This window comes from Camellia sinensis, chromosome 7, assembly GCF_055761805.1.
Source record: "Camellia sinensis isolate YWXY chromosome 7, ASM5576180v1, whole genome shotgun sequence".
Classification (NCBI taxonomy): domain Eukaryota; kingdom Viridiplantae; phylum Streptophyta; class Magnoliopsida; order Ericales; family Theaceae; genus Camellia; species Camellia sinensis.
The window spans coordinates 189,452,816-189,596,994 of record NC_138967.1 but is presented as its reverse complement, the minus strand read 5'-3'; the positions used below and the strand labels follow the sequence as shown (position 1 = coordinate 189,596,994).

Genomic DNA, 144,179 nt, shown 5'->3' with positions numbered 1-144,179 from the left:
ATCATACTAGCATATTTTGGCTTTACTCAAACTTGATTTTATACTTATTTTGAAATGTTCTAGGACTGTTTTGGGCTGCCATGGCCATATCACTCGTGCTTTGTATAGCTATAGTGTAAATGCTTAGGCTAGTCTTGGGTTTTGAGGCCCCTACCATGCCATACATGTGATGTTTGCATGCTTTGCCCTCATTCCATATGCTATTTCAGTCCATGAAATGTTGTCATACACTTGCATTTGACATGCTTTGAATGCTTTATAGAGCTTGTGCTTTATGCCTCAAGAATAGCTTTTGTGCATGCCATTAAGCCTAAGCCTTTGGCTCATCATTTCAGTGCATTTTGGGTCCTATTATACCATGATGTAACTCTGTTTTATGTCGCCCAAGTCATGCCATGTTTGGTTTCAATAGGTGTAGTGCATTGCCTCTTTAAAGCCTTGCGTGCTCCATGTTTTTGGCTTTATGTTCTAGCCTTTGTTGGCTAGATTTGAGCTTAGTTTTGGTCTTGTTTGGACCTACCCTAGGACTGTTTTAGGTCCCCTCGGCCCCTTGGGGCTTGCCTTGTATGGCAGTGGCTTAAGTCCCTTTGCTTACCTTGAGCTTTGAGTATCATGACATGCTATGCTTGCATGGTTGATTTGATTTGGCATCACTTTACATGAGATTTCAGAGCTTACCTCATTGTCATACATCTGTGTTTGTTGCTCCTTAAGTGTGCTTAAGAGTTGTCCTCTTTGTGCCTTAATACTTGAGCTACTTGGCATACATGTTTGCCTTGCCATTTCATGCTTTTCATGCCATCAATTCATCACTTATGGCTACTGATTTAGACCTATTTGAGAGCTGTCCATCTTTGGTGTAAACCCATTTTACCATGTTGTCGCATGCTTGTTTCATCTTGTATGTTGTTGCATACTTGTCCACCTTTGCATGCCTTGCATGTTTGCATATCCATGTTGCATTTTGCCATGTTGTTCAAGGTTGTCATCTCACATCATGCCTATGTGCTTGTTGTATGTCATTAGCCTTATTAGGTTATTCACATTGCATGTTTGCTATTCTTACGCGTTGCATTGTTTGGATTAAGTGTTAATCCGAACACGAGGAACGAGAGGCGTTTCATACTCCGAGTGATGGAACCTGTCTCAATTCTCGATCGCCGAAGCTCTTGATGATTCATGATAGAGTTCTATGCTTTACTTGCTTTATTTGTGCATTCATTTCCATATTGATTTGCACAAATTGGATCTTTGGCCATCATGCATCGGGATGCGTGATTGATGGTCGTGGATCCGACTAGGCCTCTCCCTTGATGTTTTGAGGTGATTTGGGGTGGCATAGTGCGTATATACCCTTGGGAGACCCTCCAATTCCTCTATTTTGTGCTTTGTTGCAGTTTGGTGTCACAGCACACCAGTGGCCGGCAGTGCACCACTGATGGTCGGCAGTGTCACACCCTTGGCCGGCAGTGCCCTGTTGTTGGCCGGCATCTCTCCTTTCATGGCCGGCAGGCCACTGGTGAATTCCCCAGCAGTGTTTTGGTAAGTTGCAGCAACAAACACTAGAAGACACCCTGCAAACAGAGCCTTTAAAGAGCAACCGGAAGGCGTTTCGAGGCAAGGAACCGAAGCGAGCATGCATACCCTCCTCTTTTTTAAGCAGAGCTGGAGCAATTCTCTTTTACTGCTTACTAGTTAGTTAGCATTTGTTATTTGTGATAATTAATTTGTTAATTAATTAAGTTGTGTAATAATTAGTTATAGCTAGTTATTAATTCGGTTTTGTAATAATTAAGTAGCTTGTTAGCTAGTTAATTAGGCGGCTTGTATTATTTATTCGGACCCTCCGAGCGAGGGCACAATTGTAATAAGTGTGCGTGCGTGTGATGTATGTCTTCCAACCCCACGTCTTTCTCCCTTTTATTTACCTGCTTATGATGGTTAGATTAGGGCATGTTTCAATTAGCATACTTATGCTTGTATGTTTGCATCATTCATCTGTATTGTATGCACCGGGCTCGGCGCATCGTACTAACTGCATTGTATTTCAATTCCAAATTGAATACGTGTTAGCTGTAGCATCATCATATGCCATGTTTAGAATAGCCGAGCCTACTATAGTTGTATTTTGCATGTGTTGCATTAGGCATTTCTGTATATTTAGGATCATGCATGATTTCTAATCAGCTTCTGTTTTGGCTTGGAATACTCGGTAAGTTTTATGTTTTAGCATCCTTGCATGCGTGTGAGTGACTTCCATGATAGCATGCTTACCATGAGGCTATTTGCTTATGTGATATACCTGCCTAAATGCCTGCGGGTGAAGGTTGGGTTATTTGGATTGGAATAATTTATCGATTGTGAGTTTTAAGCCCACTTGAGAGTGGCAAATCACCTTGTTTTCTAAGCCCACCCAAGGGTGGCAAATTCACGTCTTAGCCTACTTATGAGTAGCACCATCAAACCATTTTCAAATAAACAAACATGAGATGTTCTGTTCCAATTCAGGCGATCCGGTCTATATTTGTATGTTGTGCGCATCACATAGTAAATCTAGGCTAATAACCGGAATAAGAACGCATAATGTTTTCAAAACTAGATATCATGGTTAGTAGAGGCCGATCTTTGATCAGGCGAGTGGGGGTGCTCATGAAGTGACCTTCCCCAATCGTACCCAAGTTCCCGAGCCGAGGCAACTTTGGTGATGACGGACACGTGGCCTTAGGCAACGAGTCAGGGTTTCCTAAATTCCCCCAAAATAAATATTTAGGTGGCGACTCTGTATCTGGCAAAGCAGTCCATGTTTGGCACTTCTTTCAAAAAATCTATTTTCAAAAACGATTTGCCGGATTTAGACTCTTTGATGATTCATCGGTCTTGCATTGCACTCTGCGAGATTAGATACAGGACCGTGACATTTGAGTCCGAACTGTAGTGAGGCCCTTCAGGGGGCGTCTACAAGCCACTATCGTTGCCTCATATTCAGTTCCTTCTTTGTAAACAGATATTTAAGACTCTTTTGATCAGTGTAAATCTCGTAGGTTGTACTGTAGAGATAGTGACGCCAGATCTTGAGGGCGAAGATTACCATAGCCAACTATAGATCATGAGTTGGGTAGTTCTTTTCGTAAGTCTTTAGTTGTCGTGAGGCGTAAACAATGACTTTTCCATTTTGCATAAGAACACAACCCAAACCATTATATGAGACATTGCTGTAAATTACAAACCCTTCCGTTCTCGTAGGGAGTGCTAGTATAGGAACTGTCATGAGTCTGTTTTTCAATTCTTGGAAGCAATGTTCCTGCTTGTCCGCCCATTCAAAGGGTGTGTTCTTCTTAGTTAGTTGGGTCAAGGGTGATGCTATCTTTGAGAAATCTTGCACGAAGCGTCGGTAATAGCCAGCTAGACCAAGTAAACTTCGTATTTCTGACACATTAGTAGGTTGTGGCCAGTCTACAATTGCTGTAACTTTTTGGGGGTCAACTGAGATGCCATTTTTGTTAATGATGTGACCGAGAAAGTGTATACCAGTGATCTAGAATTTGCATTTCTTCAATTTGGCATATAATTTGAGATCACGTAGTGCTTACAGGACTGTTCGCAAGTGTTGTTCATGGTTCTCCGGTGACTAGGAGTATATGAGAATGTCATCAATGAAGACAATAACGAACTCGTCAAGATAGGGTTTGAACACTCAGTTCATGAGATCCATGAAGGCTGTTGGAGCCTTTGTGATGCCAAATGGCATGACGAGAAACTCGTAATGTCCGTAACAGGTTCTAAAGGCTGTCTTTTTTATGCTTTCCATTTTGACTTTTAGTTGATGGTAGCTCCAGTCGCATGGAGGATATAAGACAAGGAGGGATGGAAACTCCAGTCCCATCAAATACAAGCTCAAGTTGGTTTGGTAACCGGATGGAGACTTTTTTGGTTTTGCAATCAATAAAGGCATGGTTGGCAGCCAGCCAGCCAATCTATTTCTAAGATCACATCAAAGTTCCCAATGCGGAAGGGAATCAAATCTACGTATAAGGTTTTGCCTTTAAAGGATATAGTACATGATTTGTACACATCAGTACTATAGGTAGAATTACTAGAAGGAAAAAACACAGACAATATATATCCTAAGGGTTCGGGTGTTGATGCCAGCTTGACAGCAAATTGTGGTGCAACAAAAGAATGAGTTGACCAAGAGTCAATCAGAACATGAACTAAATGACCACAGAAAAAAAGTGTACCTGACACAATGTTTTCTGTAATTTTTGGTTTTTCAGGTACCAAGGCAAAAGCCCTTCTTTGGTGTTTTTGGTCCTTCCTCTCTCCTCTAGGTCTTGCGGTTTTCTAACTGGGCCAGAGGGCCTAGCTGTAGGATTGATAAGCTTTGGACAATCCCTTAGCAAGTAACCAACTTGACCGTATTTAAAGCATGCTCCCGTATTTCGATGACATTGTCCCCAATGAGCCATTCCACACGTTGGGCAAGTTGGAATGGTGCCACCATTGGGGTTAGTAGAACCTTGATTGCCTGAGCTGGTTGTGCTCGTATTCACCCTCTTGGGAGGCGCAACACCGGATCTTCTGTTGTCTGTCTCCCATAATCGCTTCCTTTGGCTTGGTTCCCTGGTGCGTGAGGCTTTAATTCTTTTTTCCGCAATGTACACTCGGTTTACCACTTCTGTATAGGTTAGTAGTTTCAAAACCTCAAGCCTATCTTTGATTTCAGCATCCAATCCTTCTTCGAATTTTCTTGCTTTTTGAACTTCGGTGGAGATGACATATGTTGCAAATTGAGCGAGTTGTGTGAACTTGCTTTCGTATTCGGCCACCATGATTCCTTGCTTTAGCTATATGAATTCTGACGCCTTTTGTTCCCGCAGTGAATCTGGAAAGTATTTTTCATAAAATACTTCCAAGAATCTTACCCAAGTCACGATCTTTTCTTTCTCCAGGGTGAGAAGCCATCATTCCTGCGCATTTTCTTTAAAAGTGAAAGTGGCAAAAGTTACCTTCTGTCTTTTGGTGTAGGATAAGGCGCAAAAAATCTTTTCCATGTCTTTAATCGGAGCATCTGCTACCATTGGGTTTGGACTGCTGGTAAATGTGGTGGGTTTCAGATCCTGGAATTGTTTAATGGTAATTGGCTCTTTTCGCCATTCTGACATCCCATTGTTGATGTTGGTCTGCAAGGCTTGCAAAAAGTAGTAACCGCTCTTTCCATGATTCTTTCGATCGATTCAATGCCACTAACTGATGATTCGCTTCCATTACCATTATTGGCCATTCTACAACGTAATACACGAGGCATTATATCCGTAATATAGCATATATATATAAACATATATAGCGCAATATATATAAAATACCCACTTTACTATTTTTACAATTAATATTACATTCTTGTCCAAAAGTCAAAATATGTTAGCGTCTTATCCCTATGGTACAACAAAAAAAGAAAAAAAAAGAAAAAAAAAAAGGGATCAGAATGCATCATGGTTAGTGTACAAATTCTTGTATGGGTTCCACTACACGAGGTTACGGGTTTGGTTCCCTGGTTGTGCTCGTATTCACCCTCTTGGGAGGCGCAACACCGGATCTTCTGTTGTCTGTCTCCCATAATCGCTTCCTTTGGCTTGGTTCCCTGGTGCGTGAGGCTTTAATTCTTTTTTCCGCAATGTACACTCGGTTTACCACTTCTGTATAGGTTAGTAGTTTCAAAACCTCAAGCCTATCTTTGATTTCAGCATCCAATCCTTCTTCGAATTTTCTTGCTTTTTGAACTTCGGTGGAGATGACATATGTTGCAAATTGAGCGAGTTGTGTGAACTTGCTTTCGTATTCGGCCACCATGATTCCTTGCTTTAGCTATATGAATTCTGACGCCTTTTGTTCCCGCAGTGAATCTGGAAAGTATTTTTCATAAAATACTTCCAAGAATCTTACCCAAGTCACGATCTTTTCTTTCTCCAGGGTGAGAAGCCATCATTCCTGCGCATTTTCTTTAAAAGTGAAAGTGGCAAAAGTTACCTTCTGTCTTTTGGTGTAGGATAAGGCGCAAAAAATCTTTTCCATGTCTTTAATCGGAGCATCTGCTACCATTGGGTCTGGACTGCTGGTAAATGTGGTGGGTTTCAGATCCTGGAATTGTTTAATGGTAATTGGCTCTTTTCGCCATTCTGACATCCCATTGTTGATGTTGGTCTGCAAGGCTTGCAAAAAGTAGTAACCGCTCTTTCCATGATTCTTTCGATCGATTCAATGCCACTAACTGATGATTCGCTTCCATTACCATTATTGGCCATTCTACAACGTAATACACGAGGCATTATATCCGTAATATAGCATATATATATAAACATATATAGCGCAATATATATAAAATACCCACTTTACTATTTTTACAATTAATATTACATTCTTGTCCAAAAGTCAAAATATGTTAGCGTCTTATCCCTATGGTACAACAAAAAAAGAAAAAAAAAGAAAAAAAAAAAGGGATCAGAATGCATCATGGTTAGTGTACAAAAGAATTTTCGTCTTCAAAATCTAGAGTGGCGGGTCAAACAACCATGGGAAGTAATGTTGCATAAAAAGCTCAAATTGTCATCCTAACTATACCACACCAAAACAAATCCATGTTGCCTGGACGGTGTAAATAAGGACGGACTATATGTAGCCCCAAAATGCCCGATCGACGATCTATCATAGTTACTCAATGTATGATAGGTCATTATTAAAATCAACATTTTAAATATTAATAATTTCCAAGGGGTTAGGGACATTGGTGAAGATGCAGTCATTGGGGTACACATTTTCCCTTATGGCAACAAAATCTGGGGGCAAAGGGCCAATGATGTAGTGCGGGCAGTCATATCCTGGGGCAAGTCCAAGGACACGGGTGGGTCCAAGAAAGCGTTCGTGCGTGTAGGCACGGCTCTGCCTCCACAATAAGTATGGTATGTCAGTAGGATCGGTCAGTATATATATTGGCCGACCCATCAATTGGGCAAGGCCTGTATGCAGTCTCCTAATTATATCCCCTGAGTCTCCCCATCCCTCCGGTGAGGCAGGGGCGGGGTGCTCTGTTAAAATATCCTCCAAATTAATAGCCCAAAGCTCCTTCCGAAATGCCTCATCAAGGTTAATCTTGGACATTCCTATATGTCATGACCCAAACTCACCCTTATAGGTTTAGCATCGTAACCGGCCAGTAATTTGTGATTGCGAAAGGCCTAATTAACACTAATGACAATAATACATGATACGAGGCTGGCGGAAGCCAATCAATAATAAGATAATGCCCAATGAGCTGTGAGGACCTGTATGAAAATAAACTTTTATGTACATAGCCATGTTCTTAACCACTTATGCCAAAACACATGTATATAAGACAATAGGCAAGTTAGGGAATTAATCCTATCATCATGGATAGTATAAACAAAAGTCTTAAACATTCTTTACACTTAGCAAAAACAAAAGGTGGATTGAACCACTCAAAATGCCTTGACACATTCAGGTTCAGAACCTCGTTATGAGGTACAATAGATGGCTTGACAAAAACAAGGGTTCGTGTCAGCACCATTAGCTTTGGTCCGGTGCTCGATCACCTACATATATATAGAAATTGTGAGCTAAAGCCCAGTAAATAACATATGTGTAAAGAGGTTAAGAATGATGTCCTTATGGTCCTTGAAACAACTGATTAGCATTAGAACATTTTCAATTAATATCATTTGTCAATCAATTGTTCAATTTGATTAGTTCAATCAATCATATTCGTTTAGGTCATACGTGGTACATCTAATAGCAACAATAAACTAGGTCTTAAAAGACCGAATAATCAATTAATGGCCATCAAATAATAGACAATAGTTCCAAGAATTGGAACTGACAGAGATCTCTGTAACAATAGCGATAACAATAACAATAGCAATAACAATACGCTATGGATGCCACAAACACAATTCAAAGGAGGATCATCATTTAATCGATAGAAGGTAACCATTTAGAAACAATATAAGTTATCATTTAGAAAATAAATACAATTTGAACATATCTTTACAACATTGTTACTCACAGTGGGCTCTTGAAAAACACGTGCTATTGGTTCAGCGCCCGACCTAAACAAATAGAGTCAAGCATAACAACTCAAAAACTTTCATGTTGTTAGTCAATTCTATTCAATTCAGTTGGTACTACTTCAATAACTATTCATCTTTACTAATTCAGTTTTAATTTTTATTTATGCACTCTAATGCACTTGTAAGATGCCAACGGTCATGAAAACATTTAAAAAACATGCAATTGGAGGCCTGGAAAGTGAAAAAGTAGAGCAAAAAACGAACCCGAAACTAACCAAAAGGGCTGCACATGCGAGGTCCCAGCCGCACTTGCGGGACCTCCACTGCACCTGCCTCCACAGGTGCATTTATTTCAGTATGTTCAGCATGAAATACCCTGTTTTCCGCACTTGCGGGACCTCCACTGCACCTGCCTCCACAACTGCTCTGTTTTGGTGCATCATTGCCATGGAAATTTAGCCATTGTTTGAAGTAATTCAAGTCCCAAAAACATACAAGAGCCCATTATATTGAACATACCAAACTCTAAGCAAGATTTATGGCTCAACTTGAAACTCAAATCCAAGTAACAGAAAATAAATCCAAGCTCTTGAAATTTATAACAAAATCAAAAACACATAACCAAGCATTTCAAAGCTTCAACTTGTAAAATTTATGAGAAAGTCCTTTCAAACTTATGGAGATTACGTAAGAAACTAAATGAATGAAATCAAATGTCCATGAAATATGCCATCCATGTTGAATTTAAGGTTAATTCAATCATTCCTTTCATAAGAAGCCATGTATGTAAGCAACCTCTCATTACATGAACTAAGCTTTCATTTAAATTGATATTCATCTTGTTGATCTTGAATTTCATGATTTATGAACTTAATTCTTCAACTTCATGGGATTAAAGAAACAATTCTTACCTAGAGTGAGTGAATTGAGGAGGATTAGTTTTAATTCCTAACTTCTCTTTCACTTCTTCTTTTCTTCTTTTTAAGCTCAAAGCTTTCGTAGGTTGAGTTTACACTCTCAAGTCTCTCTTCCTTCCTCTCTCCCTGCGTGTAATAGAAGAAGACTCACCACTTAATCACCTAGTTGGTGAATAGAACACATGTACACATTTATTGTATTCAATTTAACATTTCTATTAATGTTTCAATCAAATTAACCAAGGCTAATAAATCATTTCTAATTAAATCAAATTAATCCATATCACAATATAACCTCAATTACACTAAATTAATTTATACTAATATAGATTAGGTTCTAATTCCTATCCAATTTCTTAATTCTAATTTGTTAAAATTAGTGAATTAGACAGGTTTAATTCATTCCTTTATATCTCTGTTCACAATAACACTACAATACCAATCAATGCAAGCATATACCATATGGCACATAATTCACATAACACATAATCACGTAATTAGCAATAAGCAGATAATTAATTTAATTAATTTGTTTAATTAAAGAGGTGGTAGTCACACTACATCACCAGAATAAACGTGAGATTTTACATGAAATGAATTAAATGAACTATTGCTCTGATACCACTTTTGTCAAGACCCAACCCCAGGGGCTTAGGGCTGGAATCGCAACTTACTTTCTAATAGTAACAAATTAAGCGGCGCATGCGGAGGCAAAATGGAAGTAAGAAAATAATTAAACAGAAAATTAACTTCATTCGACTATTTTGATAAAATAAAGTACATCTATAGGGATTTTATTTATTTTTTTATTCAATGACCGACCTTCAGTAAAGAAAAAACAAGAGAAAGAAAAGGAAAGAAAACAAAATAAAGGATTAGCATCAAATTCTTGTATGGGTTCCACTACACGAGGTTACGGGTTTGTAGACACCCCATTTTTGACCGTCTTCAAGACTTGGATGTCATCGTTTGTGCACTCGATGATTATGATTATTTGTGCTTGTTTTAGTGCCCGAAGTCCTCGGCAAAATGCCCTGTCTTTGAGCCTTCAAACCCTGTCCATTTTTTGTCTTGTTTTAGACCAAAACCTTAGTGTTTCAAACGCAAAACCTTAGTGCTTCAAGCTTGTAACCCTTGGTGGCCAGCCGACCACTGGTTGAGGTTACCGACCACCAATTGTGCTTTGCCGGCCAATGGTGTGGCCTGCTGGCCATCATTGGAGGCCTACCGGCCACCAGTTCCCTTTTTGCAGATATTTGGTTGACAGCTATTCCAACTGTTGGCACAAGTGTCTCCATCTCCCTACACGAGTATAGAGGGATTTAGCTCAACCAAATGCATGTTTTTCTATATATATGGGGTCTTCTCCCCCATTTTTGAGGGATAGAAATTTTAGAACAAAAATATCTATCTCTTTACATTTCTCTCTCTCTCTCTCTCTCTCTCTCTTGTAAATTTGTGCACATTAGCCTAGTTACACTACACTTTTGCCTACACCTCCTTAACCAAAGTTGATCATTTTTGAGCTGAGGTTTCTTGAAGTCTTCCTGGAGCTCTTAAAGGTGGTTTTGGCTTGAATTAGTGCCTAAAGTTGATCTTTGCTTCAAGAGGTATACTATTTCCCTTTTAAGCTTGCTTTGTATACTTGGTTTTCTATCTTTTCCTACTGTTTTTGGGTTGTTTTGGGGCTATAAAAAACTCTATTTTTTTAGGCTGAAATTGGTGTTTTAGGCCATTTAAGGTTAAGGGGTTATCTCATCCTTCTTTATTCCTTACTTGTAAGACTTTTCTACCTTTGTTTCCCACTTTCAAACTATCTTTTTTGGGCTTTTGGACACTGAATTTCAGAGTATTTTTAGTGATAAAAATCATGTTTTTAAGTCCAAAATTGGAGGGGTTCACCTCCCCTCATTGTGTCTAGTTTGCTAGCCTAGTTAGCTCTATATGTTAGCTTTATTTTCTAGCCTTTTGTAGTTTAATTCCAACATGTTTTAGGCTTTATTTTAGACTATTTCAATTCTATTTTTGGGTGGTTATTGCAGTTGAGTCTTGTTTTGCATGTCTCTAGTGTAATAGTCTTCACAAGTTTGGTGTTTTAGGCCTTTAGACACTACTTGTTTAAGTTGATTGCCATGTTTTAGTGCTTTTCTCACTTCATTTCTATGACAACCCTCACCTCTGATTAATGTTAAACTGTGTTTGAGCATGATAAGTAACTGATTAGAATGAAATCCTGAATTGACTGCATGAGTGTATTGTTTTAAATGCATGTCCATCTATTTGATTACTGAATGATCTGTTCGTGTTTTTATTTCAAATTGCGAATTAAAAGCCTTATCGGCGACCGATTCAGAAATTGATTAAGGTTATATGCTAATTAGGATTTATAGGATTTTATGGTAGGTTTAATTAAAATTTGATTTGGAATGATTAAATTAGATTAAATAAAGTTAAATCACATTAGTTCAAGTAAATTACCTTATTGCCATTAAGTGGACAATTCTAGGCCATTGTTTATTCTCTTTAATACATGTTGGCACACCTCTTTTCATCCATCTTCTTGCCAAATCGTGAGAGAGAGGGAGTGTGAGGAAAGAATTGAGTTCAACTAGAAATTTTGCTTGAACATAAAAGAATTAAAGAGGTTTTGTAAAATTGAGCTAGCATACTTGGAATTCAAGACCTAAGGTAGGAAATTCACCCTCTTGATTATGAATTTGAGTTGTTACATGCATGGTTCATGAGAAATTAGTGATTTGAGTCAAGAATTAGCTTAATGTGTTAAATTAAGAGTCCATTCATGCATGCATGTCCTTATCATGGAATTTTGAGGTTGTTTTCATGAAAATTCTTACATGCAAGTTCATATTTTAGTTGTAGTTCAAGAAATCACCATGTTTTAAAGCTCAAGCTTGCATTTGATTATGTTTTAGAGCATTGGAGTTCATAGGAACTCATGCATGTGATGTTCTTGCATTATTCTTCAAGTTTCAAGCAAAATTGTGTTCAATTATCACACCTTTGGGCTTGATTTTATAAAATGATCTTTGAAACATGTTGTACTATGGGTTTCTAAGTGATTTCCAGAAAATTCGCCCAAAAGAATCAAGTTTGGAGCTTTAGAAGTTGAGTTTTGTGCTTGAGGATCAATCTGGAGATTCCAGATTTTGGATCCACGCTCGAGCGAAGGACTTCACGCTCAAGCGTACACTCTGAGTACATGTACTTCTGCTCGAGCGAAGAAAGTCACGCTCCAGCGTGAAATGCATATGCCCAGAAGTTCATGTGTTTTGCAGTCCACTCGAGCGAGAGAATTCATGCTCGAGCGAGGGTCTGAGTCTCACGCTCGAGCGGAGGTCGAGCGTCTGTCGAGTGTGAATATCATGCAACCAGTACTTTTCATGAGTTTGTAGTCCGCTCGAGCGAAGAAAGTCACGCTCGAGCGGAGCTTCATTGTCTGCATGTCCGCTCGAGCGTAGAAAGCCATGCTCGAGCGTGGACCCCTGTTTCAGCAAATTTTGAAAAGTATTTTAAAATATATTTTTGCATCTTCATTTCATCCTAGGCATTCCTAGGTCAAGCTTAAGGCATCTTAATGAGGATAATTTTATAGAACCACACCAAATCAAGTTTAGGGGCTAAGCTATTAATCCCAAGTGTGTAACTTAGTGTGTGTTCGTTCTGCAACTGTGTAGGGTTGGCACCCGATGACGTTGTCTAGCCTGTCTGTAGCCCAGTGCTCTGTGAGTAACAATGTTGTAAAGATATGTTCAATTATAATTATTTTTGAACGATTGACTGTACCGCTTTCTGAAATGACATTATTTACTGAATGAATGTTTGTCCTATTTGTAGACTGTACTCGTGGCATCCATAGTAACTTACTGTTACTGTACTGTTATTGTTACTGTTACAGAGATCTTTGTCAATTCCAATGTTTGGAACTACTACTGTTTACTGTTTTGATGGGATCAACTGACTGTTCGGTCTATTAAGACCTACTGTACTGTTTTGCTATTGGATGTATCACATATGACTACTGTGGTTTCTAAATGACTGATATGACATGAAATATGAGCCGCTGATTGAATAACTGATTTACCGATGCAAATGACTGTTTTAAATACTGAAAGGGCATTCATTCTTAACCCCTTTATGCATTCGTTATTCACTGAGCTTTAGCTCACTGTTTATATTTATATGTAGGTGTCCAGGCACCGGACCGGAGGTAGGAGCGTCGAGTTAAGCTCTTGTTTTGTCAAGCCAACCATCGTGCCTCACTTCGAGGTTCCAAGTCTGTTTAAGCTGGGGCTATTTTTGGGATGTCTCAGTTTCACCGTTTTGTCTCTGTTCTGTAATAAATGTTTTAGACTTGACTGTACAGGCAGGGTGATGGGATTGGATCCCTAACCTGGATGTTATGCATATATGTTGTATGTATATATGTTTTGACTATGAATGTGGCTCTGTTCATAAAAGTCTTTTTCCATTCAGATTTTCACAGCTCATTGGACATCTTTTTATTTACTGTTTGGCTTCCGCCAGACCCTTACTCTGTATTACTATCTTTACTATTAAGCAGGCTTTTGGTAATCATGGATTACTGGCCGGTTATGATGCTAAACCCATAGGGACGGGTTTGGGTCGTGATAATTTTAGCACTTATAATCTCTGCAATCTTCCTCATTTCTTCACTTTTTATTGGCTTTGAGGGTTGTTTCAACCTTAGGATAGTTTAAACTTGAGATTGACGTTCATTGCTTAAAGGTTTAATCCTCTTTTGGGGGTTCATTACCAATAGCGTGACATCTCTCTCTTGCCTTAAACGACCCCTTGTTTGACACTTCCTTCTCTTTTAGAGGACTTATTTGCCAATGGACTTAATTGGTTAGTGAATGGTTGGTAATCTAAAATGAGTAACTAAAATTCGCAACTAAATGGTACAAGATAAGAAATTGGATGTGTTTTGATGTGTTCAATCAGATGTTAATTGAACATAAGAAAAATTGGGGCATGTCATACTCAAAGTGATGAAATGTGTCAAGTTTCCAAGGCCTCCATTGCCCTTGATCATGCATGATAGGGTGATGGTCTTTTTGGGTCTTGTTTGTGCATTTATTAAACTTGTACATCTTGGTTCCTTAGCCATCATGCAATGGAATTGCTTGATTAATTGTTTGAGGACCAAGTGTATCACTCCTTTGAGATGTTTTGATGATAAGGAGAGATACATAGTACAAATAACCTGTAAGAATACCTTCTCTTTGCCCTGTTTGTTCTTTGTTGTAGCAAAAAAATATGGTGTGTCGTCAGTGGCTGGCCGGCCACTATTACTGGCCTGCCGGCCACTAGTGTTGGATGGAAACCTCTCACTGGTGGCCGGCCGGCCACCACTTTTGGCCTGCCGGCCACCAATGAATTTTGAGCAGTGTGCTTGTGGAGCATGGCAGAGTTAACCTAGAAGAGGAAATCAGTGCAAGGGTTGTGCAAACAGAGGCTTCGAGGGTAGACAGTGGATGTTCTTCAGGTGAAAATCGAGCATACATGGGCCTCCCTCGCTTCCCGGGACTAGTTAACTAGTCAATTAGTTTAATTAGCAATTAATCATTCATTTGTTGTAATTAGTTAGTTGTAGCTAATTAGTTTGTGTTGTAATATTTAATTAGATTAATTAGTTGTAGCTAATTAGTTTGTGTTATAATATTTAATTAGGTTAACCTAGTTAAATTCTTATTTAATTAGCTTAGATAGTTAGTTAATTATTCATTCAAGTTTTGTAATAATTAGCTTAATTAGCTTAGCTTAGTTAGCTAGCTTAGCTTTTATTCATTCGGACTCTCTTTCATGAGAGCATAATGTAATAATGTGTATGTCTTCCAACCCCACGTCATTCTCCTTTTTATTTATCCACTTCTGATGGTTAGATTAGGAGCATCACGTTTCAATTAACATACCTTATGCTTGCATCCATTCATCTTGTATTGCATCCACCGAGGCTCGGTGGATCGGCTCGGTGGATCATTCAAACGGCATTGTTGTTTAAATACTTCTTTGAATACGTGCTTAGACTGCATGATATTTAAATTGATTCGTATGCCATATTAGTAGCTGAGCCTATTAATTACATTCTTCACATGTGTTGCATTAGACATCTTATATAGTTAGGTATCATGCATATTTTCCTAACTCTTTTGTTTCTCTTAGCTTGGAGTACTAGGTGAGTTTTTAGTGTTTTAGCATACTTGCATGAGTGTGAGTAATTGCCATGTCTAGCATGCTTGCCATGAGGCTAAGTGCTTACTTGTTAAACTGTTTGAGTGCCTGTGGATGAAGGCTTGTTGCTTAAATTGGAACGATTCGATGAATGTATGTTTTAAGCCCACTTTGTCAAGTGGAAAATTCACAAACTTTAAGCCCACTTTGTGAAGTGGTAAATTTAAACCCTTTTCGAAAAACAAATCATGAAATTGAATTATTCCAATTTCGGGCAAACTAGTCTATACTTGCTTGTGCGCATCACATAGTAATGCTAGTCTAATAAATTGAAACAATAGCATGTAATGTTGATAAAAATCATATCATGATTAGTAGAGGCCGATCTTTGATCAGGCGAGCGGGGGTGCTCAATTCATGACCTTCCCCTCTCATACCTAAGTTCCCAAGTCGAGGTAATCTTGGTGATGACGGACACGTGGCATTTGGTATGAGTCATGGGTTTTCTAAATTTTTTCAAAATAAAATATTTAGGTGTCGACTTTGTATCTGGAAAAGCAGTCCAATTTTGACATTTTTGATTCAAAATCAATTTTTCAAAAGATTTGCCGAATTTGGACTCTTTGGTATTTATCAATTTCACATTGCACTTGTGAGATTAGATTCAGAACCGTGGGAGTCCGAACTGTAGGGCTTCTTTCGAGCTTCCAAAAGGGGGCGCGAAAAAGGCGAGCTACAGTTTCTGGCGACTCCGCTGGGGATTTAGAGAACTTGACTCGAACTTATGATACGAATTTTATCTACACCTATGTGTTTCTTTGCATTGCATTTGTATCGGTGCACCTAAGTCATTGTGTTTGCCATTCGCTATTCCTAGACAGTTTGCTGGAGGCTTCTTTGAAAAGCTTGCCAAAAGGCTGACCGGTTGCGGGCTCTGCCACAATGGGAACATAACCCTTGGATCTAGACTACCGCTGTACCGTTTGATCCTCTTTTCACTTCTTGGTGTTAGGTGTGAGAGGTATATTAGGTAGTTTTGCTGAGGTACCCTTTTTGACCATTTGACCTAGTTGCATATCGAAAGCCGTAAAGACTGTTCCAAACTAGGATAGGATGCTCACCCGAATCCAGGATTGGGTGAAACACTTTGTTTAAATAGTGAACCCTAGTTCCTAACGAAACTAGGACAGGGTAACCTTACCCCCTCATAGGGGTGTTTTGGCTCTCACTTAACTGGTATGTGCTTTTAGAGTGAAACTTTACAAGAATATGCGTATCAGTTGCAAGTTTGGGTATCAGATTTGGGGGCAGAAGTTAGTGTTGAGTGCAGTTCTACAACTTATGATTACATCTGTGTGTTGTTCACATCTGAGCTGAGGTGCTGTGCGATTTTTGATTTTTGCTTTTTTTTTTTATTTCTCTTTGCTAGGTAGTTTATCACAATTGCTTCGGACAGTTCGGATATCCCCAAAGCACTCTGGACCCGTGTAAGGAGACTTTACAGATCCGGAGATCTTGTCAGGGGATAGCCTGTGTTTGCTTTGCTCCTATCGGTTACCAGATGGAGGAGGGTTAGGCATAATTCATTATTTCAGCAATCACTTGTATCCAGTCGAGGACAATCTTCTACATCTAGGCCAGCAAGAGATTACTCGCCTATTCAAATGACTCAGTACCCTTCAACTAGCATGGAAGACTTGATCTGTCATCTCCAGCAAACCGTTAAAACCATGCAGCAAGATGCTGCCCACCAAGCTGAAGTGATAAACAGGCTGCAGCAACAACAACCACAGCCGGCAGTGGCTTCTGCATCTCATGCACCTCCAGTGGATATCCCAGCACCTAGAATTACTGCTAATGCCCAGGCTGAGAATCAGGGCAACCCAGTAGACCTCATCCCACCACAAGCCTTCAAGGCACCAATGTACCAAACTGAGGCATCGTTTGAATTTGAAGTTAACCCGATTGTTCTTAAGGTCAACAAGCTGAAGAAACTTTTCAAGCAAGCACAGGGTGTGAACTCAATCCGCAATAACTTTGCCAGACTGGTTTAAAATGCCACACATAGATCGGTTCGATGGCTCTGGGAATCCTATGGTTCATCTGCGGTTGTTCTTCGATATCCTATGGCCGATAGGCCTTACCAAACTTCAAAAGCTGTCACTTTTTGGCCGGACCTTGTTAGGAATAGCGGCTATCTGGTATGCAAAGCTGAAGGATTCTGTGAAGCAGAGTTAGGAGGAAATGGCTGAGGCCTTTATTACACAGTACTCCTACAATATGCAAATCAAGGTCACAACCCGTGATCTTGAGGTAACTCGTCAGGAGCCAAATGAGGCCCTCTTGGACTTTGTAACAAGGTGGAGGGCCAAGACTTCGATGATGACTACAAGGCCATCTGAGAAAGATCAAATTAGGATGGTGGTTCGCAATCTACTAGGGAAATTATTACAAAAGATGATCGTTTTGCCATTGTTCACATTTACTGAGCTCCACGAGATAGGGGTTCAGATTGAAGATGCAATGAAACAGGGATTGATAACTGATGAGAAGGAGCAGGTCAATAGGCCTTTTACACAACTGCGTGGCCATCTGATGTGAATGTCCCCACCACTACAGCCAAGACTGCCAACCCTTTCGCCAGTACAACTCCACAAACCTCAAATAACCAGGCCCGATCTCAAAGGGTCTTTACCCCACTCTATATGCCTTTATCCTAAGCCCTGAGGGTGCTGATAAAAAAAGGGCATCTTAAGTCGTTAGAACAATGTCTATTACTTGATCCTCTCCCACCTAAACACAACCCAGCCAAATACTGTGCATTTCACTAGCAGCATGGTCACGACACTGACCAATGCTACAGGCTGTGTCATGAGATTCAAGATCTTATCGATAACAAGGTGATAGCACCACCCCAAAAGCCAAATGTAACTTCCAACCCTCTCCCAGCCCAAACCCAAGTTCCCCCACCTTGGAACTTAAACTTAATACATACACTGGCTATCTTATATGACCCCAGCGTATATATTACCCCTTTCTACTAGGGGTGGTCACGGATCGGTTCCATGCAGTTCGGGTGTCAGGTTGGACCCGCCTAATAGGGTGCGAGTTGGGAAAAAATGAAACCACATTCTCCCGCAGTGCGGGTTGCGGACTATACGGGTGGGTCATGCAGCTGTGCGGGCGGTTTGTGAATTAGATTTTTTTTTTTGAAAATTTTTTTTTGGGACCTTCTCCATTTTCTGAAGTCATAAAAAAGACAAACATAACTATTTTTTTTTTTGCACTTTGAACATGTAAGTATAACAAATAAAGACAAAAAAAAAAAAACCCAATTATTATTATTATTATTATTATTATTATTATTCAACCCAACTAACTTTATCACATACCAATTGCAAGAACCCATTTTTTCCCATATACTACTTACTTCTTTGCATCCAACTTCCATGTATCAAACCATCCATAGTATGGATTCCATACCCCTCCTATTCTCTCTCTTCTATTGCTTTCCAACTTAATGAAAACATTTTTGTTTTATTAAATAAACAAAACAAATATCTTCCAGATCTGGCATATCTTCCAAGTATCAAACATATATATATATATATATATATATATTGCAATAGATGATCTCTAGACCTGGTGGGTGATGGCGACAAAGAGAAGAGGAAGGGACAACGACAAGCAACCAATGACAAGGGGCGAGAGATGGTGGTGGTGACAGCGACGACAATGAGAGTAGAGAGAGGTAGGTGAGATGAGAGAGAGAGGGAGAAAGACAAGGGCCAGATGAGAGAAAGAGCAGGGCAGAGAGATAGAGGACCAAAAAAATGAACTTAACTGTGATGTGGGAGTGAGATTTTTTTTTATTTTAAATATAATTTACGGGCGGGTCATGCGGTTGTGCGGGTAGGGTCGGATCTGACCCGAGCCCGATTTTGCATGGAAAAATAGACACACACCCGCCTTATTTATGCATGCAGGTAGGGTTGGATTTGTGCGGATAGGGTCGGTTTGGGCGGGTTGTACGGGTCGGATAAACCGTTGCCCACCCCTACTTCCCACTTACCCAAACTGGCCGTGTTCAACCCTGAAAGCACGGACTTGTGCATGATAGACACGTCCATACTTCAACTTGAACCCGTGGTGGTGACAGTGGTAGAAGGAGGGAGGTTGGCCTTGGAGGAGAATGCCAGTCCATTGCCTGAGAGCTCTGCGGACTTATCTGATGAGGTATGTGACCCGTGCTGTTACATTGTGTCAGTGGATCAGGCCAAGCCTGAAGTGGTATTGCCGACAATAGCAAAGGTCAATGTGGTTAGAGAGGATGGCCTAAGTTGAGGTCTGGATGATCTGGCGAAGCTAGAAGAGGACTTAGACAATCATGACGAATAAGATCAGGGGGACGTGTAGATTGACTGGTTTGATTTGAATGGATCGACAGACAATTCTGGGTGGTTAAGTGATGAACCTGATCAGGAGGAAGGAACTTAACCAAAACTTGAAGAAAAGGAAGCAAGAACAGCTGCAGCGGCCGAAATGGCTGAGGAAAAGAGAAAATTGCTGGAGAGCACCGACATCAAGAATTTAGCTCAAGAACTAGGCATCGTGAGTACTGCGGATACTGAACAGGAAGCTGCGTTGAAGGGGTTTGTGCAAGAAAAGGATCAAGATAAACAGGAAGTTGGAAAAGCCCAACACCCTGCGGGGGATACTTCTGATGAGGGAATGATCAAAACAGAGCCAGACAACTGTTTGTCGGTTACCGGAGGAGCATGGTGGGAGGATGATGATTTGCTTTTGGCTCACACCTATGAAGATTGGGGTGAAGACCTGCCAGGCAACACCTGGTACTCTAAAGAGATTGACCATATGACGGGGAGTGGGTGGTATTTTATGCCCTCGCACTTGGACCAAGTTGAGGTCTCAGGGAAAGATAAAGAGGTTGAGAAGCAGAAGGAAAAACAGTTGGAAGAAGAGGCGGTGTTGAAATAACTGAAGAAAATTCAGGTTGATATTTCAATCTGGGGTCTGCTTATGGCTTCTCGAGTGCATCTACAGGATGTGCTATCAACGATTGACAGGGTCAAATTGACCATTGACACGACTCCTGAACAGCTTGTGGGGTTGGTTTTCCCCGGAGGTGCTGCGCTAACTTTAACTTTCTCAGGCAAGGAACTGCCACTGGAGGGCTCAGCACATAACAAACCTCTGTACATATCAGTCGAGTGCAGAGAAAAATGGGTGCCAATTGTATTGTTTGATACAAGGTCGGCTGTCAATGTCTGTTCATCGCGCACAGCTTATGCTATTGGCCTGAAACCAGCAGATTTCGTACCTATAGCCCAGGGGATTCGGGCGTATGACAATACAAGTAGAGAGGTGATAGGCTCGGTATAGATCAGAGTTTAAGTGGGCCCAGCTCAATAGGATATTGAGTTCTATGTCCTGGATGTGCCGGCCACTTTCAATCTACTACTAGGGAGACCTTGGTTGCACCAAGTGAAAACTGTCTCTTCTACCCTCCACCAAATGCTAAAATACCCCTGTAGGAATGGGGTGGCTATTGTATTCAGTAATTCATCTATACATCCTCTGCCAGAGGTAACTACATCTGTGCTAGAAATTGTTCATGGTGAGGAGGACATATTCTTTTCAGGTTTTACCCTGGCCGAGACCCGGGCAATATAGAACATCTTGGTAGCTGATGAGGGCTTGTATGTCAGCGCCCAATCAATCTATTTCATGAACAAACTCCAACATGTGCCAAGAATGGGGTTGGAAAAAAGTGGCCGAAAAGGCGTGACAGCACTGGCCGATGTGCCACATAACCCGCATGCTATTGGTCTTGGCTATACGCCCACCAAAGAGGATTGAGTTAGGAAAGCAAAAGAGATGGTAGACAGAGCCAAAGCTAGGCAGACTGGAAAGTGCTATGAGCTTGTTCACACGCTAATCCAGGGAACACTGAACGACCATTTTGTTTGGGAATGAGAGGACTTCCCATTTTGTGACTTTCTCGAGCCCTGGATGAATTATGAGAAATAACGTGTTCCCGATTTTGAAATCTTCTTTGACATGCAGCTACAAGACAATGATATAAAGAAAAAAGCTGAACTGACTGCTGAAGCTGAGAGGAGCATCGAAAATAACTCGGACAGCAGCGAGCTTGAAGTAGAAGTAGCACTGACATGTTTTCTTTCAGATTTTCTGACCTACTCAGAAAGCTTGGGAGATAACCTGACCGTTTTCATGATTGCGGACCAACCGAGTGTGAACCCTTCTAGTAGCATTTTGGATGCATCTGAAGCACCATCTCTCTTTTAGTAACTGGAGGAGGGCTACCTGTCTAGTAGTTCTGAGTCGGGTAGTGAGCCAGAATCTGGTTTCACAGATTCTGTGGAGTCGGAATTAGATTCCGTTGCTTCTGAGTCTAAGCCTGGTATTCCTAAGGGTGATAACCCGAATGCCAAGGTCTTGTCCAGGTCATCATTTTCTTTTGATTTTGAGTCGGTTATAACTGAAGAGCTGGATGAGCTTGACTTGATAAATGAGAATGCCACTGCAGATTCTGAGTATTTCTCTATGCCGTTTGTTTATTGCATTGACCATGATTTTTAAAATTTTAATGAAAATGATGAGGAAAAAATTCCTCTGGTTTTGAAAATTTTGGTTAATCGAGAGGAAGAGAGGTTTGCAAAACCCCTTACTGATGAAATCATTATTTTTAATGTGGGTACAGAGAAGGATCCGCGTCTGGTCCAGATCGGGTCCATGTTGTCTTCGGAAGAGCGCGAGCGCTTAGTCGCTTTATTAAAAGATTTCAAAGATGTTTTCGCGTGGTCCTACGAAGACATACTTGGAATCGATCTTGAGATTATACAGCATCAGATCCCTCTCGACCCTGAGGCCCGACCCGTCAAACAGAAGTTGTGGAGAATACGTCCGAATTGGGCTTTGAAGATTAAGAAATAAGTTACCAAACAGATTGAGACAACGTTCTTGCTTGTGTCTGAGTATCCAATGTGGTTGGCCAACATTGTCCCAGTTCCAAAGAAGGATGGCAGAATCAGAGTCTGTGTTGACTTCAGGGATCTGAATAAGGCTAGTTTGAAGTATAATTTTTCCCTGCCACATATTGATGAGTTGGTAGACTTCACCACAGGTCATGCGTTGCTCTCCTTTATGGATGAATTTTTCGGGTATAACCAGGAGCCCGAAGATAGGGAGAAAACTACATTTGCTACGCCATGGGAAATCTATTGCTATCGGGTGATCCCATTTGGGCTGAAAAATGCCGGGGCTACCTATCAATGGGTTGCAACCACTATTTTGCATGATATGATCCACAAAGAGGTCGAGGTGTATGTAGAAGATATGATTGTCAAGTCCAAAGAAAAAGAGGCCCACTACACCGCCTTGTAAAAATTCTTTTAGCGGATCAGAGAATACAGATTGAGGTTGAATCCACAGAAATGTACTTTCGGTGTAACAGCAGGGACAATGCTGGGTTTCTTGATCAAACAGAGGGGCATTGAGGTAAATCCTTCCAAAATCAAGGACATCCTAGAAATGCTACCACCAAGGACTGAAAAAGAAGGTGCGAGGCTTTTTGGATAAAATGCAATTCATAAGACGGTTTATTTCAAAATTAACCTTGACTTGTGAACCGCTATTTGGTCTCCTGAAGAAAGGAAAGAAATTTCGATGGGATGATCGATGTCAATTCGCTTTTGAACAAATCAAGTAGTACTTTCAGAATCCACCTGTGCTGTCGCCGCCAGAGTTGGGGAAACCTTTGATTTTCTATCTGTCAGTAACGGACATAACAATGGGATACATGCTTGCTTAGGAATCTAAGGATAAGGTGGAAAAAGCCATCTACTATTTGAGCAAGAAAATGATAGATTGTGAGACCCGTTACACTCCGTTGGAGAAAGTTTACTCAGCCTTGGTATGGGCTACTAGGAAGTTGAGGCATTACTTGTTAGCTCACTTCATAATTATAGTTTCGAGATTAGATCCCATTAAATATCTGTTTGAGAAACCAGCGCTTACGGGTAGGCTAGCTCGTTGGTTACTTCTTTTCTTCAAATTTGATCTGAAGTATGTCACTCGCAAGTCAGTTAAGGGAAGAGCAGTAGCAGAGTTCCTGGCAGATCACCTAGTAGAAAGGGGATGAAGTAGTAGAATACCTGTTTCCAGATGAAGCCATTCTGCAGGTCGAGGAAGAGATTTGGACAATGTACTTTGACGGAGCGTCTAATCAATACGGTTATGGGATAGGTGTGTTGCTGATAGCACCTGACAATTCTCATATATCTTTAACCTTCAAACTCCGGTTCAAGGTATCCAATAGCGAAGTAGGATACGAGGCATGTATCGCTGGTTTGGAAGCCGTCCTGGAACTAGGGGCAAAAAGGTTGGACGTAATCGAGGACTCGAAACTAGTTGTGTCTCAAGCAAATAGAGACTGGAAGGTCAAAGAAGAAAATGTGAAGATCTATCATCAGACCCTAGACGTTCTGATTTCTAGGCTTGAAAAATTGACTTTCACGCATTTACTGAGAGAGAACAACAGGTTCGTTGACGTCTTATCAACTTTATCTTCTATGATAGACATCCCCCTTGGAGTCCGGATGTGTTCGATCATCATTGAGCAGAGATATATGTCGGCCTATGAGACTATCACCGCAATAGATGAAGCGCAAGATCAAAACCCTTGGTTCTATGATATTTGAAACTTCTTAGAAAATGAGGTTTATCCACTAGGGGCAATACAACCGATGGCCGTTCAATTTATCATCTGCGGAGGTAAACTATACAAGAAAGGTCATCTGGGAATGCACAACTTGTGTATCGATGCAGAGGAGTCAAAGCGCCTAATGGAGGCCATCCATGGAGGAGAGTGTGGAGCGCACATGAATGGGGTAATGTTAACCCGAAAGATTCTTAAGGAAGGTTACTACTAGTCTACTATGGAGGAGGATTGTATCGATTTGTTAAGTGATGCCACAAATGCCAAATTTATGCAAATCGCATGAACATCCCGCCATTGAAGCTGTACAACATGACTTCACCATAGCCTTTCTCAGTTTGGGGAGTCGACGTCATCGGCGCAGCCACACCAAAAGGGTCGAATGGGCATGAATACATTCTGGTGGCAATTGATTATTTTACGAAGTGGGTGGAAGCTCAGTCTTATGCAGTGTTGAAAACAGTGCATGTGGCTAAGTATATCTAAAACAACATCATTTGCCGCTGTGGAGTCCCAAATGAGATCATTTCAGATAATGACTCCCATTTCAAGAAAGAAGTGATAGACTTGTTGGAGAAATAGAACATGGCTTTCCATAAGTCATCTACATACCAGCCGCAAACCAATGAAGCTGTTGAGGTCGCCAACAAGAACATCAAGCATATTCTGTAGAAGATGGTTGAGACCTATAGAGATTGGCCAGACAAATTTCCATTCAGACTCTGGGGCTATAGAATTTCAATCCGGACGTCTACAGAGGCAACTCCTTACTCTCTTGTCTATGGGATGGAAGTCGTTCTGCCAATCGAAATAGAAGTCCCGTCACTGCGAGTTATGGCTGAGTGTTAAATAACAGAGGCGGACTGGATATAGAGCAGGTTTGAAGAATTGATGCTGTTTGATGAGAGAAAGTTGAGGGCCTTGTACCATGTTCAGGGCTATCAACGCAGGATTTCGAGGGCTTTTAACAAGAATGTTAAGTCCCAGAATCTCAAAGAGGGGGATTTGGTGCTGAAAGACAACCGAGCTCCTATCCACAACCCTAGGGACAAGTTCAGACCCAATTGAACTGGTCCTTACATCATCAAAACTATCTGGTCGGGTGGAGTTGTTATTCTCATGGACCTGGATAGCCTAGAATTTTCCCAACTGATCAACATGGACAAGTTGAAGAAATATTATCCCTGAGAGGCTCGCTAGGCTGAAAACCCGGAAAGGCAACCTAGAGAAAAGTTAGAGCACAAAAAAATAAAAATAAATAAAAACTAAGCTCGCAAGGTTAAAAACTCTAAAGGGCGGCCTTGGCAAAAGTTAGAGTGCAAAATGAGAGTGTTAATACTCGAGTGAACCTGAACCGAACTATGCAAGGCCTGATTCCCATCTTCGGGATACGTAGGCAACTTCATCCTGAAGTCCGACCATAAACACCTCCAAATCAATTGTCCTGTCCATGCGTCTCATCAGATCATCTTTGTTTGTTCTTTACCTAAGAGTTCGGCTGTGATATCTACTCTGAGATAAGAGCTGGTTACAGTGCTGGGCAATGTTATTCAATCAAGGAGAAATTTGTGATCTTTGGATTCGGGGTTGTCCATCTTGAGGATTGACTCCATGCATGTCAAGTGGTGATCCTTATCGAAAATGGTTTTGAAAAGTTTTGATAAAAGTTGATTTTGTTCAAATTTTACCTTTTACAATTTAGACCATTTTTAGACCAAAAGGAAAATTTTCAGTACTCATAACTTTAAATTTATTGATTTCAATACAAAGTTCTCCAACTCTCGATACAAATCAAAGTTGCTTTTATTACATTAAAAAAACTTGAAAAGAAATATCAAAGTATAAACTAGGGGCACAGATGTGTCAGGTGCTCTTGCGTCCCTCGCTCGTGTTTGTGGAAGCTTCTGATACCAAAATGGACCCGATTTGTGCCTCATCCTCGAGCCAAGCCAGGCACTTGTTAGAAAGGGCGCAACTGAAACTAGGGGCAGGGGCCAGAAGCTCTATTGTCCTCCAAGTAGTGAGGTATCTAGATAAATATGAACCTCGGACAGGGAACGAAACCGAGTACTCTACCCCCTCTTCTGGGCAGGTCTAGTAATGTCCAAACTAATGTCTGAATCTGAACGGGAAGTAGAATACACAGTGTGTGAGGCCGATCAGCTGAATGCCAGGTTGTCAAGTTATCCTGTAGCTCATTTCAGTCAGGTTAAGCTAGGGACAACACCAAGCAATGTCAACAACAGACCTGTTGCACATCTAGTGATACTCAGGGCAAGAATCCACTACCTTGAGCTTGTCCATAGCCATACCTGGGGAGGGATGAAAGAAAAAAGAGATTACAGAATAGAGAGATGTATGCTGAGAGAAAAAGTGAGAAAAGGGCTTTGAGAAAAAAACAAAGTATAAGTGTCGAGTAATGTGAGAAACACGTATGAGAAATGGTGGGAAACATTACCTGAAGAAGTAGTGGACTCCCTGCAAATTTGGTAGTCTCTCGCCAATGGAAGGCGTTTAAGCCCATCAAAGTCTCGACTAGCACCAAGCCAATGCAACTCTTGCCCTCTTTTAAACCTTGGGCCACTTCAATTAGCCGAATGCTGGACCCTCCAAAACTAGAGGCAAGAAAGAAAAAAGCCAGCATACATAAGCAAAGGGCGTGTTGTTGAAAACCTCACCAAAGAAGGTTACCTCGGTCGCTAACATCAAAAAATTGACGGATCAGGCTGAGAATATCCAGCTCTCTGTTGTGAAGTAAAAATCGAGCTTCATGTAGAGTGAGCCCATACATCCGTCCCAAAGCTTGGATGTGGTCGAAATGGGGCTGTGGTATGATTTCCTCATCGCGTCAAGATTCCATTAACGCTTGAAATTTTCAATTTTCGGGCATATCTCTTGTCCCACGAAGCTAAAGACATGTGTAATCAGGTTCCGGCATCTAGCCGTGGCATATAGGAACGGAAAGCAAAGCAGAAAACGGTTCAGCGAGAAAAATGCATTTATGCCGAAACCCCAAAAATTCATCTTTTCTGAGCCATCTAAAGTTGCAATCTAATTCGAGAGTTTTTCGGCAAAAATGGCTCAATCTGTGAAGAATTTGCAGTTGAAATGAAGAAATCACAGAGCTCAACCTTTTGTAGAAGATAAGGCCGTGAGTGGGAGCCAGTTGTCAACAATCTGGAGGTTCTGCATATTGATGACCGGTAGGCCATTTCTTGTAGCCGGCAGGTGGCCGACAAGTTCCTAGTCTAGCCGGCACCTTTCCTCTGGGGTCTGCTTTCCACCTTTGTGCTGAACAGTGCTAGAAACATGTGTTTTGTTCTGCTCTTTGTGTGTTTTAAGGTCTTGTTTTGAGTCCTTTGGGTTTTAGCACGTTTGTCGAGTTGTATTTGTAGTTGTTTTGTTTATCGAGTTGTTGTTGTTTTTGTTTATAGAGTTGTATATTGCATTTTGTATTTTGGTTGTTGGTTGATTTATTACCCAATTAAGCATTTTGTTTTAATCAAACACTCTTGGCCATTTCAATTCCATGTCCATTTCATGCACGTATGGTGCTCATGATGCAAAAATGACAACACATTTTTCATAAAAAACAGCGAGTTTTTATTCCGGTCATGGCTTTTTACAAAAATGGAGTACAAGTTTTAAAGCAAAATAGAACTTGCTAAAGCTATACATGTGCTAATGCTGCTAACAAAAAGAAACTTAGCAAAGTACAAATAAATCAGCGCCAGTTATCTCAAGCTTGAGAGGCCCTCTTCATCCTCTTCCCGAGGGAGACTCAGAGCTGTCTCCATTAGCGCCACTGTCTGAAGCAGACCCTGAACTAGAGCCAGAACCGAAATCATCGCCACTCTCGGAGGACTCGGACTGTGGAATCATTGCCTCCCCGGAGTCACTGGTCTCAGCATCATCGTCACTTATCACTGGCTTCAAAGGGCTCCTCCGGTCTCGACCACGACACTTCTCTCGGCTGCGTGCTGGGGCCCGTCTTTCTCTCCTCTCTGCTGTTGGAGGAGGTGGTGATTGTAACGCCCTCAAAATATGACATAAACCAACCATTCATAAGACTCATAAAAGATAATAGAAATGTTATATTTCATTTATCAGAGTTTATATTACAAAAGATATTACATGTAATTTCTAAATGTTAACAACAAAATAAGTGCTCTACGGGCTTACATCTTTCCAAGTTGTCACTTGGTTACAACAAAAGAAGAGTCCTAACTCTTTTACATATAAAGCACTCGGCTTGAATTTACATTTGAATACAAAAAAATGTAACAAAACGAAGCCTCCAACCCTTAATCCTCCCAAGCTATGCCTTTGGAGGTGGCATGTCACCAGTACTTGAAAGTGGTGTCCCAAGTAGAGTGAGCCAAAGCCCAGTAGAGATATGCTACACAATATATGAGAGATAACTAAGGCATAAGCATCAGATAAATGTGGGATATTTCTTAACCGACACATATTATTTATGTGACCATTCAATATACATAACCATAACCAAATCCATTTCCAATCATCTATTTCAGGTAAATCTATTTACCAAGTTCATAGTTATCAAACAACCAAAATGAGATTTTAACTCAATGGTTCATAATTTAATGCATTCATCAATCCAACACTTCTATTTCTTGGCATTTTACGGAACTACGTCCGAGAGAACCGGCACCCATAAATAAATAAGATTTCGGGACTTTCACCCTGGACACTCCGGCCAACTTAATTCTCAATGGAGTCCATCTCATATCTTCTCCCAAACAATGGAGTACATCCCCTATCTCCTCCTATACAATGATGCACATACAATGTATTTAAACACGTTATCATATACAATGACTCATCAATTCACATATTTAATGGTTTACTCAAACCGTCATATTCAATGACATATTTCAATTGATTAGTTTTAATTTTTCTAATCCTTATGCATTTTCTGCAACAATCATAGCTATCCTCCACCAATAGCCCAAAACAGATATTTCTAAACAGATAAATAAATCTATCAATAGATAATTTATCAAATTTTCCATAGGTGGGTGATTTATTAAGCCAACTACATCATTTAATCACATTTCCCCCTAACTTCATAGTTCCCAAACTAATTTCATATTTCCACATTTATTTCATTATTTATACAAAATAGTTCATTTAATTCAAACTAGGGCATTTTTCCCCCTTTTCCAAATATTACACCCAAGGCTAAATTTCACCCATTATACACAAATAACCCCATTTTCAAGACCTCACATACACATATGGAGCCCAAAATAGAAAACCCCTCTTTCACAAATTCAAACCCAAACCCTAACTTCACCCAGGCTTCCCAACTCCACTATTTATGCAAGAATGACAAATATCTAGGTCAAAACTCATATTAAAGAGCAGATTATCCCTACCTCAAATGGAAAAGCTCAAAGAGGAAGAAGGAGAAACTTAAAGATGCTCTAAACTTGAACTTTTTCGGATCAAAGGAAAGCCCACGCAATACTCTACCATTTTTAACAAAGGAAGTAGGGTAGAAGGGCCCTAGATCATGAAGTATCTGTAGAGAGAGAGAGGCAACTGACCTAGGGTTTTGAGTGAAGAAGAGATCAAAAAGTGATATAAAATCACGCTGCTGCCATGTAATAACCCTCACCACTGATTACTGCTAAACTGAGACTGATTGTGTTAAGTAATTGAATCGATTGAAATACTGAACTGACTGATTGAATGTACTAGTTTAAATGCATTTCTATCTGTTTGACTGTTAAATTATCTTTCCATGTTTTATGTTTAAATTGCGAATTGAAGGCCTTATCGGCGGCCGAATTCAGAATCTGAGAGGGTGATTTATGATCAGGAGTTGGGCCGAGGTAACGGCCGAGCAGATTGAGAGCCCAACGGTGCATGGGGCCGAGATGATTGACCATCCGCCAAGAAATGGGCTGCCAGAACCTGGGCCGGGCAGAACTTGGGCCAAGCGTGAGCCGCCCCGGTCCAAGAAGGAGCTCGGCTAGATAGCGCTTGGTTGGACCGAGCTGCCTGATCAGGGGATGGTTGAAGCCAGACAAGCTGAGTGACCGGCGCCCGGTAAGGCGTGGTCAACCGAGGAGACTGTTTGACCGGCAAGAAGGCCGACCAAAGGAGGTACCCGGGCTAGGCTTTGCCGGGATGCCGCCTAGCCCGGTCCTCCATGTGTTTATCCGGTTAGGCGCATGGGTATGAAGCATGGCATGGTCGTGGTAGAACAGCTCGGCTGCCGAGCTCCAACTGTGAAGTCAGGCAGTTGAGATTAGGTGATGTTCAGCAAGGTCTATGCTGACAGATGGGATAGCAGAGCCACGTGTCAGGAGATGACTGGGAGTGGGTAAGGGGCTCAGAAGGTATATAAGCATGTCTGCGCCCCCCATACGCGACACACGAACATCTCTGTAAGGAATTTTTACACTCAAACACTCTCTCCCTTCTCTTTATCCATCCTAAGGTGTGTGCTAACTTGATCATCGGAGGGTTTTTCCGGCCACACACCGCCGGGTAGCTCACCGTTACTTGCTCGCAGATGATCGGACATCAACGGAGCTCGGAAGAAAGGAGTACGGGCTTGCCGGAATATTTGCTCCCCGTACAATTGGCGCCGTCTGTGGGAAGCTTGACAGACAAAACCTTGTCTTCCAGGTTCATCTGATCGCCGTCCATGGCGAACAACGACGAGTTTCCGTTGTCCGCCATCGACGGAGCCACCCCGGAGTATACCCGAAGGAGAGAGGGACCTCCTGTTGTCTATCCAATGGCTGACTTGGGAACGCCCACTGGCGGACAGTCAGGAGACGCGCGGGACAAGCGCGGACGAAGTCATGGACATTCACGGAGTCCAGACGGTCACCGGCGGAGGAGAGACTCGCACGCCAGGCGACTGGAAAGCAAGTTGAGGGATCAAGATGCTGTTATCCGGCGAATGGCGGCGGAGATGGAAGATCTCAAGCGGCATGTCAAAGGGAAGGGTGTAGTTGGAGTGGGAGACCACAGTGAGCGCACCCCATCCCGCCGTTCAGGCGGTCAGAGTCAGCGACGTACTCAGTCAATATCCATTACCAGAAGTTACCAGGTTGGTGATTCCGACGTGGGTGCAGGGAAGTCTAGCGCGCAAGACAGCACCTACAAACCTTCACGTCCGGAGACGACGTCGAGGTACTCTTACTCTGCTCAGTCAGAGGATTTACGGGCGGTCTTAAAGGAGCGGGCCCGCCGGCGCGAAGCACAGAGAATACCGGTGCTCCAGCGGTTATCTTATGGGGTACACTCCAGTGAGGAGGTCGGAATGCCTCCACCCCGCCAAGCAGTGCCGCTCTTTGAAGATACGGACTTGGCCAGGCTGAGCGCCACCCTATTTTCCCTGGATATAGAAACAACACCGCTTCCGGCAGGCTTCCACCAGTCTAAGTTCACACTTTACGACGGAAAAACCGATCCTTACATGCATGTGAGTCACTTCCGACAGGTTATGGCCGGACATAGGCGGAATGACGGACTTATGTGCCTAATCTTCCCGTCAAGTTTGGGCGAGCTGGGCTTAAAGTGGTTCGAGCGGTTGCCGGAAGGGAGCATACAAAGGTGGCATCAGTTGGCCGAGGCGTTTGTTACACGCTTCAAAACCAACACAAAAACACCAAAGGAAGCTGATCATCTGCTAAGTGTCAAGATGGAACCGAGCGACACACTGAAGGTATACAACTCAAGGTACTGGGAAACCTTCAACGAGATCTTGGACTGCCCAGTCAACCTTGCAATCACGCAATACAAGCGTGGTCTCCCGGTCGGACATAGACTGCGGGACTCGCTTACCATGCACCAGCCGACCTCCATGGGCCAGCTCATGCAGCGCATCAACGAGCACATCCGAGTAGAGAATGACGCGTCAGCTTCTACCATGAAGGCCACCCCGGCAGCAACAGACAAGAAGACAGCAGGCAAAGTGCACGCAGTTGGGCAAGAGTCCAGCTGCTCAAGTGACCGAGCAGAGGAATCGGACCGTGGTTCAAATCGAAAAAATCGGGGCAGAGGACGTCGGAATGACCGGGATGACTGCCCCCGAGATGACGTAGCAGACGCAAACAGAAGGATGAAGGCAAGGACCGGCATCACCACAGTCTTCAAGATTCCAATTTATCGCATACTTAGTGAAATCCGAGATGAGGAGTATGTCCAGTTTCCTGCTAAGTTGGGCGATGGACAGAAGGGCTATAATCCGCGGTATCGCTGCACATTCCACCGGGAGAGGGGCCACCGAACAGAGGATTGTTTTCCATTGCGCCAGCACTTGGAAGAGCTGGTTGCAGCCGGGCATCTAGACCTTTACATTGATGGCGGATTAAATCCAAATCAGGCTCCGGTCGATCCCAGGGGACAGGATGACCGAGACGCACCACCACAAGGAGTTGTTAATGTCATCCACGGCATCGTGGAACCGGAGCGAGTTTGCGAACTTCGGGGCATGATAAAAAAGGCAGAGCATATGAGGGAAGTTTTGTCGGTGCAGCCTGCCATCAAAAGGGGGAAGACTGAAGAAAAAGACGTGATTAGTTTCACCTCAAGGGATCTTGAGCGCATCCAGACGCCGCACAATGATGCCCTAGTGGTAACATTACGCGTCAAGGACTTTGATGTTAAGCGAATCTTGATCGATCAGGGAAGCTCGGTCGAGATCATGTACTACGATGCGTTCAAGCAGCTTAAACTCCGGGAGACAGACTTGGCTCCGGCAACTTCGCCACTGGTTGGATTCAACTCTCAACCGGAGTGGCCTTTGGGAAAGATTATCCTGCCGATCAAAGCGGGATCCGTGGTCAAACAAGTTGAGTTTTGGGTGCTACAAGTGCCTTCGACGTACAACCTTATCCTTGGAAGGGGATGGTTACACGCCATGCAAGCTGTAGCATCGACTTATCACCAGGTGATGAGATTCCCCTCGGCCATGGGGGCAATCGAGGAGATTTGGGGCGATCAGGTCATGTCCAAGCAGTGCTTCATGGCGGTCAACGGAAGCCGGGCTGCCAAAGGATTCGTTCAAATGATCGAGGGACCGGAGGACCAGGGTGTCTTGGATGATGTGGGCACCAAGGCCGAGGATAAGGCTGTTGAAGAATTGGTTGAAGTGCGGATTGATACCGAGCAGCCGGACAAGTTCTTCCTGCTCGGTTCAAGTCTCACGGCCATAGAGAGGACCGAGATGATTGAGTTTTTGATGACGAATATCGAAGTCTTTGCATGGTCGCCTTACGACATGCCTGGCCTCGACCCAAGTTTTATCTGCCATCACCTCAATGTTTTCCCTGGAGCAAAGCCAGTCATCCAGCGAATAAGGAGATCGGCGTTGCATCACGCCGAGGTAGTTGCTGAGGAGGTAAAGAACCTGCTGGAGGCACGAGCAATTCAGGAAGTGCACTATCCTCGGTGGATTTCCAACACAGTAGTGGTGCCTAAGAAGAATGGGAAGTGGCGAGTTTGTGTCGACTACAAGACAGTCAACCGAGCTTGTCCCAAAGACAGCTTCCTTTTGCCGCGCATAGACCAGCTAGTGGACTTGACGGCTGGACACAATAGCCTCAGTTTTTTGGATGCGTACCGCGGCTATCACCAGATCGCCATGCATGGGCCTGACCGAGAGATCACCTCTTTCACGACTCCAAGGGGACTCTTCTGCTACCAAGTCATGCCATTTGGTTTGAAAAACGCCGGGGCAACCTTTCAGAGGATGGTGACCAAAATGTTTGCTCCTTTGCTTGGTCGGACAATGGAAGCTTATATTGATGATATGGTGGTAAAAAGCCGACATGAGGCAAACCATTTGTCCGACTTAGCTGAGATGTTTGCCATTCTAAAGAAGCACAAGCTGCGCTTGAACGCCTCAAAGTGTGCCTTTGGCGTGGGATCCGGAAAATTTTTGAGATTCCTAGTCACGAACCGAGGCATTGAAGCAGACCCTACTCAGATCAGAGCCGTGCAAGCGTTGAAGCAGCCCAGCTCGGCTAAGGACGTTCAGCATCTGGCCGGTATGGCCGCCGCGCTTAATCGATTTACAAACCGGTCATCAGATCGCTGCCGCCCTTTCTTTCAAGCATTGAAGTCAAAGTTCTCATGGGACGACAAATGTGACCGAGCTTTGGCCGAGCTCAAGGAATATCTGTCTTCTTCGCCACTGTTGGTTACACCAGAACCGGGTGAGGAACTCTACCTTTACCTTGCCGTCTCCCAGCACGCAGTCAGTGCGGTACTGGTCCGGGCTGAAGGAATCAAGCACCTCCCAATTTTTTATGTCAGCAAAACTTTGTTACCGGCAGAGTCGAGATACTTGCCGCTGGAGAAGCTTGCTTTAGCCTTGATGATGGCTTCAAGAAAATTGGCGCACTATTTCCACGCCCATACCATTGTCGTACTGACTGAATTTCCCCTCAAGGCCTTGTTTGAACGGGCGGACTTTTCAGGCCGAATTCTTAAGTGGGCGGACGAGTTGGGACAGTTTGATGTCAAGTTCCAGCCGCGCACTGCTATAAAAGCCCAGACCTTGGCAGATTTTGTCGCCGAGTTCTCACCTGGCATTCATCCGGTATGCCCGGTCGACATTACCGAGGCAGATGATGAGATGCACGCAATGCCAACCGAGGTACAACCAGTTGAAGGAGGTAGCGCCGCGGATTTAGCGCGCACCATCGAAGTTCCCTCAGTTTGCACGATCATACCACCCGGTGATGCGATGACGGAGTTGTGTATCACCAGCCCATCCACTCTGTCCGGTCCCGCATCACCAATGGGGGAAGAAATTCAACCGCACCGCTCAGAACCTGATGATTCGCCTACGGACTTGGGCATTCCGAACCAACTTGCTGAGTCCGGTGCCGAATCATCAAGGGGGGAAGGAATGGTTCCACATAGCTCAGAACCTGCGGCCGGCTTCACACCGCAACCTGATGATTTGCCCACGGACTTGAGCATTACAGAACAACTTGCTAAGTCCGATGTTGAATCACCAAGGGGCACTGAATTTGCACCGGTCAACACCGAACTTGACACCGCACAGCCGAACAATTGTGATCCCACTGCCCTTCGCAACTCTCAGGACCCATCCGATTGCTGGAAGCTTTTTGTGGGGGACATGTGGAAGCTTTTTGTTGATGGAGCATCCAACCGCCATGGTACCGGCCTAGGTATCGTTCTTATCTCCCCGGATGGCCTAACCGTTGAACATTCTATCACGCTTGGCTTCCCGACATCTAACAACGAGGCTGAGTACGAGGCACTTCTCGCCGGGCTTAAGAGCGCAATTCAAATGAAGGCTGCCGAGCTCCTGGTGTACAGTGATTCCCAGCTTGTGGTTAACCAAGTTTCTGGGATTTATGAAGCAAAGGACGAAAGAATGACGAAGTACCAGGCTCTGGTCAGGGCACATATCAAGCAGTTTGAGGCAATTAGAGTCCAACAGATTGGCCGGGAAGAAAACAGCCGAGCTGATGAACTGGCCGGTCTCGCTTCTATGGTGGGTAATACTTTTCCAAACCCTCTTTTGATTGACTTTCTTCCGCGGCCAAGCATTGAACACGCCGGGCAGACAGATGTACTCTGCGCCGCGCTCGGTCCCTCTTGGATGGACCCCTTGATCTTGTTCCTCAGAGACCGGACTCTTCCAACTGACAAGAAAGAAGCACACAAAATCCGGGTGAAGTCAGAGCGGCTTTGGCTCTCTTCATCCGGCGCATTATATAAGAAGTCCTTCACTGGTCCTTATTTAAAGTGCGTGCACCCGAATAGTGTGGAGGCCCTCTTGTACGAAATTCATGAGGGCATTTGTGGCAGCCACATAGGAGGCAGGTCCTTGGCCTACCGTGCTATTTTGCAGGGTTACTAGTGGCCGTGCATGCAGGCCGACGCACAAAAATATGTCCGCAAGTGCGAAAAATGCCAGAAATTCGCCCATCAGATCCACCAGCCTGCCAGGGAACTTCTTCCCCTCACCAGTCCTTGGCCCTTCGCCATGTGGGGGCTAGATATAGTGGGACCACTGCCAACAGCACCGGGCAACCGGAAATTCTTCATCGCGGCCACAGATTACTTCACAAAGTGGGTTGAAGCTGAGCCCTTGGCAACCATTAAAGAGAAAGACGTGAAGCAATTTGTTTGGCAGAACGTGGTCACGCGGTTTGGCGTCCCCAAGATTTTGATCTCTGACAATGGCACCCAGTTTGACGGTCGCCTATTCAGAGGATTTTATGAAGATTTGAAGATAGAATTCTACAACTCCACCCCGGCTTACCCGCAGTCCAATGGTCAAGCCGAAGCATCGAACAAGACTATACTGGATGGGTTGAAGAAACGGCTGGAAAAGGCCAAGGGCAAATGGGCTGAGGAATTACCTAGCGTCCTTTGGGCATACAGAACAACCCCGCGACGTTCCACCGGGGAAACTCCATTTGCTTTGGCTTACGGCATGGAGGCGGTCATACCCTTGGAAGTTGAAATGCCCACCCTCAGAAGCGAGAGTTTTGAGCCCGAGCTGAACACCGAGGCTATTGCCTTGGAGCTGGACCTAGTGGACGAGCGTCGGGAGAAGGCCCTCATCCATGTGGCCGCCTACCAACAGGAGCTCTCAAAGAAGTATAACAAGACGATACACCCCAGACCGTTCAAAGTTGGTGATTGGGTTTTGAGGAAGATTATGGGCAACACCCTGGTGCCAGGAGAAGGCAAACTAGGGACAAATTGGGAAGGACCCTACAAGATCACTGGTCTGGTGGGCAAGGGGGCTTACCACTTGGAGGATTTAGAGGGAAGAGCAATACCTCGGCCATGGAATGCGGCCAACTTGAAACTGTATTATTTTTAAGCTTCTGCTTTCTTTTCTTGTGCAAAGAAATTTTTTGGCTTGCACCACAGCATGTAATTCTTTTTGTCAATTTATAGAAGTAATTTTGCTTTAGCACTTGGACTATTGTTTTCATGTTACGGACCATGATGATGTACTCCGGTGGGAACAGTTGGTGTTTTGTCCAACTTCGGATTCCCAACCGAGATGATGTACTCCGGTTGGAAGAGTTGGTGTCTTGTCCAACTTCGCATTCCCAACCGAGATGATGTGCTCCGGTTGGAAGAGTTGGTGTCTTGTCTAACTTCGCATTCCCAACCGAGATGATGTACTCCGGTTGGAAGAGTTGGTGTCTTGTCCAACTCCGCATTCCCAACCGAGATGATGTACTCCGGTTGGAAGAGTTGGTGTCTTGTCCAACTTAGCATTCCCAACCGAGATGATGTACTCCGGTTGGAAGAGTTGGTGTCTTGTCCAACTCCGCATTCCCAACCGAGATGATGTACTCCGGTTGGAAGAGTTGGTGTCTTGTCCAACTTAGCATTCCCAACCGAGATGATGTACTCCGGTAGGAAGAGTTGGTGTCTTGTCCAACTTAGGATTCCCAACCGAGATGATGTACTCCGGTTGGAAATGTTGATTTGTTCAACTTTGTTACAACCGAGATGGGTATTTCGGTTCATGAATTTGTTTTGTTATGCTGAAGTGCTTCGACCGTGTTATGGATTCCGGTCGACAAAGTGTTGTTCAAACGATGAGTTATGCCGAGATATTTTGCTGAAAATGGAATTGATTACTACCGTGCAAACACTTAGAAAAATTTGAGTTTCTCATTGAAAAGAAAATCATTACAAAAGGTGGGGACAGAGCCCGGTTACATCAAAAGAGTTGGAAGCAAAACTACAAAAAAGAACAAAGAGAACAGAACTAAACTAGGGGGGAGAGATTGGTGAACTCGTCCTCGCCAGCATCAAGGTTGATGGTTGGACTGACGTCTTGGGCACCGGGCTCAGCATTGCCGGGCTGCTCTTGCACCTCGGCCTCCTCTGCCTCAGAATCTGTGTCATCCTCTCCATCTTCAAGTCCTTTCTCGGCCTCCGCTTGCAGAGCGCTGAATACGTCGTTTGCGTAAGGTACAAGGTAGACTGGTAGCGAAGCTGGAGGAGGGTTGGCAAATACGTCGGTGTCGGAGCCTTGGCCGAGGTGTTCGCAGGCAGACTTCCAGCCTGCTTTGAAGTAAATGTCTTGTGTTGCAAAGACTTATTTCTTGTAGCTCTCCTCGGCCTCGTTAAAGCCGGCGGTGTTTGCAGCCCGGCAAGCTTTCTTCTTCGATTTCTTCAGGGTATCCACCTCGGTCTGGAGCTCGTTTTGTTTTTTCTCGGCTGCATCCAGCTGGCCGAGCTGTCTGTTATTGTCGGAGTTGGCCATCTCAAGAGAAGACTTAGCCCGGCCGAGCTCGGCTTGAAGGCTTTCAACCTGGCTGGCTGTGTCGTTGGCTTTCTGCCTAAGTCTGTGGATACGCTCCAAGACCAGGTGTTGTTTTTGAATGGCCTGAAAAAACAAAAGCAACGTTGATTAGATAGGAGACCGAGAAAAAAAGGAACCGAGCAAACACTTGTGAAATTTTCAAAGGAACATCAACTTACCCTGGCCATAGACTTCACCGACGATTTGACCAACCGAGTGTCGGGGACGTGGTCGCTGCCGACCACGTCGCTCGGTAGTAGCAGGGCTTTGGACAGATCGAAGGCGAGCAGATGCTCTTTATCCGCCTTGATCGAAGCCGTCGCCGGGATATCTTGACCCCGGTGCTTCAAATGCGGGCGCCAGGCCGGCACTGGGGCAGGGGCGTCTGTTGGGTGCTCGGTGGTAAGCTCGGTGACTAGCTCGGCGGACGGGTCTGCCCGAGCTCTTTTTCCGGCACGTCGTGCAGAGGGTTCTCGGCTGGATTGCCCGGCGGATTGAGTGGCAAGAGCGACCACAGTGCCACTGGATTGACCGGCGGCTGGTGACCGAGTTACTACGCTCGGCACGTTGGCGGATGTGGCGGTGAGCAGGTTCTTGATTCTGCTGCGCTTGGCCATTTCTTGTTCCTCGGTCAGGCGAATGAGGGGAACGTCAGGAAGGGAAGGATCTGGAGGCGGCGAAGGAGCGCGAAGGAAGTCAGTTACTCTACTCCGGCGCGGAGTAGAATACTTGTAGGTCGGTGTATAGCCAAGTAAATCATTGCAATCTCGGTGACGGTACCTAAGCACGGTCCGAATTGTTTCGACGTTGGGGAATTGATAGTTGGCTTGCAAGGCTTGGATTGCTGCAAAAGAAACAGGAAAACCGGTTAGTTACAAAGTAAAGAATTAAGCTAACCGAGCAAGTTTGGATGGCTTACATGAAGAACCGAAGTCCTTGTTTATGAACCAGCCCGGCACCTCGGCTGTTTCGTAATTGCCCGACACCCAGAAAAAATCATCGTCGTGAAGATCTTTATCCGGGGTGCCGGTCACAATTTTTTCCTTGCCCGGTCTGATCTTCAAGTAATAAGCCAAACCGTCCCCGGTATGGCCCATTGTGTATTGCCTTAATATCTCGGCTAGACCCAAGTTGGTGCCTAGCCGATTGTTCAATTCGTGAACGCCGTTGATTATTCTATAGGTATTGGTGGACACTTGGGTGGGTGCCAGCCCGGTGCGGCGAAGGAACTCGGTTATAAGAGGGTTGAGCGGGAAACAGAGGCCCCCTTCAACAATTGAGAGCACGGTGAAGGGGCATTGGTCAACTCTTCCCCAGGGTGTGGTCTCCTCTTCAGCCAGTTCGAGATGAACATCGGCCGGAATGCCGTAATCCTCTCTGAAAGCAGCTAGCGCGGCCGGAGTATCCACTAGGAAGTGGAATTTCCCCATTTGTGGCCGGCTTAGTGTATCCCGGCTGAGGGGTTTGGCACTGGTTATTGGATGCTGCTCGGTCCTGAGAGCCTCAGGAATGACAGTGGTCCCCTTGGACTCTGCAGGAAAAGGATGGCAAGTGTTAAGTGTTAGCGCGGTCGCGCAAAAGGAGCTGGATTTTAGCTCGGTCATTAAGGGTGCCAAACCACCTCGGTTGTTTATTCTATCTAAGGAGCCCGGTCGCCCAAGCAGACTAGATGTTAGCCCGGTTGAGCGACCAAGTCCTTTTGATTATCTCAGTTTTTGCTGGGTTTGAGACAAACATGTTATTTGCTCGGTCAGGTTGGTTTTTTGGATCAAAAGAAGACCAGGAGCCCGGTTCGCTCCAGTTCTTCAGTGTTCTTCAGGAAGAAGAAGAACACCAAGAACAGAAGGAGGTTTAGTACGAATTCTACGACCTATGCCCTAATAGCTATGTTTTTGTGCCCTAATGTGTGTAATATGAAAGAAAATAGCAACCAAATAGAGGAAGGAGGACTCACCAGTGAAGGGCAGGGTCGAGTCCCGCGAGCACAAAGAATGGCAGACGAGTCAATGGCAAGAATGCTAGAGCTCTGGAGTTGAGAGACGAAATAGCAGTAGGAAGAAATGGCTTGAGGGGGGTGATGTATATGTAAGTACGAAAGGCCACCCAAATTCAAAAATCTGGCAAAAACGGCGGGTTGGCTGCCCGATGACCAATGGCAGCCCGCCACGTGTCCCCATTTATGGCGACGTCAGGATTGAAGCGACGGGTTGGAGAGTCGAAGAGCCAACCGAGGTACTTTCGAAGGAACAGATGTCAGCCGAGTAGTATAACCAGGCAGGTTTGTGGACAGTTATGTTAACTAGCTCGGTTCCCCTTTGGAATTTTGGAGGACGGGGAAGTGTTATCTCGGTCGAAGAGAATAATCCCAGTCACGCTTTCGCAGACGGAATTAAGGGGCAATTGAGAGGGTGATTTATGATCAGGAGTTGGGCCGAGGTAACGGCCGAGCAGATTGAGAGCCCAACGGTGCATGGGGCCGAGATGATTGACCATCCGCCAAGAAATGGGCTGCCAGAACCTGGGCCGGGCAGAACTTGGGCCAAGCGTGAGCCACCCCGGCCCAAGAAGGAGCTCGGCTAGATAGCGCTTGGTTGGACCGAGCTGCCTGATCAGGGGATGGCTGAAGCCAGACAAGCTGAGTGACCGGCGCCCGGTAAGGCGTGGTCAACCGAGGAGACTATTTGACCGGCAGGAAGGCCGACCAAAGGAGGTACCCGGGCTAGGCTTTGCCGGGATGCCGCCTAGCCCGGTCCTCCATGTGTTTATCCGGTTAGGCGCATGGGTATGAAGCATGGCATGGTCGTGGTAGAGCAGCTCGGCTGCCGAGCTCCAGCTGTGAAGTCAGGCAGTTGAGATTAGGTGATGTTCAGCAAGGTCTATGCTGACAGATGGGATAGCAGAGCCATGTGTCAGGAGATGACTGGGAGTGGGTAAGGGGCTCAGAAGGTATATAAGCATGTCTGCGCCCCCCATACGCGACACACGAACATCTCTGTAAGGAATTTTTACACTCAAACACTCTCTTCCTTCTCTCTATCCATCCTAAGGTGTGTGCTAACTTGATCGTCGGAGGGTTTTTCCGGCCACACACCGCCGGGTAGCTCACTGTTACTTGCTCACAGGTGATCGGACATCGACGGAGCTCGGAAGAAAGGAGTACGGGCTTGCCGGAATATTTGCTCCCCGTACAGAATCGATTGATGTTTTCTGATCATTAGAATTTACGTTATTTTATGGTGTGTTTATTTGAAAACTGATTTGGTATGATTACATTGGATCAATATTGATAAATTACATATATTGGCTTTAATTACAACTTTGCTAATTGAGTGGGCCACTACACCAAACTTTGTCTAAGACTTAGTCTTGCATTACACAACTCTTCCTCAGCCATTTTGAGAGCATAGCCGACTAGAGTGAGAGAGTGAGAGGAAAAGAGTGTCTTCAACTTGAATTCATCAATTTTAGTTTGGAGATTTGAAGGAAGTGAAGAGAGATTGCATAATTGAGCTCCCTTATCTTGCATTGGAGACCTAAGGTAGTATAACCACCCTCTTGTTTATGAATTGAGCTTATTCTTGCATGATTCATGTCAAAATTAGGAGATTGAGTCTAGAATTGGCTTAATGTGTTGAATTGTAGCATAGATCATGCATCCATGCTTTCATTGTCGAAATTTGAGTCGATTTCATGGACAATTGTTACTTGCATGTCCAAGTTCTAGCTAAGGTTCATGAATTCATCTTGTTTTTGGAACAATTGGCTCATTAGAGCAATTAATTGAAGCTTGAAAGTTGTTTAAAGTCTTGCATGTTCAATTGAAGTTATGTTGTTGAAATTTGGTTTGAAATTGAGTTGAATTGATCTTCCTTTGGGGCTTTGGTTTTACAATTGACCTTTGACACATGTTGTTCTATGAATTTACAAATGTTTTCCAGCAAATTAGCCCAAGAGGATCAAAATTCATGTTTTAAAACCTGATTTGAGCTTGAGGTTCGAATTAGGGAATTCCAGATTTTGAACTCACACTCGAGCGAGGTGACTGGTGTTCGAGCGTGAAATTCGTGCTCCCAGCACTTTACACTGTTTTGAAGTCCGCTCGAGCGGGGTAATTTATGCTCGAGCGGGACCTTGTGTCTTTAGCTCGAGCGGGTGTCGAGCGCCCATTCGAGCGTGAATTTCACCTATCCAGCACTTTTGACTGTTTTACAGTACGCTCGAGCGGGTAAGTCTGCGCTCGAGCGGAAACCTTTGTCTGCATGTCCGCTCAAGTGGCGTAACCTACGCTCGAGCGTGAACCCTGTTTTCTGAAAATTCTGAAAATGCTTTTCAAGTGCATCTTTGCATCCTCATTTCATCATAGGCATTCTTAGGCCTAGTTTAAGGCATCTTAATGAGGATATAGATATAGAACCACACCGAGTCAAGATAGGGATTAAGTTATTATTTTCCCAACTGTGAACTTAGTGTGTGTTCACTCTGTAACTGTGTAGGGTTGGCATCTGAGGACACGCTCTAGCTTAATTGTAGCCCAGAACACTGTGAGTAACAACTGTGTAAAGATATGTTCAAATATGATTATCTTCTGAACAATTAAACTGTACTATTTTTTGAAATGATATTGTTACTGAATGAATGATGTCCTAATTGTGAACTGTATTGTGGCATCCTTAGAAACTACTGTTACTGTTACTGCTACTGTTACAGAGATCTCTGTTGGTTCCCATGGTGGAACCACTACTGTTTACTGATAAGATGGCCATCAACTGACTGTTCAGTCTGATAAGACCTACTGTACTGTTTTGCTACTGGATGTACCACATATGACTGTAATGACTGAATAACTGACATACTGATTGAAATGATTGTTTTCAATACTGTAAGGATATTCGTTCTTAACCTCTTTACGCATTATGTTATTCACTAGGCTTTAGCTCACTACTCATATATATATGTAGGTGTACAGGCACCGGACTATTGCTAGAAGCGTCGGGGTAAACTCCAGTTTTGTCAAGCCAACCTGTGTGCCTCACTGCGAGGTTCTGAGCCTGCCATGCTATGGCTTAGAAGTGTTTTAATTTCCCCCGTCTGTCTCTGTATCTGTTTTTGTAATGTTGTATAGACTGATAACATTGTACTGTACTGTTTTAATAGGGATTAAGTCCTTGACCTGGATGATTATAAATGTTGTACAAACTGTTTTGCACTGATGTATGTATGTATGAAAAGTCTTTTTGCATGCAGACTGTCACAAGTCATTGGACACTATTTACTTACTGTTTTGGCTTCCGCCATGCCCCTGTACTCTGTATTACTGTTAAGCAGGCCTTCGGTAATCTCGGATTACTGGCCGGTTACGGTGCTAAACCTATAGGGGCAGGTTTGGGTCGTGACATGCCAATTGATATATGAGAGGCTTGCTCCAGCGAAGGAGTTGTCGCTTGAGCGACCAGACACAACAAGAGGCCTCGCTTGAGCGCAAGAAGCATCGCTCAAGCGCACAATGCCAAGCTTTAGTTTGCTATAAACGCAGACGCATGCTCGAGTGCAAGAAGTCTCGCTCGAGCGAAGAAATAATTTCACAAGGCTCGCTCGAGCGTAAGAAGTATCGCTTGAGCGACATACTTTCACCTTCCCAGAAAAACTGCGTCTAGGAGAAAACCTGAAGACCCTCATTTCTCGCTCGGGTACAAAAAAGCTTGCTTGAGCGAAGAAGCAAATACACAAGGCTCACTCGAGCGCAAGAAGCCTCGCTCAAGTGAAGAGGCCAAAATCTGGGCAACAATCATTTGTACCAATAGATAACCAACCTATTCCAAACTCACCCAACAAGTCCCCAAACTCAAATTTAAAGAATGAGAGGGAGGAAACAAGACATAGACAACAACATACAATCACAGAACCCGAGTCTAGAGTACAGTAAAGGTCGGGGTAAAATCGGGATCGCTATAGTGGTGGTATAGGTGCAGTCGTCGTCGCTGGTGCTCTCGATATGGCTGGAAGCTGAAAAGATGTAGTATTGGCATATCAGATACAATGTATAGTTACAGACACAATATGATAAAAATAGTGGAATGCAATAAGCCAGATATAGTAAAAGTACAGTACAGTGTGTCACGGTAGCATATCAATGTGATGCGACAAGAGGCAAAATGCATACTATGATATGAGTATTAATGCTTCAGTAAGAATGATGTGCACAACAGTGTGGAGAATACTAAAATGCGGGTCAAGAATAGGGGAAAATACCTGGATGCCATGGAGACTGAGTAGTGCTTCCCTCCTCATTATTATGCTCTCGAACGAAGCTACTAGCTTGAACAGTCCCTCAGTGTATCTCAGGGGTGCCTGTAGATTTATTGGAAAGTATCAGTATCCAGAAGGAACAAACATCAGAAAGAAAATGAAAAGTTGAGGAAAATGTGGTACATACCGGAGGTGCGTCATGAGCTCGGACGTATCTATGCCCGGCCTCCACTGGCTCAATTAGAATCTGATACGACGTCCCAGCCAGCCTCCAGCATGTCAGCATGGTCGGGATCTCTAGCCAACCGGTAGCCTGTCTAATGGGAGGAACCCCTCCAGTCCTAGCCTTCGTCGCCCGATTCCTACCTGCTATAGGGGCACCTGCTACTGTGCCTGCACGAGCTCCCATCAAAGGAGGCATGAGATGTGTCTGAATGAATATCGAATAATCCCCCTCCCCGCGAAAGTATTCGGCATCCAAGCCCTCCATGAACTGGATCATCTCCTAGAAAGAAAGGCTCTCCGTAGCCCTCATAGATGCTGGAGGAGGCATAGGCACTACTGGCTCAGGCAAACCCATGGTCTGGCACATGAATCACTCGCCTAGAAACCAAGCTCGACAAATCGAGCCCTCTAGCAGAAGCCGAAAACAGGATGCCCCCCAAGCACCAGCATACTGGTCTCTGACTCCGGCCGACATCATCGCCCAAGGCTGCCAAACGATCTGCAAACAGGGGATATATAGATGGTTAGTCATTGTCAATTATTGATAAAACAAAAATAACTGTGAGTTTTAAGTTACCTCCTTCGCAGCCATTATGTCGAAGTATCGGCAGAAGAATGAGAAAGTCTCCCGGGTCCTTTGCAGGCATCTGCCATCGTACCGATGAGAGTATGGCACAACATGGGGCATCTCCACCTCCGGCTCCGAAGCAAGGGTCAGGAAATATGCATATACCCAAAGCTACAGGGAAAAGGCAATGATGAGTATACAGTATACAGAGAATGCAGGGAACGCAGAATGTCGAAAGCAGAATGTGTAATATAATGTACAGAGAGTACAGATGCAGAGAATGCAGAATGTGCGATACAGAAAGCGTAGAGTATAGATGTAGACAATCCAATATTTAGTGTACAGAAAGTGCAAAGCAGAAAGCACAGAAATGTAAAACAGAAATGTAAAGTATACCTTCCAAGCTCGCCAATAGCCTCCGACCCTGTCTCCCATTCTGTGGGATGTCGAGTTCATATAGCCATATAGTGTGGCGAGGCCAGCTCCTTCCCAATCATAGAGTAGGACCTAAGGTAAGTCCACCAGGGCACTCAGGAGATATAGCCGTTCGGTGTTCCACCTGTTCGCAAACATGGTAGTACCAAAGAGGAACATCAAAAAGCCCCTGGCGTAATGCTCGGTCTCCTCTTGGGTCTCTGGCTCTCTCCCTCGAAAATGCTCGGCGAACCAGCTATATCGTACCATCACTGGTCAGAAGTGAGGTGGGCGTGCTCCCAACAGGTATAGCCAGGCGGCCTCCCACTCGCCTATATTCATGTTGTAAGGGATCGGATTACTTCCTACTTCTACGCCCGTGAGCATGGCGAAGTCGTAGGGAGTCATTGTCATCTCCCCGGCGATGGAGAAGTGGAAGGAGTTGGTGGTATCCCTCTACCACTCCACTAATGCACCAAGAAGCGGTCGACTCGCAATATGGCACGATAGCCCCATACAGAATAAGCCGAAGTCGGCCTCATCAATAATGTAGCGGACACTAGCAGAGAGCTTCATATGCCAGTACTTTGAGGACGTGGCTTCATAGCTTCTAATGGAGCGAGAGTCCTTCTGTGGTTAGAACAATGATATACAGTGATATGAGAACAGGCAGATGAAAGGTAGTGTAAGAAATACAGTGCAAGAGTGTGATTAAGGCAAGAAATGCAGTGTAAGCATACAGTTGAAGCAAAGAATACAATTAAAGCAAGAAATGTAATGCGCAGTGAAGAAAATGTGAGAACATAGTGTATACCTTGGTGGTGTCGTAAGACAAATGAGAGTCTGGCTCCAGTCGCAAGAGGTCCTTTGGTGCGCGCCGTGCAAACTCTCTAAAGTGCATGATATCCTCGGGTGGTAGTATGTGTGTCCAAGGATGGTATGTCGCCGGATCAAAGGGACGTACTCCCAGAGGTAGCATCTCAGGCTCAGGCTCGGTCTCCATCTCTGCCAGGGGTGATAACTGGGGTGGAATCTCGAACGGAGCTCCGTCATGGGGTAGATCATCCGCCATCTGGAAAGAAGATGAGAAAGTGGGTGAAAAATGAAGAAAAACGGAGGAAAAAGGGCAAACTTGGAAAAAATCAACCCTAGGAGAGTAAAAGTGGAAGGAAAAGTCAAAGCCCGAGAAAAGGCACAAAACTCGAGAGAAACTCGAGGGGAACAAGCCTTAAGTGGTGAAACTTCAAGAAAAAGCACCGAAATCAAATTTCAATCGGTTCAAAACGGAGTAAACAAAGAGGGTTCAGCAAATAAACTTCGTGTGGGGCGTTGGAAAACGCATAGAAAGCCTAGATCTAGAGAGAAGAAGTACCTAGAGAGAGAGAGGGAAGAATTTCGGATGTGGCGTTTTGTGGAAATGAAGTGCCAAGCTCTATACTTAAAGACCCCAGGCAAAAGGACAAAATTGCCCCGAATCTACCACAGGTGGTCGGCCGGCCACTTTTGTGGCTGGCTACAGTAATTGAAGGCCGGCAGGTGGCCGGCGACCTCCTCTTGTGGCCAACAAGTGGCCGGTGGCCTCCTTTGGGGTCCTGATGTTGTTTTGTGTCCCTGGTTTCCATGAATTGGAGAGATCGTTCACTGTTAGATTCAAATTGTCTCTACGGAAGCTTAAAATTGTGTTTTCGGTGTGCGATGTTCGTCGCTTGTCAACATGAACGAGGTGTATCCTTTAACATATTGTAACTCTTCCGAGAGGTAAATCGAAAGTTGCTAATGAATTTGTTTTTGTCAAATTATGCTTTTGTACCTGCATTTCACGTTGTTGCATGAATATGCATTTCACGTTGTTGCATGAATATGCATTTCACGTTGTTGCATGAATATGCATTTCGCTTCCTTGCGTAAAATATGCATTTCTCACATTGTTGCATGAATATGCATTTCGCTTCCTTGCGTAAGATATGCATTTCACGGGTATTGCATACGCGTTTTGCATCTGTTACGAATCATACGTAGAATATGCTTCTGCTTTTGTTTCTCACATAGAACATGCCATTAACATTGTATCTCACTTGTTTGTCTTGCATAGAACATGCATTCTTACTGTATCGCACTTGTTAAGTTTCTTTCTTACACATGCACGATATTGTATGTATGGTTTATTCAGAGGTGTTCCAGATAAAATCATTCATGCCATATTCAGGTCACATCCTTTTTCAAATCGGTTAAAAACTTTCGAGTGCGCCTGGTGTTCACACCACCCTTCCTCCTCTCACATGCAATGCGTTAGGATTGCAAATCGATTAAAAACATTCGGGTGCGCCCGGTGTTCACGCCACTCTTCCTCCTCTCGCGTGCAATGCGTTAGAATTGCAACTAGGTTAAAAACATTCGGGTGCGCCTGGTGTTCACACTACCCTTCCTCCTCTCACGTGCAATACGTTAGGATTGCAAATCGGTTAAAAACATTCAGGTGCGCCCGGTGTTCACACCACCCTTCCTCCTCTTGCGTACAATGCGTTAGGATTGCAAATCAGTTATAAACATTCGGGTGCGCCTGGTGTTCACACCACCCTTTTTCCTCTCGCGTGCAATGCGTTAGGATTGCAAATCGGTTAAAAATATTCAGGTGCGCCCGGTGCTCACACTCACCCTTCCTCCTCTCACGTGCAACGCGTTAGGATTGCAAATCGGTTAAAAACATTCGGGTGTGCCCGGTGTTCACACCACCCTTTTCTCCTCACGCGTGCAACGCGTTAGGATCTCAGTTGAGACCTTAGGTGAGCCCGACAGTTATGTCGCCCTTTACCTTCCCTGCGCGATGCGTAGTTAAGTTCACATAATTTTCTTACGTCATTTCTGCATGAAATGTGGCTTAGCTCGTGTTTCCCACGCGAGGCGTGTTTATTTACTTCTTTTCATGATTGGAATTGTTGTACCTTGTTTCAGTTTGTTTAAATGTGACATTTTCTTTGCATTGAATTTGCATTCAAATGTTTTATTGTACAACCTCCTTGCATGATCATAAGTTATGTTATTGCGTCATATGTTTATATGTCGTCCCAGAACTACAGTGGTTTGATTCCTTACAAAGGGATACGTAGGCAGCCTACGGGCGCAACCATTTGTTTTATGTCTTGTTTGTTTGTCTAAGTCTTTCGGTCTTGTCAAAATGGGTCGTCTCTGAGCTTTGATATTCACTCATGTCATTTCATGACTTCCGAGTTTTGTCAAAGAGGGGCAACTGTAGACACCCCATTTTTGGCCGTCCTCAAGACTTGGACATTATCGTTTGTGCGCTCGATGATTATGATTATTTATGCTTGTTTTAGTGCCCGAAGTCCTCGGCGGAATGCCCCGTCTTTGAGCCTTCAAACCCTATCCATTTTATGTCTTGTTTTAGACCAAAACCTTAGTGCTTCAAACCCAAAACCTTAGTGCTTCAAGCCTGCAACCCCTGGTGGCCAGCGGCCACTGTTTGAGGTTGTTGGCCACCAATTGTGCCTTGCCGGCCAATGGTGTGGCCTGCAGGCCACCAGTGCCCTTTTTGTAGATATTTTGTTGACAGTTGTTCCAGCTATTGGCACAAGTGTCTCCATCTCCCTACATGTGTATGGAGAGATTTAGCTCAGCCAAATGCATGTTTTTCTATATATATGGGGTCTTCTGCCCCATTTTTTAGGGTTAGAAATTTTGGAACAAAAATCTCTCTCTCTTTACATTTCTCTCTCTCTCTCTCTCTCTCTCTCTCTCTCTCTTTCTTTCTTGCAAATTTATGCACATTAGCCTAGTTACACTACACTTTTGCCTACACCTCTTCAACCAAAGTTGATCATCTTTAAGCTGAGATTCCTTGAAACCTTCTTAGAGCTCTTAAAGGTGGTTTTGGATTGAATTAGTGCCTAAAGTTGATCTTTGCGTCAAGAGGTATACTACTTCCCTTTTAAGCTTGCTTTGTATACTTGTTTTTCTATCTTTCCCTACTGTTTTTGGGCTTAAAAAACTCTATTTTTATAAGCTGAAATTGGTGTTTTAGGCCATTTAAGGTTAGGGGGGTATCTCACCATTCTTTATTCCTTGCTTGTAAGGCTTTTCCACCTTTGTTTCCTACTTTCAAACTATCTTTTTTTGGGCTTTTGAACACTGAATTTCAGAGTATTTTTAGTGATAAAAATTATGTTTTGAAGTCCAAAATTGGAGGGGTTAGCCTCCCCTTCTTGTGTCTACTTTTTTAGCCTAGTTAGCTCTATGTGTTAGCTTTATTTTCTAGCCTTCTGTAGCTTAATTCCAGCATGTTTTAGGCTCTATTTTAGACTATTTCAATTCTGTTTTTGGTTAGTTATTGCATTTGAGTTTTGTTTTGCATGCCTCTAGTGTAATAGTCATCATATGCTTGATGTTTTAGGCCTTTAGACACCACTTATTTGAGTTGATTGCCAAGTTTTAGTGCTTTTCTCACTTCATTTCAGCATTTATAATCTTTGCAATCTCCCTCATTTCTTCACTTTTTATTTGCTTTGAGGGTTGTTTCAACCTTAGGATAGTTTAAACTTGAGATTGAGATTCACTGCTTAATGGTTTAATCCTCTTTTGGGGGTTCATTACCAACGGCGTGACATCTCTCTCTTGCCTTAAACTACCCATTGTTTGACATTTCCTTCTCTTTTAGAGGACTTATTCACCAATGGACTTAATTGGTTAATGAATGGTTGGTAATCTAAAATGAGTAACTAAAATTCGCAACTAAAATGGTGCAAGATAAGAAATTGGATGTGTTTTTATGTGTTCAATTAGACGTTAATTGAACACAAGAAAAATTAGGACATTTCATACTCAAAGTGATGAAATGTGCCAAGTTTCCAAGGTTTCCATTGCCCTTGATCATGTATGATAGGGTGATGGTCTTTTTGGGTCTTGTTTGTGTATTTATTAAACTTGTACATCTTGGTTCCTTAGCCATCATGCAATGGAATTACTTGATTGATGGTTTGAGGACCAAGTGTATCACTCCTTTGAGATGTTTTGATGATAAGGAGAGATACAAAGTACAAACAACCTGTGAGAATACCTTCTCTTTGCCCTGTTTGCTCTCTATTGTAGCAAAAAATATGGTGTGTCATCAGTGGCCGGCCGGCCACTGTTACTGGCCTGCTGGCCACCAGTGTTGGACGGCAACCCCTCAATAGTGGCTGGTCGGCCACCACTTCTGGCCTGCAAGCCACCAATGAATTTTGAGCAGTGCGCTTGTAGAGCATGGTAAAGTTGATCTTGAAGAGGAAATCAGTGCAAGGGTTGTGCAAATAGAGGCTTTCGAGGGCAAACAATGGATGTTCTTCGGGTGAAAATCGAGCATGCATGGGCCTTCCTCGCTTCCCAAGACTAGTTAACTAGTTAATTAGTTTAATTAGTAATTAATCATTCATTTGTTGTAATTAGTTAGTTATAGCTAATTAGTTTGTGTTGTAATATTTAATTAGATTAATTAGTTGTAGCTAATTAGTTTATATTGTAATATTTAATTAGCTTAATTATTTGTAGCTAATTAATTTGTGTTGTAATATTTAATTAGCTTAGCCTAGTTAAATTCTTATTTAATTAGCTTAGATAGTTAGTTAATTATTTATTTAAGTTTTGTAATAATTAGCTTAATTAACTTAGCTTAGTTAGGTAGCTTAGCTTTTATTCATTCGGACTCTCCTTCGTGAGAGCATAATGTAATAATGTGTATGTCTTCCAATCCCACGTTTTTCTCCCTTTATTTATCCGTTTTTGATGGTTAGATTAGGAGCATCATGTTTCAATTAGCATACCTTATGCTTGCATCCATTCATCTTGTATTGCATGCACCGAGGCTCAGCGTATCATTCAAACTGCATTGTCGTTTAAATACTTCTTTGAATACGTGCTTAGACAGCATGATATTTAAATTGATTCATATGCCATATTAGTAGCCGAGCCTATTAATTACATTCTTCGCATGTGTTGTATTAGACATCTTATATAGTTAGGTATCATGCATATTTTCTTAACTCTTTTGTTTCTCTTAGCTTGGAGTACTAGGCGAGTTTTTAGTGCTTTAGTATACTTGCATGAGCGTGAGTGATTACTATGCCTAGCATGCTTGCCATGAGGCTAAGTGCTTATTTGTTAAACTGTTTGAGTGCCTGTGGATGAAGGCTTGTTGCTTGAATTGGAATGATTCGATGAATTTATGTTTTAAGCCCACTTTGTCAAGTGGCAAATTCACAAACTTTAAGCCCACATTGTTAAATAGAAAATTCAAAACCTTTTCGAAAAACAAATCATGAAATTGAATTGTTCCAATTCGGACAAACTAGTCTATACTTGCTTATGTGCATCACATAGTAATGCTAGTCCAATAAACCAGAACAAGAGCATGTAATGTTGATAAAAATCATATCATGATTAGTAGAGGACGATCTTTGATCGGGTGAGCGGGGGTGCTCAATTCATGACCTTCTCCTCTCGTACCTAAGTTCCCGAGTCAAGACAATTTTGGTGATGACGGACACGCAGCATTTGGCACGAGTCATGGGCTTCTTAAATTTCTCCAAAATAAAATATTTCGGTGGCGACTTTGTATCTGGAAAAGCAGTCCAATTTTGACATTTTTGATTTAAAATCAATTTTCCAAAAGATTTGTCGAATTTGAACTCTTTGGTGTTTATCATTTTTACATTACACTTGTGAGATTAGATTCAAAACTGCAAGAGTCCGAACTGCAGGGTTTCTTTCGAGCTTCTGAAAGGGGGCGCAAAAAAGCCGAGCTACAAGGTCTTCCTTACGTCTCATCACCTGAAAGGGTAATAGTTATAAGCGCACAGCAGAGTGACAAATATTATGCCAAGTGTATAGGGAACACAAAATAACCATGGATAGTTAGTTAAGCTAAAACGTTTACGTAACTTAATTTGAATAAATAAATTATTCAAAGTGGCAGAAACTGAAATATGGAAATTATGTAAATAAATAACCATAACCACAATATAGAACAGAGGTCATTGGAGTGACAGTCAGAACAGAGGTTAATGGATCCATGACAAACAGAAGACTACAAAGTGGCCAAACAGAGGCCAATGGTTATTTAAGTCTCCTAAGGCATGGGACTCTTGTAGTGGTACTTATAAAACATAATTATTTATAAAACCGTTGTCAAATAATTTCTAAAAACTAAGCAAACATATCTATGGATTTCAATTTAAGTAAATAGAGTTTAGGAAATAATTAACGTAATCAAAATATTAATATAATTTATAAAACATAGATTGCGTAAAATAATTTATGGTTACCCAAAACATACGTAAAATATATTATGGTGATTCAAGGTATAATATAACTCACTTAAATAACGACTTCCAATTGTACTCCCATTAACCATGAGCCAACTCCGTCTGTGGTTTTGTTTGCACGTTTCTTTTTTTTTTTTTCTTCTTCTTCTTTTCTTTGTTTCTTTACCTTTCTCTACAACACCACTCAGTTTATACTAAGATATCATGCTTGCTTAGCACTTTTCGAGTGATACGTAGCCTCGAACACGTAGCCTCTCTATGTTCAACCATCATCATGCTATATAGATTTGAATCTTAAGGGATAAGTTTAGATTGTTGCTTAATTTTACTTGGGCCCAACTATTAAGGAAATTACCTCACTAGTTTTTCTTTATTTATTTATTATTATATATATATGTTTGTTTGTTTTTTTTTGAACCCTACCATACTAAGGTTTATCTTCAACAATCATCTACTTAATTTTACATTGCGCCTAATGTAAATTAAATTACACTTTATCACATATCATCATAAAATTAATTATTTAATTTGACCATTGTTGTGATATTAATTAAATATTTAGGGTGCCACAATATTAGAGTTTACTTGTTTGCCCTTATTTGAGATTTGGTGTTAATGTTTTGTTGGGATTTGGGTGGTTGTGGGTACTGTATGGTGTAACATTTTCATTTTTTAAGGGGATTTTGTGGAGTGATTGTGGGGATTGGTGATGTTGCCTTACGAGGTGTTACATTTGTTGATGTTAAATCAAATTGAGGGTTCATCAAGAGGGTGTGTGTTGTTGTTCATTTTTTGCGGTGGTCATTCTGATTGATAGAGATAGGTGTTGTGCGTTTTCCCAGCTTTGTGTTCGTTATTTTGCAGTTGTTTGTAGTTGACCTATTTGTAGAGTTTTTGTGTAGTAGTTGTGCGTTTGTTATTGTGATGTATTTTCGGTAAGAACCCATTTAGTTTATGTCTGGTATCGTCATGGTGATGGTGACCATTTACTTCCGACTATTGATTTCTTGTTTGGAAACAATGTTGTTGGTAATTTATATGATGTTTTGCTTGTAATATTTGAATGGTTTGGTCTATTTACGTCGGCCGATGATGTATAATGTTATGACGTGTGTTTTTTTGCTTTTGTTCCAAGAATGGAGTTTGTTATTTTGCTGTTGTGTACATTTGGCCAGACAAATGCAGTTGCTCGTCTTCACCAAAATTCCACATTTGAACAACTGGTTGATGGTGTTTGCAGCAAGTTCGATGGGTTGGTGCCATGGTCGGTGTTTTTCTTGTTCAACATTTCGTGGTACAATAAGTTTAAGGTTGATTCTGATAACGATGTCCACAATATGTTTTCATTAGCAAAGTCATTCGGATTGGAACATATTGATGTGCTTGTTCAAACAAAATGTTATGGGTCGGGCATTGGTGGTTGTGTTACGGATTCTCATCCCGATGGGGTTGGCGATAAGAATGATGGGAATAATTGTGATATGGAAGACAGAACGGATTTGTTGCCTTTGTATTGTACTCATAAATCGAAGATGTTCCTATCCGTTGGGTGGGCGTTTGGTATTACACATGTTGGACAATTTTTCGGGGGCAAGACTAATGAATTTTGGATGATATTATGCAAATATGCGGTCGAATACGGTTTCAAATTTAAGTACATTAAAAATGATTCAGTGCGAATCATAGTAGTGTGTAAGTTCGCAACGTCAACTAGCTGTCCTTGGTTGGTTCACGCTTGGGTGTCTACATACAACTAGATTTTGTGTTTAAAGAGTTTTAACAACTTAGATTCATGTGGTGCTGCTGTGAGGACGTACAGGAACCCACAAACTGGGTCAGATTTGGTGTTCGATGTCATTGCCGATCGTGTGCGCGAACAACCGCTTACCTGGCCGACGGACGTGGTGTTTGATATGAAAGACGGGTATGGGTTTTATGTTAGTTATTGTGTGGCGTGGTTAAGGGTGGAAAAAGCACGATATGCAGTTTATGGCGATCATGCAATGTCGTTTGACCAACTCAGGTGGTATAGTGACGCCGTCATGGAAAACAACCCACACAGTTTCATTAAGTAGGGTTTCAAACAAGAAACATGGAGGTTTGTACGGTATTTTATAACCTTTCGTGCATGCATAGATGGGTTTAAACATTGCTATCCGCTTTTATTCCTTGACGGGACGTTCCTAAAGGGGAGGTTCAACGAAACTTTGTTTGCGGCCATTATTATGGATGGCAACCAAGGTATGTGTGTTTTGTGTTACAGTGTTGTAGCCCACGTGCACACTTAAACGTCACTGACACAAGTAAAAAAACGTGCTCTGATGTATACTGGTTTAGTATTAATTTGGAAATTTGTGGTCCCAAAACTAACATATTTCGAATATGATTCGGTAATTTTTAATTCACAGGATTATTTCTAGTTGCCTTTGCTGTTGTTGATGTTGAGAATGCATCTAATTGGGCGTGGTTTTTGCGTCAATTGGCCCAAGTTGTGGATGGTAGCAGGACGTTGATGTTTATGTCTAATCATAATGCCGGTTTGCTCCAAGTGATGCTTATCGTATTCCCGATGACACACTACGTATTCTATTTGTTACATCTTCAAATGAACCTGAGAGATCGAATGAAATATGTAAACCCTGAACAAAAAATTGGACTTATGCGCAAGTTACGAGATTCTGCATATGCACCCACAGTGGCTTTATTCAACCAGAAGATTGAGATCTTGAAACAGTGTAACCCAACTATTGTCGGTAATTTCTTGAAAGACTTTGCATCCACAACATTGGTCAAATGCACATTTCAGGTAACGTTCCGGTACATTCCCCCATACACATTTTTGCATTAAATATTATTTTTGCCCACCAACAGTATTTTTCTTCATTTTTCCAAGGGCCGCAAGTATGGTGAGATGTAGTCTAATGCTGCCGAATCATTCAACAACTAGGTTTGGAAGGCTCAACATCTTTCCATTACTCAGTTGGTGGATGCAATTAGGGGCCAAATCATGAATTAGAGGTCTAAACGTAAAGCAAAATCTATTGTTTGGGTTGGGAAGCTCTGCCCGAAGATGGTAAAGGTTTTGGAATCGGCATACAAAGACAGTAGGTAGTGGATTGTTAGTCAGTTCGACGACAATGTGTTTGAGGTCTGTTCACACCCATTGGTGTTGGTCGACATTGAGGCACGTACATCTTCATGTTTCCAGTGGCAATTAAATGTTTTCCCATGCTTACATACTGTTGTCGCTTTCCGGAATAGTGGTAAGAACATATATGACTTCATTGATTCATTTTACCATGTGCATGAGTTCAGGGCGGCATATTCCGGGGCTATTTACCCAATTCCTACAGTGGGGAAACCAAATTTGGCAACAACGGATTACCTCATTGCACCACCTATTTATAAACGTCCACCTGAAAGGCTCAAACAGAAACGAATCCTGTCCAAAGGTGAGGTGGTGCAACGGATTTGGTGCGGGCAATGCGGCAAAATAGGTCATCACAATAGGAAAACATACAAGGAACCAATGTAGCGTGGTAGACATGTATGGCAGTTCTACTTCGCTGACAAATTATCGTAACTAATTCATGTACCTTTATTTTTCAATTGTGTTCATGTTTGTGTGCATGTTATCAAATTGTATGCATTACTTTGAAATTACATTACATTTGGGTTATTTCCCAATTCGCGACGTACACACTACTAAATAAATTTGTTTTTCCTAATGTTTTCTGTTTGCGTACTAGCTTATCATGTTCGTAACATACGATTTACTGCATTTGTAACGTGAATGTTATCCATTTGGTGTTCGTACAACACTTTGGTGTGGGGGTTGCGGCAAAATGTTTCACTACAATAGGAAAACATCCAAGGAACCAATGTAGTGTGGTGGACATGTATAGCGGTTCTATTTCGCTGACAAATTATCATAGCTAATTCACGTACCTTTATTTTTCAATTGTGTTTACGTTTGTGTGCATGTTATTAAATCGTATGCATTATTTTGAAATTACATTACATTTGCATTATTTCTCAATTGGCCACCTACACACTATTAAAAAAATTCATTTTTTCCAATGTTTTCTATTTGCGTATCAGCTTAACATGTTCGTACCATAGTATTTACCGTATTTTTTACTTGAATGTTATCCATTTGATGCAGGTACAACACTGTTGAACCCGACTTTTTTTCCTATGTCGTTTTAATTGTGATGCCAACGGCTACTACCACTTAACGTTTGGCGTTTGTGCTAACATTACCCTATGTGGTGTTTAACAACAAATACAGTGTGGGGTTAGACGTGAAATGCAGCAATTAAATTTAATTTATGATGTTTTCAATTTCCGTTTCAGTTTATTAAGTTTGCAATGTACTAACTGCATTTTTCGCGCGCGATTATTTGGTTTTCGACACACATTCGTCTTCCGATCACATATTGATGTCCATTACACTGAGAACCAACATTGCTTTTTTCCTATGTGGGTTTAACTATGATGCGAACGGCTACTAACACTTAACGTTTGGTGTTTCTGCTAACATTACCCCATGCCTTGTTTGACAACAAATACAGTTTTGGGTTGGACTTGAAATGTAGCAATTAAACTTAATTTTCGATGTTTTCAATTTTCGTCTTAGCTTATTAAGTTTACAATGTACTAATTGCATTTTCCGTCGCGACTGTTGTGCAAATTTCTACCTTTTAAAAAAAAAACAACTCTGGTTTTCTGGTCACATATTGATGTCCATTACATTGGGAACCAACACTACAAACACCTAACATGACTATTGTTTTCGCAATTTGTATTGCCCGTTCCGCCAATATGTTATAATTTTTGGTGTTGTGGCTGAAATAAAATTACTCGTCGTGTCATGCTACTGCTTTTCCAAAAACCATTGTTAAAAAAACCCATAGGCCCCCACAGGCCATGTTACACGTACATGCACGTCCATAATACGTATATCAATATCGCATAACATGAATGCATGGAACGACTCTTGGTATTACAAGGACGTGAGACGCTACATTCATGTGGCCAACATGAAACATTATGTACTGCACTACAGATTGCAACATTACCCAAACATTATGCATACCATTCACCTCAGAATCTTAACACAACAACTACGCAAAATGACATCGTTTCGTAATGACATCATGACTAATAATTAATAAAATACGGTTCGCAATGATCGGTCAGAATTCAAAACACTGACCAAGCTATATAACATATCCATCTCCAAAACAATACTAGTAAAAAATAATCCAAATCTCGCACCACTCAAAAACTTCCTAAACAAATCAATAACCAAATATCTGGCTAATGTTATCATCAAAACATAAAACAAAATAAGTATCATCACTAACGCTAAACTACTGAGGTCCGGGTGGGGCCAAACACATTAATTGATCCGTGCACATAACCCTTTTATCGGGTCATTGATGAACATCCTCACCATCATTGCGCGCAAGGCATTCGTGGTTAGTTCGTCCATCAAAGTGTCAACTTGCACGCCGTGCACATGTTGCCAGATGATAAAACAAACTATAATCACACAGTCCGACCTGCACTGCAAAAGAATTGCCAACGCGCCGAATTTGAGACAGTCCAACAGAAATCATACTAAACAACAAAATTAGAAAATCATAAATGCCATCCAATAATCTTACATGTCTGATCCCAGCTGTGGACAATCCAATGCTGCGACCAACGGGACATCAAAATTTCCATTCTTAGCACTGTCATTTGCCAACCTTGGGCTGACAAACCTACTGTGGTGGTCAGCCACCCACTATTTCTGTCAACATTCACACCATAAACATTCAGAAAGATATTGCATACCATTTCCCAACAATACATTACTAACAATACAAAATACAATACCATTCTAACGCCAACAACATCCACCAAATATAACACACCAAATAATTACAATACACATAACCTCAACTAACATTCCCATACCACTTACCACTTTTAACACCTCGTTTTAATGGTCATCTCGCACGCCTTGTCTCTATTTCAAAGAATTGTAATGCTTCCATGTTCTGGACTCCACATCGTGCACCATTACAGTCCAAGGCTTCGCATGATATATCGGGTAATGTATGTATCTGTATCCTTTGGCAGCTTTGATGTGCATATTTAGATTTTTTGTCCTGGAAATTGCACTAGGATTTCGCATCATGTCCGGCGGTCCATGTGACCCGGCAAACCATTCTAAATGTGAGTTCATATTACACAATTCAACTATGTGTAGGGAGCTGTTTTATGGGATGTGAGTATGTTAGTGAGTCAATTCAACATATCGGACATACGCTGATGTACACGTACGACGTATCTTATGTTTTGCCTTTATCTGTCAACTCCTTTTGTATATCCATCGCCACAGAACCATGCACGTTGATCATCTACACCATCCCATTTGTCATAAATGATTAAGTTCAACTACAGAAATTTTAACATCACATGACCCACAATATAAACCTACTCAACTTAACAGTAATGTAAAAAATTGTTTCCAAAATTCACTTACGTTCCCATGGATTGAGCCCTGCTTGACTAAATCTTGGATGTTTGTAAAAGAACTTGGATCCCGTTGTCTACACTGTCCCAAATTACACTGCTACAGACAAGTGATCACCATTAGTTTCATTGCTACATTACAACATGTCTAACACACTATCAATCATAAAACAAAAGTGTATTGAAACCACAACCCATCTATCACCGTCAAAGCAATACGCATTTTCAACCAACGTCCTTTCGTCATCGCTCAACAAGTTCCAAACTTCATGTTTTATGTTCATACCAAATCCATTCAAATTCTTTCGCTCCACACACACATCGTCCACGTTGTATATTACTCCAACTTCATTACCCTTACTAATCGAGGGCCTCGCATTCTATTTGTTACACCATACAATCCCGATGTACTCGTAATCGTACAGTCTGAATTCCCGCCTCGGCTTGTTCTTTACCCGCTTAAACAATGACGTAATCATCAGTTCGGCTTTGTATTGCACTCTTGCCCCATTGCCTCCATTTACTACACAGTCAACACCACCATCTTGGCTCAACACAGGATACGCAACAATGGGGTGTTCAGTGTTACCTGATGGTGCACCACATCTACATCCAACAACACTCCTCACACCAACATCCTTCACAATGTCCATCTCGTCCGTGACTGTACCATATTCAGATGCTACATTAACAACGAGGACACAAGTGTAACTTGGCGACGGAGAACGTTTCACATTACCACTATTGGTGCCATTCATTGACCCGCTACCCTTCTCCTACAAATTGTCCACTGCTGTCCACGCGTTTGAAACATCCTTCTTAACTGATTGTGTGACTTCATTTACCTCACGGTCGTCAACTTGATCTTCCAAGTTGCTAATTATTTTTTTCAGCTGACCTACCAGTGTGTTTAGACGTGCAATTTCAACATCCTTAGCAACTATAACACTTTCAAACCTAATAAACAGATTTGCAGCTTGCGCACCAAGTATCATTTTCATTGACTCCACCTTACCCTCCAACTCACAGACACGTTCAGACTTGCCTCTTAATTCAGTTTCCAACTTTTCAGTTCGATGCAATGCCATGCTAAGTTGCTCATTGGCTCTATTTGTGTCATTGCAAACGGCGTCATCAACAGGTGTGTTTGACAAGTGTAAGAGGTCCAGGAACAATACTGGCCACGTCTCCTCTACTGCTAGCATCTCATCGGATTGCTTCATCTAATAATCAGGTTGTCCACTCCGTTAACATCCGGATTGTTAACCGGCTTACCATCCGAGATGTTAATTGGCTTCAATTCAACGTTCCCTCCATATGGCAAATTAGGCTGCCAACAGTCAAAACTTGGTTCCATGTCATTCCTATCTTCAACACACACATTAGTCCCACCACCAGGCCACGAACTCACCGGATCAACCTCTAAGATTATTGCATCATTCTTTTTTGGCGTAACTCTAGCCATCAACAACTTCGCGAAATAATGTTCCACAACCGTAGCAGCAAGTTTACCACAATTCACCTGTAAAAGATCCCACACGTCACAATAATATTTACCGAAATACGTATTGACTAAGTATAGTAAACCAATGTTTCATACCTCGATGGAGCCCCCCGCTGATAAATCAATGCCTTTCATCTTCACAATTAGAGTGGCAATGTTCCATCTGCAAAATCGTGGTGACACATTACGTTGTTCTGATTCGAGTAGTGTTTGCATGTTCGCAAATGAGGAATTACAAACATAACAGACAAATACAGGCAGTTACACAAAAAAATCAATAACTACATCGTGTATGCATGTAATACATAAAAGATTAGGGCTTTGTAGGGCCGTACCAGTAATGCCACAACACATCCAGTAGCCTTTTCTGGTTTGTTAAGCAACTCATTCAATGAACCAACCAACGCGTTACAGATTGCTGCTACCCGTATTAGCGAAAAATAGCTTCGCACATCTATATAGACAAAGAAGTTTCACAAAATCTTTCTCGTCATGTTCAGTCGTACCACGTACTACAACTAGTAGTAAATCTTTTATCACCTCCGAAAAAATCCAGCTGACATTTGGGCAACAGCGCTGACTAAAATCAGATTGCACCTTCACACCCGGTGACAGGTCCAGCGTCTCTTTTCCACATTGAACCCCAAACATTAATCGGATGTCACTATTTCGTAAGGGCAGCCCGATCCCCCTAATGTAGAATTTCTCATCTGCAGGATTGTACATCTGGATTAGACAACACACCGTAGCATCACATTTTTTAAATGCCTTTGGATTGAGGTTATGAACACGGATTGCTTCTATCATCAGCCAAAACGACGTCTTTTGCATTTGTCGGATCTGTCCTGCGGTGAACTCCAACTCAAGAACAGTTTCAATCATACCCACAACATTTGAATGGTACATAAGCTTAGACATCGACTTCAATTTTTCTTCCATGGCCGACACTTACCTTCTTTTTCTTGAGTGGCAGTTGTGCTTGTCTTCTCGGCGCCATTCTTATTGATGTTTGGACAGACAATGGCGACCACCGTGCACACCACCCACACTGGCATGCCGAACATTCGCATCCTGCATTACCTGCCACATGAATCACAACCCCAATTCAAACCGGATTCACAAAAAAACAAACAAACAAACAAACATACGAAATATCACAACACTGCACACTATAATTACTCTAACTAATGTACACAACATAATGCCAAACAAATATAGGACACATCAACTACCTTAATCCCGTAACATTTCAAATCTTATATGGGTCAATTGCTTCTCAACATGGCAACGCGTATGTGCAAGTAAATCACGGACAATCAAGTTAAGATAACAACCAAACTTATGGAGAAAAATAATTAACTACTCACAAGATTAATATTACCGAAACTGTGACACAGACAACTTCACAATTACCTTCTATCGTACACTTGTCGCAAACACAACATAAGTGTACAATAGAAGCTATTTTGTACAAAACAACTACTACACAACTTAACATTCACAAAGCCCGATAACCCCAGGCCGTCACCTACCAATATAACCTTGTATCACTACACCCCTCCAACATTTGCAAGCATACATCCTCCCTCTGGCCTCTAACAATACTAACATTACCACATACTCACCCAACAATCGAAAAATAAATTGGAAACAATGCGTCTGTTGCTTAACAAACATGCACAACATCACATTTGTAATCACTAGTACCCCACACCCCAGAAACAATAGCATCACTCAACACTCAACTAATAACACAAACATTAACTACAACACTAACTAAAACACTATGTGTCTACCGCTCTATACAAACGCACAACATCACAATTGCAAACCTTGCTAACAACATCACCTAATGTCCACAACATACAGTATTTGAACAACATCTAATTTTCAATCATTGACTTCCATGTCCTATTTTCCCACAAATATTCAATGTAACGTTTACAAGAACCCATACCTGTTGTCATCGCACCAACACATGGTCAACGACGCCTCCAACGGACTGACGTGAGGTCACCGGTGTTCCGCTGACAATGTTAATCGCAGACCGAAATACCCCCCTCCCCACACCGTTTCGTAGATGCAGCGTCAGTAGAAAGGGTTTTCCAAATGTTAGGGTTTTGATGGGATTCTGTAATGTTATTTATAGAAATGAAATTGAAAAAAATGCAACATTGCCAAATATAACATCCAACTCACACAGAAATGAAGATCAACAATGCAACATCTACTACAAAAACGTTGCCGCTCCAACCGACGTGTTGTTCGCAATGGAGGGAAAAGGAAAAAAAAAACCTATAGTAAGCTTTTGGAAAATTTGGTAACTACAACATCACCAAATCCCCAATTTGCCCCTTCCAAACAACATTACATTGCGTGCCGTTCAAGGGCTAAAACGAAAATACCATTGAATTGGGACCTTTCAGCCTTTCAAATAAATTACAGGACCATATAGTTCAAAATGTTCAAACTTGGGATTTATTGGTTTTTCCCCCAAAAAATATTGTGTTATTCTTTTTTTTTTTCTTTCTTTTTTTTTGTTTTGTTTTGTTTTTTTTTCTCCTTTTTTACCCTCTCAAAAATACTTGTTAAAAGCAAATTTGGTGAGCAAGTGATCAAAAATCATTTTCAATTATGTCATCAAATATTGATCGAGTCAAAAGAGAGTTATTTTTTTAAAAAATAACCAACAAGTCTTATTTTGATTTTAAGATTATTATCAAGTCCTATCAAATTTTAATATGGACAATTAAGTCATATTTTTCATAAAATATTTTCAAAAAGTTCATTACTCCATAATGGTGGAAGTTATCTCAATTTTACCTCTCATTTAATATGAAAATATTTTTAATCTAAGTAAAATAATATTTTTTAGGAGCATTTACATACAAGTCTCATTTTATGAACTTATAATTCATTAGGTCCTAGATAAAATTATTTATTCCTTCAAGTCCCATTAATTTTTAATAGACCAATTTACCCTTCCAAACCTGAATTTGGGAATCAGATGGCCTTCTATTGCCGCCTCGAAACCCTCGATTTATCTTCCAACAACTTCTCAGAACCTCTCTCTATTCAGACTTTGTTTCAATCCTGTGACCGCCTTCAAGTTCTCAATCTCTCTCGTAACTCCATTTCCGGAGGGACTCTCAAGTTCGGGCCTAACCTCGCTCAGCTCGACCTCTCTCGTAATGTCGATACGATTTGATTGCCTCAAATTTCAATGAATTCAACAAAAAATTCCGAGAGGCGGCTTTTGGTTCCACCGGAAAATGATGTCAAGATTCGGGGTCCTTGGATGCCGGTAACACCAGAAAAGCCAATTCTGGCAAGATCAAATGATATCCCAGTTGAAAGGCATGGAAATCATCATCAACTAGGGAAAGCAAATTGGCATAAACTAGTTGGACTTGCCGGTCGAAATTTACGACAAAAGATGAATTACTATGAAGCTGGTCAGAATTTCAATCTAGCTAGACTTATGGGTGAAAATGGGAGTTCTTATAACTTGAATGTTCCTCAAGCCGAGAAGGGTGGCTTCAGTCATCAAAATGGGATTTCTTATGACTTGGGCTCGTACTTGGTCTCGAGAAACACAGAGAGAATACCGGGTTGGGATTTGAGTGATTGAGAGAGAGAGAAAGGGAGAGAGATCTAGGGTTTTTTGAAATTAAGAACTTTCTCAGTTTATAATATTCTCAATTTTAATCATGAAAAAATTAAGAAAATTGTCAAAATTGATAATTATAAATTTTTTAATTTTGATAGTTTTGATAATATTCTCAGCTCATACTAGGGGGGAAATTGATAAATTTCTTAGTTTTGATAATTATAAATTGAGAACATTCTCAGTTTTTAGATAAAAGGGCAAAACGTCTTTTTACCTATAAATGGGACTTATTGGTTCAAAAACTTTTTGACAGGACCTAAGCTACTACCAAATATGTAAACAAGATTTTTTGGCAATTAACTCTATTTTTTAATTATAAAAGATTTGATATTCTATTAAAAAAATCAGAAATCACAATGAAAAAATTATCAAAAAGTTCTATTTTGTTTTAAAAATTAGTATTGGGTTATATCAAATTTAAATGTTAACATATAAATCTTATGTTTTTTTATTATAAATTGTTATACATTAAAAAATTCAATTTTTTGTAAGAGTACATTTTATTTTCATTTTATCTTTCTCATTAAAATATGAACAAAAAAAAATTCATAACTACTTTTAATTTATTAGAAATTATATAATTAAATTATTTTTAATTGTGCAAATTAAATGATTTTTCATAAAAAAATTATAAGCATAAGATTAATAATTGTTACAATTAAAATTTTAAATTTTAATTAAGTTAAACTTATTTGTAAAATTGTTATTTATATTAAATAGGAAGGATAAAATTGGGATAAGACACACAATTATGGATCAATGAATCTTTTGAGAACGGTTTATCACAAATAGGACTTAGTTGGCCATATTAAAATTTGATAAAACTCATTAGTAAATTTAAGAGCAAAATAGGACTTGTTGGTTATTTTTCTTTATTTTTTTCATCAAACTAAAAACTTATCAATTCCTTTATCAAAATTAATTTGATGAATATTTAAAAAGATGAAACATTAGAGATGATTTTTTTTCATCAAATTTAATAAGAAGAGAAATTTGAAATAAAATATATTTAAAAAAAAAACTTTGATGAAAGATTTGAAGTAGTTAACTGAATCCCAAACAAACTCTGAGAGTTTGGCAAAACGTGAGGCCAATCCTTTCAAACTAAGTATATCATGCACATGGGTTGGGCCAGGCCTACAGTGTTGTATTTTAAAACCTGCTTAATCTCATTGGGCCTATCTTGCAGCCTTCAACCAAATGTTCAATCCATTCCTTCTCTGTCGACCCCATTTTTTGTACAATTTGTAGTAGCTATCCACCATAATTCTCTTATTTTCCCTACTACTATTAATTAAGATTGGTATTAGAGTACAATTCCTATCGTTTTTTTGTAACTTTTAATTGAAATTGATCTTTTTTTTAATTTAAAAAAAATACATGTAAGAATACATACTAGGGTAAATTACACTTTGGCCCCCTAAAGTTTCACTCATTTCTCACTTTGGTCCTTTAAGTTTAATTTTTCTCTCTTTAGCTTTTCATGTTTGCAATCATTCCCACTTTGACTCTTTAAGTTTAATTTTTTTCACTTTGGCCCTTCATATTTGCAATCTATCCCACTTTGGCCCTTCATATTTGCAATCCTTCCCATTTTATTCCTAGACTAACTTCCATCCAAAAAAGTAACAGAATCTGCCATATCACTAACACATTAGCTTCATGTGTGATGTAAAAAATTTACTAAAGATGCAAAAAATAAAAATATAACACAAAAAAATTGGAATTTTTTTTTAGTCTTTAGTGAACTTCTTTTTTTTCCAAATTTATTCATAAACATTATTATATTATAGATGCATTTAGATTAGATGCAGCTCAAAAAATAAAAACAAATTGAACTAAAAAAAGAAAAAGGTTTACTAAGGACGAAAAAAATAAAAATATGCTGACTCAAACACCTGTATATTACTCCAACTTCATTACTCGTACTAATCGAGGGCCTCACATTCTGTTTGTTATGCCGTACAATCCCGGTGTACTTGTAATCTTACAGTCTGAATTCCCGCATCGGCTAGATCTTCACCCGCATAACCAATGACATAATCATTGGTTTGGCTCTACATTGAACTCTTACCTCACTGCCTCCACTTACTATACAATAAACACCACCATCTTGGCCCAACATAGGATGCGTAACAATGGGGTGTTCAGTGTTGCTCGATGGTGCACCACATCCACGTCCAGCAGCACTCTTCACACCAATATCGTTCACAACGTCCACCTCGTCCGTGACTGTACCATATTCAGATGCTACATTAACAACGGGGACACAAGTGTGACTTGGTGACGGAGAACGTTTCACACTACCACTACTGGTGCCATTCATTAACCCGCTACCATTCTCTGACAGATAGTCCACCGCTGTCCACAAGTTTGAGACGTCCTTCCTAACTAATTGTGTGACTTCATGCACCTCATAGTCGTCAACTTGATCTTCCAAGTTGCTAATTATTTCTTTCAGCTGACCTACTGGTGTGTTTAGACGTGCGATTTCAGCGTCCATGGCAACTATAACACTTTCAAACCTAATAAACAGATTTGCAGCCTGGGCACCAAGCATCATTTCCATCCACTCCACCCTACCCTCCAACTTATAGACACATTCAGACTTGCCTCTTAATTCAGTTTCCAGCTCTTCAATTCAACGTAATGCCATGCTAGTTGCTTGTTGGCTCTATTCGTGTCATTGCGAACGGCATCATCAATAGGTGTGCTTGACAGGTGTAGAAGGTCCTAGAACAATACTAGCCACATTTCCTCTGTTGTTACTAGCATCTCATCGGACTCCTTCATCTGATAATCAAGTTGTTCACTTCGTTTAATATCTGGGCTGTTAACTACTTCAATTCAACGTCCCCTCCATATGGCGAATCAGGCTGCCAACTGTCAAAACTTGGTTCCATGTCATTCCTACCTTCAACACACACATTAGTCCCACCACCAGGCCACGAACTCACCAGATCAACCTCTAAGATTATTGCCTCATTCTTTTTTGGCGTAACTCCGGCCGTCAACAACGTCACGAAATAACGTTCCATGACCATAGCAGCAAGTTTACCACAATTCACCTATAAAAGATCCCACACGTCACAACAACATTTACCGAAATACGTATTAACTAAGTATCGTAAGCCAATGTTTCATACCTCGATGGAGCCCTCCGCTAATAAATCAATGCCTTTCATCTTCACAACTAGAGTGGCAATGTTCCATCTGCAAAATCGTGGTGACACATTACGCTGTTCTGATTCCAGTAGTGTTGCGTGTTCGTAAGTGAAGAACTACAAACATAACAGACAAGTACAAGCAGTTACACGAAAAAATCAATAACTACATCGTGTATGCATGTAATACATAAAAAGATTAGGGCTTTGCAGGGTCGTACCAACAATGTCATAACACATCCGATAACCTTTTATGGTTTGTTATGCAACTCATTCAACGAACCAACCAACGCATTACTGATTCCTGCTACCCAATCGTACAAACGCAACGTCTCCAGCTTGTCAATTATGCGGTCAAATGACCAACCAATGGACTCATCCGTATTAGCAAAAAATAGTTTCACATATATATACAGACAAAGCAGTTTCCCAACATCTTCCTCGTTTCGTTCAGTCGTGACACGTACTACAACCAGTAGTAAATCTTTTATCACCTTTGAATAAATCTGGCTGACATTTAGACAACGGTGCTGAATAAAATAAGATGGCGCCTTCACACCCGATGATAGGTCCAACGTTTCTTTTCCACATTAAACCCCAAACATTAATCCGATGTCGCTATTCCGTAACGGTAGCCCGATCCCCCCAATGTAGAATTTCTTATCTGCAGGATTGTACATCTGGATTAGACAACACACTGTAGCATCACATTTTTTAAATGCCTTCGGATTAAGGTTGTGAACACGGATTGCTTCTATCATCAGCCAAAACGGCGTCTTTTGCAGTTGTTGGATCTATCCTACAGTGAACTCCAACTCAAGAACAGTTTCAATCACACCCACAACATTCGAATGGTACATAAGCTTAGACATGTCAACTTCAATTTTCCTTCCACAGTTGACACTCACCTTCTTCTTCTTGAGTGGCAGTTGTGCTTGTCTTCTCAGCGTCATTCTCGTTGATGTTTGGATAGACAACGGCGACCACCGTGCACACCACCCATACCAGCGTGCTGAACCTTCCCGTTCTGCATTACTTACTACGTGAATCACAACACCAAATTCAAACCGATTCACAAGAAAGAAAAAAAAAAAAAACAAACAAACAAACATACAGAATATCATAACACACTGCACACTATAATTACTCTAACTAATGTACATAACATAATGCCAAACAAATATAAGACACATCAATTACCTTAATCCCGTAACATTCCCCCCCCCCCCCCAAAAAAAAAAAAAAACCACGTACAAACAAAACGTAAACTCAAAATTTCGAATCTTATATGGGTCAACTGCTTCCCAATATGGCGACGCATGTGTGCAAGTAAATCATAGACAATCAAGTCAAGAAAACAACCAAACTTACGGAGAAAAACAATTAACTACTCATACGATTAACATTACCGGAATTGTGACACATACAACTTCACAATTACCTTATGTCGTACACTTATCGCAAACACAAGTTTACGATAGAAGCTATTTTGTACAAAACAACTACTGCACAACTTAACATTCACAAAGCTCGACAACCCCAGGCCATCACTTGCCAATACAACCTTGTATCACCACACCCCTCAAACATTTGCAAGCATACATCCTCTCTTTGGCTCTCAACAATACTAACATTACCACATACTCACCCAATAATCAAAAAATAAATTGGAAACAATGCATTTGCTGTTTCACATACATGCACAACATCACATTTGTAATCACTGGTACCCCATATCCTAGAAATAATAGCATCACTCGACACTCAATTAATAACACAAACATTAACTACAACACTAACTAAAACAACATGCGTATGCCACTTTGTACACACGCACAACATCACAATTGCAAACCCTGTTAACAACATCACCTAATGTCCACAACACGTAGCATTTGAACAACATCCAATTTTCAATCATCGACTTCCATGTCTTATTTTCCCACAAATATTCAATGTAACATTGACAAGAACCCATACCTATTGTCATCGCACTAACACACGGTCAACGACGCCTCCGACGGACTGACATGAGGTCATCGGTATTCCACCGACAATGTTAATCGTAGATCAAAATACCCCCCTCCCCACACCATTTCGCAGATGTAACATCGGTAGAAAGGGTTTTCTAAATGTTAGGGTTTTGATGGGATTCTGTAATGTTATTTAAGAAAATGAAATTGAAAAAATGCAACATTGCCAAATCTAACATCCGACTCACACAGAAATGAAAATCAACAATGCAACATCTACTATAGAAACGTTGCTGTTCCAACCGACGTGTTGTTCGCAATAGAGGGAAAAAGCCTATAGTAAGCTTTTGGGAAATTTGGTAACTACAACATCACTAAATTCCCAATTTACCCTTTCCAAACAACCTTACATCGCGTGCCATTCGAGGGCTGAAACGAAAATACCATTGAATTGGGACCTTTCAATCTTTCAAATAAATTACAGGATCATATGGTTCAAAATGTTCAAACTTGGGATTTATTGGTTTTTTCCCGAAAAAATATTGTGTTCTTCCTTTCTTTTCTTTCTTTTGTTTTTATTTTTTCCCCTTTTTTCCTCTCTCAAAAATACTTGTTAAAAGCAAATTTGATGAGAAAATGATCAAAAATAATTTTCAATTATGTCATCAAATGTTGATCGAGTCAAAAGAGCGTTATTTTTTGAGAAAATAACCAACAAGTCTTATTTTGATTTTAAGATTATTATCAAGTCCTATCAAATTTTAATATGGACAATTGAGTCATATTTTTCATGAAATATTTTCAAAAAGTTCATTACTCCATAATGGTGGAAATTATCTCAATTTTATCTCTCATTTAATAATATTTTTAATCTAAGTAAAATAATATTTTTTAATTATAAAAAATTTGATATTGTATTAAAAAATTAGAAATCACAATGAAAAAATTATCAAAAAGTTCTATTTAGTTTTAAAAATTAATATTGGGTTATATCAAATTTAAATATTAACATATAAATCTTATGTTTTTTTTATTATTATAAATTGTTATACGTTAAAAAATTCAATTTTTCGTAAGAGTACATTTTATTTTCATTTTATCTTTCTCATTAAAATATGAACAAAAAAAATTCATAACTATTTTTAATTTATTAGAAATTTTATAATTAAATTATTTTTAATTGTTCAAATTAAATGATTTTTCATTAAAAAAAATTATAAGTATAAGATTAATAATTTTTACAATTACAATTACAATTTTAAATTTTAATTAAGTTAAACTTTTTATAAAATTGTTGCTTATATTAAATAGGAAGGGAAAAATTGGGATAAGGCCCACCACTATGGATCAATGAATCTTTTGGGAACCTTTTATAACAAATAAGAGTTAGTTGGCCATATTAAAGTTTGATAGGACTCGTTAGTAAAATTAAGAGAAAAACAGGACTTATTGGTTATTTTTCTTTATTTTTTTCATCAAACTGAAAACTTATCAATTCCTTTATCAAACTTAATTTGATGAATATTTTAAAAAATGAAGCATTAGAGAAATTCTTTTTCATCAAATTTAATGAGAAGTGAAATTGGATAATTTTTTTTTTTTATTAAAAAAAAAAAAAAAAAAAAACTTTGATGAAAGAATTGGAGTAGTTAACTGAATCCCAAACAAACTCTGAGAGTTTGGCAAAACGTGAGGCCAATCCTCTCAAACTGATGTACATCATGCACATGGGTTGGGCCAGGCCTAAAGTTTTGTATTGTAAAACCTGTTTAATCTAATTGGGCCTATCTTGAAGCCTTCAACCAAGTGTTCAATCCATTCCATCTCCGTCGACTCCAATTTTTGTACAATTTGTGGTAGCTATCCACCATAATTCTCTAATTTTCTCTACTACTAGTAATTAAGATTCGTATTAGAGTACAATTCTTATCGTTTTGTTTGTGACTTTTAATTGAAATTGTTTTTTTTTTTATTTTAAAAAAAATATAAGTAAGAGTATATGCTAGATGGGCTTAGATTATGTCCTCTTTTTTTTCGTTTTTCTTTTTTCCTTCTTTCTTTCTTTTTTGTATATTGGAGGAAGAGAGAAATAGTCGAATCAGCGATCTCTACGCTGTGTTTGGTTGGAGGATTTGAGGAGGGATTTGGAAAGGGAAAGGGAAAAGTTAGGTGAAATGTGAATAAAATGTACCTACATTTCACCTAGTTTCACACACCTTTTCCCTTTCTCATTCCAAATCCCTTCCCAAATCTCCGAACCAAACACAGTATTAGTAAAATAGTCGGACATTGGACTAATCTCAGTGGCATATGACGAGATTTAGAAACTCAAAATTTAGTTAGTTGGCTTGAAACGGATTGACAAGAAGGCTAACCATCATATTTCAACTTTCAATTTGGAATTGGAGATTTGTGTTGTGTTTTGATTGGGGTATTTGAGAAGGAATTTGAAAAGAAAAATAGAAAAGATAGGTGAAATGTGAATAAAATATGCCTATATTTCATCTAATTTCACATACCTTTTCCCTCTCCCTTTCCAAATCCCTCAACCAAACATAACCTTGAAGAGAAAAAAAGTAGAAAAGAAAATTTCTCATCTTAAATCACCAATGAGGATGGCTTAAAGAAGAAAGAAATGGAGAAAAATATATTTTAATCTTAAAACTTACTTTTTATAGACACTCCAAAATTAAAGAGAAAAGCTACGGTGTTAATTAGCAATTTTGCCTTGACTTTTCACAAAAAGTAATTTCCCTTTTTCCTTTTTGAAGTCAAGTTTAAGAGTTTTTTTTTTTTTTTTTTTTTTTATCTTTTATTATTACCAAACAAGAATATAGAATAACCCACTATTTTGTCCATATTTCTCTCTTAATTTGCCAAATGATACCCCATAGGATTGAAATATTGATATCACATACCAACAAAAATTTTGCATTTGTCATCTAATCTTTTTCTAAAAGGTTCTAATAAATCATTTATAGTTTAAGATAGAAGTGACTGAATTATTAAGCATATTAGTGGAAGAGTCAAATTATCTTAATTAATTGATCCAATCTATTTTTTGTGAGATAGAATGTTGACTTGACAACATCATCAACAAGAGATAATTCAATCTCTAAAAAGTGAAAGAGTCAAATTCTGTTTAATTAGCTGATCCAATCAATTTTTGTGGAAAAAAATAAAATAAAATTAATAATAACCCGTTTCACAACAAAAAGATTGTATCAACTAGTTAACCGGAAAGAAACCAATTTCAAAATGAGATGAGGAATCTAGAAGAGAAGGTGTTAGTTTCTATCTCACCAGTCAGAATTTTTAACTGCAAAACTACCAACTAGAGAGAGAGAAAAAATCCAAGAAAGGGATAGGATGAACAGAGACAAAATAGTCAAACCAGATTAAAACAACCACACCTAACCCAATAATGTATTTATATTAGAATAATAACTATAAACTATGTATGCAATAAAAAATGAGATAGCCTCTAAACAAAATCAATATATATCTGATTAGTTTATTTATCCAAATGCATCCTAGTCCCTCCTATCGCTGCCTGCTCAATATCCTGTAGGAAATACACAGCTGCCATACTCTGCAACACAAAAAACATCATGTTAGTATATCATCCAACCTAAAATACTATGTGACATTGTTGTATAAAATCACAAACTAATGATTAACATTAAAGCAAGGTCAGTTATAAGTTAAAGACAAACTTATTAAGTTTTATTGAACAATAATGTTATGTAAGAGTCATCTTATACTCAAAATTGTTGGATAATAGAAACATCTAGAGAAAACTACCATAGCTCAAATTTGAACATGTGAAGAAAACTACCAAGCTGTAGTATGGTAGGGGCAGAGAGAATTTTTAATGGAGCAGTGAAATGCGTAGAGATCTAAAAAAAAAATAACTACGAATGTATTCTGTTAAGCTGACACTAAGGAAAAGAATTGGACTAAATGCTCGAGTTACTGACACTAAGGAAAAGAATTGGACTAAATGCTCGAGTTATTCTAGCTGTAAATGATAGATATTAGGCACTATGTATATTGACCCGTGCAATGTTGTAGCTAGCACTTTAAATATTCTGTATGTTCGCAACAATGAAATTCAAAGAAAGACGAATATATATATATATATATATATATATTCGTTGCTTAAACACAGAAGTATGATCATTTAACAACTTGTTTTGTAAATAATAAAATTAACATTAAATGCTTCAGTTAAAGCTCAACAAGAAATAAATAGTTGACAGAAAAGTAAAAAATAATTTGATTGAATTAGCTGAACAATAAATCAAAGCATTAAATACTTTGGCAATACAGCTATGGCTGACATCAAAACACTCAAATTAGTTTGATAATTGAATCAACACATTGACGCCTCTAATGGGAAACCTATTTTTAAGGTTTTCTTGTGATGACATCTATCACTTTGCTTTGCCAATTTTATAATTTAGGATTGGGCACCTCATTGGTGCATCTAGGTTGACCAATGTCTCTTTGATTATTACTTCTACGTATGTGCTTCAATTATTATGTATAATTTATATATATACACACCTATAAATAAATGATAAGAAAATTAATGGGATTAAAAAATATAATGGGACAAATGAAAACGTTTCAATGAGTTCTCAAAATTTCTTCTCCTGATTTGATTTGTTGGTGTAACAAAACTTTCATATAAAGTGTGCTTCTTCAATAGTAGAGACGACATAATCAACTCGAATGAGCATTCTGTCAAAATGGGCAAAAATTAATGAATTAAAATAAATCATGATGTTATAAAGCGGCGGGACATGCGATTGGAGGGAAGAGGCAAGCGGTGAAAGAAACTGAGAAGAGGTCGTGGGAAAGGATTGAGTGAGGAAGAACTGGTGGCGATCAAGTAAGAGTGAGTGAGAGGTTGCTAACACTAGAGCCAAAATTAGTTTGTAGGTAAATGGGTCATTTTACAAACTATTTTCACTAATTTGTATTTCTTTTATACAATTTTTCATCACTATTATAATTATTTTCATCTCTAAAATAATTAGTTTCTCTATTTTCTAATAATTTTGGTAATTTTCTAATAAATCTATAGCAGGTTGTTCATAAAAATATACATAAAATGAAAAAAAGAAACAAAAAAAATAGAGAGGAGATAGGATACGGACTAGGAGATTGCGTGACCACATAGGCCGCACCACCAAAATCACACGTTCCACTCCCACGTGCCTTCATCTGATAAAAACTGTTGAATGCATACGATGCATGCGCCACCACACTATTCGGATCATAACAAGTGGCACCCTTCTGAATCGGACGACAATCAGCCCCTCCTTGACCACAAGCATAATCAAGCGCTGCCTGCAACTTTTCCACCCCAACATTCCCATTTGCCACACACCAGGTTTGTCCCGCCGCACTGGCCGACACATCACCACTAGGCGTTGGAGATGTCGCCACCTGGGATTTACTTCCATTGATCGGTGTTGACTGCACCCCATTTAGCGCCTGCACATAGGTCAATTTTTTAGCTCTAAATTTAAAATCAGAGTTCTAAATTTTTTGATTTTTGAATCTAAAATTTTTAATTTGGAACCAAACAAACTGTGACCTAACCAAATAAATTCAATATAGTTCAAGTTAGGTTAGTGAAAAAACAGTTCCAGTATACTAAAATCAATCAATAATAAAATATTAGAATAAATAAGTTTTAATCATTTCTTTAAACATAACACAAATAATAAAGAATAATCCCATCAAAGTAATAATAATAAGAAGAATAAAGAATAAAATATAATCTTAAAAATTAATACAAACCAACAACTGCAAACAATAACATGTTGTGTATATATCAAAAAGAATTATACAAAACAAAAAGAAGAAAATAAATAAATTATTATAGAAAATTTTAAATAAATTATTTAATTTCTAGTAATGAGTTGTTCAAATGAAAATACAAAATAATGAGTTGTCCAAATGAACATACAAAATAAAATCTAAATAACTCTTAACTTTTGTCTTATATTTATCATTAATTAAATGCAGTTGTGTTTGCCGTTTCCTTTTCTTTTCTTTTTTTTTTCGTTGTTGGTTTTACTTGGATTTTCAGTGAATTTTTTTTAAAAAAAAATTAAAAAGATTTAGACTTCTAAATTTTACGCAACAATACAATCAAAAATTTCAAAAAAATCTAGAAAAACAAAAATATGTCAAAAATAATTTTTGGCTTGTTTTGGCTTTTTCATTTTTTTTTTTTGTTGAAAATTTTCAATTTTTTTTTTTAATTTCTAAATTAGTCTACCCAAGACTGACTAAAAAATAATAATAATAATAATAATTTTTTTTAAAATCACTAATGACAATATATATATATATATATATATATATTATTTGAGAATTCTCAAACAACCGATATTTATAGCAGAGCAATTACATAAAAATATATAAAATTTTATAAAATACATACAAGTCTCCATCTCAAGTTATTTCAATGAATTTAAAACTTATAATCGAATAAATGTATTAAAAAAATATTATGCTTGTTTGGTTTGCATTTTCAGAATTTACTTTTTAAAAAATTGAAATTTTTTATTTTATGTATTTTTTTGTTTTCATCAATTTTTTTAATTCTAAATAATTTTTTAATTTTTAGATACACCTAACATAAATATATTTAAAAAGTATAATATTTGTAAAAAAAATCTTTAGAAAATTCACTAAATACCAAAAATACAAAAAAAAAAGAAAAGAATTCAGTACATTTTTGGTATTCTTGTATATTTATTAATTTTTTAAAATATTTTTTTTACAAATATTTTACTTTTTAAATACAACACATAATGTAAACCTAAAAAAAGTAAAAAAATTACTTAAAATTTTAAAAATATTCACTAAAAACAAAAAAAAAAAATACAAAACATAGAAAAACTCAATTTCTAAAAAATTAAATTGAATTCATAAAATTAAAACCAAATACATGCTTATTATTCATGTTTAAGAGTTAGAATCAATTTTTAAATATAGTAATGTGCGAAAAAAAATTAATTGATAATTATTATCTAATTATCAACAAATTATTTTCTTAATACATCACATAATTTAAAGAGTGGGTTTAAAAAATAAATTTGTATATCATTTTTTATTAAAAGAATCAAATCAATTAATTTAAAGTGATCAATTTAATTCGATTTTCCAATTTACTCAATATTTCATGCACCGTTACCTCAAGTGTGAGTGGAATATCATAAACCTTCTGTTCATTAGGATAAAACAGACCATAATTTTTCTCCGACGTAGGCCCAGTTTTCTGATTCTCATTGAAAAGCGCAAACAAGAACACATTCAAAGTTTCATTGGGCTTCAATGGAGTCCCGTTCCCAGTAAGCACTCTCTTCACCAAATTCCCATTATACGCCGCCGCATTTGCCGGACTCGCACCAGCCTCATTCGCATCTCCTTTTGAAGGCCACCCAGTTTCAGAGATCACCATCTTCAGATCGCCGTAGTTTATCGAATTCAAAGCGGCAAAAACGGCGTCGATTTGAGCATCCAAGAGACTGTAGTATCGGAGACCACTGCCTGAGTCCACCACGCCTTGATTGTCCCGAAACAGAGCGTAGTCTAGAGAGATCACACCGGTGTTCGCTGTGTATGCGAAGAATGGGTATGCATTGACCATGAGGTATGAACTCGTTTTTTGAAGAAAATTGAGCATGGGTTTGATCACTGGTTCGATTAGGTCTTGTTTGAATGAGCCAGAGGAAGATGGGTATGAGGTTTGAAGAGCAGTGAGAGCGATTGGGGATGAGATTTTGATCGAATTCTGGAGATTTGATTTTGAAAGAGAAGAGTACATGTTGTTCATGGCTTGAACGAGGAATTTGGTGGTGTTGTTTGGATCGACGAAGACTTCGTTGCCAACGGCGATGGCTTCGATTTGGGTTTTGGGGAAGTAAGGGAGGATGTTGGATTGGACCCAAGTGTCAGTGTAGGATTGGGTGGAGGCGGCGGAGGAGAGGAGCTCGTTGGGGAGAGCGACGGTGACGGAGATGTTGGAATCGGCGAAAGCGGCAAGGACGGTTGAATCGGAGTCGTAGAGCTTGACTCGGTTGAGGCCTTGGGATTTGAGGAGTTGAACTACTTTGGATGGGTCTGGAAGGTCGTTTGCTATTCGGCCGTAGTTCACTGCGATTGAACCAGAAGCGGCGAATGAAGAGGGGATTGTCAGAGCGGAGAGAGAGAGGATGAGAGAGAGGAGGAGGAAGTTGAGAGGTGCCATGGTGAGAGAGAGAGAGAGAGATTGTGAAATGTTGTGTGTCTGTGTTGATATATATACTCTGTTTATATATATACTCTGTGGTGATATATATACTCTGTTTAGAGAGAGAGAGAGAGAGAGAGAGAGAGAGTGGAGAGAGTGGGGAGGGAGGAGGGGGGTGGGGTTGAATTGAGGGGGAAATGGTTAGTTGTGGTGGGACTTACTACTAGTTCTCAAAAATAAATAAGAAAATTATTAGTATGAAAAATAAATAAAGAACAAAAATAAAGATATTAGACTAAACATGCAAGGCAAAGTTTTTATATTAATTACTTAATTTATTTTTATTAGGGGAAATCACAATCCAGTGTAATTTAAAAAAAAAAAACAAATTCAACTTAACGGTAAATATTATACATTTTAATAATTAAATTCAAACATTTTTTCATTAATCTATAATTTATTTATTTTTGCAATACCACTGAAGTGTACTTCCCTTTTTATTATCTTGGAATACATGTAATCTTTCTTTTTATCTATGTAATCTCTTCTACAAAATAAGTTTTAAAAAATTGTCAAGAATAAGTTTTTTTTTTAATTGAGAAAAAAAATGTCAGTCATCCGTCTAATTTTCAAATTCTTAACTCGTAATTTCTCGCATGAAAATAGCATGTACTTCTCTAATTTAGTGATTATCAATTGATTAAAATTTTTAGTATTAATCGCATATTTCTAAAAACATATAAGATTCATTGTCTTTATTTTCATAAGTAAAAACATTTCTAAAAAATTAATTTATGTATAATATTATTCAATATTATAATTGTAACTATTTTAATTTTATTATATATCTTATCTTATATTTTATGTGGTCAAATTTCTACGTTTTGGTGTATAGCTTCCTTTCTTGCATGTGAATAGTTTGCTTTCGTGTCACATTTTCCCGTGTTCCTCTTCCTAGTTCATCCTAGTTCAACTACTCCTAGTCTACAGTGGGAAAAAAAAAAAATTAAGTGACCAAAATAACCTAATAATCTAGACATAGTAAACAAAGTAAGTTTCTACCCTCACCCAACAATGAAAAAATTGTATATATATATAATAGGAAAATTATTCAATATTCTCGGAGCACCACGTATTCATATTCTAAACCAATCACTAATTAGTTAGTCCCACGTTGTTCTCTTATTCTCAACATAAATCGTGAGCTTTTGTGTCTCTTCACCAATCAAAATCTTATGGAGTACCATGTGTTCATATTCCGGGAGTGCTAAATAATCACCTTATATAATAAGTTATTTTGTGAAAGTCAAAATATTAAAAATACAAGAATAGTTCTTTAGGTTCTATACGGAAGTTATTTTACGTTTATCACAACATTGTTGTCTAATGTAGTTTTTTTTTTTTGTTTTTCTCATGTTGTGTTTCTGTCGGTAATAGTATTTGTGTATCACTTTCTTCCATTAAAAGTAAAAGTTTTTTTAAGAAGTTTCAAAAAAATTGACACAGACACTTCAGAATAACATTTGAAGAACTTATGAGGAAGTTGATATAGGCATTAAAAGAAATAACTCATTAATCGCCCAACAACATTTTTTGAAGTTTCAATAGAGTTTCTATAGGTATTGCAACAAGAAATAACCCATTAATTACTTATCCAACAACATTTGTGAAGAGGTTTTGAGGAAGTTGATATAGGTATTTCAAGAAATCATCCATTACTCATCCTTGGCAATTCGGTGAGTTTTTTCATTTTTATTTTTATTTCTTTTTAAATTTGTATCCATATGTAATAGTGTTTAGTAGAATTTTAGATGCAATTTGTTTGTTATTTTTATTTTTATTTTCAAATTTGAACATTTGTGTAATCAAATCATTAGTTTTTAACATTTCTTTCCATTTGTTTTACTTACTTTTTTTTTTTTTAAAAAAAAAAAAATTTAGTGCAAATCTCACTTCACTTGTATAGTTTGATTCATATGCAAATGACCCCATATTTTCAAAAGAAATGAGAAACTCATTAATTCAAATTTCTTTCTTGCTGATAAAAATATACGTATTTCTTTATTAAATTTTACAGTGTTAGAATATATATTATAATTTTTATTTTTATACTCGATAAACAAAGAATAATCATTGACTAGGAAATTATTGACCAGAGAAACTACTCACGTGTGACTAAATTAGGGTTATAAGCTCCTCCACTGATTACGTTGCATGATACGTGCCATCGAAGGAAACGGGCACAACTGTCCCTAATTACGTACACAATTAGCGACATTTATTATATTACTAACGGATTTTTTGATGCATGTCATAAAAATATGTATTGCCTTAAGTAATAGAAGAACTTTGACCAACGTTACGCTAACACCATACTCTTTTTGTTTTTAATTTTACGAGTCGATAATTACCGTTAAAATCTACCGTACTAAATGTATCCTTGTCAGATACATAATAAATGACTCGAATCTAGACGTTAAAGCATTCAATTAACCATATCTCTTCAAAGTTCATGCCGCTTAACCGAGAAAGTATTTAGGGTAGCAGGTATATCAAGTGACATGGTGTCCCATTCCACATAAAATAAAACACGTGTAAAAAAAATGAGACATGTAATAAAAGCTTTACTTTACTTTATTTATTTCTTCCGATTTTCTTTACTTTATTTATTTGTATTTATTTATATTTATACCACAAATTTCAATTTATCTGTATAGTTTGATTCATGTGCGAATGACCCATTATTTTCAAATAAAAATAGAAACTTATTAAAATACAAATTTCTTCTTTAGGGAAACAGTATAGTACACACCTTTTAAAGGTGTATGTCATATGCACCTTATAATTAAAAAAAAAAAAAACATAATTTCATACTTTTTGATTCATAACTAAAAAAAAAATATTATAACTAAACATAACATGGGACATAATTAAAAAACTCATGAGTCATAATTAAAGAAGAAAATTGATCATAACTAAAAAAAAACATAGCATACCTAGTAGTGCATAAAGTGCATTCGTTTCAAAGATGTATCTGTTAGAATTTTCCATATCTTTATTACATTTTTTATGTTGTTATAGTACTAAAACAAAAATAAAAATATATAATAATTTTTATTTTTATAATTAGTAAAAGAAAAATAATTATTGACTAGGAAATTATCGACGAGAGCAACTACTCACGTGTGACCAAATTAGGGTCATGAGCTTCTCCACTAATTACATTACATGATAACGTGCCATTAAAGAGAACTAGTGCGGTCATTTCTAATTGCGTACATAGTTAGCGACATCTATTATATTACTAACTGACTTTTTGGTACATGTCATAAAAACATGTATTGACTTACAACATTACGCCGATATCGTATTTTTTCTGTTTTTAATTTTATGAGTTGATAATTACCGTTAAACCTACCGTACTAAAAGTATTCTTGTTAGATACATAGTAATTGACTCAAATCCAAATGTCAATGCATTTAGCTAATCTAATCTCTTCAAAGTTAATGCAACTTACCTAAACCCATTAGAACGTTAATAATGATTAACAGGTGAAATAAGAAATTTACTTTGATTTTTTCCATTTTTCACCACCAATTCGAACGTTGGGCTAGCCAGCTATGATATTGTTTGATAGCAAAATAGCAAAGTATCAAAGTCTGTACTTGTGGGGTCCATCCATTCTAGTACTAAATGAACACTATAATTGTTGTTGTGGTGGTGGTGGCTAACGGATCTATAAGATTCACACTAGGAAGCTGTGTATGTTGTCTACATTTGCGGCCTATGAAAATCAATCATACAATCCAACATTCCACAATGTTTTGTTCATGCTGTGTACGTTTCAATGTTTGTATGCCTAACGTCTTAATTTTGTCAACGATTTCATATGTGATATGATATGAAAGTGAATTTAGTCGGATTGGGTGTTATTTGGTTTGGCAAAATTATCTTCTCTAGATTTTGAAAGTTTTTGTCCCATTTGAGATTTTTGTATATAAATGAAGGGACTAATTTCTCTTCAATCTAGTTCAATGCACTATGCGTTCACCTTAGGCTTACATTGATAATTCAAATCGTTTATTTTATAAGACTTGTCAAATATATTATTGATATAAAAAATACAAAAATGATTGAGAGCTCTAATTGTGATGGGTCCCACTGTGATGTGATGCTTTGTGCTAGTTTCTTTTTTTTTTCCAACAATGATTGGTAGCTTTAAAAATAGAATTCTATTGAGCTAGCAGCTCAAAGAGGAAAAAATAAAAATAAAAAAATATATATATATCACATCACAGTGGAGCTCAACCCCATTAAGGCTATTAGAGTTCATAAATTAGAGTTCCAAAACATTTTTGTTTTGTTTTTTTTGCTTTGCCACATAAGTAGAGCTCTCTTTAAAACTCTTATGTTAGAACTCTGTATTATCACTTTAAAAAATAAGATTGATTGGGACAGTAATTACTTGATTAAATCATATTTGTTTGAAAAAATAAATGAATTGTACGGTTTTGAAGATAGTGTAATTTTTTTATTTATTTATAACAAATGTGATCTAATCAAAGGATTATCAATATTTAATTAACCTGAAATGGGCCCAGATTGGATCGACCGAAGAGGAGCTACTATCATAAATAAATCATACTTAAATACATTTTGATGTATGTTAATTCTGTAAACTTGAATCAATAAACATAAATGTATTATAAAAAGACAATTTGACTTTCATTCAATTAAAATATTATTTAAAATTCACTCAAAACCTAAACAAGTTAAACTTAAACACATTTAATTTCATATTTTTGTTATTGAAATTAGAAAAAAAAAAACAAAAAATTATATTTGAACTTATTTGTCAAATTATTTTTTAATAGAGTCCGGCTATGAACATCCATTGTTAAGAACATTTTAAATTTACGTTCTTATCATTTGTAATATTCAAGTTCACTTCGGATTCACAGATGGCTTTGGCAACCAATTTAAAATTTTTGAAAATTATTTTCACACAAAAAATATAAGTTTTCCAATTTTTTTAATAACATTTTCATTTTTAAAACATATACTACAAAACATAACCAATCCTTGAAAAATATTCCCAACATTTGAAACCTACTTCAGATACTGTTTCTGATCTGACTAAAATAGATAACGATGAAGAGAACAAGAAGAAGCAATGGCGTCACCAATTTCAATTTCAACGAGTTGGTTTGAAAAAAACAAATAAATAAAAACTTTATGACTCAATTAATATATAATCTTTGTTTGAGAAAATGGGTTGGAGTGAGTTGCGATTAAAATAATTACAAAAAAGAAAAAGTAGACTTTCTAATCTCAAGTTAAAAAATATCATATTTAAATCATAATCATTTTAATTTTTCTCTCATAAAAGTCTAAAAAAAATAAAAATTTATTATAAACGAAACTTTTTAATTTCAAACTAAAATAGTCATAAAATTAAAATGCCAAAAAACCAACCACCATCTCAAACCAACCCATAGATTTGAAAATTGGATATATAATAGTGGGTTTAAAACGTTTCATTCATTTCCAACGTTAAAATGAGTGTGTGGATGTTCGCTTGCATATGTAGACGACAAACCATGTTATCAAGGAATATTGTAGGCAACGAAGCGTTGGCATTGTTGGATCTCACATAAAATAATGGATTTCAAGATTTTCATTTCTTATTAGTAAATTTTATAATTTTTTTTTAACTTTTTGGGCTATGTTCTCGAATTTTGTCCAAGATTTATCCCATCTAGATAGAGGACGCTTTACGTGAGTCTCAAATTTAGTTAAGATGTGCATAAATTGAGTCAAACATTTGATTATTAAAAAAAAAAAAATTTACTCAATATTGATGTGATACTTATTATGTTACGAAATTGATTATGTTTTAAGTTTCAAAACACGTTAACTTTATTTAGTGCAACATATTGTAAGGTAAAATTTAATGATAATAAAAATTATTCTACTACTTTTTAGATAATTAATTTTTTTCTCAACTTATTTAAGTTAATTTTTATCTACTAAATTGTCACTACAATATATAAGAGTTATAGAACCAAATTTTTGTTTCCAATAGTAAAAATTTTATTGTCAAAAATATTTTGAGATCAATTTATGTCGTTGCTAAAAGATTGTCTTAAAAAAAAAAGACTTTTAGTAACAAAAAAATTGAAAATGCCATTCATAAATACATTTTTAAAGACAAAATAATCGTATGGTATAATCATCACTTGAGATTTTTGATCGTAGGGTGCAACTAGAAGTGCATAGAGGACTATGAACAGGGGCCATGAATTTTGAGAGCAAATGATAACTTTTTACAAAAGAAAATGCTATTATTTTAAATAAAATTAAATTTTATAATAATATGATAGTAATATATTTGTCATTTAGGCCTCGTTTGGCAATTCACTATTTTAACGTAAAAAGTCAAAAAGTTACTAAAAAAATTAAAAAATCAACAATCGATATTAAAAAATTAAAGATTCTCTTTTCTCTCTACTTTTTATATATTTTTTAATAAAAAATCAAAAAATTATTTCAAACATATTAATTTTTTTTTTACCTTATATTTTAACTAAAAAACTAAAAAATTATTAAAATAATTTGTTCTCAAATAAGGCTTTAGAAACATTGTGACGGTGAGAATAATTTATATATTCATAATTCAAACATATCATATCATTTGGTACAAATTTTTTCTCCTTTATACTAACCTTACTCAATCTCATAATCCAAAAGTTCTTATTTAAGTTTATGAACATGAAATTAGCCAATTAACACCTAAGAAACACCAAGTCCAATGTCAATTCCTATGACCCTAAGATTTTATTCCTACAAATAAAATAAAATAAAAAGGGTCAAATGGGTTTTTAAAAACTCAAATAGGTCACCAAACAAGGCTTGAGAGTCAAACCAAGGGGCTCAAAAATGGAGAGTACAAACATCTAAAGCAAGTCTGTACCGCGTTTTGACAATGCGTAAGAAGAAGTTGGTTTGTGCAGTTGAGAAAAAGGGCTATAACTTTCGTTGAGTAGATTTTTCCAACTCCACCTTTACTTTTGTACAGTTGAGAAAAGGATTTGGCTTGATTTTTTTATTTTTAGACTATTTTAATGTGGAGTTAAAAATTTTCGTTTGAATTAGATTTTTTGATTTTTTAACTTTTGTAAGAGAAAAAATAAAATGATTATAGTTTGAATATAATATTTTATTTTATTAATTTTTTAATTTATTTTATCTTTTTATAACTATTTTATTCAAAAACTCCGAAAACCTCATATGCCAAACGAAACTTTGTTGAGTGATTTTTCCAACTCCACCTTGACTTTTATCTTCTCATACATGCCCATTGTGACCTTTAGATAGGTGTATGTACGTTTGGGTGATTTATTATTTATATTTTAATATATGTATAGTTTTAATGTGTTAGTTAGTAGATTAGATTTTCCTTCACTCGATGTAATGTATTGATGAGACCAGGTGGTCTGTTTCTCTCTACCTTGAGAATATTAATATAGGAAAAAATGTTACTCACTCAACGTTGATGGGTTTCATTATGAATTTATTTTTAATAATTTAATCGTTTACTTTATATGTTTTTATGTGTATATATATCAATCATGACAAAATTTATATTGATTAAATAATTATAATTTTATAATTTCAGCATATTTATTTTTAACAAAATGATCATACTATCCCATAAATTGAAAATCCATAACTCCAAGCTCTGAAAATTGTCATTTAGCTGGCCTGTCTATTTGTGTCTATTTGAATTTGTAGGACAATCTTCACTGTATTTAAATAGATTAAATACTGTTGTGTACAAAACAACAACAAGAATATAAAGAAATAAAGAAAATGAGAGAATTTATTTGATTACAAAAATCAAACTCAAAATAAAAATAAATAAATAAAAGCAGATTTTATTTTGTTACAAAAACATAATTAAAATCTGATTAAATAAACAAAATTAAAATCGGAATAAAAATTAAACAACTTACTTGGTTAATTTCTTTTGAATAACTATCTGATCAAGTCCAGTGTTTAACACTGTGTCCTTAAGACAGATTCGTTCTCTCCACGGTGCTTTCAGAATTTGGACGTCTATCTCCCAGGATAAAATGATCTACTACAAACAATAGCAGCACTACAAATTGTTTGTCTAACGAACACACAAAGTGTTTATACTCTCTCTGACAAGAAAATAATGCAGCAAAATGAAGAGGATGTTTGCAGAATTATGAAGGACGGAAATTAGAGTTCTAAAAATCCAAATGAGGGCTGTCCTATTTATAGATGGAATGGTGGCTCTAGGTTTTTGAATTGAACAGGTATGATACCTGTTGGTTTTGAATTCAAACAGATTTGAATCTGTTGGGTTACAATTCAAACAGATAACAAAAACAGGAAGGGCCTTGTTTGGGTGTACAGTAAATCCGGATCAGATTATTTCTGGTTTAATACGGGAAGGGCCCTATTTGGATGTACAGAAAAACCAAACCAGTTTAATTTGAATTCTGAATTTTATTTTACCAAAAATAAAATTAAATTCAAATGTTTTTGACCCAAAAAGATTAGTATTGGGTCGGACAAGCCCAATCCAACCACACACCCGCGCCCAAGCCCAACCCGACCGACCGGACGGACGGCGGCGCGCGCGTGTGTGATGGTTTTTTGAGTCCAATGGGTCTAGCCCATTTTGCCCATAATCTCTCCCTCTAAAACACTTGGGTACCCCTTGGGGCACACCCCAAGTACCAAACCCATGCCTTATAAACCATTTCAAAACCTCCCACCAAATCAATGTGGGACAAGCCTTATTCAAACCTTTAAAGAATTTCCACTAAAACTCCATTTCCATGGTGCACACTTTGGCTTCAATTTCCCATTCACTCGGTAATGGTTTTGAGTGTAAGGCCCCGGTGTCCCACATCGGGAATGGAGGGGGAGTTCCTGGGCTATAAAAAGTAAAAACCTGGACCCTTATATAGCATCGAGGCCTTTTCCCAAGTGGTGAAATCCCTATTAGAACTCCCCAGTTAAGCGTGCTTAGGCTGGAGTAGTTCTAGGATGGGTGACCCACTGGGAAGAACAAATCCGTGCGGGCGTGGCCCAAAGCGGCCAATATCGATGACGTGTAAAGGGTCGGGGCGTTACAAATGGTATCAGAGCCGACTTTCCGGAGTACCGAGTGTGGGCCCCTGGCGTCTCTCGGTGCATGTGGGCGGGCTTGCGAGCTGGCAGGCTACTGCACGGGGACGTGCAGCCTTATGAGGGGGTGGATTGTAAAGCCCCGGTGTCCCACATCGGGAATGGAGGGGGAGTTCCTGGGCTATAAAAAGTAAAAACCTGGACCCTTATATAGCATCGAGGCCTTTTCCCAAGTGGTGAAATCCCTATTAGAACTCCCCAGTTAAGCGTGCTTAGGCTGGAGTAGTTCTAGGATGGGTGACCCACTGGGAAGAACAAATCCGTGCGGGCGTGGCCCAAAGCGGCCAATATCGATGACGTGTAAAGGGTCGGGGCGTTACATTGAGCAACCAAATATACCACATAAATCACAACGCGGCATAGAACACGTTACCACTTTGACCCGTGAAAATCGACACACGGGGCCCACCTAAAAAATAGACCGAACTTAGGATAAAATTCTGGTTTTACCCAGAATTTATAACCATTTCCAACAATCCCCCATATGAATGGAATTTGATGACAACGGAAATACAACAATATGCAGATTTATCGAAAGAGTATAAGTCCAAAATATCTTGCATCAGGATAGGTAGTTTTCGGCTTTGAACCTTCCCTAGTGATAACCTATCGGACTTACTGGCTAACCAATGGACGCAATGCCTTGAATTGTTCAGCCGTTTGTGTAAGCCAAGACAATAGATTTCACACAAAATATCTTCTAACACATCGTGGTTCTCACTGTTGTGTTCATTTTGGCCTTGAACGCGCCTGGTTTTCATAAGTGTTTCTAGAGAATTTAGCCTCTTCATTCTCATAGAACCGGCCCCAATTCAACACTCATATAGGTGATTCTTATTGTGAGTATCTCCTTATACTCATCTTGATTTTATGCCTTAATCAAGATATAAGTAATCATTAAAAGCAAAGCTTATCCTTATACCCCTGCAGACAACATATGTTGCAGATATCACTCTCACCATAGGAATGGGTAGGAATTTTAATCCCTTGGTGATTTCTAGCGAGCCATACATAACTTAGTTGTCCCTTTGAACTTAGTTCTTGGGATCTCCAGTCATATAAGTAGGGTTACCATTATGACGACTCTTATGTAATAGGCTTTAATTCCATCCCCTTTGATGAACTATACACTAGCTCTTTTATCAAACCTTTTGTTAATGGATCCGCAATATTCTCTTTAGATTTTATATAATCTATTGAGATTATTCCGTTTGATAACAATTGCCTTACGGTATTATGTCGACGACAATTATGTCGACGACGAATATGTCGTGACTTACCGTTATACATGTGATTCTGTGTCCTGCCTATTGCAGATTGACTATCACAATGAATGCAAATAGCTGACACAGGTTTTGGCCACATTGGAATGTCTTCTAAGAAGTGACGAAGCCATTTTGCTTCTTCACTTGCTTTGTCTAAAGCAATGAACTCGGATTCCATTGTGGATCGTGCGATGCATGTTAGTTTCGTGGATTTCTAAGAAACAACAGCGCCTCCTAGAGTAAAGACATATCCACTTGTGGATTTTGAATCTTTAGTATCCGATATCCAATTTGCATCACAATAACCTTCAAGTACTGCTGGATATCGAGTAAAGTTCAGAACATGATCACGGGTGAATCTTAGATATCTACGAACCCGAATGATCGTTTTCTAATGGTCTTCTCCGGGGTTACTAGTGTACCTACTCAATTTACTGATAGCATAAGCTATATCAGGACGAGTAATATTCATTAGGTACATTAGACTTCCAACGATTTGGGAGTATTTTAACTGAGACACTGCATCACCTTTATTTTTCGATAAATAAAGACTGATATCTACAGTTGTTCTAGCTAAATTCAAATTATCCTTGATAAATTTATCAAGAATTTTCTCAATATAATGAGATTGAGATAATGCATATCAGTCAGATGTTTTGGTAATTTTCATTCCTAATATAACATCTGCGACCCCCTTATCTTTCATATCAAATCTTTTGTTAAGCATCTGCTTAGTTGATTTGATCATGTTTTGACTACTTCCAATGATAAGCACATCCATATAAAGACAAATTATGACATATCCTTGGTCAGTGTTTTTAACATAGACGCATTTGTCACATTCGTTTATCTTAAACCTATTAGTAAGTATTGCATGATCAAATTTTTTCATGCCATTGCTTAGGTGCTTGTTTTAATCCATAAAGGGATTTTACAAGTCGACAAACTTTCTTTTCTTGCCCCGACACTACAAACCCTTCGGGTTGCTCCATATAGATCACTGCACTTAGATCACCGTTTAAGAAAGCTGTCTTAACATCCATTTGATGTATTTCTAAATTAAACAACGCTGCTATAGAAATAAGCATGTGAATGGATGTTATTCTTGTCACAAGGAAATATGTGTCAAAAAAAAAGTCCAGACCTTTCTTTTGTCTGTAACCTTTAACTACAAGTCATGCTTTATACTTGTCAATTGAACCATCTGCTTTCATTTTTCTCTTGAATATCCATTTATATCCAAGAGGTTTAGAACCTGGTGGAAGATCCACCAATTCCCAAGTATGATTTTGCATAATGGATTCAATTTCATTATTAACAGCCTCTTTCCACAAAGGTGCTTCAAGACCTGTCATTGCTGCCTTAAAGCTTTGAGGTTCATTTTCTAACAGGTATGTTAGAAAACCTAGACCAAAGGATTTTGAAGTTCTCGCTCTCTTACTTCGTCTTGGTTCATCATCAGTTAAATCCTGTTGGTCGAGACTATTACTAGTCTCTTGTGTTTGATTGTCATTAGTCTCTTGACTTTGTGTACAATCATAAGTTCTTTTCTGTGAACTTAATTCCTGCCCTTTCTTGTAAGGAAAGACATGTTCAAAAACCACAGCATTCCTTGACTCTATAATAGTGTTCACATTTATATCAGGTATTTCTGATTTATAAGTCAGAAACCGATATGCACTACTATTCTGAGTATAACCAATAAACATACAGTCTACTATTTTTGGTCCTAATCTTAGTTTTTTTTTTTTTTTTTTTAAGAACAGGAACCTCAATTTTTGCCAAACACCCCCACACTTTTAAGTACTTGTAGGAAGGTGGTCGACCTTTCCACAATTCATAAGGAGTGCTGTTGGTTTTCTTGTGGGGTATTCTATTAAGAACATAATTAGCAGACAAAAATTGCTTTCCCCCACAAGTTCTGTGGTAAGCCTGAACTTAGTAACATGGGTGCTGTAGTTTGGTGAATAATGCCATGTTGTGCACAAAATGCATTTAATGGTGCATCATATTCACCACCCCTATCACTTCTAATATAAATCAATGAATTTTAAAACAAATTCAAGAAAAAACCAAAATAATTATGACTACTCAAGTTCGAATTAATGTTTTGACAAAATCATATCCTCATAAAAAATTTTGCCTAAGAATCAAACAATTCAAAAACCCATTTGATTGTATACATTCTTACAACTCAATAACAAATAAATGTCACTGTCATAAAAATATTTGTGACAGAAGAAAATTAAATTATCTCAACTAATGCAAGAGATACACCCCCATATTAATAAAATGGTTCATGGTTTAACAAATTCTACTACGCAAGTAAAATAATTATTAATGACATCTCATGTCACATAATTCAATAATCAACATAAAAGATTTCTTAAATTACTTCCCAATTAAACGGACCAATATAATTACATACATCTTCATGTTTAAATTTCTCTGGTGCTTAAACACCCATTCAAAATTGATTAGAAATATTCAAATTAACCTGCTTATGTCCAAAGTCGACATAACAATTTATCAAAATCACTTGAAATTATTGTTAAGAAATAACTTGAGTTGATATCATACATGCATATCAAACGCATCAACTAAAAATAATGAATTAACAAAATAAATTAATCATGCACGATCCCATCACTTGCATCATGAAATAAAAGGATTCTCAACTCATAAATAAAATCCAACGCATATAAACTTTAAACTTCAAAATGACAAAACATACCTTCATTTAATAAGTTTGATTTGTACATAAATAAACAAATTAAATATGCATTAAAATGTTCTTGTGAATATATATATATATATATACATATTTTCCGACTCAAGTGCAGAAACAATTCAAGACTATGAATCCACATTGTAATAAAAATAAAATTAGTTTGTAAAACTAATATTTTACTCTAGAAACAAATTCTTCCATGTATACTCACGATGAACTATGATAAAGTCAAAATAATTAACACCTTTTCACAAAGGGTTCAAAAATAAGTGGTCTACCAAACGAAACCATAAGTTACTTACAAAATTAACAGATTGTGACCGAGTCACAAGGTTACATGATTGATTAACAAAACTAATTTTCTAGTTACTAAAACCAGAAAATAAATTATAATACAAAATAATTTTATTTTTCTTGTTACTAAAACTAGTAAAATAAAACACCGAAATAATATCTGATTACAAAAATCAGAAAACCAAACCACAAATTAATTTTCTAGTTACTTAAATCAGAAAATAAATTATAACAGAAAATCATTTTATTTTTCTTGTTACTAAAACTAGAAAATACTGTAATTTTATTTTCCTTGTTACTGAAAGTAGGAAATAAAATACCACAAAACTATCTGATTACAAAAATCAGAACAAACATAAAATAATTTTCTAGTTACCAAAATCAGAAAATAAATTAAAACACAAAATAATTTTATTTTCTTTGTTACTAAAACTAGAAAATAATATAATTTTATTTTCCCTGTTACTAAAACTAGAAAAATAAAATACCAAAATAATTTTCTGTAACACCAAATAATATTCTGCAATTGTTAATGACACCAGTATATTACTACTAGTTGTCAAAGAAAAGAGACAGTATATTACTACTATCTGTCAAATAGCATAAATCACTATTTGTTTTTCCAACCAGAATATTAGTTTGAAAACACAGAAAATTAAATACAATGAAGATACCAAAAAGGGGTCTGTCTTAAGATTGTAGGACAATCTTCACTGTATTTAAATAGATTAAATTCTGTTGTGTACAAAACAACAACAAGAATGTAAAGAAATAAAGAAAAGGAGAGAATTTGTTTGATTACAAAAATCAAACTCAAAATAAAAATAAATAAATAAAAACAGATTTTATTTTGTTACAAAAACATAATTAAAATCTGATTAAATAAACAAAATTAAAATCGGAATAAAAATTAAACAACTTACTTGGTTAATTTCTTTTGAATAACTATCTGATCAAGTCCAGTGTTTAACACTGTGTCCTTAAGACAGATTCGTCTTCTCCACGGTGCTTTCAGAATTTGGACGTCTATCTCCCAGGATAAAATGATCTACTACAAACAATAGCAGCACTACAAATTGTTTGTCTAACGAACACACAAAGTGTTTATACTCTCTCTGACAAGAAAATAATGCAGCAAAATGAAGAGGATGTTTGCAGAATTATGAAGGACGGAAATTAGAGTTCTAAAAATCCAAATGAGGGCTGTCCTATTTATAGATGGAATGGTGGCTCTAGGTTTTTGAATTGAACAGGTATGATACCTGTTGGTTTTGAATTCAAGCAGATTTGAATCTGTTGGATTACAATTCAAACAGATAACAAAAACGGGAAGGGTCTTGTTTGGGTGTACAGTAAATCTGGATCAGATTATTTCCGGTTTAATACGGGAAGGGCCCTGTTTGGATGTACAGAAAAACCAAACCAGTTTAATTTGAATTCTGGATTTTATTTTACCAAAAATAAAATTAAATTCAAATATTTTTGACCCAAAAAGATTAGTATTGGGCTGGACAAGCCTAATCCAACCACACACCACACACCCGCGCCCAAGCCCAGCCTGACCGGACGGCGGCGGCGCGCGTGTGGTGGTTTTTTGAGTCCAATGGGTCTAGCCCATTTTGCCCATAACCTCTCCTTCTAAAACACTTGGGTACCCCTTGGGGCACACCCCAAGTACCAAACCCATGCCTTATAAACCCTTTCAAAACCTCCCACCAAATCAATGTGGGACAAGCCTTATTCAAACCTTTAAAGAATTTCCACCAAAACTCTATTTCCATGGTGTACACTTTAGATTCAATTTCTCATTCACTCGGTAATGGTTTTGAGCAACCAAATATATCACGTGAATCACAATGCGGCATAGAACGCGTTACCACTTTGACCCGTGAAAATCGACATACGGGGCCCACCTAAAAAATAGACCGAACTTAGGATAAAATTCTGATTTTATCCAGAATTTATAACCATTTCCAACAGAATTGCCTTGGTAGTCCTATCAATCATGACACCATATCGAATCCAACAACGCATTTCCTTTTTTTTTTTTGTTTTTTCTTCTGATTAGATTACGCGTTTTTTAGGATTAGATTACGCATACTTTAATTAATTTGAAACTCATGTAAAATACCTCTTTTATATAAATTAGACAAATCTCAACAAATTTTTCGAGTTTGTAGCCCCAAATAATTGATAGTATTTAGTAAGAGTTGAACAACAAGTGATCGAGACCAAAAAAAATTTTAAAAAAATGAGAGATTGAGACAAAAAAATATGTAGTGATCTCAAATTACCAAGTAATTACTCCCTAATTTATATATTTTTTGGATTAAATGTATATGTTTTGGTAACCATATACATATAATTTGGCAACCGTATGCTTTAAGTGGGAAAGAAGCTGCCGTCTTTGATTTGCAAACTTTAGGTCAAGACTAATGCATTTAGTTGGTTTTGGGTGACATTATTAATTGCACATACGAATATAGTATGATATTTTAATTATTATTTATTTATTTATTTAATTATTATTATTTTTGGGTTTGGCTATCTCAATACACTTTAGTTATCAAATTATTGAGGCATATGAATATCAAGAAATAATTCAATAACTAATAGAATATTAAAATAGAAAGATAGAAAAATTTCATAACAGTTAATTTCGTACTATTAATATATGTTGGAGGTAATTTTAAACAACCACGTTGCTTGGTAGAGGTATGCAGTCAAGTAGGACATGTAGTTGGCCGTCCGACTAGTTGTTCAATCAAATGTCTGGTCAGGAATATTCAAGCGGGCCCGGGCATAGGCTCACTACGTCTTGATTTAGGATCCTTTAAAATAAATTCAAAAAAGGGTTCCCTCTTATTATAATTTAGTGTAATATATTAGATATATTTTAAGTCCAAAAAAAAATTAAAGAAGACTTAAACTAACCTAAAATAAATTGATCTATTAAAAAATTAAAAGGCCCATTCAAAATTAAAAGCGCTTATTCTCTCTTCCTATCTAATTCCTAACTCTAATTCTTAATTCATTTTTTTCAAAAATTTGAGAGAAGTGGCACAACAGAGTACTAACGAATGTCTCAATAATTCAGAGCAGCAGTACAACACAAGTAGGTCTTGTTTTTTTTTTTTTTCTATTCAATTAATTAAAATTTTGTCTTGTCTTTTGCTCAATTGCTGTTATAATAATGGTATTTATATAAATTTGCATTATCAAGAAGAATTAATCTTTTGCTACTTGTGCTAAATTTTTCGTTGAATGAAAAAAAAAATGTAAAGGGCCCCAAATGATTTAATAATATTTATTAGTTGATTATCAGCTTTGGACCCCGAAAATCTCAGGGCTGGGAATATTGTTCAGACGGGTGAAGTTCAAACAAAATGTGGATCAAGTTAACGATAAGTCCACAATTAATAAAATAGTAGTTATTACTCCATATAAAAACATCGGACAAGAAGACAATATCCCACCTAAGATCAAGCATAGATGAACGATTACATGCAATATGATAGTACAACCTACAATTGTGACTTAGATATTATAATGTCCCGACTGAATATCCCAACTAACAAAAACTTATTGTTTGTAATTACAGGTCACCAAAGAATCATAAGAACTTACCAATATTAACACACAACTTGTATTTATCCATTCATTTGAATGATAGATTTTCTTCACACCATATTCATATATGTGTGCATGTATGATGGTGACATTCAAACTCTCATTTTTTATAAATACATGTCATAATGTCATCATAATTGGTACCAATTAAATAACAAAATATCTAAGGTGTAATTATCACAAAGAAAATAGTGCAGATAACAATCTTAATAAATGATTCTTTTTGACAATGAGTCACATACAATACAATATTGACATTTCATGCAGCGTTCACACGGTTTGATCACCAAGAAAATAGATGGTCGCAAAGTTGGGCTTTTGTTCTTCTCTAGGGGAGACTTTGTGTTGTTTGATGTTATTTGATTCATTTCATATATAATTTGGCACTTGTGGTTTTTGTTGTGCTGATCTCGTTGTCTATGTTTAAAGTTAAGATAAAATTACGTAATTTTAAAATGTATGATTTTGATATCATTTTATTTTAGTTTTAATTTAGAACCGTTAGATTATATTTTGCTTATGTGTCTTGTGTGATGAAAAAAAAAAAAAAAACTATATTTGGTTTTGAGTTTTCATATACAGTTTTTGAGTTTTCATATACAGTTTTCATAATGTTGAATTCAAAACAAACAAGTAAATCATTTTCAACATCTATAAGTGATTTGTAAATAAAAAAACTCATACACAAAATCTCACAAAAATGAGGTGACAGTGCATTTTGAAAATTGTAAACTACTTTAATGAGTTTTTTTATTTTATTTTTTATTATTATTTGAAATGAATAGATACAAATTTGCCATGTGATTCTATATTAATTTTTGTATGTGTTTCATATTTATACATCATCACTCTCATATATTATATAAAGTAATATCAATTTTTATTTATTTAACCTTTTAAATGTTGATTTTTTTCAAAATTCGTAAAATATTTTGATTTTTGAATTTTAAATTTAATCGTATATTTCACAATCTTAGAAGATAACAATCATATGCACACACCACACCACTTCTAGTTTTAGAATTGCCAAATGGTGTTGTTCAAGACTCTTTGAATCAAGAGGGCTTTTCTTATGGGCCGAGCCAATAAATTATATATTTGGGCATATGGGTTGAACTATTTACTTCTTCTCCCTCTTCTTCATTTTTGTTTTTATTTTTATTTTTTATAAATGATTTACAAATTCAATAATGAACAACAAAATATTTCATTATATTTAATGTAAATTACACTTTATTCTTTAAAATTGTCAAAGTATGTAACTTTATATAACATAATTCAAATTGATGGAAATAGATAAATTACACATTTCATTTGTTAGATAAAATATTGGACCAATTATGTATAAGTTACATGGCAATTTCCATCTTATTTATGTAATCAAATATCTACATTAATATTAATTTATAAATTAAGGTGGTAAATGTAACATTTAAAAAAATAAATAAATTTAGGGACAAAATAATACTAAATCGTAGTTAGGGATAAAGGCCATGTTTGATTCACAACACTAATAGTGAGGTATTAATAACCCTATTAAATTAGTGTGGTATTAGTTATCCCACCCCTACCCCATTACTAATAATCCTACAAATTTGTTGGATTAATTATCCATTGGATTAATAATCCTAAACTAAAATGTCAAAACAAACATAGGATGATTGGGCCCACGGATTAATAATCCCAATCCTATGCTTTAATCCTTCCAATCAAACATGCCGAAAGTGTAATAATTTGCCCAAACATAATATCCAATCTATTTGGCAACGAAAGGGCCGTTAAGTATTTATGTTTTATTTGACGATAGATAGAAAGTCATATTCTTTTTATTTTATTTTATTTTAGTAATTTGTTTTTTAAATTTGTGTTAAGAGTTTTTATTTTTCTGATCCACATAGTCGAGAATAATTTAAAAAGTTAAAAAAATAAATAGAGTTTAATAAAGATAAAAATAAATAAATAAAGTTTTAATACTTTCTATTGCTTTTATTGGACTTTATGTACCCATTTGTTTATTTTTTCAACTCAATCTAGTCTAATAGGACTTTAAATAAAGAGGTTTATTTATTTTTAATTAAAAATGAAAATAACAACCAAATTATTAAAAACTCAATTGCCAAATCCATTTTAGACTAAATGCAAGTGATAAAAAATGAGAGAAAGAAAAAATTTTTTTATTTAGCACTCTTATACAACCCTTATTAATATTGCAATTATATTTTTAATTTTACAAATATATATATATATATATATAATTGTTTTTTCAAATATTAAAAGTACAAAAAAAAAAATTAAATTTGTCATGTGATATTTATAATTAAAATTTCAAATTTCAATACACTCCTATCTTTTTTTTATTCCAAATTTCTTTATCTTGATCAAATGTTTCAACGAAAAAAAAAATAAATAAATAAAATTTTCTTTTTACGCAGTCCGTCGATTAGTAAGGTACAAAAGCATCCGAACCGTTGATATACTCCCACCAGAATCTCTTCGACATTTTTTTAATAAAAATAAAAAAATACAAAATCTCAGTGGAGATAAATCAGTGAGAGAGAGGAGAGAGAGAGAGAGAGAGAGAGAATCAGAGCGAGCGAGGCTTCAACTGAAAAAATGTCGGGCGTGACGAACCAGGAAGAAGACAACAAACCCACCGATCAATCTGCACACATCAATCTCAAAGTCAAGGGCCAGGTTCCCCCCCCCCCTCTCTCTCTCTCTCTCCTACTCTCTTTCTCTCTTTCTCTATTTTATGATAATTGTTTGATCTTTGATTACTCTCAGTTTTGTTTTGTTGTTGTATGTATCTGTGTTTATGATCATGATTTTCTCAATTAATCCCCAAATGGGTTCTAGGGTTTTCGAGGTTTTGATCCTTTGTTGATTCTTCATTTTTGTAATCGTGCCGGTAGGGTTTTTGGGGTCTGATCATGAATATTTTTGGATGATTAAGCTTGATATGCAATTTGATTGCTTTGATCTTTCACATGGAAGTTGTAAGTTTCTTTTTTTCTAATTATGTTTAATTTCATTTGCATGGTAGATGGACATGGAAATGGAATAGACACCCAGATATAAGTACATTAGGGGTTTAGAATGATCTGCTTTTCTCAGAACTTTGATCAAATTTAGTAAAGCAATGGTAAAAGAAGGGGAGAAACTATTGTTGCTTAATTCTTGCATGTTTTTTCGTTCTTAGTTTTGTTGTGGAAATGATGAAGTTGGTGATGGTTTATGTGCCCGGGCGGCATGCACTATAAAATGTCTAAAATTGAAATCTCAAATTTACCGCCACCTGTTGGCCGCTATATTGGTGTGATTGAAATTCGCAACTGCAATGGCCGCCACCTTAATGCATTATGGTACCGTTATGGCCGTTCTGACCGAAACACTTATGTTTTCAACAGATTTTGTATATAAGACCACTTTCTCTTTTTGTTCTTCTTTCAAGCTGTTAAAATCACAAAAAATGCACATAGATTATGTGGAAATCTTAGTTCTACATGCCTTGAATGCCCTAGTCTTCAAGTTCTTGAAGATTTGGGTTGCTATCAAGGTCAAATGGGCTTAGTTCACACTCCCCCCCCCCCCCCCCATCATTCGTTATTTTTGTTTTTTGATCAACAAACTTCCATTATTTTTCTCAGTTATAAACTTATATATATTTGAATTTAGGTTAATTTTGTTAAACATAACTTGGATATCATGTTATTTACTTTTACATTAGCATGTTGAAATTTTGTATTATGAATTGTGTTCATGATACTATCATTTTTAATATTAAAATACCATTATGGTTTTTATTTCATAAGAGGGAAGTTATCGAAAAGGACAATTATTAATAATAAAAAATTAAATACACCCAAAAAAGGAAAAATCTCTATAGCAACTTAAAGACTACTGTAAAAATTAATAGATATATTGAGTCAAGTTTAAAAATTAAACGAAACTCGTAAACGCCAAATCTAGCCCTTCCTTTTTCAACCCATCTCCACCGCCACCCACCATCATCGGCGCCGCTGGTTCGGCGACGCTGGTTCCACCGATGGCCCCTACTCCACTCACACTGGTAAAGAGAACTACCACACACCCCAGCGAACAACAACTCGCGACGGTGTACTTTCAGAACTTCTTATATGTAGCCGAACATAGCCCAAGTCCACTGACGTCTCGTCCGCTTCCACAAAATCACCACACTGATCGCTGATGTTGCGGTATACCTCTTCCCCACGAAGATGAATGGGCAACCCCATCACCCGAATCTAGACGCTCTTCTTCAGCGACAAAGTGTCCTCCAAAGTGCATAAGGCTAGCGGTGACCACCATTCCAACATCAAATCTTGCCCATTGGCAGTCCATCGTTGGCACAGCAACATTTCTGCCTCTCGTCGCATTGCAGTGTCCAGGATTGGGAGCAAGCTCAGCTGGCGGAACTTCAGAGTTTTTTATATAGTTTGCATCTTGGGAGGGCAGGTCAGGATTCCTTGGGTTGGAATTGTCCTAAAGTCAAAGGTATTTTTACGGTGTCTTCTTTCAATGGGGTGCTTGTTTAGGATGTGTATGCTCATGATGTCGTTATGGTTTATCTGTAGAAAGGTGTTTGGGTGCTGAGCTCGTCATCCAAGGTTGCCTTTTTCATTTGGACAACGAGCTTGGGCCGTATCTTGACTATTGATAATTTGATTTGTCGTGGGCATATTTTGGTGAATTGGTGTTGTCTGTGCGGGTAGGGCACCGGAGTCGATTGGCTATTTGCTTATTCATTGTCCGGTCTCTTCTCGTTTTTGAATGTGTGTGATTGCAGTTTTTGGTTTAGCTTGGGTTCAACCGGGTTCTGTGTTCGCAGTTGTGCAAAGTGGGGTAAGGGGGAAGGTTGGGAGGAGACGTCGAAAGGCTTGGATTCTTGGTTTGCACTGTTTAATATGGTTGATTTGGTTGGAGCGTAATAGGTGGGTGTTTCAAGGGGTGGCTCACACCATTCCGTGGTTAGAGAGGCGGTTTCTTATAGTTTTGTATAGTTGGGTGATAGGTTTAGGAGATCCGGATGCACTGGCTTTTGTAGATTTTGTGGATGATTTGATTTGCTAGTTTGCTCAAGTTTTTGAGGCTGTTTTTGTATTCTTTGCATCATCTTGATGCTTTCTCAATAAAGTTTGGTTATTTATCCAAAAAAAAAAAAAAAGCTAAACGAAACTCGTAAAGAATCATTTTGAACCCCATTAAATAATCATTTACTTTCTCTTATTTATTTTGTTTCCTATCAAAGAAGCATCAGTAGAAGGTTTTTTGTTATGGACTTGCTTGGAATGAGGATTTGTAGAGTTTCAACAAATGAATTTGATCAACAAGTTTTAAACTCAAATATGCAATTGTCCTAGCTGTAGCAAGTTAAATGTAATTGATCCTTGTTTCCAAATTTGAAATTGAACTGGGTGAAGAAAATAATGTTTGAATAAATAATGTGGCGTTGAATGGACTGAAGTAGTATGTTCATTTTATTAACTGTTCACAGCTGGTTACTTTTACGCAAGCAGATAGGAATATTATAAGTGTAGATGGGGTTAAGCCTTTCTCCAGTTAAATCTTAGGAATTAACTGTGTATACATTTTTGTGGTTATTATTATAGGAGCCAATGTGGAGTAAAAAGTACAGAATTTTTATAACTGCCTTTTGTTATTATTTAGGAGCCTAAATCAGCTCCATTGGCCGTTTCTGAGGCTAGATTGTTGGGCTTTTGTGTTTATTAAGCTACATGCTTACCATTTGTTTTGGTTTTTTGCAATGCTTACTTTTGTATGTAGCAATTATCTACTATTTGTTAATGATTTAAACCATGGTTATCAGAATTTTGATCCAGATCATAGGATCTTACGATACTACTATCTTAGTTAGGCCAAACGACCCGAATCACATTAGGATCTTAAATTTAGTAGGATCTTAAAGTGATTACGATTTTATTCATAAAATCATGTAGAATCGCATACGATTCAGATTCTATAATGATTCCGATTCTACAATTTTTTTTGTTATTATTTATTTCTTATATATATGTATATTTATATGAAAAATTTGACTACAAATTCCTTTTTCAATCGTCCCTTCTAATTTATATTAACATATAAAGTGCATTATATCAAATTTATCACTTTTCTTTAGTCTTTTTAAAATTGTACAACATACATTCTCATTATCCATAATTTTTCATTTTATTTTGCATTAAAAGTAAAATCTTACGATTCTCGATCCGATTCTACGATCTGATCCACGAGTCCTTTCCAACGATTCCACTTAAGATTCTGATTTTAACAACCTTGATTTAAACTATGATAATTATCATGCTGTAGTGTACAAGATTTTTTGGAATTCTGAATTAAGGGTTTTGTTTTATTTTTGTGAAGCTTTTGAGATAGATCTAAAGAGATTAAAAAATATAGATATAGTAAAATTACTTCAACAATATGTTTGGTCATTTTATGATGATAAGATTTTTCTTTCTACAATTTTATATAAGTTGGAGATAGGTTATTAAAAATAATATAATAAAATTACATCAACAATATAAGTTCGTTTCTTTTATGATGAGAAAATTTTGACAATTTGTTTTGAGACTTAGTGTTTGTGCCGAACAAAGAAAGAGTGTTGTGATTTCTATCTTCTAAGCTTTCTTTTTGAATTGTGACAATTGATTTTAGGTAGGATTGATCGTTGGAAAGACTAAAAACTGAAGGTGTTAGCAAAAATGAAGATGACAGTTGATTGTGCCTTTTTTATTGCTAACATGTATTGGTAAAAGTGATTTGACGACTGTATGATTCATAGTTTTACTTTAGTTAACTAGTGTGGTTTATGTTAGGCTTTCTTTTTTGTTGGGCTTTTTCCCCGTCTAGGCTGGGGCCTCTTTTACCAAAAAAGATATATAAACTATATGGGGCCTTAATTCTGGCATGTAGACTTCAAAATTTTTGGGGACCTTCAAAAAATGGGTGCCTACAGCTAGAGCTTTTTTGGGTTTATGCTTAAGCTGGGCCCTGAAGGTTGTCTTTTGGTGCAGCTGCCAGTTGCTCCTTTGATTACTTTCCTATATTGTTTTGATGTTGATGCTTTTGCTATGTAACTCTTGTAATGCTATGCTTGATACCCACTGGTTGATTGAAATATGCAGTCAGTGGTTGAACTACAACAGTGAGTGAAATGTGATGTCCAACAAAAAAAACAAACATGTTTCACGTTTTTTATGAATAGGAAAAAAAAAAAAAAATGGCAACTTTACTGAACACCACCTTAGTAAGCTTATGTCCTTTGCTTTTGTTAGAATATGTATGTCCTCATTCTTTATAAGCCATTTTTTTATGATACCCTATTTTTTTTGGTGATACACTGCTCTGGGAAGTCAGTGCTCCATTGTTTTATTTGCAATAGTAGATTACATTTTCATGATTGTTAGTGTGGGCTTAAAACTGTATTTTTATTTTGGGTAAATTACACTTCCACCCATATGGACCTTTTTTCATTTTGGTCTTTAAAGAAAAGCTTATCCCATTTAGGTCTCTAAACCATCATACAGAAAATACATATGGTGAGTCTAAAATAAAAAATAAAACTAAGCAAATATGGCTGTGTTTTGTAGGATGGCAATGAGGTGTTCTTCAGGATCAAGAGAAGCACGCAGCTGAAGAAGCTCATGAATGCTTACTGTGATCGACAATCAGTGGAATTCAATTCTATTGCTTTCTTGTTTGATGGTCGTCGTCTTCGAGCAGAGCAGACTCCTGATGAGGTCTGTCTGTCTGTCTCTGTCTCTGTCTCATATTATATATATATTTGAAGGTTCTTACTTTGAAGTTTGTTGTTTCAGCTGGAAATGGAGGATGGGGATGAGATTGATGCTATGCTGCACCAAACTGGGGGATCTTCTGTCTAGTTATGGGAGTTTCTCAAGTACTTATGGAACTGTACCATACAATAATAAGCCAATCGTCTTCACAGCTAGTCGTTTTGTTTCTAGGTTTTACTGTTAAGTAGTAGTTGGTGTGATTCAGTTGCTTGTTATCAACACTGGTTTGTTATTCTGTTCTATGCTCCTGACAATGTGTGAATGTTATTGAGTTTGTGCTTGGTCCAAATTCAAGGGCTTTAAAGATTGCAAGCCCTGTTAAAGTACATTGTGATCTGAAGTATTTTGTAGAGTCGTCGTCTGGTGATCTTTTGGTGGTCTTCATGTGTGGGAATGGTGGGGCTTATCTCGAGTGAAAATAATGAAAATTAATGGCGTACACAATACTTGAATTCCATAGGATATTGCTACATAGACAACAAAAGAAGTGCCTTAATATGATTATTTCATGACAATTGAATCACATCAGAGGTTGGGTAAAATTTGCACTTAATTTCTATAGTGTAATTGAATCTTGCTCTCATCAAGAACCAGAATAGAAGAGCTTGCCCTACTTATTGAGTAAATATTTACTCATGAGAATAATTTTGTCAAGTTCTACTGGACATGTACATTATAAACTAATTATTTGAAATTTGAACTTCTCCCGTCTTGATCATACTTATTTGTGTGTGGAATTCATGTAATCACAGGTAATTATTCAGTAGTTTTGGAATACTATGTCATTACTTACGTGGTGTTCCAAAGTTTAGTATGTATTGCAGTTTCTCATTTGCTAGGAGTACCATGTTCACATTGCTATTTAACAATTTTCCTATAATAACCCACTTGAAAAATCTTTTTTTTTTGGTTATCCAGAAACACTGCTATTTCAAGACTGTATTTCAAAGTTCTCAAGTTTCCCAAATACAGTGATGTTATTATATACATCAACTTATTTGATACCACAAATTGTGTTTATTACACATGATTGTGCATAAGAAAGAAACACAACCTCCAATATTGTGCCCTCTTATTCATCATCTGTCATCGTCTTCTTGAAGTTGCCCTTGCCAACAGGCTCCTTGTACCTCTCCTTCAGAGATTCATCTCTGGCGTCTCCGAGTGCAGCCTCCTCAGTGGCATCTTGCACCCTTTTGCTAGTCTGACTAGCAACGCCTTGGTGAGCCTTTGCTTCTGCAACTCTCTTGAATTCTTCGGCTACTCTTTCGAACTCTTCAGCCATTGTCGGAGCTTTCTCCTTTCCATGGCCATTGCTTTGTTTGCTTGGTTGACTATATCTCTGAAACATCATAGACCCAAATTAGAATACTAAATTCAGGTTTTTTTATAAAAAAGAAAAAAGAAAAAAGAAAAAAAGTCTTGATTGGTTGGGAAACTTAAATAGTAACAAAGTTTGTTTGCTTGCCTATTCTACCAAGTTTGATTTGTGTTGATCACTGTCGGCAACGTATATGGTTATTTTTGTCACTTGCTAAATTGTAAGAGACATGGGATCGTATATGGTTATATTGTTTGTCACTTGCAAAATTGCACAAGTGGCATGGAATCATATACGGTTATTTTTTTGTTACTTGCGAAAGAACGAAAGTGCAAAAGTGACGGTGAGATTCTTTGCAAGTCTAGCGTTCAAAACTTTAATACTTTATTTAGTTGGAGGATTTAATGCTGTGTTTAGTTAAGGGATTTGGAAAGGGAAAGATAAAAGATGTGTAAAAGGTGTGTGAAACTATGTGAAATGTAGGTATATTTTTTTTACATTTCACTTACCTTTTCTATTTCCCTTTCCAAATCCCTCCTCAAATCCCTTAACCAAACACAGCATAAGGAGGAATTATTTGGAAAGACAAATGGAAAAGATAGGTGAAATGTAATTTTATTCACATTTCACCTAATTTTACACATCTTTTTTCTTTTTCTTTTCCTTTTCCTTTTCAAAGTTATTTCTAATGCTGTGTTTGGTTGAAGGATTTAAAGAGAGATTTGAAAAGGGAAAGAGAAAAGATGTGTGCTAGGTGAAATGTTTCACCTAATTTTTCCTTTTCCCTTTCCAAATCACTCCTCAAATCCCTCAACCAAACATAGCGTAAATCTCCTAATCAAACACAACCTAAAGGCTCATTACTTGTTTTGAAAGTTTGGGATTGAAGAGGCTCATTACTTGTTTTGAAAGTTTGGGATTGAAGAGGATGAGTAGTTTGATGACTTGTTCATGCTAAATTGAGTAACATTGTCAATTCTATCTTAAACTTCTGGAGAAAATTTTCATTTTGTTTTTTGAACAAAAAAAATTGAGATAATTATCAGAAAAATTCCCACAAAAGTTGCTACAATTGAATTGAAGATATTTAAGTGTGTCAAAAAAAACTAAAAAATGCTTGTAATAGCTCTGAAATGAGTCTGATCTTGAGATGATCTAAACTCTTTACTAAGCTATAAAAAAAAATTCTAAAAAGGAAGAAACTTAAATCTCAAATAGTTAATCCAAAAGAACAAATACAACAATAAGCTTAAAAACATTCCTATATAGGAAGTTTGAGATTCGATTTCTCAAGTTAACAAGTTTAGTATAACATAAAATTTTGCCTAGACTGGCCTAGCAAGTGAAGATTTTAGTTATATAATAAGCTAAAAAAATTTTAAACGAGTACTAAGTTATCAAAGAATAAAATAAATAAATTATTAAGAAGTAAAGTAAGAGATGAATGATGTGTACTTACCCTCAAGGGAGTGAAGAGGAAATAGGCAGAGAGCGGGTTGAAACGAGAAGCTCCTCGGGAAGATGTGTAGTAGAAATGGAGAAGATGGTTGCTGCTGCTGCTGCCCATTCTGAGTTTAATTTAAGGCAGAAATAGAACGGCGTTATACTCAACTCAATCACTCCATTATTTATCCGTTAAATGGTGGTGCAATGCATACGTGTCTGCTTTGTTTTGCAATGGCTACGTGGCAGTCAGACAGGTTACCGACCCCATCACATTCATGACTCATTCAAATAGTTAGATGCTGTTTTGATAACGTTTACAGTTGATATGAAATATGTTTATGTTTATGTTTATGTTTAATTTTAGTAAAAATAAAAATAAAATATATGTTTAGGTGCCGTTTGGTAATATTTAGGTAGCGTTTGGTAACACTTACGTTTTCAGTTTTCAGTTTATATTTACAAAAATTTAAAAAATTGTCATAAAAACTTGTTTGGTAAATATTTTGATTTATAAACCAGTTGTCTCAGTTTATAAATTTGGCCAAAATGAGTTTACTTTTTCAGTTTTTAGTTTTTTTTTTTTGGACCACCCACCACTCGCCACCACCTGCCACTATTTTTCACCACCGTCTTCCGCCACACCACCCTCCACCACCGTCTTCTGCCGCCACCACCCGCCACCACTACCACCCGCCATCACTTTCCACTACCGTCTTCTGCCGCTACCACCATCTTCTACCACTACCACCCGCCACCACTTTCCACCACCTTTTTCCGCTGCCACCACTGCTATCACTTTCCACTACCGTCTTTCACCGCCACCACCCGCCACCTGCCACCACTTTCCACCACCGTCTTCCGCTGCCACCACCACCTGTCACCTGCCACCACTTTCCACTATTATTTTCCGCCACCACCGCCTGCCACCACTTTCCACAATCGTTTTCCGTCACCACCCTCCATCACTATCTTCTGCCCCCCACCACCCACCACCTACCGCTATTACCCATCACCCGCCACCCGCCATCATCGTCTTCCGTCACCACCATTCGCCACCACCGTCTTCCGTCGCCACCCACCTGCTACCACCGTCTTCCGCTGCCACCACTCGTCACCACCCACCACCCGCCACGCCACCACTCACCATTTCTCATTCTTTTAGTTTATATTTTTTAAAATTTTCAAACATTTTGTTCAAATCAAACGCGTTTGTAGTTTATGTTGTTTTAAAAATAAACAAAAAATCAGTTTATAAAATTTTTATAAATATAAACTGAAAACGTAGTGTTACCAAACAGACCCAATGTTACTAAATATGTTTTGTTTGGCAATCATTAATTATTTGTTTCTAATCATTTGAGTAAAAAATTAAAATATCAAGTGATATTTTTAAGCTCAATAAGTTGTTGGTCCTCCTCCACCATCCATTGGTCCCGTTCGGTAGAGTTGTGGGAAAGTAATTATAACTTATAACTTAACAGCTTATAATTTATAATTGTGAACATAAGCTGATTTTTGACTTATAAATTAAACTTCTCCTCCCCCATTCAAAAAATAAGTTAATTTTTTACTTATAAAAAGTTATAAGCTGTATTATTAAGCTAAATCAAACACATCAAAATAACTTAAATTAAATTAAAAAGTAAAATAAACTAAAAATAAATCTTACCAGACAGGACGACTGTCGACTATCAGTCGCTAACAACTCTATAATGACTTCAAGCAACCATCCGGTGACCTTCTAGTTTGGCAACCTTTGATGGTCCTAATGTAGCCTATGATGGTACTTGGGTGTCCACATCCTGCAACAATCATAATGGATCACTCTGTATTATTAGGCATTTATCTTTAATTACTCACTTTTTGTTTATAAAAAAAATTATTTATGTAAATTAAATAAAATATTTTTGTTATTTTTATTGAAAATAAAAAATAAATAATCATTTTACTTTAAAATGTGAGAGAAAATAAAACAATAATATTATGAACTTATCAACTCATAAATTATTTAAAATTATAATCTTATAATTCAAATTTATTTTATTTATAAATCTCACATTTTATAAATTTAATTTCGACTACATAATCACTAATCAGAAAATTTTGAATTGTTAAGTCTGGGTAACACATTTATTCAAAAAAAAAAAAAAAATGCTCAGTTAGACAAAAAAAAAAAAAAAAGCCTCTCATCTCGTGACGTGGGGATTTGTAAAAACATCTCGCCCACTGAAGCTGATCAACCCCCGCATACATACGATCGCAACCCACTTTGACGCCGTTATTCTCCTCCGTTAGGGTTTATTCTGACATCCGTCTTCACTCACTTCGATCAAAAAACCCTTTGCGAACTGCTCTCAAACTATATGCGCAGAGATCAATGGAGTCCAACGGAGGCGACGCGTCTACAATTCTTCGCGAACTCGAGAATTTGAAGTCTTCGAAGATCGAAATCGAGCGCAGGATTTCAGTTCTCGAAGCTCAGCTTCGTCAAAAGGAGGACGAGACCAAGGTCAATTCGACTAGTTCATGTACTCCGGTGTCGGACTTGGATTGTCGCCGGAGATGATCTACAGATACAGTCGCCACCTCTTGCTTCCTTCCGTTGGTGTTCAAGGTTTGACTAAAACTCACCTGTTTAAGCAAAACATGCAGATGTATTGAATTCGTGTTTGTTTAGCTGCACGGAACATCAACGCTCCGTTTGTTTGAGAGACGAAAAATATTTTTTTACGTTTGGTAGTGGTGGAGGTGGTGGCATGGCGGCGGCAGTTATGGGGACGGTGATGGTCAGGCCCGGCCCTGAGATTTCTGGGAGCAAAAGCCGATAATTAACTGAAAATGTTTTTGACCCTTCACATTTTTTTTTTCATTGAATGGAAAAAAAATTGAAAGTAAATGACAAAAGATTTATGTCAAAATTACAAAAAATACTGAGCATTACATTACAACAACTAATAAGAATCGCTTGATTCTTGCTCTTTTTACGTTTTTAGAAACAAATAAATCAATCATACTTGCATAATCTATTTTTTTTGCAAAATCATTTTCAATAGATAATAATGTTAATTATTTTAAATGAGCCTTTTAATTTTTTTAATGAGTCAATTTATTTTAAATTAGTTTAGGCTTTTCTTAATTTTTTTAGACTTAAAACATACCTAATATATTATACTAAACTATAATAGGGATCCTTTTTTGGGTATATTGTCAATGATAATAATGCTAATTTTTTTGAATGTGCCTGCCAATTTTTGAATGGGTTAATTTATTATAAGGTAGTTTGGGTCTTCTTCAATTTTTTTAACTTAAAATATACTTAATATATTACACTAAATTATAATAAGAGAGAGCTCTTTTTTGGGTCTATTTTGAGGGCCCTAGACCATGGCCTGGTAGGCTTATGCCCAGGGCTGGCCCTGGAGATGGTGATTGTGGCCGTGGTGATAGTGGTGTGGTAGTGGAGGTGAGAGTAGCAGTAATGGTGCGGGGTGCGGTGCGCAGTGATATCGGTAGAGACTTTAATTAGGAAAATGTTTTCCTCATTTCAAAAAAAAATAGGCTTTTTTTCGGTTGATGATTGTTTTTTTCATTTTTCATCATATCAAATGTTAGAAAATATGGAAAATATATATTTATTTTTTAGAAAATATTTTCTGTCTAAACAAACGAAATGTAATTCACTGTAAACATGAATTCGTGTTTCCTTATTATTTTCTTCATCAAATTTGAGTGAAAAATTGGTTAAAAGCTTAATCTGATAGGGAATACTCCAATCCTTACTCTCTTTTTGTCATCAAATCTTTTTAAAAAATTTCATTTAGCCATTTTTGATGAAAGAAAACATCTCCAATCACTATTTTTTTTAATTATAAATTTTATCAAATTTGAGTAAAAATTAGACCGTTGAAATTTGATGAAGGATTTGGTTCATCTTTGATTTTGTGAAAAATTTACTCCCTTGATTTGATGCAGATTTGATAAAATGGTTGGAGCACACTTTTAGTCATTTTTTCATGAAATTTGAAATTAATGAAAAAAATTGATGAAGGGTCAGATTTGCTCTTATAGGTCCTAAACCAAAATTTAGGGGAATAGTACTTCAAATTTAATTGTTTGTTTTGTATTTCTATTAAATCAGATGTATACAGCACAAGTAATTCTTGTATAGTGTTTTTTTCTATTAAATAAATTGATAATGAACATGGCGGATGATTAGGTTTAATGCTAGAGTGAAGAAGTTAAAATGAACTGATTAAATATAAGAAAGACAGAAAAGAGATCAGAAAATAGAACATTTGACTGTTTTGAGAGGTTAAAAATCGATAAATGATCAAGCTTTTGTATACAGCATATTGTAAAAATTTATGTATTATTGATTGATGTTTATTGATATCAATTACAATGATTCATGAATCCTATATATAGAAGAGGGTGAGTGTGTAGTAGGTAAGGAGTAGGTGAAGTGGAGGTGGTAGTGGTGTAGTGGGTTAGGTTTAGTGGAGTAGGTGAGGTGGTAGTGGTGTAGTGGGTTAGGTTTAGTGGAGTAGGTTTAAGTGGGTGAAGTAGGTGGAGAGTAGGTGGATTTTAACAGCCCCCCGCAAACTCAAGGGGGATAGGAACTAACCAACTTGAGTTTGGAGAGAGTAACAAAACAAGAAAATACATAAAAATAAAAGAGGATAAGAGACACTGTATGGTCGTGTCAGACCATTGGTGAAGACACTGGATGGTGGTGTCATAACGTTGTAGAGGACACTGTATGGGGGTGTCATAACCATGTAGAGGACACTGTATGGTGGTGTCATAACGGTGTAGAGGACACTGGATGGTGGTGTCAGGCCGATGTAGAAGACAGTTTATGGGGTCATGTCGGACCGTTGTAACAGACACTGTGTGGTCGTGTCAGACCGATGTAGAAGACCGTTTATGGGGTCATGTCGGACCGATGTAGAAGACAGTTTACGGGGTCATGTCGGACCGTTGTAACAGACACTGTTGTGACAGTTGTTGTGACAGTTTACGGAGTCTTGCTGGACCCTTGTAGAAACTAACCGGAATCAATGTCGGGACAGTTTACAGAGTCTTGTCGGACCCATAAAGGAGCTAACCGGAATCAATGTCGAGACAGTTTACAGAGTCTTGTTGGACCCATGAAGGAGCTAACCGGAATCAATGTCGGGACAGTTTACAGAGTCTTGTCGGACCCCTAAAAAGTCGCACCCTCAAAAGGTGTGCCCAATCTTTCAAAAGGCGTGCCATCAAAAGGCGTGCTCAATCCATAAAAAGACGTGCCATCAAAATGCGTGCCCAATCCATAAAAAGACGTGCCATCAAAAGTTGCGCCCTCAAAAGGCGCGCCCACTTCATCAAAAGTCGTGCCCGACAGAAAGCGTCGAGCCATCAAAAGGTGAGCCGGAGACGCGGCGAGGCACGTGAGCGACAGAGTGGCGTGTCGGCCGCGTCGTCAGTGTCGATATAAACCAATGCGGAGGCTGTGCTTGAGGCAGAAGCGAAGACAAAAAAACCTGGGAAAAAAAATTTCTGAAAAACTCTTCATTTTCTGAGAGAGATATTCGTTTTTCTGAGAGATTGCCTCTAAGAGCTGCAAATCTTGAAACACTCCCCTTCCGAACATTATCAGTCTGAAATTGCTATTTCGCTGAAACACTCAGCAACCCAAAAAACATGGCCTCTTCTTCCCGTTCAGCTACCCAGAATATGGCCTCTTCATCCCGTGGTCTACTCACTCTCTTTCCCGACCTCAACGAGTCAACAAGAGAGATAACTGGTGCGGAGGCCCGTGAACCTCAACCAAACACCTCTGGTTTTGCTCCGTTGAACTTTCCGATGCGGTCGGTGGAGCAAAGAATGGCAGTGCAGTCGGATGTGGAGGCCAATCAGTATACATTGAAGTCATGTGTGGAAACCATGACTGCGGTTACAAATTTGTCGAACCGGCTGCAAAGTAGGACAAATGAGGTGCAGCAGTTAAACGCCCAACTGGCTCTGCTCCAACGCATGTATAAGGATGCGCGAGCAGAGTTAAGTGTGCTAAAGGCGGAAAATAAGGAGCTGAAGCGGAAGGCCACCGTGATGTTCCGATTTGGAGGTCCACCGTATGCTGTAGTGGAGGAGCAGGGAGGAGGCAACTTGCTTGGTGGTCTAGGAAGCACGGAGGCAACACCGGCAAGGACCACCCAGGACGGAGGCAAGAAGAAAAGACCGGCGGCTGAGTAGAGAAGAAAAATCCCACTGTGGGTGTGGTAGTTTTGTTTTTGTTTGTGTGGGTTTTTTTTTTTTTTTTTTGATGTAAAAGTGTGATCGGGGTTGATCCCCTGATATGAATAAAATGACAAGGTTGTGGAATGTTGTTGGTGTTATTTTGTGGTGTTGTTTTGTTTAATAAGAAAAATAAAATAAAAGAAAATAATGGATAAAGAAAATAGAGAAAAATATTTGTAGATGAAATAAATTAAGAGAAAGGAGAGATATGATTAAAGTGGGTTTGAAAGTGGGAAAAGATGAGAGAGAGGGAGATAGAGTGGGTGCATGATGATGATGTTGGGTCCATGGAGAGAGAGAGAGAGAGGGATGTCCAAGAAGCTTGTGCTTTTGATAGTTACACATTACCCAAGCTGTATGTGAAGATGCATGTTACTGTCTTACACTTCTGCAGGCTTGGTATTCTTTGTGGGGCACTTGCAACACGTGACATTGAAAATTGTATTCGAAAATGATGACATCTCCAACATGAAACGTCTTGGAAGCAGCCCAGGCCTTGTAATCAATATTCCCAATGATGGTTCAACCAGCGGAGTCCCCAACCTTGTACACTGCTGCCATTGAAACCTTCAAGCCAGCAAACATGGCTACCAACAACAGAGCCACAGCTCTACACCCCACACCCAAATCCATGGCTAAGAGAGAGAGAGCAAATCGGGAAAAAAAACAGCAGTGACGAGCAGAAAAGCAGCGCCAGAAACGCCAACGACGACGACGAGTAAGAGTACAACCACGGATATGTGAGAGGCGAGGTGAACGGCGATAGAGGCTAGACGATGATGCGGGTGCCGCCGCCGACATAGCGGAGGAGGGGTGTAAGAAAATGTTGAAGAAGTCAAGGTATGTGTAGAAAATAAGCGGAATAGGTTGAGGTCCGGCGGGCGGCCAAGGCGAGGTTGCCGCCCGCCGGTGAAGCGAGAAATACTAAGGTCTTAACCTTACTCTGATACCATGTAAAAATTTATGTATTATTGATTGATGTTTATTGATATCAATTACAATGATTCATGAATCCTATATATAGAAGAGGGTGAGTGTGTAGTAGGTAAGGAGTAGGTGAAGTGGAGGTGGTAGTGGTGTAGTGGGTTAGGTTTAGTGGAGTAGGTTTAAGTGGGTGAAGTAGGTGGAGAGTAGGTGGATTTTAACACATATACACTGCATGTATCACTTTAGAACATAGATTCTTCTCTAATGTCGATGGAGTTAATTTTCCACAATGAGGGGTCAAAAGTGAAACTTTGTTATCATGTAGAGTGTCTGTTAGATGGCACATATACATTGGTATCAGATTGGATTAGAAAGACATTCTCGTGGTACAGTAGGGTCATGTTTCTTATGTCTTTTTGTTATTTTCATGATTAATACGCTAGTAATGTAAATTCATTTAACATCATTTTCTCATACAAAATACAGTCATTTGTGTAAAAAAAAAAATTACCCTTTCAGGCAAAACGATTATCTTAGTTACTTTTTTCTTTTGAATTTATGAAAAAAAAAATTGGATTGCGTATTATTTAAGATGGAACGCAGGTTTTTGAGAAACCGGCAATTTGGCTTGGTTGCTCTTGTTCACCTATTAGGTCATTGTAAGCTTGATTTGGTATCACCTTTTTTTTTGTTTATTATTTTTCTTGATTGATTGTAGGGCAGTCAAATCTCTTGAAGACTTCAATTTTAGTAGTTGGAGCTGGAGGGTTGGGCTCACCTGCTCTATTGTACCTTGCTGCCTGTGGTGTTGGTAAGATGTTTGCTCTTAACGATGCCTGACTAACACCATCAAGAATGAAAGCAGAAAAGCTCATGTTCTTGTGGTCCATGACTCCTTCATGTATTTCCTATTCTCATTTCTATTAATTCATAGTGATCTATTGTTCATTTCTGGTCTTCATGATAATCAAACTGGTTTCAACGAATCTACTCTAAACTGATGGTGCTTCATTGGAACCAAAATAGTTGTTTAATATCAGATCCTTCTGTTTCCGGAACTAATTACTTTGGTGTTTTTAAATTTTTCTAGGTCGCTTAGGTATTGTTGATCATGATATAGTTGAGCTTAATGACCTACACAGGCAGGTACAAGTCTCAATTGTATGCTCATATTTGTAATTCTTGTTGTTTGATGGAGATGATGATGACGCTATAAGTGGTTACAAGAGCTACTCAACTAAGTTCATTTCTTGATGCTCCATGACTTCCATTAGTGTCATGGTTTTGCATCATTTAACTTTCTTTATGCTTGTAAATCTTCACCATCTAACTTCTGTTACTATGCTTCAGATTATTCGCACTGAAGTGTATATTGGTCAATCAAAAGTGGAATCTGCTGCTGCTGCTTGCCGCTTGTATGTAACTTGGTCCGAATTACCTGTCTACTTTGAAAAACCTGATAATGAGTTCCAGTGTCTGTGCACTTATTTTGAACGGATGATGTTACATTGAGCTGTCACTAATTATCTATTTGAATTATCTACCGTGATGTTATCTTCTTGCCTATATCTAACTTAGGGTTTCTAATTAGGATTAACTCTACTATTCAGATTGTGGAACACAAAGAAGCTTTACGCACATCCAATGCCTTGGAAATTTTGAGCAAGTATCCTTGATAAAATGAAGTTTATATACCATGATTTCCTGTTTGTTACAGTATATTTGGTTTTATTTTTGGTTTGAGATATGATGATTTCTATGACTTATGCTTCTTAGATATGACATAGCAATAGATGCAACAGACAATGCTGCAACAGACAATGCTCCAAGACGTTATCTGATCAGTGATTGTTGCGTGGTATTGGGGAAGGTAAGCTGCTGCTAACCTCCTTTTGTTTTTATGAAAAGAAGAAAACTTGTTCAAAGACACTATGAAGTTGACTTGTATGTGATTCTGTTTGACTTGTTTAAGATGGCACCCTTAGACCTTCAGTACTTCCACCACCCTTAATTGTGCATTTCAATTTTGTAAGGAAAAAATATTATGCAATTGAATTCTTTATTAGTTATTGTGCTTTATCTTGTTTACATTTTCAGTATATTATTCTCAAGGAGTAGTTTTACATGTGCTTGTGTGCCATTGAAAGAATGGATTAGACTGCTTAATATGAACTTTTTGCACCATTGTCATACATGTTCATTTATTTATTTTCCAAAAATCCTAGATTAAAGGACAGGTTTGACCAAGCTTGTATGTATGATCCAATGAAATAGTCTAGTCTACATGTGTAACTTTTCCGAGTATTAACCACATAATGTTCATGTATATGCAGCCTCTTGTATCGGGTGCTGCTGTAGGATTGAAGGACAGGTAACAATTGTAGCAGCAGTTCTCTTTCTAATTCTTATGTGGACATGTGGAACTCTTTATATGGGGTTGAGACTGTAGGTTGTAATGTATGAACTCATTGTTATATTAATTAAATTTTAGTTTAACTGCATCCTCAAATCATTGGTATAACTTACAGTTTACAATTATGATGGAGGTCTGTGCTATCGTTGCCTATTTCCAACTCCACCACCTGCAACAACATGTCAAAGGTGCTCTGATAGTGGAGTTTTGGGAGTTGGTAAGCCACGAATAATTGTGTTTTAGTGCATCGAATTAGAATTATTGTCTACAATCTTGAATATAAAGAGAGATAATGTGTGAGTTCACCTGGGAGTTTCTCCTTTTGCTCTCTTTTCTTGTAGGCATTTCTTGAGGTCCATCTCTATATTTCTAATTTATTTCATTGCTAAAATTTTGATTTATTAGCAATGAGAATGGGTATCACAAAAGGCGAATGTAAAAGTGGTGATCAAGAACTCTTAACTGGATTGAATGTTTGAATCCTTTGTCCCAACAGCGTATTTCTGAAAGGCGAAGTTTGAAGTTTTTTGTTGTTTCGTTCCATAATGACGGGTGCAATCACAACAAAACAGTACCAATGTCCAATACTGCAACTTAAAAAAGTTCTTGTCCTTACAAAACTAACCAAGCAATAGAGGAAAAAGTCATCCTTGGTGAGTCAAAACTTTATGTAAACGCCCAAAATAATGAGGGATGGTGACCGAGACATGTTAAACCTCAGAGGACAGTGAATGACTGAAAAGATGATCTACGTACAGATTGTGAGTGATTCTTGCAGGATTTGCCTATCCCGGTGCAAATCTTGTTTTGCCATTGTGGCCATTTCAAGATTGGTTATTTAGTTGACTAACCTAGTTGTGTCGTTATCTGGCCTTGAACTGGCTGTGAGAGGAGATATGATGACGCTGAGAAATTATGCCTTACAAGTCTGCAGTCCAGCTTCACACACACAGAATACAAAGAGTGACACCTTCATTTATTCATTTATTTAACTGCTCTTTATATGTATAAATTTTACAGTTCCTGGTATAATTGGCTGTTTCCAAGCCCTTGAAGCTAGAAAAATTGCAAGTTCTATTGGTGAACCACTCTCAGGAAGGATGCTACTTATGCATTGTCTGCCCAGATTTGTATTGTATGTTTCTAGTTCCATATATTTGAAACTTCTTCCGATTTGAAGTTCTCAGTTTTTTACTCATGCCCTGCTGTTATCTTCTTTTAAGCGTAAGTGTTATTTATTTTTGTTCAACTTAAGTTGTTTGTGCATATATTTCTGCTCTAACAAATTAACTTAATCTTCTTTAGTTCTGACTGAGATTGCTAGACTAAAGAAAATTGATTTTCCCTGAGAGTTCTAGATTCCTAAAAGGGAAAATAAACATTTCCTGTTCGTAGAGGATAATTTTAGGGGAATTACAAATCAGTGAGAAGAAGTGAAAAGTAATTACAAAAAATATGGAGGTGCAAGTGGTTGTGCTCTGGTGCAAGTGAGAACACAAACCCTTTTGCGCCTCCATGATTACTTTATCTTCTTCCAACTCATTTGCAATTCTCCCATAACTTTTACCTAGTAAGTAGCTGATTTGCATTTAAATTTTGTGACATTTTAGTTTTGTCCTTTTAAACACCATTGATTTTTCTTGACAAGATGGAATGGACTTATGGCAGTTGATAGTGTTTTAAAATGCGCGCCTAAGCACGAGGCGCAATGAGGTGCAGCCTTGTGCTTCAAACAGGCCAAGGCGAGGTGCTGAGGCGAGGGCTTTTTTTCGAATCGCAAAGCGTGGGCTTCATGGTCTTTACCTATTTTTCTGCACCAACTGTTGATTAAGTGCTTTTTTTTTGTAGGCATACCCATAGGGAATTAAAACTCTTCAATATAAAATGACCAAACGTAATCAAAAGAGAGTAGAAAGTGATTTTAAAAAAAACCCTAGGTGGAGAAGATTAAAAAAAGCGATCAGAAAGTGTTTTGATTCCATGATGATGATGGCTATTATTAAGTTTTGAGTAGAATGCAACCATAGGACTGACTTCTTTTTCATTCTTTTTTTTTAATTTTTGAACCACAAACTAGAAGCTTAGTTGTTTTGAACTTTATGAGTGTGGATGATCTTAAAATTTGAGCTTTTGGGTGGATGTGAATGTGAGACTTTATATATTTTGTTGGATATTATATTTCTACTTTTTAGAAGATTGAATGTTATGTTTAAAGATTATTTGAAATGGTAAAGCTTGCTTTATGGTTTTCAGAATTTTACATATATTTGTTATGTTGAAAATTTTGCCTATTTTATAATTTTGCTTTTCTTCTACTATTGAGCCTCACTTTGGCAAGGCGCGTGCCGCTTCTCGCTTCGTGCTTAAGCTATAAGAGACCTTGTCGCCTTAGTCCGCCTAGAGCTTTTTAAAACACTGAGTTGATCAAAATTGTCTTCTTTCAAGGATCCTCAGTATTTTCTGGTTGTGTTGTAATTAAAATAGTTTCTAAGAAGTTCTTTTTATTAATCTCATACCATGATATTACTTAGGTCAAGATTAGAGGGAGGTCATTGCAATGTGAAGTTTGTGGAGTAAACACAGCATTCACCCAACAGAAATTTCAAAAGTTTGACTATGAGAAATTCACACAATCTCCCTTCTTCATGGTAGGCTTGTGTTCTTTTATTTCCATTTTATAGTGCATATTGTGTTTTAATTAGCTTGCTTGAGATTTATTTGTTCTTAAAAAGTGACATTTGCTGTTACATTTTTCTGTCATTAGATTGTTGTTTGAGTAGATCCATTGCTTTTTGTCTCCATGACTATAGAACTGAATTTTAAATTAATATTCATCTCATACTAAAATATTGAAATGAAAGTGGCAATTAAGGTTCTATACATTTAGAGCCCAGTTCTTGAGAATCGCTCTCTCATTGATTGTAGTCCCCGTTGAAGTTAAACCTACTTCCTACAGAAGCGAGAATAAGCAGTAAAGAATTCAACGAGCGAATTGTTAAAGGAGAAGCGCACGTATTGCTTGATATACGACCAGCACACCACTTTAAGATCGTCTCTCTTCCCAAATCCATGAACATTCCACTGTCAAGTTTGGCGGCTAGATTACCCGAAATATCTTCAGCCCTAAAGCAAGAAGAGCCAATGGAAGTGATACTGTTTCAGCTGCTTCTCTCTATGTAGTCTGTAGAAGAGGCAATGATTCACAGAGGGCCATTAAGTACCTTCGCAAAATGGGTTTCGCTTCAGCAAAGGATATCGATGGGGGACTTGAATCATGGGCTCGCGATGTAGTTCCAAATTTCCCTACCTACTAGTAAGCATTCTCAGACTAGGAACCATTGGGTTGTCATCCATTTTGGGTTTCACTTGTTTGAATCGTTGAAATGTTATATATATGTAATTTATTAATCTACTTACCAAACTGAGTAAAGCTTCATCGTAACTTAGTATAGCTGTCTTCTTTTCTTCTATATATGTATATATATATTTTTTGTGTGCGCGTGTACCATAAGTTGATGGCTCGAAGGCTGTTTATGCAGTTTTTTTCTTTTTGGAGCCATGATTCTATATATGGTGGTTCAACTCACTAGGTCTTCTCTTAGATGGTGGAATTGATCCATGAATTACCTGTTTGGTTAGGTCATGAATCAAAAACTCTTAATTTGTTCGGTTTTTTGGTTTTGTTTGTTGTGTTTTCAGAAACAAAAAGATCAATGAAAAGCTTGAAAACACTTTGTTTTATGCTGTTCTTATTTTTGTGCGGAAAACAAAACAAAAGCATCTCTACTTGTCAAAACAAATTATGTTGGTCAATATTTTAAGCCTATTAATAAATACTTTTCAAAATAGATGGTTTTAAAAAAAGTTCCCCCTCTCCCAACCAAAGATGCAGTTGCAACATATTGGATTGTTAAACTTTCCCCCTTTTTTTCTCTCTTTCTTTCTTTTTTTTTTTTGGTTCTTTTCGTTTTTGTGATAAATATCTTTTTGATGAAACTTTTACTTGTAATTTATAAGATAAATAACTTAAATATATAAAATAAAATAATTAATTATCAAGAAACTGGGAAGGAAATGATTTTAAATTGTGCATTTTAATTTTAAATTTATATATTAAAAAAGTTGACACCAAACAGTCCAGTATTGACACCCTGCAAATGGATTTTAAAGTTAACAAGGTGTGTGTACAGTGCACCCGATGAAACTTTAGATGGAAAAAGATGACTTCAAAAAAGAGAAGTTGTCAAAAAAGAGTGGAGAAGTTGTAAATTTTGAAATCAGCAGTTCTCTTTCCGCCATAGATAATTGTAATTGCACTTCTGGAGAGATCTGCTGCTCCAAGGTGTTTGATGTTGAAGGACGCCCCCTTATTCGTTGAAGTGCGTTTCTTGCTCTCCTCTGCAAAACATAATTTCGTCGCTGGTCCTGACGATATTCTCGGATCTGATCTTCAAACAGTGGCGCTCCAGGTGCTGCTGTTGTTGGCCGTGGGTCCTTACCAGTTAAATTTCTCGTTCACCACAGGGTTTCAATGGACTTACTCCTCTCTGCCATATATAGGGCCTGTGTCTTTTTCATGAGTTGGAAAAAGAAGCTGAGGCAGCTGAAGCTCATGTTCAATTTGAAGAAGTTCCAACAGAGAAAGTCCTTGCTATTGAAGAAGTTGTAGCAGGAGGAGAATTAAAAGAGAAGAGGAAAAACATGCTCTACAATCTCACTGTGGAACTGGAAATTCCAGGATTACAGAAGATCCCTCTACACGCAATTCTTGATACAGGAGCAACAACTTGCGTCGTAGACTCTGAATCCGTCCCAGCTGAAGCCTTGGAAGAAAACACATATACTGTTGAGTTCAACGGTATAAATTCAAAGTCATAATGAACTGGATCTGTACGTTGAGCAGCTACATAATCTCCAAATCGCAGGCTGAAATTGCCTCCTGGCAAATTTCGAGAAACAACAGTTGTTGGCTGTTGAGGATGTACCCTTCTGGCTGGTGGCCTTATGATCCAATTGCGACCTCGCAAGACATCAGTAGGGATTTGTTCTCCTGGTATGGCTTTGACTCCTCGAGATGTTAGAAATTCAGTTACTCCTTGAATTTCATATGCAAATCCAACGTTGGGAGTGTTGGATAATCTTCCGACTAATCCTCGAGTTATCAATAGGTTGGCTTCACCTCCTCGCCAATTTTCGTATCCCCTTGTTTGAATTACGATCTGTACATGATTGTAGAAATCTCCAATAGTCATCATAGTATTGGGAACTATGTAGACCATCTGTATCCCTCGTACATAAGGTCAACTTAAGAATGAAAAGAAAAGAAAAGAAAAGAAAAAGACAAGTTCAAAAATTTGTTCACACTATATAATAGTATATGGCTCAATGGGGAAATCAGTTTGGAAAAGTAAAAGAACCATAGATATTATTAGTCAAAAATGGTCCAAACATACTTCAAAACCAAATATTATCATAGTTTCCTATCAAAATCTCCTATGTCCACAAATGTAATGAAATAAGGAAGAAAACAATATGCTTCAAACGGCAGAACACATCTTTTCCTTCCTATGTCCACAAATGTAATGACAAAAAGGAAGAAAACATTATGCATCAAAACATCTATCTCTCACCAACCAACTAGCAGAAGCTTCAACAGAGCCATCCGAATGTAGAGACCATTCTTCGCTTGTCTAAAGTAGGCAGCCCTCTTATCCACATCAACATCCACGGTTATCTAAAAAGAAACATCATTAAAACTAGGAAACAATTAATCATTTTGAAAACATGTACTCATAAATCTCATTCCGATGTCAAGAGCAAAGCGGATGATCAAACCTCGTCAAGCCTTGGGAGAGGATGCATGATCACAGCATGCTCTTGCATTGCGTGCAAGACAGCCCGGTCTACAATGTACTTGCCTTGAGCTTCTTGATAAAGATCAATTCTCTCTCCAAACCTCTCTCGCTGAATGCGAGTTTGGTACACCACATCACATTTAGAAGCAACTTCCATTAGATCATCACTTTCTTCCCAGTCTAATCCCTTTGATGTCAGATAGTCTTTTATGTCATCCTGAAATCAGAGAAAACATAAAATGTGAGAGGAAATATACCTCTTTTACAAATCCTAAAACAGATTCTAAAAACCAAACCAAACAGAGTGTGACATATTTTCGTTTGTACCTTCATTTTTACCACCTCGGGTGAGACAAAGTAGATCTTCACATCTTGGTACTTAGAGAGCAGATATGCAAGCGAGCGGACCGTCCTTCCATTAGCTAGATCTCCAACAAGTCCAACTTTAATCCCATCGAGTTTTCCTATCTCTCTTTCAATAGTGTATACATCTAGAAGAGCCTGTCTCGTGGTCACAATCACAAGTAGTGCTTCAAAATTAAGGCCTAATGAAATTAATATCGCCAAAAGAAAAAGAAAAAGGAGATTAAAAATGAACTAAGAAAATAAATTCACCACTTATATGGATCTTCACAGAACTATCCGATACACATTAACATCCTCATCACTGACCAGAAAAGGCAAAATGGACATGGCATGAGATCATCTAGTCCTCTTTCTGAGTAGGCTCCCTGAATTATATCAATCCCAGTTCTCTAAATGACTTACAGAAAGAAGAAATGACTTACTTGAGTTGGATGCTGCCCCGGACCATCCCCAGCATTTATAACAGGAATACTAGCCGTGACTGCTGCTCTTCGGGCAGCACCACTTTCAAAGTGCCTCATCACAATTATATCTGAGTACCCTTCAACGGTTCTAATGGTATCTGCCAATCAAGCACCAAAATCAGAACCAAAAGACAAAAATACCTCCTAAGACTAAGGTAACTTAAGCTACCTTCAAGTGTCTCTCCTTTCGCAGCTGATGAAAACTCCCGTGCATTTTCTGTTGTCAAAACTTCCCCACCCAACCGTTTCATGGCAGACTCAAAGGAAAGCCTAGTTCTAGTTGAGGGCTCGTAAAAGAGGGTAGCCATTAGAAAGCCCTTTAGAATTTGGCTTCCGGGTGAGTTTTTCTCAATCTTCTCCATCTCACGGGCCACTTCAAATATAGCACTGAGAATATTTCTATCGAATTGCTGAGCTTCAACCACATCATCTAGTTGAAACTTATTCCCAACCAAAAAAGTTTTATTTTCAACATCCTGTGCTTGACATTGGACTCTATTCATACCACTTTGTTCCCAGTTTACTGGTTTCAGAGTGGACAACACCTTTGATTGTGTTGGGCTGGAAGAAACAGAAATCAACTTACTATGAAGCGATTGCTTGAAGAGACTCGAATAATTGAAAATGCAGTCTTTGTAACACTGCATTGCTGTAGGAGCCGACATGGCACCATGTAATGTACAGGTGGAAAACGAAGGCAAAGAAGTCATTGCAATTATAGAACAACTGGAATAGGATGGAATTCTGTTTGTTGGAGTTATTTTCAGCCCTTATAACAAAACAAAAAATAATAATTTAGACAAGTTCTTCTTTGATCATAAGAACTGAAAAGCTTCATTTTTTAACCAATGAAACTTCTGATGCTGAAGACTCAACCTTCACTCTTATGCTCACACACATTGAAAAGCGTTAAGAGGCAGTATTAATCATCCCTGCCATTTAATGTGCATCTTAATGAACTGAAGCCAACTTTATCCAAGTTCATGAATTATATTTCAACATCTTAATTCCAAAATTAATAGGAGAATCGTATAACCAACAGCTCAGCTCAAATCAGGGGTGATTAGCAGTTGAAGACTGATTCAATGTATGTTATACACATACTTTCAAAAAACCAAAAGGTTTAGTTTCTAATTGGCACACACAAACACACAACTCTCTTTGAGGTAATTTATCAAACACCTGGAGGCCAAGATGAAAATAAGATGCAGATACACAAAAGAGAAAGATTGTTGTGCATTAGAGATTGATTACATGAATAAGTTCAAAAAGTGGTGTGAGCTAATACCCATCACAAGTAATTTTCCAAACTCATACATGAACCAAAAAACAAAACAAGCTATACCCATTAAAAGTAATCTTCCAAACTCATACATGAACCAAACAAAAACAGGTATAGTTTGACTGACATTGCAAAGATCTTTCTTCTTAAAAACAAAAATTAATCTTTGGCATGAAATAACTCCATTGATTAACAAGTACAAGAGGGTTAATCAAACATTTGAGAGAGGTTGAGAAATCAAAATTCATAAGAAAAACTTTGGAATTAGAAAAAACTTGATGCAATTTTTACCTTTTGGGTTCACATCACATTGATTGTATGGGTTTGTATATATGTATTTGAATAGAGATGATGAATCAATAAAAACAATGCTAATATTCAATACGAGAAACGAATTAAGAAATGTATTGAAACGAAAAAATAGAAGGGTTTAAAGAAGCTCAACTCACCTCTCACTTGTCTACGCCACACTACACAGAATTCTTGTTTGACGATTAACTAATAACTGAACAAAAATTATATATGATTTTGAAATAGAAACCATGAATGAATTTTATTATTATTAGTATTATTTTTTAAATATGAGTGTTTTTTATTGAAAATGAAATTCCATATACAAAAATTCTATTTGTCATTATTTTTAAGAATTAATATTAAGATTTTTTTTCCCCTACAATTATTTGGTTGTGTTTGGAAATTAAATTTGAATAATAATAATAATCACTTTGCTTGGTTTCTCTTTTAAAAAATATTTTTCAGAAAATTCTACTTTCTTGTTATTCGTGTTTTTTTTTTTTAATTTTACTGAATTTTTTAAATATTTTAAGTAATTTTTTTTATAAATTTTTTAGACATACCTAACATAATTATACCGAAAAAGTAAAAAATTATGAAAAAAAACCTTTTAAAAATCCACTCAATACCAAAAATACAAATAAATAAATAAATAAATAAAATACAAAATGTGTGTTTGATTTGAGTTTTTCGAATTAAATTTTTTGAAAATTGAGTTTTTTTTTTGTTTTTTGTGTTTTTTTTGTTTTTAGTGAATGTTTTTTAAATTTTAAGTATTTTTTTTTTTACTTTTTTAGATTTACCTTACTTAGATATATCTGAAAAGTAAAAAAATTGTGAAAAAATATTTTTAAAATTTAATAAATACATAAAAATATGAAAAATATACTAAATTTTCATTTTTTTTTTGTATTTTTTGTATTTAGTGAATTTTTAAAATATTTTTTTCACAAAAATTATACTTTTTATATGTATTAATGTTAAATTGGTCTAAAAATTTTTAAAAAAAATTGCTTAAAATATTAAAAAAATTCAATAAAAAGAAAAAAGAAAAAAGAAAACAAGAAAGTAAATTTTTTTAAAAAGTGTTTTTGAAAAACAAAAAACAAACAAAGTTTTTTTTTTTTTTTTTTTAGTGCAAATGATATGATATTAATAAATTAATAAATTAGATTATAATGAAAATGGCCACAATCACTCCACCAATTTGAACTCAAACTCATGTTTTCATTATTTTAGAAACTTTTTTTTCACCTCCTGCATCGGTTTACACAAGAAAGGCCGCAAGCTATGATTATATCTAAAAATATATTATTTAATTTTTAGATATAATTGGTCGTACGTTTACCAAAGTACGTTTACCAATTAGGTTTGTTAGATATAATTGGTCTTACGTTTACCAATTAGGTGTGTGTGTGTGTGTGTGTGTGTGTGTGTGTGGTACGTTTACCAATTAGGTTTGTTAGATATAATTGGTCGGTCTTACGTTTACCAATTAGGTGTGTGTGTGTGTGTGTGTGTGTGTGTGTGTGTGTGTGTGTGTGTGTGTGTGTGTGTGTGTGGGGGGGGGGGGACGTTCATCCAATAGGAATTTGGAGTGGCTGCTGTGCGAGGCACAATAGTCATTGTTGTATGGCGAAATGAGCTCATTTCGGGGTCTATTTTGATAATTCGAACTGTTTACATTTTAGAATACATCAAGTAGAATATGTCTACTAAAAATCAAATTAATCGGATATCGCTTACCTATTCATCTACTCACATTTGTATCTAAATACTTGATATATTCTAAAATATGAGCAGTTCAGATTATTATAATAGGCCCCGAAATAAGCCCATTTCGCTATTCAGCAGTGGCTGCAATGCCCCCGCACAACAGCTACCCCAAATCCATCTAATAGTACTTAGCAACTCTCATGTTTTTAGTTGATAATAATCTTTCCATTATTATATGTTCTAAAATAAATCAAATTACTCGTATTTAATTTGTATTCAACTTAATATATAAATATTTTAAATTTAAATACATTTTAAAACCCACTAAGCTTTCAAGTCAAATTAAAACAACCTATTACTTGGTTAGATTCAATTATATTAATTAAGTATATAAAACCAAATTCCTCGAATCTCCAATCCTGAACCAAAGTTTTCATCAAATCTGAGTAAAAAAATAACTTTTTCCTCAAACTGATACCGAGTGCTCCAACGGTTGATTTTCATCAAATTTTCATCAAATATGTGCCGGGATAACCGGTTGGTCGACCGGTTAAGCCAATTTTTTTTTTTTTGAACTTTTTGAACCTTTTAGTGGTCGACCAACTGGTTGATCGGCCGATCAACCGACTGGTCAACTGGTAAGGCAAATTTTTTTTTTTTTTTCAACTGTTTGACCTTTTTTTGGAACTGTTTGAATCTTTTGGTGGTCGACCGGTTGGTCAACCGGCCGGTCGACCGGTTGGTCTCCCCCAACGGTCATGCACAGTGTTTTGATGAAATGCAGAGCCTGTCCTCATTTTGGTGAAACGTTTGATGAAATCTCAATTTGATATTAATTTGGTGAAACCGTTGGAGCATGGAAAAGTGTTTTTTTCACCAAATTTTAAATTTGATGTCAGATTTGGTTCAGGGTTGGAGATAGTCTAAAACTTATTTGTAAATCAATTCAAAAACTAAACAAACATTTTAAAGCTGGTTCAGTTGTAAAATCAAGTGGAATAATTTACTACTTAAGGCCCTATTTGTTTCTAGAGTTGGAGGAAAAGATTGGATTAGTAGTAAGATTGGATTGAAAAAATTATGTTTGTTTTAGAAAGTGGCCATGGGAGAGATAACATTGATATCTAATCCAATGAGATTAGAGGTAGAAATACAATTTTGCCCCTCATTTTATAAAAATAATTTAATATAAATAACAAACCCATGAAAAAGGTGATATCGATGTCTAATCCAATGGGATTGGAAGTAGAAATACAATTTTGCCCCTTATTTTATAAAAATAATTTAGTATAAAAATAATTTTTAATATTAAAAAATATATATATCAACATAAAATAATATAACATCAAAATATAAATTTTAATATTAAAATATATCAAAAATACCAAGAGTATTTATAAAATTTTATATAATTAATCTCATCATAAAATAACAAAATAAACATAAATTTTTACTAGTTCGGTGGTCATTGAACAAACAATTTTTATTAATTCCCTCACACTAACAATCTCCTTATTAACAATCTCACTCAACCTAACTCTGACTTAACTCTTAAAACAAACGGGCCAACTTGACTCATTTCAGTGAAGGGGAGCCAATGGTTTCTTGCATATAGCTATTGCAGCTTTCCCTATGTTCTATTACATGAAACCCTGCATTTGAGAACTACAAGCTATCTATAAATTTCAAGATGCAAAACTCTACCTCATAGGCACAAAAGAACTTTAGGGTCCTAATCAAGCGGGATTCAATAGCTCATGACAGCAAAATACACAGTATTTTACATATATGTCCACAATGGACAAGCAAACAGAATATCAAAGCAAATTCACAGATCAGAAGCAACTTCAACAACAATGCAAACCTAGTTTGCCTTATTTAGAGAGATGATATTTCACATAGATATATAAACACTCCCATAGCATACTGCAATATTTAATTGAAACATACACACGGACATTGATGCGTCTTTCAGAAGGCCCAAATCTTCAGTGCAGAACCAGGCATTCTTGCTTCCCGGGCACCATAGCATGGCAGGATGATTTATCGAGGTCATCAACTTCTTCAAGAGGTTGAGGTGTGGCATTTGGCTCCCCCATGAAGCTCTGAGAAACACTTTCATTTCCACCATCAACGCAAGTGATGGATTCAAAGATCAAAGCACTTACTTCTTGGAACCTCTCCTCGGAAAGGGAGACCTCAGCAAGGAGCCTCCAAGCATTTTTGTCAGATGCCTCCTCGTAGTCCTTCTTCCTCTTCAAAACCATATGCCCGCTAATTTCCCACACTGCCGGGTTCACTTGGGTGTCCAGAAGCTCAGAACTCACTTCTCCTAGAGCCTGTTTCTCAGCATAACACTGTTTGTTCATTCAACACATAAAAACCATGAGTTTAGGCAACCCAAACTGAAAGAACATGAAAAGGAGTTCATAAGCACACTAAGCGATATGGGTTTGAATGCTCTCTCACCTGTGGTACAAGGAAGATCCGTTTCCCAGACTCAGAGATTAGCACATTGTAAGGTACGTTGTTATCTTGAAGGCAAATGCAGGAATCCGAGACAGCATTGGACAAATCTTCCAGAGTATTTCCACCCTCAAAAACAAGACCTCTGACTGGATAATTTAACAGCTCAGAGATTTTCACCCCACCATTCAAAGTAGTTATCTCCCTAATCGGAGCTTTCTCAATTGGAAAGGGCACAGCCAAGTAATAAGCCTGTAGCCATAAAAATCATAGAACTTTCTTTCCTTTACCAACAGAAAAACTAACTAATTATCTATACTATCTATGCTATTATATAAAGTGCACGTGTCAGTTGGTGTGAATGCTTCCTCACACTTTTTTCGTTTTCCAAAAATGCCCACAACTGCCCATGAGTTTGAACACTGCCATGTGAAGAATCAAACTGACTGAAATATTTCGATTTCCACAAACATGAACGGTTTTACAGACCTTTGCACAACATTGCGTGTGCACCTGCTGCTAGTAAGAGATATGATGACAGAATTGTTATAATCAATTTGAGGGATACGAAAAAGGGGATATTATATGAACCTGGAAATGAAGGTGGTTGATTGTAGCAAATGCACCCAAGCTGTTGTAACCCAATCTGAAGTACGGGTTTCCAGCTTCTGCTGCCATGTAAAGAGCAAGCAAGAAACTCACCCTGTCGATCCTCTGAGGCAGGCATTCAAGAATCCAAGGGATCAAAAGTACATGACCATACTCAATAGGACTAACCTGTTGACGCATAATTAAAATAAACCAGCTTAGCTAAAACTTCTTCTATACACAATCTTAACATGAAGAGCAAGTAAAGCAGGCATACATTGATGGCCACGACACTTGGAGAATTCTCAACATCAATGGGTGCGTTTGGGAAGAACTGGGTTTCATTGTCTTCATCACTTGCTTCAAACTGGAAAAGCACCTCTTCCTGTCCAACTTTAGTGAAGTTGAATTTGTTCCCATCAAAGGGCTGCAGGACCTTGTCAACACGAAACTCAGTTGGCCTCTTCTTAAGGTGTCTGCCCTCATTCAGCTGTGCAATGAATCCATACTCTCCCGGGATTACCTGAAAAATCATCATCTATTCTATTATATAAAACACACAACTCAGAAAAGTTTTGAAGGATTGTTACACTTTCTTTCTTTTTCTTTCTTTCTTTTCAAAAATGTCCATGTTGTTAACTAATCCAGTAAATAACTGTCCATACTTTTCAAATTCAACCCATATTTCCCATTCATCAAATCACCAAAAAAATTAGATCTAAAATTGAAAGCCGATTGCATATGCACGCATAGCTAGTAATCATACAGGTCCAGATGAACCATATTGAGCAAAGTACTCAACCAAACAGAATTTAGACTGAAAAATTTAGCTATAAACTATCAAAATGAAGAGAAAGAAAATGGCAAAGACCTTGGTTTCGCAAGCGGTGACATCATAGCGAAAGAGCCCTCTCTGCATACGATCCTCCCACTACCATCAAGTGGTAACGATATCAGCTGATTATGACGATTGGTAAATACAAAATTTGAAGCTAAAACTTTCACAATTTTACCTCCCCAAGAAGAAGAGAATCCAAGAAAGCAATGGAAGGCTCTATGTAGTCGTGGGCAATTAGACCCTTTTCACCGACAATCTTGTTCACCCTCTTGAAAGCATACAGAGGTAGCTTTGCTCCTAATTCAAAACCCAATTTAGTCAAAACCCAGAAGAGGAAAAAAAAAAACCACATGTCAACCAAAGAGATGTGAAATTAACTCAAATTATGTCACACAGGAAATTTCTTAAATACCTAGAATGCAACAGAAACCCAGTTTAGTCAGAACCCAAAAAAAAATTCCACATTTTAATCAAAGAATGGTGAAATTAACTCAAAATTATGCCACACAGGAAATTTCTCACATACCTAGAACGCAACACAAACCCCAATTTAGACAAAACCCAGAAGAAAAAAAATCCACATATCAATCAAATAAATGTGAAATTAACTTAAATTTTCACACGGGAAATTTATCAAATACCTAGAATGCAACAGTTCTGGAGGCAATTCCGGCCGCAACCACCTCCGGGGCGGCGAGCACCTTCCTCCGCCTCTTCCTTCTGGTAATTCGAAACAACCGTAGGAACCCTCTTGATCCTCAACATCATCTTGAATTCAAGAAACACACAAACACCAAACAGCTCGCGCGAAAATTAAATATATAGCAACAAGCAACAGATCTTTTGAATAAATATACAATTAAGTAGAATTATTCCAAGCTAATATAGGCCTAAACTAACGGGTTGCGGTGGTGGCGCCGCCGCCGGCAAGGAAGAGGAGGTCGGAGGGGCTGCCGCCTTCGGAAGGCAGAGCGCCACGTCCGCCGTGCGGCGATGGGTTGCTCTCAACTACACAACCCTTTCGTCGTACAGCCCGGACATGTATGAGTGGCCGCAATTCTCTTTGTATAGCCGTGATGTCTACAACTTCTCAACCCGGGTTTTACCCCCGATCGAATTCACAATTTTTTTTTCCTTTCTTTCTCTCTGTGTCTCTACAATCCAGCCCCGTTCTTCTTCAACTATATATGTATCGATCAAGAATCGAGATGAGCATTTGTTTTGAGGCTGGTTTTGAAGATGGGTTGGGTGAATTGCTCTGATATCTCTTCTGGGTGTGAAGGGGTGAGAGGAAGAGATTGGAGGATTATATAGATAAAGCCATGGATGAGAGACAGAGGTGGTTGAGGTTAGGAGCGTGCGGTGCATTTGGCTCAAATATTGATTAGATTTGATTTGAAATTAAAATTATAAATAAATTAAATTGTGAGTTTGGATGATTGAAGGATAGTCTGAAATACATTTCCTCATATTTGAAATATGAATCATTTTGATTGTTTTTTATTTTTCAAAAACATTTTTTTAAAAAATTTATTTTTTTTATTTTTATTGAATTTTTTAAATTTTTTAAGTTTTTTTTTTAATTTTTAAACACACCTAACATAAATACACATAAAAAGTATAATTTTTATGAAGAAAGTCTTTTAAAAATTCAGTAAATACCAAAAATGCAAAAAAAAAAAAAAGAGAATTCAATATATTTTTTGTATTTTTATGTATTTATTAATTTTTTAAAATATTTTTTCACAAATTTTTACTTTTTAGATACGTCTAAGTAAGATGCATCTAAAAAAGTAAAAAAAAATGCTTAAAATTTTAAAAATATTCACTAAAAACAAAAAAATATAAAAAAAAAACTCAATTTTTAAAAAAATTAATCCAAAAAACTCAAACTAAACACACAATAATCTCTTTTAAATTGAGAAATTATATTTCATTTTTTAAAGTTTTTAATTCCATAACGAATTGTCCATTTTATTAATAAATTATCAAGTTAATTAATATTTTTTAATGATATAAAAAATCTGTATCAATTAATAATTTAAATAATTTTATTATTGTATAAGAAAATAATTATGAATTTTATTTTTTTAATTAATTCTGTTAAATAAAAAATTCTAATAATAGGATATTTGTAATTTTTCAAATTATAGTGATATTTTGTCCTTTAAGCAAATCTCAGAGAGTGCATTTGTAATTTATCTTATTTTTTATTTATATAATATTAATTTGTAATAAATTTTACATCTTAATTTTTTTTATATTAATTTTTATTTTAATATTTTATTATAAATTAAAAAAATATAAGTATTAAGTATAGCGGATTAAGTGATTTCAAAGGCACATTATTATAAGTTTTAAATTGTGAATTAAATTAACTTGCAATTAATAAGTAAATCAATGCAAATTGAACGGTATTTTACAGTATCCTAGTTGTGGTTGTGATTGTAATTAGGAGTGTGTGCGGTGTGGTTCGGGCAGTTTGAGAGGAAAATTACAAATCGAATGGTGAGTTAGCGGATTGATAAATTGCGGTTTGGACGGTTTTTGGCGGATTAGCGGATTGTCAAAAAGTTAACTCAAACATCCATATTTTCAACCTCAATTTTTTAGTCCAAAAAGACAAAAAGTGCACTTATTTAGAACACCCCAAACAACACCTAATTATCATATATTTGCATGACATATAACATTAATTTGTATAATATTTTTTAGATATATAACACAAAGTAATTTTACATAATATGTTTTATATATATAACCACTAATTTCTAATAAAATTCATATCTTAAATCTCTCTCACACTTAATTTTACATTGATATTTCATTGAAAATTAAAAAATATATATGTATTAACTATAGTGGAAAGAAGCAGAGCGATTCGGTTGGCGGATTATAAATTTTAAAATTTAAACTGCGATTAGCGGTTAAAACAGTTCGAATTGATGCGGATCGGTGCGATTTTAGCGGATTTAGCGGTATTTTGCACAGTCTTAATTATAATTGTAGTTGTGTAGAGGAGTTGATAATGTACATATGAAGGAGTGGTTATTGGGTGTTCTTAGAATACAATTGTGTGGTGCTTTAAAATATTATGATCGATAAAAAAAATTTATAACCTATAATTTTGTATTATGTCATTGAAAAAATATAAAAAGACAAAATATATAATAATTAGTGAAATAGTATGAACATACATAATTCCAAGCTATTGAATACTTGTTCATATGTAGACAATTATTCTTGTCCAGTGAGTCGTGTCATTCATAGGTGAGTCGTATTACACGTACGTCTATAATATTACGATCAATTACTAATAGATCTTAATAATTATATTTAATTTTCATCAAGTCTTATAGAAAATAAAATTTGATAAAATTATTGTTAAAAATATTTTTTTGTAATAATTTTTTACATACGTCATTAAAAATCGAGAATTAATAACTTTTTTTTATCATAATTTTTATAAATTGTTGCTAAAATTTATAATTAGCGACGTTTTTTTATGACCAAATTTTTTCACAGGACCTAGTAAACAATAAATTCACTTATTAAGACCTATACATAAATACCCTAAACATTATTGGGTGTTTTTAGAGTGTCATGTAATTTATTTCTTATCAATCAAAATTTATTATATTTTTTATTTGGGCAAATTACGTATACCCTCTTGAGGTTTGGCTAAATTATAAATATCTCCGAGGTTTAAGAAATTACAAATTTTTTTCTGAATGCTATATTTGCATAACAAAGTAGGGGTAATTTATTATGAAATATAAACCTTAAGGGACAAATTATTATGAAAATACAAATCTTAGGAGGTGAGATGTAATTTCCGAAACCTCAGGGGTATCTGTAATTTAGTCAAACCTCGAGGGAGGTATATGTAATTTTCCCTTTTTATTTTTTAATTACTTAATATAAAATTATAAATTCTACTTTTACCATCAATTACAATATATTTGGAGCAACATAATGTTTTGGAAAGATAATTAAAAATTATGTTTTAAATTTTTAAATTTTTTTATGAGAAAAAAAAAAGAATTAAAAACTAAAAAAATGACTTTTAACATCCTCTTCAAAATAGTACGGTGTTTCAATAAGCGTACGGACTGGCTAAAGGCTATATAAAGTAATAGCAACTTGCATCTGTTTCAAATAAATACAAATAAATGGCTATGCTAATAATTATAACGGTAAATCATCAATAAATTTTAAATAGTAATTTTATAAATTATTTAAATTTTCTTTTATAGATCTAAAGATTTTATTTTAATATGAATTATATAATGGTCGAGAATAAATGTGCGTGTTATGTATTGAAGGATAAGTATAGGTTTTCTTATAGTGTGGAAATTATTAAATGTAAAATTTTTAAAAAATTTATTAGTATATTTTTTTCTAAATATAACAGTCCAATGGCACACTAAAAAAACGTAACACTTTAATGTAACACACTAAAAAATTATTTAGTGTATTTTTTTCAAACATAATAATGTAATATTCTAAAAAAACTGCTTAGTTTATTTTTTCAAATGTCCAATCAAGGTAATACACTGAGAAACTATATTTAGCCACTCCGTTTGTCACGGGCTTTTTGTGGCTATTTTAGCCACAAAAGACAAATAGGCTATTTTAGTTACAACAAACAAAACATCACATCCAACTCATAATTATTACACTCTTTTCTCACAAAAAAAAAAAAGGGTCAAAAAGCCCTTCCCAAATCAAACTTTTTAGCCCGGGCTAAAATAACTAAAAAGGTCAAAAGGGTAAAAAGCCAACCCACTTTCCAAACGGAGGCTATATTTTTTTTTTCAAATGTATCAAAAGAACATTCCAAAAAATTTCTTAATGTATTTTTTTCCAAACGTAACACTTCAATCAATATAACACACAAAAATTCTTTAGTATATTTTTTTATTCAAACGTAATACTCTAATGTAACACTTCAATGTAATAACAAAAAATCAAACTAACATAAATGTATATTTCAACGCTTGATAATCAACACTTCAGCCACTAATCCCCAAAAAAGAATATTTTACACCTTACTTTTTCATTCTCATCTAAAAAATGAATTAGAAAATTAGAAAAATGAATTACAAATCAAATAAAAACAACTTTGCAAAACAAAAAAGACTAATTGGTCTATAAGAAAACTATTTGGACTAAATGGATTAACATTCCCTTATATGAGATTTTTGGATAAATTTTTCAAATTATAAATTAGTGGCAAATTTTTTTTTTTAATTGTGATTGGAATGAAAATTTGAAAAATAATTAATAAAATATGAACAAATTAAAATTGAACCTAAGGACTAAATTATTTAAATTGAAACAATAAAAATTAAAGTTAAATTTATCAAACTAAAAAAATATCAAAATGTCTTTTTTATAAAAATTAAAATAAAATACTAATTATGTTATTCTAATAAATAGTTTTGTTAAAAAAATGAAAATTACAGCGAATTTTTTTTTTCCATAATTTGACCTTTATAACAAAATAAATCCTAAATTTTTAATTTTGCTAATTTAAATTCTAATTTTTTTTTTATTTGTTTGCAATCTAAATCATGTGCATATTCTCATTGAGTAAAATTGACGAAAAAATTTATTTTAGTTATTAAATTCAACAAAAAAAATTCGTTGAGTTTAATAACTAAATTGCATTTTTTTTATTTTACTAAACAATAATAGACAGATGGTTTACATTGAAAATAAATAAAAAAATTATAATTCAAATATAAAAAATATGTATATATATTTTTTTGTTATAATTGTGAAATCTTATAGTTTTCTTTTATTTAAAAAAATATCAAAAAATAAGACATTTTTTTTTAAAAATAATTTACCTCTACCCTACTACATGCAAAGAGTTGGGTTTGAGGAAATTTCGTTGGCAGTAAAAGACGTGTGAATGCGATGGCCAAATATCTCCCTGTGAGCCCTTTGGACCACAGTGTTTTCTATCACCCAGTCGGCGTGTTCTTTGGGCTGGACCAATAAATACATATATGTCACGTGGCGTCCTTCCTTTAATCGTGATTGACTTGCCTTTCCCGAGTCAATTTAAATTAAATTAATTAAAATAAATTATATATTTATTTAGTAATTTTTAAATTGATTAATAATTCATCCATTAAATTTATTAATTTGTCCGAATAAAACTTTTTCCAAAAAGAGTCTCTCGAATTTGTTAATTTGTCCGAATAAGACTTTTCCCAAAAAAGTCTCTCGCAAGTTTTCAAAACCAAAAACTCTTCTGTGAAGAGTTTCATTTGGACAATTTCATAATAAATTCAATAAATATAATGGTGTTGGTTTAAATTTAGATTAAAGTTTTAATTAATTTTAAATATTAATTATTAAATTTTCAATTTATTTCCATCATGCCGTCAATAAAATATGAAAAACGCTTGGGAGTACTAAGGTGGCAGTGGGTCCCGTCATTAATGATGTGATGTTTTGGTCTTGGAGTTGTGTTTTTTTTTTTTTTTTTTTACTTTTTTAATGCATTAGTGCTATTAGTGGTGATGTTTTTAGTGGGATGAATCATTGTTGATAAAATATACTATCATTATCCCATCAATGACACAGTCATTGTAGTCACCATCGTAATCACATCACTACTACTTTCACTATTAGGCCTCGTTTGACAAGTGACTTTTTTTAGTCAAAAAGTTAAAAAGTCATTAAAAAAATTAAAAAGTCAACAACTCATACTAAAAAGTCAAAAAATTTCTTTTTTCTTTACTTTTTGTACATCTTTTCGTAAAAAGTCAAAAAATCATCCTAATCATACTAATTTTTTTTAACTCATATTTTACCCAAATAATCAAAAATTAACTTAATCTGTTCTCAAACAAGGCCTTAGTATCACTACAATTACCTCCCCGACCAACACAATAACTACAACCGCTATTGTCACTATTATTACACTATTATTATGATTTTTTTGAATAGTTGGTAAAAACATAATTTTTTGACTTTTTATAATTTTTTGATTTTTTTGTACTAAAAAAATTAATTTTTTTTGCAACCTTTTTAGTTAAAAAAATTAAAAAGTTAAAAAATTAACTTTTTACAATGTACTCAAAACATCTCACTACCACCACTATCACTACAAAATTATTATTACTGTTATTATCATCACTATCACACCATCACCATTGTGACTATCAGTGCACTACTATCGTCAATGCTATTGCCCCTATCATTGCTTCGCTACCACCACCATTGCAGTCACTTTTAATTTTTAATTTTCAAATTTTAATTTTTTATTTTTTCAAACAACATTTTAAATAGTGTTATGTAATTAGCAAAAAGTGAAATAATTGATACAATGACCTATATAACTGTCTCTTAAGAGAGTAAAAAAATCAAAAATTTATAATTTAAATTAATAGAATATAACAAAAATGTTTAGGACCCCCTTTTTCCTCACCCCCTTTGACCCCCTCTCTTTTTTGATTGGCTACTTTTTCTTTTGTTTTTTTTTATTTTCCTTCTCCTCCAATCACCACCCGTCACGTGTGTGTGGGATTGTGGGGTGGTGATTGGAGGGCCCCTATCACTGCTCTAGAATATAATTATGTTACTTTTATTATAATTTAATTTATTAACCCTATTAGTGATGGGACATTTTATCATGGCGTGTGCTGTGATTCACATGCTAACTTACAGAGACCCCAGTGTATTTGGAAGGTTCGGGATTCGTAAGCAATACAAGAGAAGAAGAAGACAAAACAAGTATGGCAAAAGTAGGAAAGATTCGGAATCGACTCACGGGATCATTCCGTGTTACATTACATTACAGCAGCACTGCACACCACATCCACATCCACGTCCAAACACACATATTCTCTGTCAATTCTCATTAACCTTTTCAATTTTGATTTGGATTTTTTTTTTAAATTTAAATTTGAATTTTGAAAAGTTTTATTTGAATGATTTAAATTATTTATTTTATAATATTTTTAATATATATTATTTATAAAAAAATAAATTAATTTAATAATCAAATTAAGACTTATAATAAGTCTTACAGACTCTTCAAGTTTTCTTAAATTCATATTTCAACTATTTAATTTTTGTTCAAATAAGAAGGAATTAATGATCATCATTTTTAAGAAAATAATTGATTTATTAATTTAAGAGAAAAAAGAATATAAAAAATTTAAATTAATTTAATAATCAAATTAAGACATATAATAAGTCTTGCAGACTCTTCAAGTTTTCTCAAATTCATATTTCAACTTGTTCAAATAAGAAGGAATTAATGATCATCATTTTTAAGAAAATAATTGATTTATTAATTTAAGAGAAAAAAAGAAAAGATAAATTACCCTAATTATTTTTTTGAGGTTCACCCGGGGAAAAAAATACAAACAAATTCAAATTTAAAGCCAAGGTCGAACAAATTTGGACAACTCTCTCAACAGTATGACAACTCCTTAGTTGGATTTTGGAATAGATTATTTTATTATTATTTTATAATTTTCAATTAAAATATAAAATTAGGATGACTTTTTAAATTTTTATTAAAAAATGAGCAAAAAATATATAATTTTTTTTTTTGGACTTTTTATTGCATAATTTGTTATATTTTTAATTTTTTTTAGTGATTCTAACTTTTAGACTAAAATCAACACTGCCCAAATGAGACTGAACCCTCATTTGGGATGTTGGCTATTTTAATTGATTTTTTAACTATTTTATGAGATAAAAAAAATTATGTTTTTGATATTTGTGAATTTTTTTATAATTAAATAGATCATTGTAAGAAAAAATATGATTAATTAATATGTAAAATATGATATTTTATATTATTTACTATTTTACCTTTTTAATTTATTTATTATTTTAACTAATTTAACTCCTTCCAAACACCAACGGCGTGGCACTCCTAACCTTATCCTTATCTTGACATTATTGTGCCAACATGTGAGGAAGCTACCCTCCGGACAAGCACACACGTGCTCGCGACAGGGGGGACAAAAAAAATGCTAAAAATAACAATAATGATTGAGATTTTTTATTTTTTATTTTATTTTTAAGACCCCACAATTCTATTGGATTTCAATCATTGATAGCGTGAACTCTATACATATATGAGTGAGTTCCACAAGTACATTAATAATTGAGATTCAAATGAGGTTATAGGAGTTCCAAAAAAATGGAGTACCAAACATTTTTGTAAAATAGTTTCAAAGTATTTGGCATGTATGTTTTCTTTTAAAAATTAATTTTAGTTACTTAAAAAAAACATTATAAAAGTGAAAAAAATTAAACAATATGCCAAAAAAATTAATTTGTTTCACCAACAGTTTATTTATAAGCTTATTTTAAGTTGATAAAAAAAAGTTTAGTGCTAAAGAAGCCTAATAATATATATATATATATATATATACTAGTGTATGCTCGTGCTCGAAGACATGATAAAAATATTATTGGAATGAAAATATAATTGATTATAAAGGTATTGGGTTAAAATGGAATTTATTCAATTTTTTGCAAAAAGAAAAATTGAGGTGTTAATATAAATAGATAATTCGTATGGTTTTGGATTTTCAAATGAATTTTATAATTATATTTTTCAAAAGAGTTTGTCAAACTTAAATTTTGTTTAGTTATATATATTAAAAATAATTTTTATAAATTTAAAATCCAAAACTCACTTCGTTTTGGAGTTTCCAAAAACAGTGTTTAAAATTTTAATTTTAATTTTATTATTTTTAGTGAACTTTTTAAATATTTTAAGCAATATTTTTTACTTTTCAGATCCACTCAATCTAAATATTTTGCAAAATTATAAAATATAGAGAGATGTAACTTAATAAAAAAAATTAGACCCTCCTCATCTATACTGCAAACTTAACGATAAACATATAAAAACTGTCCAATTGAATTTAACAATAAGTTTTGCTAGAATTTTTTATTTTTAACAATAAGCAAGTTTCAATAATATCAATTGTGATTGATATAGTATTTGAACTCAAATTTTCAATACAAAAATAGTTGCGTATTTGTTTGTCAAACAAAAATTTAAATGGCAAAAAATGATAGTGTACATGATTAGTTGTAGTGGAGGCAATGTGACGGAAATTGCTACAATTTATCAAGAAAACGTGAAAATAGTGATGACATAAATGCAAACAAAGACCATATCACCAAATATTTATTATTGTAGTATTTTTGTTTTTTTAACCTACCCACAATTTGCAACAGAAAATAAGCACTTTATTACCCTAGCCAATAATAGTACCCAAATAAATTTTTATATTCCACATTTTTTTTAGAGAGTGAGCTTTGGTTGAAATAAATAAGAAAGATCTCATGGCTATAGTTTTGTATCAATTTTAATCTAATGGTTGAAATCTACCAATTTTTATGGTTTGATGGTTAGTTTACAGTGCATAGAATTAAATAATTGAAAAATAAATAAATTGTATGCTACTTGGTAAATAAATCAATTTAAACATAAATTTTCAAAATTTATAGGTAAATGAAATAATGAAAAATAAACACATAAATGCTACGTAAAATTCAAGCACAACAAAAATATAACGATTTTAAACAAATAATAAAATGTAAGTCCCACAACATAGAAACATATAATAAAAATCAAGCGAAATACGCCAGCCAGTGCTCTGTAATAGAAAAAAATAAACAACAAATTAAGCATACCAACCGGTGCTCTACATTACAAAGAAAATATCAAATAACAAATTAAACACATCGGCCAATGTTCCGTAATACAAAGAAAATGCAAAATAACAAATTAAGCACATCAATCAATATTTTGCAATACCAAAAAAAATGACAAATAAATAAAGCTCACCAGCCATGCTTTGCAATACCCAAAAAAAAAAAAATGACAAAATTTGTGCAATGAACAATTATTTAAATAGATTAATACGTACACAATCCATTCATGTATGAAAATAAATTATCAACTTAATATAAAAGCAACACCCTTCCTGATAAAAATATATATGGAAGCAAAAATTTAAATTCAATCAAATAAAAATATGATTAGTTTTCTTTAACCTAATTCAAGAACATATTAGGAAGAAAAAACAAAAAATAAAAAAAGACTATATCACTTAGTGTGTTACATTTACAAAAACAAATTCATAGCATAAGCCAATAAATCAAATGAATATTATCTAATATATATCTAAACTTAGTTATATATTTCACATAGATAAAAGGTTTTACAAAGCTATTGTAAATAATAAAATTCACATCGATAAGAAACTTTAAAAATCTGGATCGTAGCTAGCATATGTAGGTTTTTTACAAAATAAATATGATCTTCAAACTTATTCTTTCTTAGAATTTCTAGGAGCGCCTCATCACTTTCCAAAAAATCTTTGTATCAACTTGAATGTATTCCCAGTCAGGAGCATGCACGACAATTTATTAATTTATGAAAATAAAAAAGTTAGTATATTAGTAAAAGAAAATCTATATATATGTATATATATCAAAACACTTTCAAATTAAAATTACTTTGTTACATCTCCATCGAAGCAATTTAGTTGTATTCATCTTTTTGAGTTCCATACATTTTTTATACCAATTCTACAAAAGTCATCATATATAATAAAATATTTTTAAAATAAAAATTTGAAATCAATAATAAAGAACTAAGAATCAAACAAAGAGATAAGAACCAAACAATGAGTGTTAACAAAGAGCTGTGAGATCCATTTTTTCTTAACCCATTGTTAATATGAAACCCATTTTTCCTTAACCTTAACCCCCATTTGATAGGGAGAGAAGTGAGTATTGAAACCCCATTGATTATGAAAGAAAATATCAACCCAATCAATGTTTACATTAACTCATTTACTTAAAAAAATAGAATAAAAAAAAGAACTAAAAACAAAACACAACACATATTTTTTTCTTTTTCTTTTTTTTTACTTCAGATTATTAACAAAGAACTAAGAATCAAACAAAGAGACAAGAACCAAACAATGGGTGTTAACGAAGAGTTATGAGACCCATTTTCCCTTAACCCATTGTTAACATAAAACTCATTTTTCCTTAACCCCCATTTGATAGAGAGAGAAGTAGGTGTGGAAACCCCATTGATTATTAAAGAAAATCTCAATCCAATTAATGTTAACATTAACTCATTTAATTGGAAAAAGAAAACCAAAAAAAGAACTAAGAACAAAACACAACACATAATTATTATTATTTTTTTTGGCTTTAGATTCTTAACAAATAACTAAGAACCAAATAAAGAAGTAAGAACCAAATGCTGGGTGTTAACAAATGAGCTATGAGACCCATTTTCCATTAACCGATTGTTAACGTGAAACACATTTTTCTTTAACTCCCATTTGATAGAGAGAGAAGTGGGTGATGAAACCCCATTGATTATTAAAGAAAATCTCAACCCAATTATTGTTAACATTAACTCATTTAATTGAAAAAATAAAACAAAAAAAGAACTAAGAACAAAATACAACTGTTGGCTACACATTTTGTACTAAGCCAGTGACAATCCGACGTGTGGCGAAGTGAGGGTAATATGGGGAGACCAGGTAGGTCTCCGATCCTGATCATACACGTGGCAATTAATATTGGTTGTTATAAGATCTGAGTAGTAGCAGATCAACAAAGAGACGTACAGTGACGTGGCTTCAACGGTTGCTCACATTTCAAATTCGAATATAAGGGGGAAGCCTAACTGCAAGAGAAGGCGTAGTGGAACTACTTATAAGGTAGCATGATCAGCGACTATGGAGGAGCAGTTCGACGGTTTGAAGTACAATTCGATGGTTATCTTCGGAGAGTATAAATAGCAGGAAGGACTTCAGAGGAAGGGACGGCAAAAAAGATCTAAAGAATTACTTTACATAGTCCAGTGTTATTTCCTATCCTTTATATTTCTGTACTTTAAGTTTCTGCGCCGCACTTCATTTATAGGAGTAGTTTTCGAGTATATTGCCGCTGTAATTCTCTACGGAACTAAGATCATTGTAAGTTTTTCATACTAATGAAATATTTCAGTTTATTTAATTGTTCTTACGTTCAAGTTTTCTGAAGTCAAATTACCAGTAAGCCACCAGTAAAAGTCCTCTTTATTGAGGCCGAAAGAACCATAACATAATCGTCTGAATAATTGTTTGGCAATTACAATTCTGTAAGGACTGATTGATCCTTGCTGGCACGCTCATAATTACGGAAGTAACCTTCGAAAGCCAAAAAAGCCAACATATATTTTTGGCACGCCCAGTGGGACCTTTTTAAAACAAAAATGGCTAGACGTAGGAGACAAGGAGAAAATGAACGTTTGGAAGAAGGCGTGGAAGGAGAAGTGGAGACATCCAACCCAGAGGATAATGTGATAACACATCCTGTGGAGACTCCTATCCTATCGGAACCCATGGTCGAACAGACCAATACCTCAGAGCAAATACCATTTGTTCGTAATAGTGGACGAGACCAAGGAATTGGACCATCCAGTGTCCCATCTACTCAGCCAGCCAATCCGTGGGGCGGCTTGGTAGACGCCATGGGACAGCAATTAATAAACACAATGGAAAGGTGGGCAGTATCCTTTTTGAATCGAATGAATAACTAGGGCTGAGCAAGGAATCCGTGAAATCCGTAATCCGATCCAGTCCAGTCCAATCCGATAGGTTTGGATTGGTTTTTTGAATCCGCGGTTCAGTTCCGGATTGAAGAATTAAAAATCCGTAGTTCACGGATTGGTTCCGGATTGAATCCCACGGTTCCGGATTGGAACCGATCCGGACCGTATACAAATAGTCTATATTTTTATTATATATCCTCCCCCATAGTATCTTCTCTTATTCTATGTAAAATCTAAACTCAAACCTAAAACTGTATAATATCTTCTTTTATTATTTTTGTTTGTTAGTTTTAAGTTTTAATTTGCAATGGTCTAAATACTTATGGTGAAATCAGTTTTCTTATGGTTGTTTAAATTCTAGAACAGTATGTCGTTATTATAGAAAAATATGTTGCTATTATGGAACTAATATAGCGCTATGTTTATATTTTTATGAAATTCAAGTGTTATATATATATATATATATATTTTTGTTATTTAATTATGTGAATCCGTGGTCCTAAACCGATCCAATCTGTATTTAAATGGATTGGTTCGGATTGGTTCCATGATTTAAACGGATTGGATTGGTTCTAATTTTTCAGGAACCGTAAATAACGGATTGGTCCTGGTTTTATCCCAATCCGGTCCAATCCGATCCATGCTCACCCCTATGAATAACCACCAACCAACGAATGTAAGACACATAGAGGAGGTGAATGTCCCTCAGCAAAGATTGGCTAGAGACAAACAGCCTATGCAAGCTAATGGACATTCTAATGGTCAAACTAGTAACCAGATTCATGAAAGATTACCACCTCAGTCTTGGTACGAACCCATTTCAAGGCCTGTAGCAGGCCAGAATGCCTCAATGTTCAACAGTGAAGCCATGCAGATTGGTGGATCTGGCCCAGTACAAGAAAATGGCATAAGAATGATTCCAAATCCCACATTCGAAGCCATACCTGGTACCAGGGGGTACAATAATCCTGTATTCGAATTTATACCCGGGGGGTTGGAAGGTTTTCCTACAAGTGGAAGGGATACAATACCTGTTCCAGCACCTTTCGTGGGTCCTTTCGCAGGACAGGCTCAAAGAGGTTACTTACACCCCCAACAGCACCCTCTACCACAGGGACAGCCAGTCCCAAATGTACCACCTTATGGACCAAGAGGACCACAAGCACAAGTTTGTCCACCAAATC

At 36.9% G+C, this 144,179-nt stretch overlaps 6 protein-coding genes, 1 long non-coding RNA gene and 1 pseudogene across 13 annotated transcripts; 3 read left to right on the top strand and 5 right to left on the bottom strand.

Moving 5' to 3' along the window:
• The first annotated feature begins 55,135 nt into the window (after positions 1–55,135).
• Positions 55,136–57,252, top strand: LOC145796404 (uncharacterized). Its single transcript, XM_082881499.1, has 5 exons — positions 55,136–55,141; positions 55,233–55,284; positions 55,452–55,849; positions 56,252–56,495; positions 57,209–57,252. The coding sequence occupies exons 1-5, from the start codon at positions 55,136–55,138 to the stop codon at positions 57,250–57,252; spliced, it is 744 nt and encodes a 247-aa protein (XP_082737625.1).
• Positions 57,253–58,187: 935 nt separating this feature from the next.
• Positions 58,188–58,844, bottom strand: LOC145794879 (uncharacterized). Its single transcript, XR_014334845.1, has 2 exons — positions 58,716–58,844; positions 58,188–58,610 (listed from the first exon to the last, which is right to left on the bottom strand). It is a non-coding gene; the product is annotated as an uncharacterized LOC145794879 (long non-coding RNA).
• A 14,452-nt stretch (positions 58,845–73,296) lies between these two features.
• On the bottom strand, positions 73,297–79,651 carry LOC114280104 (glucan endo-1,3-beta-glucosidase 12). Its single transcript, XM_082881636.1, has 3 exons — positions 77,102–79,651; positions 75,048–75,387; positions 73,297–73,474 (listed from the first exon to the last, which is right to left on the bottom strand). Exons 1-3 carry the CDS (start codon positions 78,155–78,157, stop codon positions 73,440–73,442), a joined length of 1,431 nt encoding a protein of 476 aa, XP_082737762.1. The 5' UTR covers positions 78,158–79,651; the 3' UTR covers positions 73,297–73,439.
• Positions 79,652–97,202: 17,551 nt separating this feature from the next.
• On the top strand, positions 97,203–103,445 carry LOC114280107 (small ubiquitin-related modifier 1). The gene is made up of 3 exons (XM_028222449.2): positions 97,203–97,978; positions 102,913–103,062; positions 103,141–103,445. The coding sequence occupies exons 1-3, from the start codon at positions 97,898–97,900 to the stop codon at positions 103,204–103,206; spliced, it is 297 nt and encodes a 98-aa protein (XP_028078250.1). The 5' UTR covers positions 97,203–97,897; the 3' UTR covers positions 103,207–103,445.
• A 162-nt stretch (positions 103,446–103,607) lies between these two features.
• Positions 103,608–108,279, bottom strand: LOC114280106 (uncharacterized). 2 transcript variants are annotated; one of them, XM_028222448.2, is made up of 4 exons: positions 108,142–108,279; positions 107,556–107,688; positions 105,900–106,008; positions 103,608–104,461 (listed from the first exon to the last, which is right to left on the bottom strand). In XM_028222448.2, exons 3-4 carry the CDS (start codon positions 106,005–106,007, stop codon positions 104,192–104,194), a joined length of 378 nt encoding a protein of 125 aa, XP_028078249.1. In that variant the 5' UTR covers position 106,008; positions 107,556–107,688; positions 108,142–108,279; the 3' UTR covers positions 103,608–104,191. The 2 variants fall into 2 exon arrangements, with proteins under 2 accessions (XP_028078249.1, XP_028078248.1); XM_028222447.2 differs by lacking the exons at positions 107,556–107,688; positions 108,142–108,279 and having other exon boundaries at positions 105,900–106,153.
• Positions 108,264–118,957, top strand: LOC114280108 (adenylyltransferase and sulfurtransferase MOCS3-like; annotated as a pseudogene). The gene is made up of 11 exons (XR_014336901.1): positions 108,264–108,500; positions 113,814–113,906; positions 114,186–114,241; positions 114,446–114,510; positions 114,687–114,761; positions 114,872–114,965; positions 115,429–115,465; positions 115,615–115,725; positions 116,529–116,647; positions 118,040–118,156; positions 118,434–118,957. The product of XR_014336901.1 is annotated as an adenylyltransferase and sulfurtransferase MOCS3-like (transcript).
• Positions 118,958–120,906: 1,949 nt separating this feature from the next.
• LOC114280105 (aspartate carbamoyltransferase 2, chloroplastic) lies at positions 120,907–124,088 on the bottom strand. 4 transcript variants are annotated; one of them, XM_028222445.2, is made up of 6 exons: positions 123,925–124,088; positions 122,363–122,754; positions 122,152–122,291; positions 121,691–121,864; positions 121,344–121,580; positions 120,907–121,242 (listed from the first exon to the last, which is right to left on the bottom strand). In XM_028222445.2, the coding sequence occupies exons 2-6, from the start codon at positions 122,694–122,696 to the stop codon at positions 121,135–121,137; spliced, it is 993 nt and encodes a 330-aa protein (XP_028078246.2). In that variant the 5' UTR covers positions 122,697–122,754; positions 123,925–124,088; the 3' UTR covers positions 120,907–121,134. The 4 variants fall into 4 exon arrangements, with proteins under 4 accessions (XP_028078246.2, XP_028078244.2, XP_028078247.2 ...); XM_028222443.2 differs by having other exon boundaries at positions 122,363–122,962; positions 123,925–124,077; XM_028222446.2 differs by having other exon boundaries at positions 123,767–123,967.
• Positions 124,089–127,208: 3,120 nt separating this feature from the next.
• Positions 127,209–130,834, bottom strand: LOC114280109 (GDP-L-galactose phosphorylase 2). Of its 2 annotated transcripts, none has more exons than XM_028222451.2 (7): positions 130,019–130,834; positions 129,553–129,674; positions 129,411–129,470; positions 128,817–129,062; positions 128,543–128,728; positions 127,955–128,203; positions 127,209–127,842 (listed from the first exon to the last, which is right to left on the bottom strand). In XM_028222451.2, the coding sequence occupies exons 1-7, from the start codon at positions 130,143–130,145 to the stop codon at positions 127,474–127,476; spliced, it is 1,359 nt and encodes a 452-aa protein (XP_028078252.2). In that variant the 5' UTR covers positions 130,146–130,834; the 3' UTR covers positions 127,209–127,473. The 2 variants fall into 2 exon arrangements, with proteins under 2 accessions (XP_028078252.2, XP_028078251.2); XM_028222450.2 differs by having other exon boundaries at positions 128,817–129,077; positions 130,019–130,763.
• Between the last annotated feature and the right edge of the window lie 13,345 nt (positions 130,835–144,179).

Excerpts from the sequence above, each read along its gene's own strand:
- LOC145796404 (XM_082881499.1), top strand. Across the intron at positions 55,285-55,451 it reads TATTATGGATGGCAACCAAG|GATTATTTCTAGTTGCCTTT; the intron begins GTATGTGTGTTT and ends TTTAATTCACAG. Across the intron at positions 55,850-56,251 it reads TGGTCAAATGCACATTTCAG|TGGCAATTAAATGTTTTCCC; the intron begins GTAACGTTCCGG and ends TCATGTTTCCAG.
- LOC114280109 (XM_028222450.2), bottom strand. The coding sequence starts at position 130,145 with ATGATGTTGAGGATCAAGAGGGTTCCTACGGTTGTTTCGAATTACCAG. Across the intron at positions 129,078-129,410 it reads TCACCGCTTGCGAAACCAAG|ATGATGATTTTTCAGGTAAT; the intron begins GTCTTTGCCATT and ends ATAATAGAATAG. Across the intron at positions 127,843-127,954 it reads GGATCTTCCTTGTACCACAG|TGTTATGCTGAGAAACAGGC; the intron begins GTGAGAGAGCAT and ends ATGAACAAACAG.
- LOC114280106 (XM_028222448.2), bottom strand. The coding sequence starts at position 106,007 with ATGGGCAGCAGCAGCAGCAACCATCTTCTCCATTTCTACTACACATCT. Across the intron at positions 104,462-105,899 it reads TCCTCTTCACTCCCTTGAGG|AGATATAGTCAACCAAGCAA; the intron begins GTAAGTACACAT and ends ATGATGTTTCAG.
- LOC114280105 (XM_028222443.2), bottom strand. The coding sequence starts at position 122,903 with ATGACTTCTTTGCCTTCGTTTTCCACCTGTACATTACATGGTGCCATG. Across the intron at positions 122,292-122,362 it reads GAAAGGAGAGACACTTGAAG|ATACCATTAGAACCGTTGAA; the intron begins GTAGCTTAAGTT and ends CTTGATTGGCAG. Across the intron at positions 121,865-122,151 it reads CGGGGCAGCATCCAACTCAA|GCTCTTCTAGATGTATACAC; the intron begins GTAAGTCATTTC and ends ACCACGAGACAG.
- LOC114280104 (XM_082881636.1), bottom strand. The coding sequence starts at position 78,157 with ATGGCACCTCTCAACTTCCTCCTCCTCTCTCTCATCCTCTCTCTCTCC. Across the intron at positions 75,388-77,101 it reads ATATTCCACTCACACTTGAG|GCGCTAAATGGGGTGCAGTC; the intron begins GTAACGGTGCAT and ends ACCTATGTGCAG. Across the intron at positions 73,475-75,047 it reads TGTGGTCACGCAATCTCCTA|AGTATGGCAGCTGTGTATTT; the intron begins GTCCGTATCCTA and ends TTTGTGTTGCAG.
- LOC114280107 (XM_028222449.2), top strand. The coding sequence starts at position 97,898 with ATGTCGGGCGTGACGAACCAGGAAGAAGACAACAAACCCACCGATCAA. Across the intron at positions 97,979-102,912 it reads ATCTCAAAGTCAAGGGCCAG|GATGGCAATGAGGTGTTCTT; the intron begins GTTCCCCCCCCC and ends TGTGTTTTGTAG. Across the intron at positions 103,063-103,140 it reads CAGAGCAGACTCCTGATGAG|CTGGAAATGGAGGATGGGGA; the intron begins GTCTGTCTGTCT and ends TTGTTGTTTCAG.